Source organism: Halichoerus grypus, chromosome 10, assembly GCF_964656455.1.
Source record: "Halichoerus grypus chromosome 10, mHalGry1.hap1.1, whole genome shotgun sequence".
Lineage (NCBI taxonomy): Eukaryota > Metazoa > Chordata > Mammalia > Carnivora > Phocidae > Halichoerus > Halichoerus grypus.
In genome coordinates, this window is record NC_135721.1 from 123,602,470 (window position 1) to 123,717,647 (window position 115,178).

At 49.2% G+C, this 115,178-nt stretch overlaps 2 protein-coding genes and 2 long non-coding RNA genes across 7 annotated transcripts; 3 read left to right on the plus strand and 1 right to left on the minus strand.

Annotated features, from left to right (window-relative positions):
- Positions 1-1,624: 1,624 nt before the first annotated feature.
- Positions 1,625-6,880, plus strand: KCNK15 (potassium two pore domain channel subfamily K member 15). Of its 2 annotated transcripts, XM_078057241.1 has the most exons (3): positions 1,625-2,013; positions 5,031-5,089; positions 5,983-6,880. In XM_078057241.1, the coding sequence occupies exons 1-3, from the start codon at positions 1,694-1,696 to the stop codon at positions 6,693-6,695; spliced, it is 1,092 nt and encodes a 363-aa protein (XP_077913367.1). In that variant the 5' UTR covers positions 1,625-1,693; the 3' UTR covers positions 6,696-6,880. The 2 variants fall into 2 exon arrangements, with proteins under 2 accessions (XP_077913367.1, XP_035951973.1); XM_036096080.2 differs by lacking the exon at positions 5,031-5,089.
- A 767-nt stretch (positions 6,881-7,647) lies between these two features.
- Positions 7,648-68,867, minus strand: RIMS4 (regulating synaptic membrane exocytosis 4). 2 transcript variants are annotated; one of them, XM_036096081.2, is made up of 6 exons: positions 68,657-68,867; positions 29,233-29,374; positions 15,967-16,079; positions 15,580-15,681; positions 14,833-14,972; positions 7,648-12,168 (listed from the first exon to the last, which is right to left on the minus strand). In XM_036096081.2, exons 1-6 carry the CDS (start codon positions 68,751-68,753, stop codon positions 11,950-11,952), a joined length of 813 nt encoding a protein of 270 aa, XP_035951974.1. In that variant the 5' UTR covers positions 68,754-68,867; the 3' UTR covers positions 7,648-11,949. The 2 variants fall into 2 exon arrangements, with proteins under 2 accessions (XP_035951974.1, XP_035951975.1); XM_036096082.2 differs by having other exon boundaries at positions 29,233-29,371; positions 68,657-68,865.
- LOC118522778 (uncharacterized) lies at positions 68,079-111,312 on the plus strand. The gene is made up of 3 exons (XR_013442064.1): positions 68,079-68,218; positions 110,553-110,654; positions 110,756-111,312. It is a non-coding gene; the product is annotated as an uncharacterized LOC118522778 (long non-coding RNA).
- LOC118538212 (uncharacterized) lies at positions 68,301-78,074 on the plus strand. Of its 2 annotated transcripts, none has more exons than XR_004918507.2 (3): positions 68,301-68,381; positions 75,473-75,692; positions 77,796-78,074. It is a non-coding gene; the product is annotated as an uncharacterized LOC118538212 (long non-coding RNA). The 2 variants fall into 2 exon arrangements; XR_013442065.1 differs by lacking the exon at positions 68,301-68,381 and adding an exon at positions 74,088-74,119.
- Positions 111,313-115,178: the final 3,866 nt, after the last annotated feature.

Genomic DNA, 115,178 nt, shown 5'->3' on the forward strand with positions numbered 1-115,178 from the left:
GGCTACGGCGTAAGGAGACTGTCGTGATAAAATGCATGATACTGGCAAAGTGCTTCACCCGGTGTCTGGCCCCTGGCAGGCATTCGATAAATGTGGGCTGTGGAGTGTGATGGGAAGGGGACTGTTCTAAGCAAAGCAAGAGTTTGGGCAAGGAGCTGATAGTTCGGTGTGGCTGAAACAAACAAACAAAAATCACAAAAGGGCAGCGGGGCGAGAGGTTGGAGTAGAGATGGGGGGACAGGGGATGCGTGCCAAGGCTGCCGCAGAGACCAGGCCACGCAGATGCTCTGGACACCTGCAGGTGAGGCTGCCGGGTGCTTGCCCAGAATCTCCCCAAAGACCCACCCTGGACTCTGGTGCTGGGTGGCAGGACTGGATTCCTTGGGCAGTGAGGTCAACGGAAGGCTCCCCAAGCACCCAGCTGTTCAGGCCAAAGACCCCGGGGTCATCTGGAGTCCCCCTTTGCCCTCCAGATCCAGCCCATCAGCAGGTGTTCCTGCTCTGCACATCAGGGTTACACCAGCTGGGGTAACAGACTGAGCCCATAGCTCAGGGGCTCAACACAACAGAAGTTCAGAATCCGTGCGCCTGGCGTGGGGGTGGCCTTGCAGTGTCATTTGGGCACCCAGGCTCCTTCCACCCTGTGGCTGTGCCTTCTCCTAAAGACTTTACCTCTCTGCATTCAGCCTGCGGGTGGGGGACGAGAGGTGGAGCACGGCATGGGGAGGGGTTTACCGGCCAGGCTGGGAGTTGTCGCCGTTGGCGACAGTTCTAAGTGCAGAGGAGGCTGGGAAATGTGGCCAGCTGTGTGTGCCCAGCTCCAGCTCCCCACCCTATCTCGGACCCCGGGCTTCTCCGCACCTCCTGCGCCGTGCCCCTGGTCCGCGCCACCGCCCACCACGCACGTGGACTAGAGTTTCCTAAGTGGCCTCACTCTTAGCCAGCACCCCTTTTCCACGGGACAGCCAAGATGCTCTTTTTGAACAAATGTCAATCAAATCACTGGTGTGTGTTCGTTTTCCTGCTTACTGCCTTTCCCGGCTAAGGGCCTGTAACACCCTGTGTGAAGTCCCTTCTCTGTCTTCCTTCTGCTCCCTGCTCCTCCACCCCCAGCACCCCGATTCCCCTGCTTCCAGCCACGCTGGTTCTCCGACTAAAGGATTTGCACTTGCTGCCTGGACGCTCCCTCCCCAGTCACGCCTCAGCGAGGCCTTTCCCACCACCTCAGCCGGCGGTGCCCACCTCCCCCCAGGAACTGTTTCCCTTCTCACACTTGTCTTCAATGATCTTTGTGTGTCTGTCGGTTAGCCAACCCTCCTTTCTAGGATGTCAGCTCTATGTACCCCAGGACGCTTGTCTGTCCCAGTAGGTGCTCAGTACAGTTTTGTTGGATGACTGGCCCAAGGTCACAGGACCGTGGTGGTGGAGACCGGACATCTGCAGACCCGGGCTTTGGGCGCTCTGCTCCAGCTGTCACTGTTTAGAGACACCTGCGGCCCGGGGCGCCGGCGGGTAAACAAAGGCAGGTGTTGCGAGGGGGCGGGGAGGCAGGAGGAGCCCTCTCGGCCCTCCACGCCCCCCTCCGAGGCCCCGCCTCCGCCCCAACACTCCCCTCCGCCCCGCGTCCGGCCGCCCGCAGCCCGCTCCCGCCGCGCGGGGCGGAGGGCGGAGCGCGGGGCGGCCGTCGGGGCGCATGGACGGGCCCGGGGCGCGGGGCCCGCGGCGCCGCCATGAGGAAGCAGAGCGTGCGCACGGCCGCGCTCGTCCTGTGCATCCTGTCCTACCTGCTGGTGGGCGCCGCCGTCTTCGACGCGCTCGAGTCCGAGGCGGAGCGCGGCCGCCAGCGGCTGCTGGCCCAGAAGCGCGGCGAGTTCCGCAGGAAGTACGGCTTCTCGGCCGAGGACTACCGCGAGCTGGAGCGCCTGGCGCTGCAGGCCGAGCCGCACCGCGCCGGCCGCCAGTGGAAGTTCGCCGGCTCCTTCTACTTCGCCATCACCGTCATCACCACCATCGGTGAGCGGCCCCGCGACGCCCCCCCCCGCACCCCCCCGGGCTCGAACCCCTCCTCTGCCCCTGCCCGTCTGGGTGGCTTCGGACCAGTCATTTCAGCCGCCCTCCGCCCAAGGGCCCGGCGTCCCACGCGGGCGGGGCGGGGAGGAGTCGGGAGCTCAAGTTCGCCCAGAGGTGGCACGCGGGAGTGCTCAGGAAACCTCCGGGGGCAGGGAGACAGGTGGAGCGGGGCGAAGCGCGAGTGTCTGGAGCCGGAGGCTTCCTTGCCTGGCTGCATCACCCTAGCTGTGTGACCTCCGACGAGTTGCTTAACCTCTCTGTGCCTCGATTTTCCCCTCTGTGAAGTAGGGCTGCTAATAGGCCTTATCTCAGGGCTGGGCTGAGATAATTATTGTCAAGGAGATAATGTATGCAGAAAGTTTTAGCGCAGGGTCTGACACATACAAAGCACTAAGAAAGATTGATTTTTGTATTATAATTATTCTGTTACTCCATGAAACGGGATCTAGTCTGTCTTAGTCACTGCAGTGTACCCAGCCTAGCGCATAGTAGACACTCAATAAATATTTGTTGAAGGAATGACTGATTACCACAAGCTTTGGACCTCACCCTTGGGGATCCAGAGCAGTTTCTCTGCAGCATCTGGACCGTGAGCCGTTGCCATGGCTACCGTCTGGCTGGTACCTGCTGAGCAGAAGCCTAGAGGAGCAGGAAAGGAGAGAAGCCGGCTCTGCAGGGCTCCAGGCTGGGTGTCAGCTGCTTCCCAGGTCCCAGCTGTGGATGTCTAGGCATTCCCCCCTCCCCCCGGCTTGGATCACCACTCTGGAAGTCTGAACACTGGAGAAAGTTTTTTTCATAATGCCCTTGCAAGTGGATGTGAGCTGTGGGTTAAAAGCCTGAGTTCGGCAATTACCTAGCCCGGAGTTCCATTCTCATCTCTGTTGCCTCCTGTCCTCTCTGGCAATTGGATGTACCTCTCTGAGCCCTAGTTTTCTCGACTGCAAATGCAGTTCTTGCTACCTCACTGGGTGGTTGCCAGGTTTAAATGAGGTCAAGTGTGTAAAATGCTTGGCACGGTGCCTGAGGCTAAATGGGCACTATTAATTAGTAATAATAACAATTCATTGTTTGCCAGCTGTGGGCCCAGCTCCCATTCAGCCCTTTATGCCCTCTCCTGTCAACATGGGCACCCCTGCTTCCCTACCTGGGCTCAGCCCAAGACACTTCCTGTTGCCGTGCCCAGTGGGTGGGGCCCCATCCACCTCTTCTGCCCACCCCCACGCTATCTGGAGACAGCTGGAGCTCAGTTTGGTCTTCTCTGCCGGTGGTTCCTCGCTGGCATCTGGGGAACCTGGGGAAAGGGACCTACTAAGTGGAAATAGCCGGAGTTTTGCCTTTTCTGGCCACCTGGGGGCGCCAGCTTGAGCTGTGTGATCCGAGCTGCATAAGCCAGCCTTGCAGAGAGCCGGGCGCCAGAACCCAGGAGTTAGAGCTCTGCATGGATGGGAGAGGCACTGAGAAGCCGGAGGAGAGTGGTTAATGGCTCAGGCCCTGTGACCTTTGGGCAGCTTCCTCTCTCTCAGCCTCAGTTTCCTTCTCTGCAAAATGGGGGTAATAGTATCATCTCATACAGTTATTGGGAGGGTAAAATAATCTATGCAGAGTACCTAGCATGCTTAGTTATTATCATTGTTCGCTTCACTCTGTCAAAGCCCGATATACCCCCGAACAGCTGGACACAGCACTGCCGGGCCCCTTACTGCCAAAGAGGCTCCTCTGTCTCACGCTCAGCACCCCCTTCAATTTGATTTGATTACTGATGATGATCATTATTAAACATCCATTGAGCCCTTAGTCTGTGTCAGGCTGTGTGCAGGGCGCTGGTGACTAGGGACACAGAGAAGTGATTGGCATGGTCTCTGGCCGCAAGGAGCTCCCCCAATAGCAGATGGAGGCAAAGTGATAGGGCCATCCAACAGAAATGTGGACGTGGACCCATAGGGCTTTAACAACATGTATTGTGTTGATATTCTGAATGAATTATATGTGCGCACAGCACACGCACCTCACGGTACAAAAGAGTATAGAACGAAAAGGAAGTCTCCCTCTTACCCTGTCTCTCAACCCATAAATTCCTTTCCCTGGATTAAATACAGTTACCAGTTCTTTGTGCATCCTTCCAGATACATTCTCTGCCTATGTGTTCCTTTAAAACACACCCATTATAGAGACCTTAGGTTGTACACACTGTTTGGTCTCTTGCTTTTTTTCACCTCATATTTTTTGGTGATTAAAAAAAAAAATTCCCTAAAAAGCTTGGGGCACCTGGGTGGCTCAGTCAGTTAAGTGTCAGACTCTTGATCTCAGCTCAGGTCTTGATCTCAGGGTTGTGAGTTTGAGCCCTGCGTTGGGCTACTTGGGGGAAAAAAAAAAAAAAAAAGCCGTGTCATTCTTTTCCATGGCTGTAGAGTGGGGTTTCTTGACCTTGGCCCTATTGACATGCTGGACTGGATGACTCCGTTGAGGGGCTGTCCTGAGCATGGCGGGCTGTTTAGCAGCAGCCGTGGCCTCCACCCGGTAGTTGCTGGTAGCGCACAGCCGCCGCCTCCCAGATGTGACAACCAGAAGTGTCTCTAGACATTGGCAGGTGTCCCCCTCGGGGACAAAATTACCCCCGGTTGGAGCCACTGCTGTGTAGGGTTCTGTCATTTGGTTGGCACCACGATTTATTTCACCAGACCCCTCTCGATGGACACGTAGGTTGTCCAGTTTTCTCCGTGAGCAGCGATGCTTCAGGGACGCCTCACGTGCATACCTCACTTTGCACACACATGTGTGCTTTGGAGGACTAACTTGCTCACCGTGGAACTGCACGGCTCAAGGGTTTGTGTGTTTACATTTTGGCAGATGGTGCCCATTTGCTAGAGGAGGTGTGTTCTTTTGGGGGAAGGTCCACCTGACTTTTCCTGGGTTATGCGCCCCTTTAAGAATACCAAGAAAGTTTTCGCTCCTCTCTCCAGGAATGCTCATTCCCCGGCGATGGCACAGTGGTCCAGGATTCAAGGACGCCCACTCACGTGTAGGTCCCCTACAACAGGAAAGAATTGCTACACCAGACTGAAGAAGTGCTGAGTGGGGGCTGGCTTGGAGCAGGATGTGGGAAGGAGAAGTGGACCAGCGGGATGGGGGGAGAGAGCGATCCAGGGGAGGAAAAACCTTGAGAAGAGGTATGGGGAGGTGGGACATGCGGGTTGGGGAAGCAACATGGGGCGAGGCTGGACGGGGGAGCGGAGTCAGATCACCAACGAGCTCGGACGCTACGTGAGAACTGGTACTGGGGCACCATGGAAGATTTTGCTTTATTTTTAAATCAAGGCATAATTTACACACAGTGAAATGCACCATTTTCCAGTGCAGCAGCCTTCTGCGAGCTTTGACAAATGAAGGCCTGTCAGGCAACTGCAGCTGCCACCAAGACAGAGTAGGCTTCCGTCACCCCCAAATTTGTCTTGCCTCTTTCTGGTTACCTACCCCCTCCTCCAGCCACCACGGCTGGCAACCACAGATCTGCTCTCTGTCCCCACAGTTTTGCCAGAATGCTTGCAGAATGTCATTTCAATGGAACCATGCAGTATGTAGTCTTTTGAGCTTGGCTTCTCTCACTCGGCATAAGGCGGCTGAGATCCACCCTTTGTGGCGGCAGGTAACCCTAGTTCATGCCTTTCTGTTCTGCACAGAACTGCATTGTACGGATGTACCGCCGGTTGTTTATCCTTCCCCGGCTGAGGGACGGTGGGCTGTCTACCATTTGGGGCGATTAGGGATACCCACGCCATGTTTCAAAGGCAGGGGATGACCTAGTTAGAAGCAGCATTTCAAGATGCTGCGCCGGCCTCGGGGCTGGGGAGGGAGCCCGGGCAGGGCGCCCGCGGCCGGCGCTCACCACCCCCCTCCCCTCCGCTCTCCCTCCAGGGTATGGCCACGCCGCGCCGGGCACGGACTCGGGCAAGGTCTTCTGCATGTTCTATGCGCTCCTGGGCATCCCCCTGACGCTGGTCACCTTCCAGAGCCTGGGCGAGCGCCTGAACGCGCTGGTGCGGCGCCTCCTGCTGGCGGCCAAGCGCTGCCTGGGGCTGCGGCGGCCGCGCGTGTCCACCGAGAACATGGTGGTGGCCGGGCTGCTGGTGTGCGCCGCCACCCTGGCCCTCGGGGCCGCCGCCTTCGCGCACTTCGAGGGCTGGACCTTCTTCCACGCCTACTACTACTGCTTCATCACGCTCACCACCATCGGCTTCGGCGACTTCGTGGCGCTGCAGAGCGACGAGGCACTGCAGAGGAAGCCGCCCTACGTGGCCTTCAGCTTCCTCTACATCCTCCTGGGGCTCACGGTCATCGGCGCCTTCCTCAACCTCGTGGTCCTGCGCTTCCTGGCGGCCAGCACCGACGCGCCCGAGCGCGCCGCCCGCCGTCCCAGCCCGCTCCGCCCGGGGGCGCCCGAGAGCCGCGGCCGCTCCCCGCCCCCCCGGCCGGCCCGCGCCGGGGGCTCCACCTCCGTCTCCTCCCGCGTGCACCAGCTGCAGACGGGGGCCCGCGACAACCTGGGCTTCTCGCCCCCCTCGAGCCCTCGGGCTGTGGCCGGCGGCGGCGGGGCGGGCAGGCCCCCGGCCCGGCGCAAGTCCATCTGACAGCCCAGCTCTGGCCGGGGCCCGGGGTCACCTGTCAGTGCACCCTCCCCAGAGCCTGGAGAGGGGTGAGCGGCCGTGGCCTCAAGGCCGTCTTCAGCCACGGGCAGTCTGTCCTTCCCCTCTGTGGCCAGCCCCTCGCTCCTCTCCCAAAATACATTAAAGCCGCACCATAAGCACAAGCGCGACTCCCAAGTCGCTCTGTAGGTGCAAATCCCTTGTGGTCCAAATTGTTTCAGGAAGGCGTGGCCACCTCGGCCTCCCAGGAGAGGCTCTCCCGGGCCCGCGTCACCAGCTGGCCCCCTGGAGTGGAAACAGGTGGTCGTCTTTCTGCCGCGAGAAGAGGCAGGCTTTCCGTGTTGCAGGGGAGATGGGCGGCTGTCAACACTGGGATCCTAGCAGTGAGGCCAGCCCCGCACAGCAGTAGCACGGTGGGACCGAGGGACGGCAGGGAAACACCTGTGCAGTGGGGCGGGGTGGGCAAATCTGCACTATTTAAATGATCGTTCATTCTCTTGCTCAATTTGGTGTAGAGTGAAATTGGCCCATGTGTGAATGAAGCACACCCTCCCCCCCACCAATCTGCAGCTCTTTGTCCTTGGCCGTGCCACCGCAGGATGAGGGGGCCTTGCTGACAGCCACCGAGTCACTGGGGCACCTGGACGCAGGAGCGTGCCGTGGGAAGAGCCCTCGTCTGGGAACTGCCCATCATGTGACCTTGGGGAATGTCATCCCTACCTGGGCTTCAGTTTCCACCTCTGTAATATGCTGGGTTCACCTGGAATCCTGCCCCCCACACCCCCCACCCCCGTGCATCTCTAGAAGGGTTACATGCCCTGCCCCCTAAGGTGCCCGTGGTGGGCATACTGGCATCACGCAGCACTCAGCTCCTTCAGACCCCACCTACCCTTGGCTTCCCAGACAGAACTCTCAGCACAAAGCGGAGCGAGCCAGGTTAGAAAAGCCAAAAACTTTAATTTTCAACATGAGCTACATGGTCATGAACACAATGCAACGTGACCCACGCCAACCCAGGGGCCCCGGAAACCCTCCCTCCCCAAAGTCCCGAGCAGCTCCTGCTCCCGGAGAGGGAGTGAGGGAAAAGTGGGTGGATGGAAAGGCCCCCAGCCCGAGGACCCGGGGCCCGGCCTCCCTGCTACCCCCTCAGGAGGCGGCCATAGAGTGAAAGGGTTCCAGATGTGATGCCTGAGGCCCCAGGTTCGAGTCTCCACTTCGCCCTCACAGAAGCTAGGGGTACGATGGGCACAGTCGGCCTCCCCCCACCCAGGGTGTGAGTCAGATGAGCTCGTGGACATGGCCGCTTTCCGTCCACTCTAAGGTGCTGTTATGCAGACAAGGGGCCCTCCCAGAGAGCCGAGGGGATCGTTACGGGGGACGGGAGGGGGCTCGGTCCCCTGGGCCTGGCACAGAGCTGCTGCTCAATAAATAAATGCAGGTGGCCTTGCCTGACGCGACAGCTGTGCTCCAAAGGGCGGGGGGCTCAGCGCCGCCTCTGAACACTGAAGGTGCCCAGGAGCTCCTGGTTTAAGGAACCAGATGGTGAATCAGCTTGTAAAGTGTGTAACCACCCCCTAAACGATCTGCCTCACCTCCTCATACAGCTCTCAACTGCTGGAGAACTGAGTTCTAGTCCCGCCTCAGCCATGACCCCACAGTGGGACGTTAGCAGGTGCCTTCCCTCCCGGGGCCTCAGCTCCCTCCTCGTTAAAGCGGGGCTGATAATGCTGGCCCCTTCTACTGCCCAGGGGCTCTTGGGAGGGTGTACTTGGTGTAAAAGCACTTTGAAAGCAGAAGTCTGAAAAGCACTACAGGAAGGTCAGATGTGGTTACATGTGAAGGTTTTGTGAGGCTTAAGATGAGGTGTACCACGGCCACCTCACTCTCACACAGCCCCAGGCAGGAAGTGGTGCTTCTCACCTCCCTCAAGTTGGTCCTAGGGGGTTATGACTTCTCCCTCAGCGGGAGCCCCTACCCAGACAGACATTGAGGCCTAGACCAAATCCTGTGCACCCTCAGTCAGCTGGGCCAGACCCCAGGAGAGCTTAGTCTCTATGGCAATTCTCTCCCTCAAACCCGGGCCCTCGGAGATGGAACCAAGCAGGGCTGGGTGGCCCAGGGCTTAGAGGCCACAAACACTTATCATGGCAGACATGCCTGGGCAGTGGCTTCCGGTCCCAAGAAGGAGGGAAGCAAGACAGAGCCCCTGTTCTGTCCCCATTGATCATTTGCTGAGGGGTCTTGGGCAAGTCACTTCCTGATTATGGGCTTTAATTGCCTCACCTCTCAGATGGGCTACAATTTGCCCGTCTTTTCTGGGCCGCTGGGAGGCTCTATAGAGAGAAGGGAGGAGGAAGTATTGTGGGAAATGGTGGCCCCATCTGGTCCTGCTCTGGCTCCAGCTCAGCCTTGGGTGGGAGGAGGCCCAGGCTGGGGGGTGCCATTGAATTCACAGGTGATCCCAGAGGCAGGCCTTACCAGGCCTCAGTCCTCATCTATAAAATGGACTTCACTAATGGTCCCAAAGGCCCTTTCCCATCTGTATGAAAAGCGGATTCTGGCGAAGGGAAATGGAGACTTCCTCCCACAGTACCCTTGCATGTGACTTTTGGCCCAGTGATTGAAAAAAGAATCAGCCCCTATAGACCCCAGCTCCCGGCTCCCAAATCTCTACAATTCCCTGTCTCTGCTCCTCTCCAGATGGAGTGTGAGTGGGCAAAGGATCAATCAGGCAGCAGTAGGGACAGGCTGGGCTTGAAGGTTCCCCAAAGCTAATACTGAGAACAGTCACCCCCTCCCCAAACCCCCATCTCTTGGTGAGGCCAGATAGTGGTTCCCGCACCAAATGGTCAGAGCCCCTTGGAAGCAGGGCACGTGCTCACAACAATTATACAAAGAAACAGGGCTCCAGCCCCCACCCCACCCCACCAGGAGGTGAACTGAGATTTCACAGAACAAACAAGAAAGTCATTGAGGGGGGCCCTCGGTGACCACCCCCAGGATGTTGTTATTGCTTTGGAGCGCGCTCTCTCTCTTTATAAAGGCTGTGCAGACACCAGAGGGTAGGCTCGGGCCAGGTGTGGGGGGGTGCACCGAGCCCTCTCTCCCTCTGTTTGGGACAGCCAGGCTCTGCCCCGTCTTTGAAAAGCTACCTCTGAACAACCAGAGCAGTGACGGCTGGAGAGAGAAGGCGCTCTCCTGGCTCAAAATATTCCAAATGGTGAGTAATAAACGAACAGCAGAGAAATCACACTGGTTAAAAAAAACAAACAGGGGAGGGGCTGATTCTGGGCCTCAGATTGGAGGCCATCCAGAGCCCTGCTGCCTCCTGCCCCAGCCTTGGGATTCCACCCAGCACAATCCCAGGAAGCTCAGGAGAGCTCATCGATAAAAGAAAGGGGCATCTCGGTCTCCCCTTCCCAGTGCAGCATGGGAAGCTCCTTGGAGGCGATATAACTCATCCAGAACATTAAAGGCTCCCCAGGGCTTAAACAGGTAGAGGGGAGGGGAGGGAAGGGAGAGGCGGGAAGGGGTTCCAGGTGGAAGAAATCACCTGGTCAACAGCCTAGAGTGAGGCCAAGGACGAGGCGGGACTAAACACAGCTGGGCATCCCATGGTGGAAGACGTCGTCTGATGGAGCCCAGGCCTCTCCACCGAGGCCCACAACCCTCAGGAGTGCTTCACAAATAAATCCGGAACCAAGGATAATACATCAGAACATCTGAGTATAAGGGGCAGCTCCAGCTCCAACCCTGGGGGTGGGGGGAGGGAAGAGGAAGAAGGGCTGGCCTCCCATGACCCAGGCTCCAGGCCCAGACCCAGACCAGTGGGGAGACGGCTGTCTCCTCTCCACCCCGTCCTGGAGCTCTGTAAGGACTATATGCAAGCTAAGAACAGGCCCCAGGGCCTGGAACACTAACTCTACCCAGCTAACCTGGACTACGCCCTACACAGCAGGGACTGGGTAATGAGGGGTGGTGGGCTGCTGGGTGCCTCCCAGGGGGAGGTGGCAGAAATGTGCTTCTACAAAGAGGGGCCAGCCTGTGTCCTCCCAGCATGCAAAAGGGCTTCCGTAGGCCTCGGGGAGGGCCGGGCCAGGAAGGCAGCTACCCAGGCCTGCTTGAGAAGGAATCTCCCGATTCTTACACTCATGAGCCAAGGTAGTTGAAGCCGGGGCAGTGGGTTCTGCCCTTAGTACAGGATGGTTTGTTTAAAAAGACTAAAATAGGGAAGCTCTGTTACCTCCCCAGACCCCTAGCCTGGAGGCAGAGGGGTGGACAAGAAGACCTCTGACCTCATCCAACGAGGAGGGATTCTCCTATTTGAGAAACCCTTGCCTTGGCACCACCAGTCCCAATCCCAACTTTACTCAGACTCCCTCTCCAATCCAGCGTCCCCAAAATTCAGAGATGGTGAGCTCTCTGGACTTGGGGTTCTCAAAAATCAGGGTCCCGCAGCTCCTCCACCAAAACGCAGACGACCCAGTTCTTTCCAGTCCACCATTTCCAAACTAGCTTGTTGCAATCCTATGGAGCAGGGCACCCTGGGGGTCTGTGCCAGGCCCAGGGCACCACCTCCTTTCCTTTGGTCCCTGCTGGACCCCAATTCCTAGAGCCACTGGAAGAGGGGCAGGCAGGAAGGGACAGACAGATGGACTCAGACAGGCTGCGGCAAAGCTCCTTCCACGGGCAGGCGGAGGGAGGCCGAGCTCCTCTTCAAGTGGGAGGCTCTGGGCCCCCCGGAGCTGGCTCCGGATCCTTGCAAAGCTGCCCCATCGGCTTTGGGGCAGGAGTAGCTGCCTGAACCCGGTGCCGCAGGAAAGACACTTGCTGGTAATTGGCACCATGGAGATGGCCGCTGGGTTCTGGACTTGGCTCCGGGCAGCGAGCTTCCGAGGAGGCAAAAAAGGGGGAGCAGTTGGACAGTGTCTGGGACAGCAGGATGGTTTGCTCTGCCACCTCAGTCTTTCCTTTCTCCGGATTGCAGCCACATCCACCAGGTCAAGAACCGGCCAAGTCAAAAGTGCAGCCAATCCCGTTGGGAGAGGGAAGGTCTCAGGGGGTAGGAGGCAAAGAGAGGGTGAGGAGGGGCCCTGGGGGGCAGGTTTCCCCGTTCTGCTTCCCCGCTGTGGGGGAGAACCCCGTCCTCCTGTATTCAATGTGCCCCTGGGCCTGGGGTCCCAGGTTGGGGCTGGGCGTTCTCCAGGCCTTGTCGGGGAGCCCCCCCTCAACCCCGGCCCTAAGATCGCTCACCACAGGGCCCCACGGTGCTCTCAAGGGACAACTGGGACGCCTGCCGGAGCAGGGGGCCCGCAGCTGGGTCCACCATGGAGGAGGTGGGGAAGAGCTTGTACCAGCCCACGGCTAGGGTGGTCAAGTCCAACTCCTCCAGCAGCACACGGGCCACACCCATGAACTGCTTCCGCTCCATCCGCCCATAGTTCCCCCACACGATCACCTGTGGGGCAAGAGACACTGCGAGTCAGATCCTGCCAGTGCCGCTCACAGGCCCAGAACCAGACCCCAGGTCACCCCCATGCCCGCTGCATTTCTGAGTCCTGGGGCGGCCACCGCCTTAGAATGGCTCGAGCCTGACCCGATTTTCCTGGCTCTTGCTCGCCGAGCCCGCTGGCTTCCTGCCTCCCATCCAGCCCTCTCCGTTCCTCCCTCCACACCCTCCTCTGTCTCCGACGCCAAGCCTTGCGGGCTGGCCCTCCATGGTGAGTCCCCTGCCTGGTCCCCTCAGCCCCACCCCCACCAGGCCCTCCGCTTCCAGATCCTTGGAAACCCCTCACGTGAAACAAAGTTTTAAAAGTGGCTGATAGGGGCGCCTGGGTGGCTCAGATGGTTAAGCGTCTGCCTTCAGCTCAGGTCATGATCCCAGGGTCCAGGGATCGAGCCCCACATCGGGCTCCTGGCTCAGCGAGGAGCCTGCTTCTCCCTCTGCCTCTGCCTCTCTCCCTGCTCATGCTTTCTCTCTCTCTCTGTATCTCTGTGTCTCAAATGAATAAATAAAATCTTTAAAAAAATAAATAAATAAAAGTGGCTGATAGACGCCCTTCCTTGTTTCCAACAGACTCCTTTCTGCAGTGCCTTCCCTGTTGTGTGGCCAACACTCTCTCTTGGGGCAGCCAGTTGGGGGGTTCCTGTGGCTGCAGGACCCTCGTGTGCTCTCCTGTGGCTCAGGTTCTAACTCCGTCCCCTCTGTGAAGGTGGGCTGGCTCAGTCATTCCGTAGAGCCTGTCGGTGTGCACACACAGCTTCTGGGGTCAGACACACGTGGGTTCCAATCCCAGTCCTGGCCTGGTGGTGTGGGCAAGGCATCTAACCTCCTGGGGTCTCCGAGTTCTTGTTTCTAAATGAAGTTATCCCCAGTTTACCTCGCGGGGAAGGATCAAAGGAGTGGATGTGAAAGCTCCCCGTAAACTCTCGGCAGCTCCTCCAGTACCCGGGGGAGAGAACAGCGGGAGCCCACGCTACCACACACTGCATCAGAAACTGCCGCAAGGCGACGCTGGCCTTAGAGTCGATCTTCCCAACAACCCTACAAAATGCTCCCGTTTCTGTTGTTTCAACGGAGTCTGGGAGAAGTTAAATCATTCGCCCGAGGTGGCTCACCTGACCAGTCTTCAGGGCTCCCTGGGCAGCTAATCAAAGTCCATCTCTAGTGCATGGATGGATTCATTTTAAACCGGGGTTATGGGCTCACCTGTGTTCCCCCAAAACTCATGTTGAAGCCCTAGCCCTCAGAATGTGACTGTAATTTGGAGACAGGGCCTTAGATTCAAATGAGGCCATTAGGGTGACCCTAATCCAATCCCACTGGAGTTATAAGAGATTAGGACACACGGAGAGACCACAGGGGTGCATGTGGGCAGAACAAAAAGACCATGCGAGGACCCACAGTGAGAAGGTAGCCGTTTGCAGGCCAAAGAGAGAGGTCTTCGAAGAAACTAAATACCGTGATCTTGGGCTTCTAGCTCCACAACCATGAGAAATAAATTTCTATTGTGGAAGCTACCCAATCGGTGGTGCCTGGGTACGGCAGCCGTCACACACACTCCAGCTGGTGTTCGGGGCTCACGCATGGTGCTGGTGGGTCTGTCCCACTCGGACGTCAGTCAGAGAGCTCAGCGGCCAGGACCCCATTCAGATGTCTGTCGCCCCCCCCCTCCACATCCCAGACAGGGCCGTTCTCTGGAGCTTCTCCGAAGATGCTCAGGCCAGAAGGCACAACCCTCCTCTGGTGGACCAGATGTGGCCCCTAGATGGCCTTCTGGGGTTTTACACTGTATCTGCATGCCTCTAGGCTGGAAGACTTTTTCCAAGCTTTTGGACAGGGATGCACAGTAAGACCTTTACAGCCTTATACAGCGAGTACGTGGGATTCCCAGTGGAAGCAAGTGCCTCACCAACTACGACTTGCCTAAGAATGACAAATGTTTTCTTTCCATTCCATTAAACAAGCAAACAACTTGTTGAGAATCGCTAAACTGATTTCACAGCACACGGATGGGTCTTAACCCTCAGGTTGAAAAAGTCTGCCCTGGACACGCCTGGGCTTCCCCGTTTGGAGAAAGTCCCGCTGTGCTGACCACTTGCAATGCTCAGGGCCTGCCCTCACTCGCTTTGCCTGCCCTGGTTAGAAGCAAGACCCGGAGGCACCAGCTAGAGTGCCCGAGTGGCGGCTCTCAGACGGCGGGCACGCGGCTCCTGCAGGCATCCGACCTGGCCCTGCCAACGCCCACGATGGGCGGCTATTCCCAGCTCCACGTGTGAGTCACCCTGAGGACCCTCCTAAGGGCCAGGGGACCACACGCCTCTCTGGATCCTCAACGCCTCCCAGTCGATGATCTCTGTGCTCCAGGCCAAGCCCCGGGCTTCCAGAATGGCTGCGTCGACGGTGGATAACAACAAGAACAATGGCAGCAGCTACTGCAGACCTTCCCTGGAGGTAACACGAGCAACCCCTTCTTACAGATGAAGGCGCTGAGGCTCAGAAAGGAACCTGTTCCAAGTCGTACCGCAGAGCTCAGATCGACCACGGTGCTCTACTTCCTCCAGCGGAGGCCCTCCGGAGACCTCCCCTCTCCCTCAGGAACTGCACACACCACCCCCTCACCTGCAGGACTTTGCCCTGGGGACTCTCAGGAAACAGCAGCACCTGGTTATACAGCGGGTCCAGCGACTTGCGAGCGACTTTGGTCTTCTTCTTGGCAATGCAGACGCCGTTCTCCAGCAGGTAGGCCTTGATGTAGGCCGCTGAGGACAGAGGCCAGCAGGGTGACTTCCAACGGGGCCCTCAAATGGTGGGCACACGGCACAGCAGAGCGAGGCTGCCCACCCCCTGCTGAGGGTCAGACTGCCCCCCTCTGGGGTTTTGGGGGGGCAGCCGCAGGGGTGGTAGATACGGATGATGGGGTGCAGCCAGCATTGGGCGGGGCCTACTCCACCCCCTCGGGGGGGCTGGCCTGCCTCCTCCCTGCCTTTGCTCACTCTGCTCTTACCTCTTTCCTCTCTCCGTCCCTGATTTGCTCACCTCTTCCCCAGCTCCCACAGTCATCACGGACACATTCGGTCAGCCTGGGTGTGCCAAGCACCCACGTATGGGGGTATAGCCATACACAGGAAAGCTTCTGTCCTCCAGAAGCTCAAACCAGTCGGGAAGACCAATAAAGTCAACTGACAATCTCAAGAGCGTCCCCAGAACAAACCCTAAACCACTAGTCCCGTGTGAGTCACTAGAATTGGGACAAAGGGGTCCCCCTGTAGTTGGGCCCGATTTTCTCTCTTCTAGACCCAGATACCCTTCAGGACCTCCTCCCCGACGTCCACCCTTGCCTTGGAGAAGGAAGGGCAGTCCCCACACCTGGCAGTGTCTTGGAGCCTGGCTTGGCTGTCAGTCCCCGAGCCTGGATGATGTCCACTTCGAGCTGGCCATTCCGCTCCTGCAAGCCGATCTCCACATCCCCTGCAAGAGACCCCAAGCAAAGGGACTGGGAAGTGGCTCATAAGCTCGCCCAAGGGCTCAGCCCCTCCTCTCTACTTAGAGATGACACCCCCTTCCCCTGCTCCCAGCCCAACACAAGACCAGAAATAATTCCAACATGAGTGCCCAGGCTCTGCTGAGGGCTTGGCGGGTGCGGACAGGGCTCTAAGCTGGGTGCTCAGTGGATGCAGCCAAGGTAGAGGGGGCAAGGAGAAAGACACAGGGCATGTGGCACCCCACCCCCGAAACAGATCTTGGGGCACTCACCCATCGGCGTGGTGGCCAGGGTCTGGCGGCCCACAAACTGCGCTGGCCCCATGCTGCCGAGGAAGTCGCTGAACTGCGCATCTGACGCCAGGCAAACTCCCCCGTAGTTAAGGCTGCAAGAAAGAGGAGACAAAACCAAATGTTCCCCGGCGCTGACTGAGGACTCTGATGACTCAGGCAGTCACCTCCAGAGCTCCCCTCAGTCCCCAGGGATTCTGTCCACATCCATCACCCAGCCTCAGGCAGACCTCTGTCCTGTGTCTCCCTCCTTCCTTCTATGTTCATGGCCCTAACATCTCCACTTCGACTCCAAAATTCTAGGGCTTAGCTTTTGTGTCCTGTACCATCCCCTCGCTCTCCTCACCAAGCCTCAGGTTCCACCTCTAAATGGGTCTGATGGTACCTGCCTCTTGGGGTGGTGGTAAGAAGCCTGGGAGATGACGCTTGTCAGTGCCCGGTTCCCGTGGCTTAGTGCCACGACACTGGTTGTGTGGTCCAGAGACCAGCAGCATCTCCCAGGAGCTAATTAGGAACAAAACTGCACCGCACTCCACCCCTACCTGCTGAATCGGAGTCTGCCTTTTAACAAGAGCCCCCGCAGACTTGTTTGCACCTGACCGTTTGAGATGCATAGGACCAGTGGCTCGACCTCAGAGGCCTGCATTTGTTGCTGCTACGGGGCTGCCCAAAGGCCACTGCCCTTTCCATTGGGATGAGACCTCAAACCTGCTTTGAAGAGCCCCCTCCCCAAGGCACTGATTCCCATGGAGCAGAGCACAGCAGGCTTCAGGGTCTGGGTATGAGCTCAGCCTGGCCGATCAGCACATTCCTCCCCTTGGCCAGTGCTGGCTCAGAGATCTGCGCGTGGCCCAATTCAGCCCACAGGAATCTGGTTAGAAGCTTCGTGTGAACTGCGGGGAGTGAGAAGCTCTCTTTTCCCACCAGACTTGAACCTCAGACAGAAGACTGGAGCCATCTCGCTGCCATCCGGAAGCCATCAGACAGGTGGCCTTGCATAAGATCCTGGATCAAGTTCTACCTGAAGCAAGATACATCATCTCTTTTTTGGTTCCATAAGTCAATAACAACTATTATTATTACAAATTATTATTATTTTGCTTCAGCCAATTTTGAGTTAGTTTTTGTCTCTCATCTCTGAAATGGGAATAATAATGTTCCCATTTCCTAGGTCTGTTGTATTAAATGAGATGAGTATTGTTATCTTTAGGAGCAAAGCACCGGCAGCCCACTTCCTCATCTGACCCTCGCTCCAATCCCAGGAGGTTGGTTCTTCACATTTATCACCACTGTTCAGATGAGGAGGCCCAGGTCCTACTCCGCCTAAAGCCACAGAGCTCCCAGGGCAGTCAGCACTTGAATACAACACTCCCAATGCCCATCCCTGGTGACTTTCCACCTGGGCAGGTCCCACGAACACTACTGGACTTTTAACAAGTGCCTACTGTGTGCCAGGTTGCCCGGCAGCAGCCAGGGAGGTCTCTGAGCAGGAGGAGGAAACCGCCTTGGGGCCTCGAGGGCACAGTATGCTTGGTTCGCTGCCTGAGAGCATCCCCCCCCACCAAAGCCCCCCTCTTTGGAAACCTGCTAGGATCTCAGCCTTGAAGGAGCAGGAAGAGCTTCCAAGGAAGGTGGGGTGTGGGGATCCACTCCACACATGTGTCCCGTCCCCTCCTGCTTTGAACCACTGGTCTGCCTTTCCCAAGGGACAAGACCCTGTACACAAGAACCGACCATTTTGCTGGGGAAACGTGTTGCTCCTGAAGAAATGACTAAAGAGGACAATATAACAAGACACACGCAGTCCCCGGCCCACCTACTTCAGGCTGGGTACCTCAGTCCCAAGGGCTTACAATGTGCCAGCACCCTCGGGGCTCCAGGGCTTATTCAAGTCCTGTCCTCATGAGCCATACCGTCTGGTGTGACTCCTGCAGTGGCTCTAGGGAAACGGGCATGATTTTATTTAGCTAACATCAAGGACACTGGGGTTCAGCGGGGGAAAGCCACTTGCCTATGGTCACACAGTGATAGGGTGGAGAGGCAGGATTTGAACCTAGGTCTGCCTGTGGAAGACACCTTTCAGGCGGCTGCCATGGCATACAATACCCTCCCCTTGTCCAGGACTGGTCCCAGTATGCAGGTGGGCTCCTGGAAGTCCGGTATGCTTTTCTGAGTGTGGGGAATGCTCTGCTCATCTCTTCCTCCTGGAGAGACAGCTTAGTCTGTCTCCTAGCCTTGTAAGCAAGTGTGGCCGATGTGAGCTGAAGGGATACAGGCCCCTTCCAGGCCTAACCCCCACGCCATCCGTTTTGTGCCAGCCTCAGCCAATGACAGTAATGCCAAAGGCCAGAAATGCCTGGGGCACTCACCTGGGCCACCGTGCGCTTGCCACAGACATCTCCCCTCTCCAAACCAATGTCAGGACTGGACCCACCCTTGTGGTTCTTACTATGATTGCAAGATGCCCCTCAGCAACAATCATCAGGAAACTTTAAAGAAATAAAGGCTTATTACCTACAAGACCTGGGAAATTGCACAGCACACCTGGGGCTACACAGCGAGGTCGTGGGAAGGGGGGCACGAGAGAGAGCACAGACCAGGGGTTCTGCTTTTATTGGGGTCAAGGGTGGAGGCCTAGGGGTTCAGGGCTCACTCTTTATTGGTGAATTTAAAACATAAGAGCGGAAACTTAAAGCACGGGAAGAGAAAAGACAAGTGGCCTAAACGGTCAGCTATCGAAAATCAATCAAGATCTCTAAAACAAAAGAGCCTCAACTGTGGAGGAGGTGGCCCCGCTCTTTGTGTCGCTGACAAATGTGTTTGCCTCTTTGAAATGAATGCCTCAAGCAATCAAAGCTGAAGTCAGGCGCTGCCATTACAGAAAAAGAAAAGAAAAACAAAAACCTGCCAGGGCTCACAAGACACCATCTCATACCCATTGAAATGGCTACTACCAAAAACAAAATAAAATTAAGAAAACAAAATAACAAGTGTTGGCAAGGATGTGGAGAAATTGGAATCCTTTGCACTGTTGGTGGGAATGTAAAATGGTACAGCCGCTATGTAAAACAGGATGGCAGTTCCTCAAAAAATTAAAAATAGAATTACCATATGATCCAGCAATTCCACTTCTGGGAGTATGCCAAGGAAATTGAAGGCAGGGTGTCTGAGACACATTTGTACACCCATGTTCACAGAAGCATCATTTGCAATAGCCAGGAGGTGGAGACAACCCCAAGTGCCCACCAGTGGATGAACAGTCTATACATAAAATGGAATATTATTCAGCCTGAACAAGGAAAAGAAGTTGTGACACATTTTACAAACGGGGATGAGTCTTGAAGATGTCATGCTAAACAAAATAAGCCAGTCACAAAAGGATAAATACTAGGTGATTCCACTGACATGAGGTATTCGAGCAGTCAAATTCAGACAGAAGGATGGTTGCCTGGGGCCCCGGGGGGGAAGGGAGAATGAAGAGCTCATGTTTTATGCGGACAGAGTTCACTTTAACAAGATGAAGAGTTCTGGAGGTGGATGGTGGTGATGGTTGCACGGTAGGACTGTACTTAATGCCACCCAACCGACACACCTAAAAATTGTTATGACGGCGCCCGGGGGGCTCGGCCGGTGAAGCATCTGACTCTTGATTTCGGCTCAGGTCATGATCTCAGGGCCGTGAGCCCCGCGCTGGGCGTGCAGCCTGCTTAAGATCCTCTCCCTCTGCCCCTCCCCAACCCCACCTCCTCTCTTTAAAAAGAAAAAAAAATTGCATGCAACGCCAAGTCACAGGGATGAAAGGCCCAGCACAGGGAAGACAATCAGTGGTACTGTAATAGGCTGTATGGGGACAGATGGTACCGAAGCTGCGGCGAGCACAGCGTAATGTACAGCGTTGTCCCATCACTATGCTGCACACCTGAAACGAGTGTCACACTGTGTCAACTCTACTTCAATTAAAGAAACTGTTACGATGGGGGCGCCTGGGTGGCTCAGTCGTTGGGCGTCTGCCTTCAGCTCAGGTCATGATCTCAGAGTCCTGGGATCGAGCCCCGCATCGGGCTCCCTGCTCGGCGGGAAGCCTGCTTCTCCCTCTCCCACTCCCCCTGCGGTGCTCCCTCTCTGTCTCTCTCTGTCAAATAAAATCTTAAAAAAAAAAAAACTGTTACAATGGTGAGCTGGTATCCTGCGTATTTTACCACAATTAGGGGAAAAAAAAAAAACTTCACATATGATCTTCTCTTCCCCCATCAGGGACCCTAATGATGGTGAAGCCACAAGAAAAAGGGAGCCTGGGCCCAACGACCAGAAACACCTGCACTGAAATTGGCATAAACAAGAAACGAACGTTTTCATTCAGTCATTGATTAAAGAGGCCGGTTATGGCAACTGGCTTTACTTAAATACAGTGCCCCTGTCCCCTGGCCAGAGCTGATGGATCCATGGCTTAGACACCTGCCCCAAGCTCGGTCAAACAAAAATTCTCTTTGGGAAACAAAAAAGGAGAATCCCAGAGACCGAAAGTCATGAGGACTGAGCCCTGTGCGTGGGCCTCACCAAGAGCCCCGAACTAGTCCCCCAGTCCTGGCTGCTCAAGTTCCTCCCTCACCCATGTGAGGTGCCTGAGCGGTGTCCAGTAAATTCGGTTTCTACTTAAGTTATTGGCAGGCTTGATGGCAGAATGATAATTTGACACTGTAGCCTGAGTGCTTTTCCTTTTCATGATCTCCTACCATCCCTGCCACCCTCTTCCACTGCCTCAGACTACTGCCTCAGACAAGTAATAACCCAGTAGAAGGCAGAACCCAGTACAAGGCGGTCAGATTCTTGGCCTTCCAGTTGCAAATCCAAGAAGAAACAGACTTAGAGGGATATGTGCAAAAACCAGGCTGTCCTGTCCCCAAATAAACCAACGACGACTCCCCAGCCTGAGGGAGCAGTGGAAGTCAGGGAGGAGGGGAGAGTGGGGATGCTGGAGGGTCCTCGGGGAAGGTCTGGGTCCCTGGACGGGGTTGGTGGTGCTGAGACCTGAGGGGAACCCCCACACAGGCCTGGGGAATCTGAAAACAGAGGGGACCTGTGCCCATCCTTCCTATTGGGTGGAGCTAAGAAAAGGGCATGATGCTTTGCAGAAATGGCTGCCTGGTATCTTGCAAGTGACCCTGTGTCTCTGAGGCTCTGTGCGTCCCTTCAAGCCCCAGAGAAGCATATGTTCCTGCCGCACCCGAGAGAGGGCCAAACCAAGACAGGCAGAGGAGTACTGAATCCAAGCAGTCCGGCTTCTGAATCTATTATCTCAGCAATTATGCAACAGTCTCACAGAGAAAGTATGGAGGAAATAACTTAAATATCTAGGGATAGAAATGTGTATTCTTGCAAAAATCCTTAATTAACAGCACCAAGGCTAAGACCTAGACTCTCTCACGACTGGTGACATGGGCCTTCCTCCTCGGCCCTGTCTCTCTTCCACCCTGTGCTCCTGGCCATCTGTGAGGTCCAGGCTCCACTTTGTAAGGAGAGTCTGGGCTCCAAAAGCCCAAGAAACGGTGGTGCCTCTTGGGGTCCAAGTCACTAAAGGGTCCAGCCTCCCAGGCAGAGCGAGGCTTCTGCAGCCTGAAATTGAAAGTTCCCTCCAACATCATCATTGTCTGCGCCTCAGTTCCTGGTGGGATTGTGAGCAGACAATGGGGAACTGGCAGGCCTGGTAATTAGCGGTAATTGTTTATAATATCTGGGAGGCTGCCTGATTTCCCATCCCAGGGTGCCTCGCCGGCTGCCAAGGAACCAGGCAGACGCCCCAGAAACCCTGAACGGGTTATCACAAACTCCATGGGGCTGGAGGAAGGAAGAAAGTGGTGGCAGATTCCTGCCGGCCTGAGGACCGACTGTACCAGAGATCTCACTCCACCTCGGGGTCTTCCCGGGAGTAGCACAAAAGGCAGAGGACACAAAGTCCGAGCTGGTTCTAGTCACTGCTCACCTGCTTGCTGTGTGATCTCTGGCAAGCTGCTGGTGTCTCTGCACTTAAATCTTCTCATTTGCACACAAGACCACGCCTACCTCCCTCTTGGACAGTGTGTGCCATTCGTTCCGTGGGTGCCTTTAAAGCCTCTACCAGCTTTAAAGGTTTCAAAAATCTCTGCTCACAGGGTCCATTCGCAAAGGGGTGGGAAAGAGCCTGCTGAATTAAATACCGTGCACATACTACTACTTAGACCATGCCCTGTATGCAGTAGGAACTCAATAAATGTTCACTGCCAAACCCTTCCGCTGGTCCCAAACTGGGAAAATACAGTGACTGAGACTGGACTTTGGCCTAAGACAGACCTTGGATTCCAGTGCTGTGCAACCTGGGGTAAGTTTTGTAACCTCTCTGAGCTGCTGTTTCCTCATGGATGAAATGGGGATAAACCGTAATCACCTTACTGAGTTGCTGGGGAGAGTCAGTGAGATCGCGCGGGCAGGGTGCTCAGCACGGGACCCAGCACACATTATATGCTGAGGAATAGATGCTGGCACCTGCTGTCTGGCCTGGGAGAGCCTCTTCTCTCTCTCCATGGTACTTTCATGGCACTTCTGACTCCAGACCTGTTTGGAAGTGCAGCATCTGGATGCCTGAGACCAAGCCCAGGCCATGGGGGGGCAGGTGGGATGGGGGAGCACAGGGGGAGGGTTGCAGCAGGTGGTTCCTCTGGAGGACACACGCCAGCCACACGGGTGGAGGCACCGGCCTGAAACAGGATTACAACCCGTGGGCCGCTGGCCTTTTATTTTGTGTTAATGGTGAAATAAGATTTCCTGCATTTCAAATCTTGTTAGTTTTGTTTGTGGAGCTGAAACCCATTTGTCTTTTAGTATTAACCTTTGAGCTCCGCTTGGCCCCTGGATTTTCTGTGCTCTCGACAGTTAAAGAAGTAACTGGGTTACTTGGGGGTTGGCTCTTCTCTCTTCCGGATGGATCACCTGTCTCAACTGCATCCGAAATTAAAAGGCTGTACAGCCCTCATGGTGATTATAGGTTATGTGGCTCTGATAGGTTTTAGTAGTTTATGGGTTCTCTGTTCTTCCATTCACTGTCTGCCCCCATGTTTCCTCCCATCCATCTGCCCTCCCACAGACCTACGGAGGAGCCTCCACTACACTATAGTTTGCTATCATGCAAAACAGACATTCCTAAAAATCACTCTGCAGGGCAAAATCCTTCCAGAAGAAATCACAGACCTTCCGGGGAAAACAGGGTTAGGGGCACAACACGCAAACACTACGTCAGTATCACAGATACACAGACACACACACAAGAAAGACGGGAACATAGTAAAAATGGTAGCACAGTCTTTATACACATTAAACGGTTAAGAAATGCATACAGACTACAATAAATACGGTGCTTTACGTAGGCGACGTCCTAAAGTTTGCTTGTGGAAAATGTGTGTCGGAAGGATTTCGGCCCAGGAGTTGCTGCAAAGTGGAGGAGGAGGGCTGTCTGGAACGGCGTAGGAAGTTGCAAGGCCCGGTGTGGACGGGACACAGGGCAGGAGCTGCGGGAGCAGGGGGAGCTGAGGGGTGTCTGGTTTACTCCCATGTGGGTGCAGTTTTCTGCGTTCCCCTCGTGTTTCTCATGGACGAAACGCACCTGAGCAAAGGCGAAATCTGTATTGTGCTCAAGCTACTCCCTAATACTTCAACTGTGTTGGAACAAATTCACGTTTTCAAAACAAGCGGTGTCGCAGAATTGACTGTATGCCAGGAGACACAGAATCCACAAGCCCAACTCCCGCTTCTCAAGCATCCAGACGTTTCCAAACCTGCCCCCAAGCACATGAGTGTGGCTCATGGGCATGATGCCGGGGATTTGATTTACTTTTTTATCCATCCAATAAATAACAGAAAGGGAAACCAAGGCACAGAAATGTTACACAACCCCAAGATCACTCTGCTGGAAACTGGCAGTCTGGCTCCAGAGAGCATCTGCTTAACCACTCTGCTCTGCTGTGTCTACGCGCCCTGGGGGGACCTTCGCCTTGCCCAGGGCAGCACGGGGCGGGGGAGGGGGAGGGGTTACTGTCCGGGCTCTGGGCGCTGGATTTGAATCCTGACCACACCCCGCCTCACCCCCGGCTTGGAGCTGTGGAGGTACATTCTTCACCTCTTGGAATCTGGGTTTCCATTTGGGTGGGGCAGGAATAAACAGGATACCCCTCAGTGCCGTTGTTAGTACTAAACGAGATGAACTTCTGAGAACTCACTCTGGCACAGTCAAATGTACCATAAATACGAGTGCTTACAAAACGGACCGCCCCCCCCCCCCCAGGTCTCCTGGCCCAGAGCCACATGTAGTCACAGGCTGTCCTTCAGGTATGGACCATTACAGAGCAGAGGTGGGCAAGAGAAAGGGGGTCCCAGCCACCCACCGGGCCTCTGGGGCCTTTGGTGATTAGGGAAACAGCCTTGGCAAAGACATGACCCCAAGCCCAGGTGCGGTGGTCACAGTGACCCAGACGCCCAGGGAACTGGATGTCGGTGACCCAGACACCTCAGGACAACGAGGGACAGAGGGAAGGAGCAGGAGGGGCTGTGGGAGCCGGCTTCAAGAGCTTCTGGCACCCAGAGAGGATGCTGGGGCCCTGATTCTGCGTGATGGAGGCTGAGAAAGGGCTGGAAGGAGTGGATGTGGGGGTGCTTCTGCTCATAGCACCTACCCATTATCCACCAAAATTTGCAAAATGTCACCTGTAGGCCAGGTCCTAGGCTGGGCAGGCACTGAACTCGGTGCCTAGTGGGACAGACAAACACACCCGTGACCATCACGACCGAGGGGTGGGTGCTGTGGAGGGCAGAACAGGCCGCGGAAGCTGCTCATGCAGCCAGAGGATTCACAGCCCTTACCGTTCCCCCTCGTCTGCCCACACCCAGGCAGACATTGCTAATCAACCTCCACACCCCTGCCAAGGCTGGATGAGGCTCCAGAATCCTTTTCCACACAGCAGCCCAGGGAGCTACTATCAATTAACTGGAGTTGGCACAGGAGATGAAGCCTATGTGCCAGTTCTGAGCTGAGATCTGGAAGAGGAATGAGTCAGAGGGAGGAGAGGTGGGAAGGGCAGTGCCAGGTAGAGGAAGCGAAGACCTGCAGGGGAGACGGAGGGGAGCGTGAGAGGCTCAGGGCGCTGGAGCTGGGGGCACATGGCCGGGGCCTGGCGCAGGTTGGCAGGGGTCAGCAGAAGTGCGTGCTGAATGACAGACTGGAGTTTCGACCAAAAGGGAGGCTTGCGTGCATCCAGGCAAGAGTGAGGAGTGGCTCGGCTCTGCCAAACCCACAGCTGTTTCCTTCCATCCTTAACACAGAGAACTCCAATTTTCAACCAGGCAGAAAGGGGCTCAGGGAAGGAAAGCCCTTCCCCAGCCCCAGGAGACACACCAGGACCAGTCCCACCTGCTGAAATCTAGGGAGGGAAAAGCTAAAGGGACTCACTGAGCCACCACACCACGCTGGAAGCGTCTACCTCCCGAAATCTTGATGGACACAACCATTAAATGAGGGAAAAAATCAAGTGTAAAGGTGAAGGGCAGATTCCAAGGCCCAGATTTGAAGCCTGGCATTTGAAGTTACTTACTGGCTGAGTGACCTTGGGCAAGTTAATTAACCTCTTTTGGCTTCTGTGTCCTCGTCCGTAAAATGGGGACATTCACAGGCTCAGCGTCATCGGGTTGCTGTGAGGATTAAATGGGCCAATATATATAAAAGCGCTTTGCACGGTGCCTGCCCATGGCAAGTGCTCCATGAGGCTTAGCTCTAGAACATTACTCCCACTGGGCCAGGGCCTCTCAACCTCCATGTGCACACGGACCACCCGGAGAGCTTGTAAAGCTTCAGATTCGGATGCAGTAGGTCTGGGGTGGAGCCATTGCATTTCTAACAAGCCCCCAGGGGATGCCGACACGGCATTTCTAACAAGCCCCCTGGGGATGCCGACACGGCATTTCTAACAAGCCCCCAGGGGATGCCGATGCTGCTGGACTGGGGGCCACACTTGGAACAGCAAGCCCTGATGTCACTGTCAGCTAATATGAGGCAGTCTGGAGCCCAAGGATCTTCACTGACAGAATGGCCCCGCCCATACGCATCCCTTCCCCAGCCCAGAGACCTGGTGAGGATGCAGTATTTCCAAAGTTCTCTACGCCTGTCCTTGGCAGCTCTCACCTCACTGCGAGCTGCTCGGTCAGTGCAAGGCTGGGGCTCCCAGGTGCCCAGCCCAATTGTCTAGCACACTGTAGGTACTCGATCATGTTTGCTGAAAGAAAAATCCCTGTGCCCACTTGCAGGAATACACATGCCAGTGATCCAGGGCACAGGCAGACAGATACAGATCCAGCAGCGCCAGGGGCTGTGGGCTCGCAGGGGCTGCTCGAGCATGCTGGCTCCTCGTAAGGCTCAGCTGGGCTGGCAGGAGCCCAAGGGGAGGACAGTCACACCCCCTCCTATTTCAGAGCCTGGCATCTGGGTCCTACCAGTGCCCAAAATACCTCCAGAACAAGGAGGAGGCCGACCACAGCTCCACGTGCCCCCCCGTCCTTTCTATGCCCCTTCCTTGCCCAGGTGTTAGGTGGAGTGGAGGAACCTGGCTAGGCTCCATCAAGACTCAGACCCTCTCTGGAGGGCAAGACTCTCCCCTCTGCTGGAACCAGCACCCTCCAACCCACCTGATCCTTCCTCAGCTGGGCTCAAGATATGCACCCCAAAACCTTTTGATGATCACAAATGTCACAGCCAACATCAATCCCATGCTTGCTCTGTGCTAAGTACTTTACAGACACAATTGCATCGCGGGTGGCTCCCTGCGTCCAGTAAGATGCAACTGGCCACAAGGAGCAAAATACCCCACTAACGGGCTGAATCAACAACAAACAATAATCAAAGCCAGTAATAACAGAATAATAGGGCATGCTACGTGCCAGCCACAGTCCTAAGCGCTCGTACATATATTAATTCATGTAATCCATACGACAACTCTAAGAGTAGTCTTGGTGTGCTATTATTGTCCCCTTTCCATAGATGAGGAAACTGGGCTTACAGAGGTAAAGTAACTTCCCCAAAGTCACACAGCTACTAAGAAGCAGAAATGAGGCACAAACCAGGCCTGTCTGACTCCAGGGTCCTGGCCTGGAATCTCAGACTCTCTGGTCCCTTAAAGCACATTACAACAAATGACAAGAGCCACCTCCCAAGCACCTGTCACGTGCAGGCATCAGCTCATTTCTCCTGCACGACACCCTCCTGTGCTGCTCTCCCTGGACAAGTCACGTGGCGTCTCTGAGCCTTCTGTAAAATGGGGCTCTGGGTTTGACTCCCCGCTCTTGCTCCCTGCACCACGCTGCCCTCCCTCTGAGCTGCCTGCGAGACCAACAGACAAGATGTCGGCCAGCCTCCTGGAGCTTAAGAGGCCAAGGGATGTGCCCAAGGCCATCTGGGGGGTCAGTGGCAGAGCCAGGACTAGGCCCCAAACCTCCTGACCCTCTGGAACTCGGCAGAGACCCACAGCTACCCCGATGCCTACAATATCTTCCTCCAAGTGTTGTTGCCTTGCCAAGTTTCTCAGGTTAAAGAAAACAGTTGTTCCCTTCCTCCTCCTCCTCTTCCTCTCCCTTCTGCCTGTCCTCCTCCTCTTCTCGCCCTCCGGAAAGCCTCCCGAGGAAGTGGGTGGGACAGCAGCATCTGCCAAGGCAAGGCCATTCACAGAGGCCGGAGATGCCCAGTTTAGGAGGGGCTGGGGGTGGGAAGGCTTCCAGCCAGCAGGAACCCCCAGCTGGGAGGCAGTGTCAGAAACGGGAGAAGAGCAGAAGGTGGTGGCTGAGCCCCAGCCGCGCCCCGGTGTCTGCCCCCGGACAAGCCACTTAGCCAGTGCTGCCCAACAGAACTGTCTGCGAGGGCAGAGATGCTCTATACCTGCACTGTCCCAAAGAGTTGTCACTGGACACTTGGAATATGGCCAGCGCGACGGAAAAACAGAATATTTCATTTTATTCCATTTAAATTAATTTAAATAGCCACGTGCCTAGCATCCACTGTACTGGACAGCACTGCTTTAACCTCCCCAAGCCCCAGTGTCCTCATGAGGGTGACGAGAACCCCCATACCCCTGGCTGAGTATGGCCAAGACAAGGGAGCGACGCGTTGCCATGGAATGAGCCCCCAGTGGGAGTCAGGACTCCTGAGTTCCAGACCCGTTAACGTGCTCTGTGATCTAGGACAAGCTCCCCAACCTCTCTGAGTGCCCTGGTCATCTGTACAATAAGAAAGTCACTTGGGAGCAAAGTTTCTTTGCTAGGGATCCATGGATGGGCTCTAGGGGAATCTGGGAACCCGCTCTAATTATGAAAAGAGTATGTTTGTACGACTGTGTATGTGTGTGAGAATGTGTGGGACTGTGTGTGTGTTAGGGTGTATGTGCACATATTTCTCAGGGGAAAGCAGGCCCAAAACTTGCCCAAAATTCTCAAAGAGGTCCATAATTGCTACAAAGATGAGATCCCCCCAGTCTGGAATAGTCTTCCCTCAGGGAACCTTTAAAAAATGGAGTTCCGAGCTCCACTCCCAGAGACTCTGACTCAGGGCACAGGGCCTGCAATCTGGAGCGGGAACAAGAACCCAGTGGTGCTGACATACAGTCAGGGAGAGAGAACGCTGGTGAGGAGGCGGTCAGACCTAATATTTTATGGTTTGACATGTGTGAAACTCCTTATCAAGCAGTATTAATTATGTATTTTTAAAAACCAATCATGATTTAAGAAACTAAGAAAGTAAGGAGGAAAGAGTAACATCATGATAAAACCCATCTCGACCCCCTTCTTTATTTTTGCCAACACTGACGTACGGCACTCACGTGCCAACACTGTCCTCTGCTTTCTGTAAATAGAAACCCACCGAATCCTCACAACGCCCCTCTGAGGCTGCCCCTATTACCCGGTTTTACAGATGGGAAAACTGAGGTGCTGAGAAGGGATGTGCCCAGGATGGTGCAGCCCGTGGGCCGTCAGGCGCCGGAGGCTGCCCCACACTGCTCTGCGGCACCCCTGGAGCTTGCTTGCCCTACCACCTCCCTTCTGCACGACCGCAGTGCTGAGCCAATGCCCCGCCGGGCCTGAGGCTGAGCCAGGCCTCCTGGTTGGCGCTGCTCAGCCCCTCCCACCCCACACCACAGGGGCTGCGAGAGCCAGGAGGGCTGGCAGCGGGCCGGGCCCCACACTCACTTGCCCTCTGAGCCGTAGCTATTCATGCTGTCCTCAATGGACTCGTGGCTGGCCTGGCGCAGGGTCCGGCTGGGCATCTCCACCGCCAGGCCGGTCTCCGTGCTCCTCTGGATGGCCCCCTTCAGCCTCCGGCTGTCCCCTTCTGGGCAGAGAGGCCAAGAGAGATGGGGAGAGAGACACAGGGCGGGAAGGGACAGAGAGACAAGTCGTCTGGTTAGTGGTACAATGGCTGGTGGCTGCCCAGTGTCGCCCCGCCCCCTCCAGCCCACCAAACTCCTCCTACCACCTGCCTCACTTGTACCCCCTCCCTGGGGCAGCCCTGCCCTTCATACCCACCCACCAAGCAGCATCACAGGAGTCCTGTAAATGGACGGATTCATTTACAGGTCCCTTTTCTCCCTGTTGAATTCAACACTCCCCTGCAACTCTCTACAGATCATTTCTCCTCCTCTTCAGCTACTCTTTACTGAGCACCTACTATGTGTCATACTCTGCTGAGTGCTTTGCATGGATCCGGACCAGGTTTTCCCCACCTCAGCAACAACTGGCGTTTTAGACGGGATCCCGCTGAGTTGTCGGGGCGCCCTGTGCATCGTGGAAGTTCTATCAGTATCCCTGGCCTCCCATCGATTCGATGCTAGTAGCACCCTCCGGTCCAGTGGGGCAATCAAGAATGTCTCCAGACATTGCCAAATATCCCCTGGGGTAGGGGGAGCGAGTCACCCCTGATTGAGGACCACCAATTCGACCAGTGGCTCTGAAACCAGACTGCCCACGTTCAAATGTGGATCTCTTTCTCACTGGCTGCGAGACTTTGGGCAAATCACTCAGCCTCTCTGTGCCTCCATTTCCTCCACTGTAAAATGGGGAGAACAACAGACTTAAAACAAATGGCTCTCTGCCCTTGCTATTCCCTCCCCTCAAACACCCTCTCCTCTGCCAGTAGCTCACTCCTTTGCTTCCACTCTGTGATCAAACGTCATCTTAGCCAAGGCCTTCCTTGACCATTCTCTGGCCCCTACCGCCCCCTGCCCCCCTCTGTCCTATCACCCTGCTCTGGCTTTCTTCCCAACACCACCCCAGACATGTCTGTGGCATTACTGGTTTATCGAGCAGCTTCCTCCGCATAGCAGGTGAACTCAGGACACGGTACTTTGCTTTGTTGACTGTTGAAGCCCCAGGGCCAAGAAGAGGGTCCAGCCACAGTAGGTGCTCAATTAATAACTGCTGGATGAACGGATGTCTGCCCTGAGAGTGGTCTTAATCCTCAACCCCCGTGAGGTAGATGAGTCTGTTCTCCCAGACTCAAGGGCATCAAGGACACAAGACACAGAGGTTAAGCCACTTGTCCACACCCATAGAGCCAGAAAGGGGAGGGGGGGGAATGACGGCACCAGGAATTGACCCCAGGAGGGTCTCTTTGCTCCTTGCTCCACAGCCTGGTGACCAGGGTGAGTTTTACATCTCCTGCCCCCCTGCAGACTGCGGGTGTACTGGAGGTGAGGCAGATCTTTAGGGGGATCTTCCCCATGTCTCTACGAAGTCTGGAATGAACTCATATACCTCAGGGGCTTCCTCAGTGCTGGCTGGCCAACCCACCGGAGCAAAGCAGTGTCACCCAAACCCCATCATCCTGCTCCCCAAGAGGTAAGGGGACCTGGGTCTGCGTGCCAGGAAGCAGAGCAAGACCAGGACCCTCCCACTGGCCTTCTCCTGGCCTCCCTCCTCCTTCCCTCCCTGACTTTGAAACACACACAAACACAAACACACACACACACACGCACACTGTGTGTGTGTTTCTCAGAGTGTGTGCCCACGTTTGTCTCCCACATGTATCTGCATCATTCAGGCACAAAGATGTTCACACTCAGAAAAACACACGGTAACATAGAAACACGCAGGAATAAACATGCAAAGACACAGAGTACGCTAATGTATGTCTGAGCGTTTTTATTTGTGTGTTTCCACGAGTCTCCATATACCTATCATTCTGTGTTTCGGAGGCTAACTGGGTATGTGCCAGTCATACACACAGATGCACATCCGTAAGAAGTATACGCCAACCCACTCAAGAAAGCACACAGAGAAACGGACACTGTGCATTTCTCTGTGTGTGTGTCACCTGGGTGTTTCTGAACACGTGGGGGAACACGTGTGTCCCCATCTCTCTGCTTCCCTTCATCCCACCATTTGTTCTTTCCCTAAGCTGTATCTGCAACCCACCCAACCACTTCTATGTGCCTCTGTGTGTAGCAGGTGCTAAGACAGAGTAAGATTCAAAACCACGCACATGCTCACTGAGAAGCACAGACTCACAAGCACAGAGAGATGGCCCCCAACTCCCACACACACAGCGCAGACACAGGTCCAGGGACAAACCCCACTCCCCCCACACTGGAGATACAAACCCAGAACCTGGCACCCTGCGGGCAGGCTGCAGACACCTGCCTGGGCTTTCTACCTCCCCACAGAGCTCTGTTCTAGAGACTCACACTGGTTTGTCCCCGCCCACCAGGGTCTGACACATTTCTCCTGGAAGAGGGAGAACCAAAGCATGACGCAACTCAGTCCCCACGGGGGCTAAGGAGGAGGCTTGGAAAGGTGTGCTTCACATCCGTGTGGCATTCTGCAGCACCAAAGCATTTCACATCCAAACACCCCATATGGGCCTCAGGTGAGGCTGGGGTCACAATCAGTCGGGGCAGGCACAGAGTTCCAGCTCTGCAACCACTGGTGGCCCGACCTTGGGCAAGTCGGGTAGCACGACCCCATGGAGCTGTTGGACATCTGCCACAGAGCCCGGCACATAGTAGATGCAAACAGAAGTAGCCACAGTGACTGCAGAGTAAGACCTTTCAACACTACCCAAATTTGCTCACACCAACTATCTTGCAAAATTTTCCCCAACATGCCACCTTCCCCACCACAGGAGTCCCCAATGTGGTGCCCAACCACACCAACAAGGTCCACCATCTCCCCTTGGCCATCCGATCCTCCACTGGCCATCTCTTGCTGACTCAGTCAAGGTCCCCAAAGTGACTGTACCAACGCTTTCACACTCCCTACCCCATCACCCAGTCACCCCAACCAATGACCTTTCCCCCACTTGGCTGCAAAGATGTGTCTTTTTGACTTGCTCCTTCTCACTTCCAACTTGCACCATCCTCAGACCTTTCAACAAGCCCCTCAACCCTCTCCTACTCTCTCGGAGTAAGAGGGTAACCCTTCTCTTGGCCAAGGCTGATCTGCCACCTGTTCTCCTCATCCCACCTCCTCCCACTCGCACCAGGAACTCCTCCTCCCATTTGTCCTCTCTGGGCCTTGAATCTGCCACCTCTCCATCTTCTGCTTCTTTCCACTCCTCCTGCAAGTCTGCTCAAGGCCTCGCTTCTTCCACCACCGCCTTCAACCAACAAACTCCTTCCGAGCACAGAGACAACCACACGCTGTCATTTCTCGCAGTCTGGCTTCCACTGCATTCGCACAGCTTCCTAAACCAGTCTCCAACGGCTGCTCGTGACCAAGTACAACGGCCTCATCTCAGCCCCCAGCTCCTGAACTGTGGTGCTTCCAACTCACTCAGTGAACATCTACTGAGTGCCTTCTGGTCCAGTGGGAAGCCTTCATGAGGATGTGAAATGTGCTTCTAAGGGCTGGTCTCCACTGATAAAGCGCACGTGGATGGAAGACAGAGGAGAGCTTCAGCCTCTGCTTTGGGTCCTTCGGGTCCCAGAAAAAGACCCGGGCGTGACCTGCTGTAGCAGACATTACTGACACTCCACCCACACCTCACAGATCTCCCTTCTTCCCACTCCTGTGAGCCCCACCGCCAAACTGGGCTTCTGAAAGCCTCTCCCTGCCAACTTTTTGTTTGTTTCTCAGTCTTCCTTTGGCTACTGAGCCCACGTTGCCCCCACACAGCGAGAGGCAGAAGTGCCTGGGGGTTTATGATCCGTGATCCCCTTAATCAAAGCCTAAATGGAACAGGAGAATGAACCCTCAACTCAGGTCCTTTACCTCAGGTCAGAACAACTCTGAGGCATAACATGCGCTCCAGAGGAACCCTCTGAGGTGGGGGGGCTGGAGCTGCCCTTGATCCCACATCCCTGCATGCTTCCTGCTTCCCCGGTCTCCTGTGGGGGCACTTCCGTCACCTGCACACGAATCTCATCTCAGGGTACTTTTTGGGGAAATGTGACTTAAGACACCTGCCTTGACCGGCATCCTAAGGAAGTCAAAGTTCAAAAATCTTTGCACAGGTAGGTTTCAGCATCATGATGGGAACACCATTCCCTTCATGAATGTGGTGATAAGAAGAGCTGCTGCACAATGAGTGCAGGTATGGGGAAGGGCATGCTCTCCAAAGGGATGGGTAAGGGGAGCAAAGGAGAAGCTACATTGTCCACAGTTCTCACAATGCCCCATTGGAGAGGCTTGGAGTTTGAGTCCTATAAGCTTTGGGCACGAACTGTAGCTGGCTACTGTAATGTACAAATAAATGGGAGTTTGGATGACCCACTTTTGGCCACCCACTCACACTTGCTGCACCCAAAACTTGAACTGAACAGCTTGAATTCTCTCCCGCGGGGTCCTAAGTCCCTCTTCTCCCAATTTGCACCGGGGGGGGGGGGGGCGCAGAGTGTGAACAGCTGGAGTCCTGCCAGGAAACAGCAACAACAACTTGGGGTACCAACACCATTATGTGCTAAACACCATGCCTGATGCTGGAGATAGAAGAGTATGAGAGTGGCATGGTCCCTGCCTCCACAGAGCTCACAGTTCAGAGGGGGAGGTGGACCCTGAACAGATGATCACATGGATTAATCACAAGTGTGGTAAGTGCTTTGAAGACCAAGTACAAAATGTAATGACAGCACCATTGGGGGGCCAGTGGGAGGGCGACTTACGTAGGCTACGGATTACTTCATCCTTTGAACAACAGTCATTTCAGATCTCTCCTTTGGCTTCCTTGATAGTAAATTTTATGAATCTCCTCTGGTCCCTCTGACCATTGCCTCCATCCCTATACATGAGGGCCTCACCATTCAGTCCTTAGGTTCTCCCTCTCTCTAGACCTCACCCCCTGGTGACTTCATTCCCCTCCCACAACCTCAGGACCACCCTATGCAAATGAATCCCACCCCCAACATGGAGCCCTTAACTCTGGCCAGAGCAATACTTCCAATTGCATTCTGAACATCACTACCTGGATGATGAGCAGAATCCTTGAATGCAACCTGGCCAAAACTAAACCCATCCCTGGTCCTACTTCCCCCAATCAACTCAGCCACCCAGACTCAGAACCCCCTCAGGACCTCTCTGACTTTTCCCCTTTCTCATCAAACGGCAGGTCTTATAAGGTCTTTGCCTGTAATAGCTCTTATCTCTCCCCTTTCTTGTCCATTTTCACAGCCAACCACCTACACCTCAAGTCTAAACTATGTCAACAGACTCCTAACTGGTCTCCCTGATCCAACCCACCCACCCAACAAGTCATTAAGACACTAACCATCTTAAATTATCACTTGAGACAAAGATACTCCACTCCTACTAATTTATTCTACACAAACAGTCACAAAAGTACACAAAGATATGCATGAAGAGGTTCCCCATGTATCATTTACACCAATGAAATGCTGGAATTAACTGTCCATCAACAGGGAACCAGTTTACTAAATGACACATCCCCACAATAAAATACTGTGCAACAGTTAAAAAGAATCATCTGCGGGGGGGGTGGGGGGTGGGGGCAGGCTGGCTCAGTCAGTAGAGCATGCAGCTCTTGATCACAGGGTTGTGAGTTCGGGCCCCACGTTGGGTGCAGAGATTATTTTAAAATAAAATCTTTTTTTAAAAAAAGAATCATCTAGATCCACACATACAGTGACACAGAAAGACTGCCTCAACATATTGTTAACAAAGTACACTGCAGGACACTATGTAAATCATAATACCATTTTTGTAAAGCTATAGATAGCTTATATATATTTGGGAGGAAATCTGGGAGGATATGAACCAAACTGTTAATGGGGAATAGCTGTAGGGAGAAAGACTGTCAGAAGAGGGGGATGAAAGATGTGTTTCTGTAACTTTCAAATCTAAGTACTACAAGATCTATACAGAAAAGCGCACAAGCCCAAAGCGTACAGCTTGATGAATCTTCACAAAGCACACATACCTGTGTAAGCAGCGCCCAAATGAAGAATCAGAGCATCGCCAGGACCCCTGAAGCCCACTGTGCCCCATGTCCGGGTCTCTCTCACTCCACAAGGGTAGCCACTATCCTGATCTCTAACGCCAAATACTAGTTTTGCCTGTTTTTGAACTTTATAAACAGAGAATGGCCCTTTGGGGAGGGGGGAGCTGGCTTCTTCTGCTAAGTGTTATGCTGAATGTATAAGATCCACTCACATTGTCGTGTGTAGTTGTAGATGCTTATTATCACTGCTATATAGTATTCTACTGTGTGAATATACCACAACCTATTTATCCATTGTACTGTTTAGGGTTTTTCTTTTTCCCAGTATGGGGCTATTAGGAATAATGTTGCTATGATTACTTCGATGCTTGGCCTTTAGGGAAGATTCACACGCGTGTCTCAGAAATATACCTAGAAACAGAACTTCTGGGTTATAGGGCAAGCATTTGTTCAGCTGCAAAATGACTTGCCGAAGTAGTTGTACCAATTTATACTCCAACCAGCACACTGGGAAAGTTTTATTTCTCTTTTGTATGCTTCTATGACTTCTGAATTTTTTTATAGTTAAATGTATTAATTCTATAATGTAAATGAAGGTGAAATATAAATTTATAAGTAAATCACTTCAATCATGCCATGATCTTATTTAAAACCTTAGAATGGCTCCCCGTTGCCTGCCAAATTAGGTTCAACCTTTGCATCCAGGCATGCAAGACTCCATTATCTGATTCCCAGCCCATCTGCTACTGGTCTCCCCCATAGTCTTCACACCCCAGCCCCAGGCACCTCGCTCTGGGTACATCCTCAGTAACTCCTCACCATGGTTTTCTCTCCTTGACTTTCCTCCCTTCCTCACCTTCTCTATCAAAATTCTAACCGTCCTCCAGAGCTAAGCCTTAAATAACACCTATAATTTATTCAGCACTCACCAAACTCTTAGGGCTGTTATGAAGATTAACTCTAACAATATGGTAATATAATGATACAAACATTTAATCTTCAGGATGTCCTAGGTGAGCGGTGGCATACCACGAGCACTTGATAAAGACGGCTATTATTATTATTATCACCACTGTGTCAGATGTTGTGCCCAGTGTTTTAAGAGGCAGCATATCATTTAATTGTCATAATAAACTGTGAGCAAAATAGTTACTGCCCCATTTTATAGGAGGAGAAAATAAGAATTCACAAGGTTAAGGAACTTTCCTAAGGACACATACCTACTAATGGCAGAGCTGGAACCCAAACCGTCTTTCTAACTCCAATAACCATGTTTTTAATGAACCACTACACTAAACTCACTAAGCTCTACCACAGAACTCAAATGCCATCTCTTCCACAAAGACTTCCCTGATCAGACTCCCTGAGTCCCAGGGGCACTTCATCTTCACCTCTCCTGAAGTATCTACTCCACTGCACCTTGAAACACAGTCCTCAGTCAACCTAGTCGGTACCTATGTCTACAGTGTAAGTTCATTCCTCCCTTACTCCCCTTCAGCACCAAGGACAGCACCCAACATTGCCCAGCCCCATGAATAAGTGTTTAATTGAATTGGCTTTATATTTAGGATAGGCCCCCAAGAAAAAGGCAAATTTTCCAATAAAGAAAACATAAGTTTCACTCAGTTGTTTATACCGGAATATGAATGTGTTTAATGTACCTTCTCCCAAAAACAAGCATTCATAAGGAACAGGATAATAAAATAACCACAAGGATAAATTTAAAATTAGAGTAAATACCATTATTCTTAGCACTTACCCTGTGCTAGGCTCTAGATAGATAGATATAATTTAACCATAACTCTGAGAGTCAAGTGTTGGTTATCCTCATTTTACAAAAAGGAACCAGGCTCAGAACAGTTGGAGCAACCTGTCCAAGTTTACACCAGACAAGACAGAGCTAGGTTTTAAACCGATTTGTGTGAAAACAAATCCTATACTCTTAACCACTAGAGATTCCAAGAATGTGGTGGTGGGAGGTAGAGGAAGGAGAGAATACAACTATTCTCCACTTCGACATTTTATCGAAGATGGGTCTTCACAGCTTTGTTTTCCAGATGAGGAGCCCAAAGCTGATAGAGGTCATACGACTTACTCCAGGTCCCCAGGCTCTAAAACCCCTCACCACATCCCTGACCAGAGTGTAATCTTGTCTCTGTGAAAGGCCCACTACAGATCCATATCACAGTCTGTGAAGTCCCCTGGACACAAGAGCTCTGGGTCAGTCTGTTATTTTAAACCAGGATCGGAGAAATACCACGGTCCCTGGGACTCACTGCTTCCCCTGCCCACTAGCACCGCCCTTCTTGTTCCTCCAAGATGAATACCCTGGAAGCTGCTGCCTCTTCTTCCTCTATGGTCAACTTCTCCCTGGCCTAGCTATTCCAAGTGACTTCAGCCTCACATGTCTCCCTTGCCCAAGCCTTAAGACTCATCTGAAAATCAAGGCTGAGATGACATGCAGGAACTCAGACCTCCTGAGCCCTGATGTTGCCTCTGGCTGTGTCTCCAAAAACAGGCCGAGGAAGCATAAACCCTGATTGAGGGCCCTTTACCTCCCCCTCTTCTCTCCAGAGCTGTCAAAATCTGCCTTCCATTAAAATCAGAGAAGATTCCATTTGGAGGGAACTTAGGGGTCATCCAGACTAATGCCTTCCTGTGTAAAGGGGCAACTGAGGTCTACAGAGGGATATGAGTCAATGACTATGTTGAAATTAGAATTCAGGTCTCTTCACTGCCAACCTCTCAGCCCCTTTCACCTTAAACAGCCATTTGCCACTATTTCTGGAGCATGTTCAAGAAGCAGCAAAGCCTAGTGACTAAAACCATGGACAATGGCGCCTGATGGTCTGAGCTGTAGAGCTGGCCCTGGTCACTTTATTAGTAATGTGAATCTTGGGCAAGTTACTTAACCTCTCTGTCTCTCTGTTGCCTCCTCTTCAAAGAAATGGAGAAAATACGGTAAGTGCCTCATAACATTTTTATGAGGATTAAATGAGTTAATATTTGGTATTAAAAAAAACCACTTAGAACAGGGTCTGGCACACAGTAAGTGCTATTTAGTAAATGACATATAAGTGTTTGTTAATTAAGTAAACTGTGTCACCATGCCTCCTTCTGGGGACTCAAATTCAGTCCTACTCTGCATCAGCAGGGTCACAGCCTTAGCTCACCCCCTAGGCCTTTTCTTGCCTGGACTGCTGCAAGAGTCAACTAACTTAGAGGCTCCCAAACACCCACCTGGAGGTCAGTGTTGGTCCGACAGTTTGGAATACACTGGGAACTTGGCTAAAACCCAGATTTCTCTGTCCCCTCTCCTGGAGATTCTGGTTCAGTAGGCCTAAGGTGGGGGTCTGTGAATCTGTAATTTCAGAAGATCCCCAGGAGCCTCGAATGCTTGGTCAGGTGGTCAGCCCCTACTGTGTCCCAGCACCAGAGCATTCTCTTCTGTCAGTTCCCCACTCTGTGGCCTGCATGAACTTTCTAAAACTCAATCCTGAATATGTCATCTCTTTGATTAAAAACCTCCAATCGTACTTCATTGCTTGCAGAATAAATTCCAAAGACCTTAACACACACTGCCTTTCGGATCTGGTCCCAATCTACATTCTCAGCCTATTTTTTCCCTTTTCTCCAATGTGCTCTCCATTCCATTCACACTGAATAATTCAGGTAATTCCAAACATCCCATGTGACCAACTACCCCCAAATGTCTTGCCAATCATCCTGCATATAAAATTCTCACCATCCCCTTCTCTTCTGGAGAAAGATGCTTTTAAAAACAACTGTTTGGGCCGCCTGGGTGGCGCAGTCACTTAAGCGTCCGGCTCCTGGTTTCGGCTCAGGTCATGATCTCAGGGTTGTGAGATTGAGCCCTACATTGGGCTCTGCACTCAGCACACAGTCTGCTTAAGACTCTCTCTCCCTCTCCCTCTGCCCTTCCCATTAAATAAATAAATAAATAAATAAATAAATAAATAAATAAATAAATCTTTAAAAAAAAACCTGTTTGCTGAAGTGTGATATATATATACAGAAAAGTGTACAATTATATGATGTACAATTTTAAGTGTATAACTTGATAAATATTACAAAGTGCACTCATCTATGGAACCAGCACCCAGATCAAGAAACAGAACATTGCCAATGCCCCAGAAGCCCCTCACGAGCCATGGTTACTTCTCCAAGAGCAGCATCATCCTTTTTTTTTTTTTTTTAAGAATTTATTTATTTATTTGACAGAGAGAGACACAGCGAGAAAGGGAACACAAGCAGGGGGAGCGGGAGAGGGAGAAGCAGGCTTCCCGCCGAGCAGGGAGCCTGATGCGGGGCTCGATCCTAGGACCCTGGGATCATGACCTGAGCTGAAGGCAGCCCCTCAACGACTGAGCCACCCAGGCGCCCCAGCATCATCCTGACTTCTAACACCACAGGTTGGTTTTGGCTCTTTCACACTTTTGTATACATAGAATCATCTACTATATATTCTCCAATGTCGACTTCTTTAACTCAACATTCTGTTTTTGAGTCTCATTCATGCTGATTGTTTTAATGAAGTTCATTCATTCTCATAGCTTTATTGTCTTACACATCAAAACTATACTGCTGATGAGCATTTGGGTAGTTTCCAGTTTGGGGATATTATAAAAAGCTCTGCCAAAGACATTCTTGTATGTGTCTTTTGTTGACCATTGTGCACTTTTTTATGGGCACAAACCTGGGGGTGAAATTGCTGGGTCATTAAGGGTATGTATTTAAAGTCCTTTTTTTTTTTTTAAGATTTTATTTATTTATTTGACAGAGACACAGCGAGAGAGGGAACACAAGCAGGGGGAGTGGGAGAGGGAAAAGCAGGCTTCCCACTGAGCAGGGAGCCCGAAGCGGGGCTCGATCCCAGGACGCTGGGATCATGACCTGAGTCGAAGGCAGACGCTTAACAACTGAGCCACCCAGGTGCCCCTAAAATGCTTTTTAAATGGATTAAACATGATGTAGACTGGAAAGGTTAACATAGATTATCCTTCAGCAGGAAGCAACGTCCTGAAAAAATGAGGCTCAGAACTAAAATATTTTGGGAAGAAGGATGGTGGGAAAACTGCTGATTAACTGTCTATCTGGCTCACATTTATATTCCCCAAATGTAACATTTGCTAAGTAAATGTATGAAGGGCAGACAGCACCCAAGACAGAAGAGGGAGAGGTGAAAAAGGCCTGGAACTCAGTAAGCATTCAATAAATGCTGGCTATTAAAATTAACCTCTTCAAGGGTCATTGGCCAATGGCTCACTAATACCACCTTTCATATATTGTCATTATTTCTTTGATTCTAAGACACACATTTTCAAGACCTCTGAAATTAAGATACGAATAACAACCAATGGCAAGTCAGTTAAATTCTGACATATTTTATCTCTCTTGATGGTATATAAAATGAAGTTGTGACTTGGAATTGAAAGGCTCTTAGACCTATTACAGAACAGGAACTGAATAGCCCTACATGCTGGGAACTGTCCGTGGTGCTGACCCAAGTGCTGAGGCCTTGGCTTGCCTGGGGCAGAGGTAGCAGCTCACAGGGAAGGGAGATCTCAGAACAAAGTAACCCCCACCCCATGTTTGTTTTTAAGCCACAATTCCTTTCCACGGGCTTAATGATGTCTCAAATTCCACCCTTCCACATAAAGACAGGAACTCCCACTTACTGAGCTCCCAGAGCTCAACCTACGTTACCTCATTTAATCCTCCCAACCACTATTGTCTCGATTTTCAGAAATGGAAGTTGACTCAGGGAGGTTAATGAACCTGCCCAAGACGGCAAAGCTGTGAAGTGGGAGAATGATCTTAGTTCAATGCAGACCAGAGTGGAATTTGCCCTTTAGGCTGCTTTACATTGGAGGGATGAGAGGAGAGAGCTGTGTGTGAATTCCTCAGAACTTTTTCCAAGAGGATACGAAGGGTGAAGAGGGAGAGGTCATAAAGACACAGAGTGAAATTGATGGGAGCTAGGAAGGCAAAAGGCACATGATAACAATCTGAGAACACTGGAGAGGGAGAGTCTAAAGATTTTGAGAGAATTGAGAGTAAAGTATCTGAATGTGCTTTCTAACTCTAAAGAGTTCTGCCCCTGGAAGGAAATACTATTCTCATTTGTCCGATGAAATATGCGTTTACTGAGCTCATTTCCTATCCCATGCTTTTCCTGGCCTTGGAGAGTAGAAGAAGACTTGTCCTTAAGGAGCTTACAGTTGTTGGAGGGGGAGGGAGAGATAACAGATAAGTAACTGTCATTCATTCAACAAACTCTTACCAAGTGCCTATTCAGTGCCAGGGCCTATGCGGGAGACTCATAATACAGATGAATTAAACCCAGACATTGTTGAAACTCCCAGTCTATGGGGAGACAGACAAGTAAATGGGCAATTATAACACAAGCTGTTATAATTACAACATACAATAGTTCAAGGACAGAGATATACACACACTACTATGGGAACTGAGGAGTAATTAATACAGCACTGGAAGTAGAGGCAGTGCTTGGGTTTTAAGAAGAACGATTTCAATACTGAATTATACTTGGTTGCAAATAAAATCATAGCAAGATTTTATCGTAGATGCAAGTGCTACCTTCTGGGAGTTTACAACCGAAAGCCATATTGACAAATACGCAGGGAGAAGGCAAAAAGGCAGAACCAAAACGTCAACTGAGGACAAAGAACTCTGAATGCAGAGTAAATGCATTTGGGGAAGGAGGGGTTCCTACACTTATCAGGGGTGGTCAGGGAAAAGTCATTCACTCTACTCCTGCCAGAGTGGGAAGACTTTCTAGAGGAGAGGCATTTCAGCAATCATTGGAAGGAAGACAATTTACAGTCCCCACAAGTGACTGCCTTTCCCCAGGAAGCCGTTCCCAATAGCTCTTGGGACAAGCCGAGCAAGCTCTGGAAGAAGCTGGGTTGTGGGCAAAAAGGTAGAGATTACAATCCCATCTGGCACTAGGAATCCTCACAACTCACAGCATTCAAGGCTTCCAGAATCTGCCCCAAACCTACACTACTAGTCTTACATCATGAACACACCAGGTGTTCTGTCCACACTGGATTACTCATCATTCACCAAACACAGCCCTCGTACTGCCATCTTCTTAAGAACACAGGCTTGAGAGCCAGAATGACTGGGTGGAGGACTTGCAGCATCCTCCTGCCACTTTCTGAAGAAACGAAAGAAAGTTACTGAACCTCTCTGGGCCTCGGTCCCTTCATAAAATGGAAACAATAGAACCCACTTCTCACTGTTGTAATATTGATCAGCTCTCATTGGGTTATGGTACAGTAACAAACGACGCCCAAATCTCAGTGGCTCACAGATTAAAGGTTTAGTGTTTGCTCACATGAAACATCCCTTCTGAGTTACTTGGGGCTCTATCCCATGAATTCTTCTGGAATCCAGGAGGAGGGAGCAAACCCTATCTGGGACATGCTAATCTCATGGCAGAGGGAAAACAGAAATGATGAAACCACGAGGCAGCTCTTCCAGAAGCTTTTCTCTATGTATATTTAAGCATTTTTAAGAATATACAAAAGGAGGGGTGCCTGGGTGGCTCAGTCGGTGAAGCGTCTGCCTTTGGCTCAGGTATGATCTCAGGGTCCTGGGATCGAGCCCTGCATCGGGCTCCCTGCTCAACGGAGAGCCTGTTTCTCCCTTTCCCTCTTCCTGCCACTCTGCCTACTTGTGCTCTCTGTCAAATAAAGAAATAAAATCTTTAAAAAAAAAAAAGAATATATAAAAGGACAGATAAGAAATATGTCCCCTAAAAAGTGTGAAAAGGCTAAGGGTATAGAGGGGTGGGGGAGCTCTCCCCGCTGAATGCACACTGCAAAGAGAACCCATCAAGCCACCAAGTGATTTGTTATAACAAGGCAGTGTGTTAGCCTATTTTAGCACTGATTCCCATTAATTGTGAAATAAATCCTCTCATGCCCCGTGCGGGGCTGACCTCAATGACAGAACATATGTAAAGTGACTGCCAGGCTAAGTTAAAGGCACTCAGTAAATTATAGGCACTATTCTCAACAATATTCTGAGATGGATACCAGTGTCCCCAATTCCCAGAAACTCTCAGAAAACCAAGACTCTGAGAACTGAAGCAGTTTGCCCAAGGTCCCACAGCAAGTTAGTAGAGGGGCAGAATGCAAAACAAACCTGCCCCAACCACACGAAGAGCTGAGCACAAGTGTTCACAGCAGCATTATTCATAATAGTCAAAAAGTGGAAACAGCCCAAATGTCCATCAACTGATGAACAGTTAAACAAAATGTATTTTATATATATGTGTATATATATGTGTGTATATATATGTGTGTGTATGTATATATGTATTTAGAAGAATGTTATATTATTCCGCCACAACAAGGAATGGAGATCTGATGAATGCTACAACACAGATGAACCTTGAAAACATGCAAAATCAAAGAAGCCACATGAAACATGAAACACCACACAGTCTATGACTATTTATATGAAATGTCCAGAATAGGCAAATCCACAGATAGAAAGATTAGTTGTTTCTAGGGGTAAGGGGAGACAGGAAAGTGAGTACTACTGGGTACAGGATTTCTTTCGGGGTGATGGAAACGTCCTACGATCGGCTGTGGTGATGACTGTACAATGGTGAGTGTGCTAACAACCACTGAGCTGTCCACATTACACAGTGAATTGTATGATCTGTAATTATAGCTCTCTTTCTCTTTCTATATGTACCCATTTCCTTTCCCAGGCCCTGCTCTTATCCCCTATTCTACACTGACCCCCCCACACAGAGCCAGTAGCATGGGGGTGGGTAAGGCTTCTTCAGGTCAGCGCTGGCCTCCAACAGGGGCAGCAAAGGCCTCAGCTGAGCAAGAGGCCAGCATGGGAGGCCTGTTGCAAAGGCCAGGTGAGGCCTGGGCTGCGCCCTCTGGACCCCGCCGTGCCATCTTCAAAGCACACCCGTACACTCATAACCCCACGAAGGCACACGGATGACGACATGCAGTGGGCACATGGGAGAGAGGAGAAGGAATCTCTTAATCCCAGCCCTACTGGGGCAAGCCTGTTTGTGCCTCCACCTCCCCACTGGCACCTTCCTCAGTCTACACATGGTCAGCTTGCTTCAGAGCCTCAGAAGGACTCAGAAGAATTAACTAGGATCAGCTGAGACCAGTTAGAACCATCTGGAACCACCAGCCCCACAAACCCCACCTTCGATGAGCTGTTCTCAGCACCAGAGGCCGCTGGTAAACCTGGCCTCAAGCTCTGGCTCAGCTCATCCAAATATCATGGCTGCTTAGCATCCAGGCCCCCTCCGCACTGCTCTGCAGAAGGGAAGCTAACCAGGAGCCCACTAGGGCTTTCCAGGCAAGAACGTCCCCCCACACCACGTCTCAGACTCCTCGGATAGAAGTGCTACCCTTTATCTTCCAACAGTTTAAACAAACGCCTCCCTTGATTTGGCCTTAGCAGAGCTACTGAGCATAGCTGGGCCCCATCCTGGCCAAGGAGCCTCAGTTTCCTTCCACTCCTTCAAATGAGGGCAAGGACCATGTCTGCCCTACAGACTTGCAAAGGTGCCTGGCCCTCAGCAGGCACTCCATACACTTCAGGAAACCAAAGGCGGAGCTTCTAAATTCTAGCCCTGAGCTTCCCAAACTTTAATGTGCACATGAATCATCCAGGGATCTGGTTAAAATGCAGACTGGATTCAGTAGCTCCTGGGTGGGGTCTGGAATTCTGCATTTCTATCTCCCAGGCGAGGTCCCTGCTGCTGGTCTGTGGCCCACACTTTGAGTAGCACTTTGGCCCATTCTACTCACTCTTCTTGGATTTCTTCACCTTTCTTGATTGTGCAAGGAGCCTCTTGAGAAGCTGACAAGAGCTCTTCTCTTTTCCTTAGAAAAAAGTACCTGTCAGCACATATACACAGTACGGTGCATAAAATTTTGAGGTTTGCAGTCCAGTGAAAAGCCTTTCTTTTGGACAGACACACTTTAGTTCTCATAAAAAAGCAGATGCAGTAGGGGACAGAGAACAAAAAAAGCCCCAGCAGAGTCAGGACTCCTGGGGTCTGGTTCTAGCTCTACTACAGACTTTCTGCGTGACATCAGACAAGTTTCTACCCCTCTCTGAGCTCAATTTTCCCACCAGGAGGGGGCTGGACTAGATTACAATGATAAATTGGTTTTCTCTTTTTTGCCAACTCTGATAGCTATTGCCTAAAATACTCTTGTGTTAAAAATTCTTAGACTGTGTCTGGACTTGGCAAAAAAGGGTGCTGAGATTGATTGGTGATGCCTGCCATGTGCCCAAGAAAAAGGGGCCTTAATTGATTGGTGATGTCTGCCAAGGTCCCAGGCCTGGAGGCGATGGGCTTCCTGCCTGGAGGCGATGGGCTTCATGCCCATAACAGCCCACTCCCTAGAGTGCCTCCAGCTGTGACATTCCATAGCTCATTTAGTGTCATCCCAGACTGGGGAAAGAGAAGTCCGTGCTTGTCCTTGAGGGGGCAGGAAGGGATAATTCCTTAAGCCGCTGGCTTCTCAAACCTGCCGCCCTGCCACCCCCTTTGAGACACAGTAGCAGAATCCCCGTTCCATGGCAGAGAAGGACAGCATGTCCTTGCACTCCCATCCTTGACTATTTTTAACTCCAAGGACAGAGGCCCAGGCAGAAGCTGAAATACAGAAGGGCTGCGGCGGGCTACTCAGCCTCCTGACGGAGGGGAAGCCACCATCCTCCCATGGTTCCCAAGTTGCTGCATCATTGGCCAAGCGAGAGTCAAAGCAGTCTGCCACGGGACAGGAGAACGCTCCTCCCCTCCCGTGTGAGTGAGGCTGTGCTCCTCCTCGGCGCAGCCACAGACCCTCTGGCAGTCCCTATCCCACCACACCCTGTATGTGCTCACTGATGCATCCTGTACACATATGTGAGCCAGCCTCGGCCAGTGCTGAGGACACAGCATGGAGCAAGGCAGATGGGGGCCCTGGTCCACCAGGCCCTTCCAGGACAGGGTGGAAGACAGACCCCAGTGTCGTAGCACAATTCCGCAGTTACAACTGAGGGGACTGCACTGAAGTCACCTCCACATCTGTGAGCTCCTCAAAAGCTGGGATGTTTTTCATCTTTCTATCCCCGGAACCGAACACCTAACCTGGCACAGAGGAGGGTTCAGAGAATATTTGTTGAATGAAAGTATTCCATAGGAGATATTTTCTGGAGCTTGAGGATCCTACAGGAGCCTACCTCAGACTGAATGAGATCCGATCATTCATTTGCTGACTCACCAAGTATTTTTCTGAGCACCTTCTCTATGTCAGGGCCTGTCCTAGGCACTGGAGCTAGACAGTGCAGGGAATAAAATAAGGGACACAAACAGCCCTCCTGAAGCTCTAATCCGGGAGAGGGAAGGAAACATTGAACCACCCAAATACACAAAGATATAGAGGGTGTTAGAAGGTGATGAGTGGAGGGACGGGTGGTCAGGGAGACCTCATTATAATATGCAGGTAAAGCCTGAAGGAGGGAAAGGAACAAGCCAGATGGATACCTGGAGGCACAGAGCTCCAAGCACACAGACCCTGAGGCAGACATATGTCAGGCCCGTCCGACAAACAAGGAGGCCAGAGCGGCTGGAGCGGAATGAGCACGGGAGAGCGGTACGAGGTGAAGTCTGAGATGATGCAGCAGGTGAAGAAGGGCAGACTTTGGCTTGCATCAGGCCAGGCATGCAGTGGATAGAAACCATGGGTGGTGGTGGTGGTAGTGGAGGTGGTGATGATGATGATGTTAGAAGCAGCCAGCATTCACTGGACAATGATCATATGCCAGGTGCTGGGCTACACAATGAACATGGATTCATTTATTTAATCCCTACAACAACCCATGAAAGAGCCCCTATCTTATCCCCATTTTACAGATGGGGAAGCTGAGGTTCAACAAGATTTATGCAGCTTGGAGGTGGCAAGGCTGGGTCAAAAATGCTGGCAGTCTGGGGCCAGAACCCTCATGTACCGTGCTTCTTTCCCTCCCAGAGTTCTTAAACTTCTTGTCTCCTTTGCAAATCTTCTGAAAGCTGTTTATCTCTATTAAAAAATTCTGGTTTTCTCCAGAAAAAAAAAAATACAAATGCACAATGACACAACCTACACATAATTTCAAGAGGTTCAAGGTGATAAACCTCTGGCTCTGAAAGTAAGCACTTTTTACACATCTGTAGCAAAAGCAAGAATTGTCAGAGTTGTCCAAAGAGGCAAGAGGAGAACATGGGCTCCTATAAGATCAGCTAAAACTACTTCTACTATTTGTCAAGAGCCTACTGGGAGTGAGTCACTGTAGATTTGTTTTATCTCATTTAAACCTCATTTAAACCCTGTGAGATGATTGTTATGCGCCCTTTACAAATGAGGAAACTGTAGCACAGAGAGGTTAAGTGACTTGCCCAAGACCACACAGCTGGTTTTTGACAGAGCTGGAATCTACCCCAGATCTAGCTGACTCAGACCTCAGTCTCTATGCCGGTCTCCTTCTGATTTCTCCAACTGCACCCCTTCCTAATCCCAGAGCAGGCAAGAAACTTGCTCAAGGTCTCACAGCTCAGCACATACAGAACTGGGTCTAGGGCGGTCCTGCCCAATATAGTGGCCACTACCGACACGTGACCACTTAAATTAATCACAATCTTTAATAACGAAGAATGTGGTTCCTCAGTTATACTAACCACACATCAAGTGCTGACACAGCCGTACGTGGCTAGTGCCCACCCATTCGGGGTAGTACAGACACAGGACATTTCCATCATCACAGAAGCTTCTGTTAGACAGCACTGGTCTACAACTCAGCCTCTTGACTCCTGACCCAGGGCTTTCCCACGGTCAGAGGCTACTAGAAATGAGACTTGCCTGATGAAGTGGATGGAAGGGGAGGCAGGAACAGGGCAGCTGAAATTGTACAAGAAAGCAAGTGAGCTCAGACAAAAGCTCACAGGAGGGAAGCTGAGATCGACCTCTAACATAGCATAAAAGACACGTGAGTCACTGGCTTGGAACCCACCTCGCCAGCAAACACACCTGTATGTCTGATTACAGGGACCCTCTTCTAACTACAAGGCTTCTCCTTTCCTTGTTGATGTCTGTGGTTCCTTACCAGGAGATGGGGTCTTTCACCCAGTGGAGAGAGATCAGGCTGAATGGCAGCCCCCTGGAAGGGAGAACTCAGTGCCCGAAACTCCTGCTCACCTTCCAGGGACAGTGAGGAGGCCAAGAGCAGGCGGGGTTCTGCAGCCAGCCAGGGCCAGCCTTGGACCCAACCAATCCGGTCAGACCTGGACTCAGGGAAGTCATGCTGTGGGCACGGGGCAGTGACTCAGGGTGGAGTGGGGGCTGCACCCACAGCTGCCAGAGCAGATCTGAAGACCCTAACCACACTCAGGCTGCAAACCCAACCCAGCAGAGCCAGCTAGCAGCCAGATCCTACACCTCTCCCCTAGGACTCCTTTATGCCTGCAAGATGCTCAAAGGCACCAGAACTAGATTTTTCCAGTGGAATGCCGTGGAGGAAGAGAATAAAGGACCACACAGCTGTCCCTAAACTGCCCAGCACCAAGGAAATCAGGGGGGCTAAAGTGGGTGTCGGGGATGGGGAGCTTAACCTTGTGCATAATGGTCTCTCCTCCCTCCTTCCTTCCCAGAGGCACTGAAGCAAAAGCCTGCTGAAGGTGGGAGAAAAGATGAGAATTAGCAGAAGACACCAATTAAATTCCCTTCCCATCTCTTATCAACTGAGGAACTCCCCCAACCCTCTGAGCTTCATCTTCTTATCTATAAAAGGTGCGTGATTTTATCACCTGCTCCAGCAACTTTGAAGGTTCAAATAATATTAACAATACTGATGACGACTGCCAGTGAGTGAGAGCTTTTTCACCACCTAGAGTAGTGCTGGGCACACATCAAGTGCTCAATAAAAACCTCTAAATACTGAATGTAAATGTCTCATGTAATAGTAGTAGCAATAATATAATATTATTATGATTATGAAATCGGTGCCTTACTCCCATCCGGAGCCCATATCACCCACTACTCAGTCCTTCCAATGACCCCAATACTATTATTATGTCCATTTAAGGGATGAGGACACTGAGACACAGAGAGGTTCACTGGTTTAAGGACGCAGTCAATAGAGTAGGACAAGAAAAGAGGGAAGGTTTTAATGCAGGTCCCTCCGAATTTAAAATCTATGTGGTTTTTGCCTCTCAAATTAAATAAGTAATTGTGTAGACAACAAAGGGCTGTGCAAATTTGATTTTCAGCATCATTATTATATTAGGATTAATGGTGAAGGTGACTCTGGGCACAAAGGAAGGACTTTCTGCAGTCAAGCTGTCAATGGAAGGAACAGCCCTGAGCGGTTAAGACTGTCCCTCACTGTCATCCAAGGGAGACTGGACAGGGGATCAAGGCGGGTCCCCAGATGGAGACCGGATTGGTATGGCAAATCCTAAGTGTGGTCAAACAGTAGAATCACCTGGGGAGCTTGTGAAGAAATAGATTCCCAGGTCCCACCTGAGAGTTTTAGTTGAATAATCTGGGTTGGAGCTCAGGATCCTGGTGTCAGGTAGAAAAGCATGTGCAGAGCAGGCTGGGAATCACTGGACTAGTGAAATGTTGTGCACCCTCCTTACCCAAGATGATGGGATTCCAGAAGCCATAGGAGCCACCAAAGGAAGCTAGGACGTGCCCTCAAGAAGTATGCAATTGCTGAGTAATAACAAAACCTTGCTCGGTGCCAAGCAGCACACCCGTCGCCCCAGAGACCCCTCCTCTCTGGGGCTCCTGTCTCCTCCTGCCCTCTTTCACCTCCAGCATCCCGTCCTTCAGGATGGGGATGCTTTCCCCACTCCCAGAGCTAGGGACCCCTCTTTGGGCTTCCACAATGACAAGGTTTCCATTTGTGGACAACTGTGTCTACATCTAGCCCTGCCACCCCAGGCTGTGACGGGGCTGGTGGCTCGCTCAGATCCGTGTGGCCAGCACCCAGGGCCTGGCCTGGGGTAGGCACTCACTGAACACCTGCCAAGAGGGACTTGTGCTGCTCCATGAAGGATGGGCAGAGGAGGCAGGGAGGAGAGCCATCGCTGCAGGAAGGAAGTAATCCAGGTCACCAGGTTGGGAGGAAACAGAACCTACAAATTCTCTCTGCCACTGTTCAGAATCGGCCTGTGCTATTTATAGCTCACAAGCCTTCTGCTTCTCGCATTTAAATGCGGGGCCGGGCATGGAATAAAATCCTGGGTAAGTCTGTCAGTTTTCAATTTATTATTTATTTATCTTTTACAAGAACAAGAGTGAAAAGCAGAAACAAAAACGAGCCGCGGCTCTTAGGGTGAGCAGCCTTGTCCTGTCCCTGGGCCTGCTTCGGCCGGGCTGTGGTCTACGGACGGATCACACACAGTTCTAGACCCGATCCTAGAAATCAGAGTGTCCCCGTGGAGATCAGCCTGTGAAGGTCCTTTTAAGGTGATTTTTAAGTAGTGGCTTCAGTTTACAAAACAGTATCACAGCATGACCATGTCTTGGTTTAAACACACATTCCTGCACACACACACACACGCACAACTGGAGAGAAACAGCCCTCGTGGTTAAACATTCTGCTTTTGGATGATAGAATCGGAGTCATTTTTATTTTTTGTGTGCCTTCTCTGCATTTTCTCAAAATCTCCACCATGGGTACACATGGCACAGACTGAGGACGTTGGGCCCAAGGAAATCGGCTCTGCTGTCTGCTGGGTTGGGACCTTGGGTGAATTCGGGAATAGCAACAGGACTGGACAGGACTGAGGACTGTACAAGGTAACCTGTGTGAAATCTTTGCACAGCATCTGGCACATGGTGTGTGCTCGGAAAATGTCAGCTGGTATAACCGTACAAGTGTTTGTGACTAGGGAAAGCGCAATATTGTTTTAAGAAGTTACAGCGACAAGCAGTAACTCGACCACTCCCAGCGTAGCAGGAGCCCAGTGAAGGGACCAGGCCATGGCCCAGGAAGCCTGAAGAGGACAAGAGAGTTCTAGTGTCCAAGAAGGGTGGGGGCACGAGAGCCTTTCCCAACCACCCACCTCTTTCCTGGCCCTACCTCCTCCTGATGCACCTACCTCGCCCTCACAAGACATCGATAAACCAAAGGGGGCTCCTCCCTGACTACACAGCCTGATAAACAGCTACTCACACTTCGGGGACACATTCAGCACCCCCGGCTCAATGGGGTCACCCAGTTACCTGCTCTGCTCATCTTTCCTCCTCGGCTGAGGGAGGCCCCCATCCTACCTTCAAGTACCCAGCACACTGGAGCAGGGTCAATAAATATGTTGACTGCATAAACAATGCTTTTAAAAAATGATAAAGGGCTGTGCACAGCAGTGGTTAGGCTAAGAGACTCACATGCCAGGCAGGCCTGTTTGACCTTCCTGCTGAATGACCTTGGGCCAAAGATGAGCCTAGCCTCTCTGAGCCTCAGTTTCCTCATCAGTACAATGGATAGGACAATTCTGCCACCTTCATATGCTGATGTTTCAATAGGATAGTCCAGGAAAAGTGCTCAGAGTACCTAGCATGTATGAAACAAGAATAAACGTTTGCTATCATGAGGATGATTATTAAAAACTAAGATGACTTAATGATTATCTTGGGATCCCAGAGTGTCAGCACTTTCCCTCTGGTCTTGCCCATGGCTCCTCTCTGGTTCAGGTTCAGGGGGCCCTGCGGACTACTGGCCAAGCTGCTACCTGCACAAAGGCACCCGACGGAAGGTGGGCCCGGGGCAGAAATACAGCCTGTCTTCCCGAGCTGGCACTGGAGAAGGGGGGGGGGCCTTCCTCCGATTCATCCCTCTACAGGTGCCATCTCTTTATTCAGTCCCCCAGGCTGGGTGTGAGAAGTGTTCTCTAATCTGCACAAAGGTCCGTGCAAGCCACGTGTACCACCAATGGGACCATGAGAAGGGCCATCCCTGGGCTGTTCTCACTCTCAGTTCAGAGAAGGACACAAAGGCTGCCCCCCACCCTGCCCCTAATATTGTGGGGCCCAGGGCAAGAGTCCAATGGAGGCCCTCATACTCACTCTAAATATTTAAAAGTTACAAATTAGGCTACTGAATAAAATATGATCTATCCTTCTATTCTGACAAATAGGCCTACATAATGACCTTGAAGGCCAGCACAGGTTCAAATTTAGAATCCAGTGTTCCATGGCTGAATATGGAGTGAAAAGGGAGCCAGTCCTTGGCTGCAGCCTGCCCCTCCCCTTCATTCCCACCCCCTCATATAAAGGGGCCCACTTTGCACATCTGTGTTCTGTCCTCACTTCCACAAGCAGCCACTTTGGAGCCATTTATCGGGACACCAGTGATGGGCACAGTCCACCCTACTCGGGAGGATGGACCTAGGGAAGGGGTCTGGACAGACCCAAGAAGAAGACTCAGGGCCCTTTGGACAGAAAACTCCAGGGTCCCACATACCCTGAAGATGAGAGGGGTCCAGGTGGGTATATCCCCTTCATCCACGGATTCCTCACCCAGTGAGGAGGGCCAGAGAGCCGCCCAGGAATGCTGCAGGCCCCAGATCAGGGCCCTTCCAGCCAGGTGTAAGGGCAGTAACACGGCCCACAGCTCCACCAGCAGCCAGGGCTACCACGCACCACACAGGTACAAGAAAACTTACCACAGCCTGACGTGGCTCCATTCTTTCCGGGACTGTGGCCTGATTTTTACCAAACTCTTTCAAAAATCAGCAGATTTGCCAACTACTTGGGGGTGAGGAGAACATGAGGCTTTTCTCACCTTTTTTCCCTGGCAAAGCCCAGATTTAGGGGCTTAAATTTCTGGGGCAGTCCCGGGTATCTGTAGGCCCAGTCCTACTCTGAACCCTTTCTGGGCCTGGAGACATACAGACCCTACTCCCAATTCCTGGTCGGGGCTGGGGTTTCAGACAACCTTTCAAGTCCAACCTTTACCTAAAACAGTGGCTTTCCTTTATTTTTTAATTTAATTTTTTTTTAAGACATAGACATTCACCTCTGGAGAGAAATTATGGGTTTCAAGAGTTCTTGACAAAGAGCTTCATTCCAGAAATGTAAAGCCGGCATTTTAAATTTGGTTCTTATTCACTGCTGGGAAGTATCAGAATGAAGATTACAAATTTAATAATGTAACAGGGCAGGAATTGGCCCAGCCTCACCTCCAGGAGAGTAATTTGTTCCTGCCTTCAAACCGGCACTTCCCAGCCTCCCAGCATCACCAGACCAGCCTGGTGACACACTCCTGACTTTTTCGTGTCTTGCGCTCTAGCCCACGCAGCCAGCCCAGACACCAGAAGATCATCATCGCCACGGTCTGAAGATTCAATGCTGGAATGGTCAGACCCATTTGGGGAGAGCTGCTATAACCAAAAGGAGCCATCCCTGGGCCTCTTGGCTCCATTCTTCCCACCTGCAGCCAGAGAAGTCTTTGCAAACTGCAGATTTTGAGTCTGTGGCTTCCCTGTTAATAACCCAACAGGGGCTCAACTGTCCATAAGCTCAAGTCTAGGATTCTTGACTTAAAGATCTAGTATGATCCAGTCCTGATACTTTGCCAACTACATGCTCCCTTCCCTGGGCTTTCAAAACACCATGTGCCCCTTCCCACCACAGGGCCTTTGCAAAGCTACCAGTAATAATATGAGCTAATATTTATAGAGCACTAATTATGTGTCAGGCACTAGGCTAAGGGCTTGACAGGTGTCCTCTCTTTAATTTTCATTCCCACCCTGTGAGGTAGGTGGTAGTGGTTAAGCTCAGATTCTGAAATCACACATCTGGGTTTGAGTCCTGCCTCTGACTCTTACCAGCTGTGTGATCTTGGGCAACATACTTAATCTCTCTGTGCCTGTTTCCTCATCTATAAAACAGGCACAGTGATAGTACCTACCTCACAGAGTGGTTGTGAGGCTTGAATAAATTAATAAAGGTGAATGTCAGAACGTGATGGGTAGTGTGTGTTAATCATCACTAGATTATCCCCACTTTGCAGAGAGAGAAGGAGAAGCAGAATGTGCTTAAATCACATGGTCAAGGTCACATAACTACCAGTGGGAGTGTGGTCTCCACACTCTGAAGCTCTCAATTTTCACCATGACACATCCATTGTAGAAAATTCGGAAAATACAAAAAAAAAAAAAAAAAAGCACAAAGTAGAAAACAAACACACAGACTGAGAGAATCCAGGATTTGACCTCACAACTGACTCACAACTGACTCCCAGATCTGTCCTCTCAGCATATGGCATCCTGTCTCACTCCCACCTGTGCTTGGCGAACTCATCTACTCATCCCTTAGGTCTCAGCTTAGCTGTCCCCGCCCTCTTCTCCTCCCAACCAGGACAGGTCAGTTCTCCCAGCTCCAGCCTTTCTTGGCACCCTCCACTTGTGTAGCACTCACCACAGTAGTGATCGAATTATTAGTTGTTCTTTGGGTAATCTAATGCCTAACTCCTCCCCCTACCAGACTGTAAACTCCACGAGACCAGCGAAGACTGGGCATTTCCCGGGTCATCACCACCTAGGACAGGGCCTGGCCCTCAGCGAGTACTAGTGGAAGAAAGGGAGAAGTGGAGGGGGTAGGGAGCATAGGAGGGAGGGAGGGGTTTGGGATTCAGCTCCACCTTTCCCAAGTCAATGCTCCCCAGGTGGGATGCAGACAGGGAATCACACAGTCCTTGACCTGGAGGGCCTCTCAGGGTGGCAGTGGAAACATGACAGAAGCCGCACATTGTATGATCAACTCCATGTGAGAGAAGACAGGTGTGCTTCCTGGAGGCAGCAGCACTGGAGCCCTGGGGCTGGGGGGGGGGGGGAGGGAGGGCAGGCATCCCAGAAAAGGGAACTGAAGTAGAGGCATGAAGGTAGACAATGCAAACAAAACTGCCAAGAATGGAGGAGCCAATTTTTGCCTGAAAGTAACAAATGGCTGGAAAGCCTGGAAATATGAAATGAAATAATCTGGCCCTAGCCAAAAATGTGTTCATCCTGCCACCTTTTTTCCAGTACACTCTCCAAACACAGCCATGCCCCTGAACTGGCATGAGCGATGCTGGTGGTCCCCTGTCCTGTATCCCTCATCTTTACTACTGTCAGTGACCACTGATCCGAACTCCTGGTGCTTCCTGGCCTGAGGGCTACCACCTGGTAGCAGGCTGCAAACAACTGCAATAAATACTCCCCAGCCCAGCCCCCATGGCTCTCGACCAATGACTGATAGGAATTGGTGTATAAATACCCCAGCTCCCTCACCCCTAGATGAGACAACCGAGGTACATGTTCTACTCCAGGGTTCTGCAAACTACCACCCATGAGTTAAATTAGCTCACTGCTTACTGTTGTAAATAAAGTTTTATTAGAACACAGCCTCACCCATCCATTTACATATTCTCTGTGGCTGCTTTCGAGCTCCAACTGTGTAACTGAGCAGTGGTAAGAGAGACCTCATGGTCCACAAAGACTAAAATATCCACTGTCTGGCCCTTTACACAATTTCCCAGAAGCCCCCAGCAAGACTCAACTCCACTTGCCCTCAGTTAAGGGCAACTTGGAGGATAACACACTGTTTCCTCACACCATTCCCTGACTCACTTTCTCTAATGCCTCTCCTGCAGTTTCATCCATCACCTTTGTGAACCACACAAACCATGTACAATTGCTGTGACTGTTTTGACCCTTAAAAATGGCAATTTCATGTGGGCCCTCCTAATACTGGTACTCAAAGCCTTGTTTTGGGACCTGCTTCTGGGGGAACCCAAAGCTGGACAGCAGGGTAAGTGTCACTGTGCCCATTTGACAGGCCCTGTATACACATGGCAGAGGTCAGCCCTGGTTTTGGACTCCCCACCCCCACCCCGGTCAAAGCCTTGCCAAATCCTTGCAGTATTATTAGAACACCTGCAGGGCTACCTGTGGCTTACAGCCATGGACTTGTTCGTCCAAAGAGGAAAGCAAGGCTCAAAGAGGAGAACGACTTGCCCAGGGTCACTCAACTGGCAACCTGGAAGATATGGAGTCTCAAATCCAGGTTTTCTATGACAAAGCCAGGGCTCATTCCACAACAAATCAGCTATCCCTTAAACTTTGCCTTCAGGAAGCTGTGAGGGCCCTTGCCAATTTTCCATGAGGATCAGGTGAGATCAAACAGGCAAAAATGTTCTGTCAAACTCAAAGGGCTTGAACATCAAGAAAGACACCCTTCAAAGAGGCACTTGGAAGCCCACTAAGAAACATGAAATACACAAACACATTCACACACACACAAAAAAAATGAAATGCAGTACAGAACGTTGGAAAAGACCACAAGTGTTGGAGGCAGACCCGGATGTGAAGCCCTGTGTTACCCGTCACTAGCTGTGTGACCGTGGCCAAGTCAAGGGCCCATCCAGATACTTGATTCTTCCAGCCCACCTACTACAATGATCACACACACCCTGTGGGACTGTGGAGAGGGTAACCTGAGTTAGAAGTGGAAGTCTCCAGCCCAGCCAGATCCCCTTTGCCAAGCAGGACACCCATCCCATAGCTGCTGGGAGTAGCTGCAGGTCCTGGCTCACAGCAGCCCCTTCTGGGGAGAACTGCTCTTAGATGGGAGCTGACTTGCCCAAAAAGTTATGTCCTGACCTTCAGGACCACCCACAGCCAATGACGGATATGGGAATACAGGCAGCCAGTGAACTCTGCAATGCCATCTGCTTCCCAGAGCTTCCCCCAAATCAGGCTGAGGCCAGCCTGTGGCTGAGGACCCAGCTTTAGCTGCTGCTCTTCCCGCCTGCCGTGCATCCCTCTCATAGCCCCCGCCGAGAGCACCGCATAGCACCTCACCTGCACAAGAGCCCAGGTCTCAGGCTAAGACAGCAGCGACAAGAGGGGAGAGTTCTTCCCTCTCCGGTATGCTTTTCCACTTGAAAACTCCTGGGAGGAGCCTAAGAGTACTCCTTATGTTCATTCCTCCCGAGCGAGTGGCACCCACCTGATTCCCAACAGGGCCAGGCTTCCCAGTGTGCGGGTCCCTCTCCCAGAACTCATTGCACCCAACAGAGGCTGGGCAAAAGTGGCAGATTCCTGGAGCCAGATGGCTTGGGGATGGGTTGGCCTGGGCCTGGGTGGGCCCCAGAGGTACCTGGTCCAGTCTTGGTGTTGGGCCCGGGCAGATGAAAAGATGTTTCTTGAGACATTTGCTGAGGAACTAATTCATTTCCATTACAGGCCCCAATGAGTGACACATCCTCCCACCCACTCCCCAGGTGACTCCAGGTAGCATTTCCCAGGGACACCAAGCGCTAGAGATGCAGGGTGAGGACTTAAAGCTTCAGGCACAGATAGGGTCCAAGGTGGTCACTTGGGGTACCTCACGGGAGAGGAAAAGGCCCTGGCTGGGAAATACAGAAACATCAGTTCTATTCCTGGCTTTGCCACAGACCTGCTGTGGGCCTTTGGGCAAGCCATGAGATCCCTCCCTGGGCCTCGAATGAAGATGAGCAGATGACCTCGGAGAGGCTCCCAGCTTGGAGGCTCTAAGACAGTAAGAGCTAACACTCTTGAAGACTTTCACTGTGTGTGGGCTCTCTACAAAGCACTTTACAAGTATTTACTCATTTAATCCTCATGATACCTTCAGGGCAGGGAGGGGTTTTTATTAACCCATTTTTATAGTCATGGAAACTGAGGCTCAGAGAAGTTAGCTGACTTGCTCAAGGACACACAGCCACTAAGCAGCAAAGCCAGTATTCACACCCAGGCCATCTGGCTGCGGAGTCTGTGCCATAAGCATCACCAAGCTATACCGCCTAGTCTAATCTGACTACTCTCAAACCTTCACAGTGCCTGGCACAGAGCTAAACACCACCGTAAGTGCCTAACAAGAATGTGGTAACTGGAAAATAAAGAGAAAGCTGGCAGCCTAAAAGACCACGAAGGTGCTGGGAGTGGGCCTGGGTGACTGAGGTGGGGGGGAGACGGATGCTTCCTTGGGTGTCCACAGGTGCCATCTGGCCTGTTTACTGTAACATTTCATCAGGAACAGCAGGAAGAGGTGGAAACAGCGTGTGTCCCGGGGAGCAGACAGGGGTGTCAGAAGACGGAGGTGCCTGGGACACTTTGCACTAGATATTTTTCATGCTTTTAAAATGCTACACCATCTGCATTTATTACCTACTCCAAATAGCACTTAATCTTTTCAGAAGTATTCAATGGCCAGTCAGCCAAGGACCAGCCAGAGAGAAACTGCTCTGGGGGTAAAAATGACCAGAGAAGAGCTGTAGCTGAGTGGGGGAGGCATCCAAAGGAAGAGATGGGGGACCTGGACAAGTGTCCTCTGTTTTCTGGGAGACTCTGGTTGTGTGTAATAAACAAGCCCCCTAGACCTTCACTCTGCAGGTGGGAATTCTGAGGCCCAAAGGACAAAGGGAAGTGGCCAGAGGAGACCCTGAAATTCAGCGGCTGAACGGAGACCCCTTCTGACTCCTCATGCAGCCTCTCGGCCTCCACTCGGCACACAGCCAACCAGACCAGAGCCACGAGTCCCGAGCCCATGTGTGCATTCCCACCATCCTGCCTGTCCTGCACCTGGGCAGTTGACTCTAGCAGCTTCCCCTTCCTGGATGCCCTATGGGTAGTAGACACATTATCTCTAATTCTCACAAGGTGGGAGTTATTCACCCCATTTTGCAAAGGATGAGGCTGAGCAGAACAGTTACATATCACAGTCAAGAGACTCAGCCAGGGGAGGGGCGCCTGGGTGGCTCAGTCCGTTAAGTGGTTAAGTGTCTGCCTTCGGCTCAGGTCATGATCTCAGGGTCCTGGAATCGAGCTCTGTGGTGGGCTCCCTGCTCAGCAGGGAGTCTCCCTCTCCCTCTGCCCTTCCCCTCCCCCCACTCCTGCTCTCTCTTTCTCTCTGTCAAATAAATAAAATCTTAAAAAAAAAAAAAACAAAAACAGAGAGCCTCAGCCAGTACATGGCAGAGACTCAAACCCAAAACCCGTGTTCTTTTATGACCCTGAGCCACCCCTCTTGGAGTGTTTCCCATCAGTTTAAGACAAGTCCCACCTGGAAACTATTTGTAAATGCCTTTGTCTTCAGACTCAGAGTTTCATGGGACTGGGTGGGAATCTTATCACATCATAAAGTTTGCCCCCCCGCCGTCCCCCACCGGCCTCCAACCTGAGCTAAATTTCAAACCTTCCCTAGAAAATTACCAGCGACCCTTTTCTTAGAAACATCTAAATTAACTGACTCAGTAAATTCCCTTGGTAGCATTTCCCAGCATTTTGCCCCTTTACATTGATGATTCCTTTGATTTACTTCTTCCCAGCAGAGGCTTGTCCTCAAATGAACCTCCTGGTTTTAAGACATAGCCCTGCCTTTCTCCAATTCAGGAAAGGGACTGTGTCCTGTTCCCTCTGGTAAAGGTGCTAGACTTGAACCCCTCAGACTCCCCAGAACTGTCTGAGTCTGTTATCCCACAAAAGGATATTAAGGCCTGATGTGTTATTCATGTCGACTCATTTATCATTTATATAGATGACTTCCAAAAGGATTTATGGGGTCCCACACATTAAACCCAGTACAAAGCAGGGCAGCATCGGAGGCTCATTTGATCTAAGACCATGTGCTGGAGACAGGAACACCGGAAGACTATTCCTAGCTCCTGAATTTGGTACCCAATGTCCCAGCATCTAAGACACAGGTAGCCAGGAGACACCCTAAGTCAAGAAGAACCCTTCATTTCTCTCCAGCTTTCTTCCCTAACCCAGCGGTTCTCAAGGTAGGGTCGCTGGACCAGCAGCATTGGTATCAGCACCACCTGGGGCTTGTTAGAAATAAGATGCTCAGCTTCTACTCCAAACTGAATGAGACACGCTGGGGTGGCCCCCAGCAATCCATGTTTTTCACAAGCCCCTTAGGTGATTCTGACGCACTGAAACTGACGGGAACAAACACAACAGCAGCAACTACCCCTAACTGAGCAACTACTACGTGCTCAGCATGGAACACACAATCTCATTCATCCCCGTAACCAAGGAAATCTCCATCCCGCGTGCCCTGCTCTGGACTAGGTGAGTTCTGTGCATCACATCATGTATTCCTCAAAATAACCCTTTGAAGAGTGCCTCCCCCGTTTTAGAGATGAGGAAATTGAGCCCCAGAGAGTTGAAGCCACTTGCCCAAAGTCACACAACTCAGAAGTGGCAGAAGCAGGATGAGAATTCAGGTCTGTCGGATTCCAAAGCCATGTTCTTTCTGTCCCACAACAGAAGCTCCCTGAGGTCTTTCACAGCTACATCAGCCTAGGGAACTATAAAGCTGGGTCAGGTGAGATTCAAGGAGGGGAGGTGGGGGCGCCTGGGTGGCTCAGTCGTTAAGCAGCTGTCTTTGGCTCAAGTCATGATCCTGGGATCGAGCCCCACATCAGGCTCCCTGCTCAGCGGGAAGCCTGCTTCTCCCTCTCCCACACCCCCTGCTTGTGTTCCTGCTCTCCCTATCTCTCTCTGTCAAATAAATAAATAAAATCTTAAAAAAAAAAAAGAAAAAAAGGAGGAGAGGTGGGCAGGCAGAGGGGCGGGGCAGAAAGAGCCCTGCCCAGGCTACAACGTGAAAGGAAGCCACATGATGCATTTAAAAGGCACAACCATCTATATCTAAGGAACAAAAAAGACAGGGTTTCAGGAAGCATGAGTTCTCAGCCTCTTTCTGACTTCACACAGGTGGGGGGGCCTTTTCTCTTCCCAGTTTGGACCCTGGTTTCCCCATCTCATACTCCTTATTGTCTGCAAGGTTGAGTGATCTGTCTCCAGCCTACGTCTCTGACCTTGTCTCCCCTCACCCATTCTCTCTAAACACACTGGTCTGCGTTCTGTTCCATAAACACCCAAACTCACACTGACCTCAGGGCTTTTGCACCAACAGTTGCCTCTGCCCAGATCACTCTAACCCCTCATATTCCCACTGCTGGCTCTTTGTCATTTAGGCCTCAACTCAAATGTCACCTCCTCAGTGAGCCTTCCCTGACTACTTTACCTATTGTTATCTGCTATCCCATCAGTTTTATTTCCATTTCACTTAACACCATCTGAAATTACTGAAATTACTTATTTTTTAATTGCTTCCCTGTTTATTGTCTGCCTCTCGCACCACAGAACATAACTCCATGAGCGCAGAGACCATGTCTGCCTTGTTCCCCAATATATCCTCAGCACCTAGAATACTGTTCGGCCCTAAGCAGCCAATTAAATATTAGTTGAGCAAGTAAATAGCAAAGAAGAAAACCTGGACTCAGAGGCCAGAGCCCTGGATCCTTAACATGTGACCTTGGCAAACCACTCTGCCTCTCTGAGCCTCAGTTTCCCTCCTTGCCTAGTGAGGGGAATGGACTAGATCTTCTCCAAGGGTCCTTCAAAGACTGCCAGTCTTGGGAAGCCAGGCCTGGAACCCGCCCAGTCAGTCCGTCCAGAAGAGGCGGCTGGCTAGGGTCCCCGCTGCAGCTGCCCCCTCCTCACCCCCACCCGTGTCCCTGCCCAGGCACGTAGTCATCTCACTCCCCCATGGCAGAAACTGTTAATGAAGTGCGCACTGCTAAATGCAGTTACAATTACGGGGGCTAAGAATAAGGCGCTGACATCAGCCACGTCAGTTTCCGAGTGAATCAGAAAGGGAGGAGGGAGGAAGGAGAAAATGGGAGGGGGGATGGCGCTCTGAAGCTGTCAAGTGGAAATAGCACAGCGTTAAATATAATCCAGCACTGGCCTACATCGGTCTGGAGAGGCAGGTGATGGCTCGGCCCCCAGGGCCAGGGCAGACAACTGGATTCTTCAAGGAGGCCAGGCAGCCCCGTGATGGGGATCATCCAGGAAATGATGCACAGATAGGCAATCCAGCGGGCTGGGGAGGATTGTAGTGGGATGGTGGACCCTGGAGGGGCACGTGTGGATCTGAACAGGACCCCACACCCCAGCCTCTGTCACTTGCTGTTTTGTTAGCACAAGCACAGCCCCCAGGGCGTACACAGCCCTCTCCCACCTGCAATCTCGTCTCATGCCAAGAGGCAGAGGGTGGCCTCTGGAGCCAAACACACCTCAGTCTGAATCACCACTGTGCAACCCAAGCAAGTCACTAAATGACTCCAAGCTGCCTGGCTCTTCCTCGTCAGCAAAATGGGTACATCTGCAACAGTAGCTATCCCTTCTGGTTGCTATAGGATTCAGTAAGATCATGGAAAGCACAGAGCACAGCCAAGCAAAACTTTCAATCATTTTATTTTTACCATCCTGAGAGATGCTCAGACAAGGATAATTAACCCTTTTTTCCAGAAGAGGAAACTGAGGCCGGGGAAGGTTAAAGGCCCTGCCTGAGGCCCCAGAGCCACAGTGGAGTCCAGTCCCAGCCCCACGGAGTAAACTGGTGGGGGAGAGAGGCGAATGCAATGCGGTCACTCCAGGTGACTGGAGCTGGGGGGACCTGGAGCACTGACAGTAAGACGGTGGGATTGTGAGTAGGCCTGGAGGGGATGGGGGGCACAGATTACCGTGCAGGACGTGTATGCACCCTTGTGAACACATTCTCCAAAACTGGCACCTTTCCAACAATTCTTAAAAGAAATGCTGAAAGGATGGTTGTTAAGGCCGTAATGAAAAGACGTTAGAGGAGGCAAAGTAAAAGGCCCAGAGCCTGGAGAGCAGGTCAGGTGACTCGGAGGCGCGCTCACACTCCAGCTCTCCTCCACACCTCCGCCCCGCCCTCACTCAGCCTGCCTGGAGAACTGGCTCAGCCTTGGGGCCCAGGTGGGTGGGGAGGGAGCCAGAGCACCACCCTCCGAGGGAGCCGAGGCGCAGGGAGCCCTCCTTCCCGCCTCCCACCCAACGGAACCAGACGGCCTTCCTGCCACTGCAAACTCCAGGAAGCTGGAGCCAGGAGTCTGGCTGCCTGGGGACAGGGAAGAGGGGGTGCCAGAGGGAGAGGGATTTCAGGAAAGAGCTCTAAAGGCATCGAGGCAGATCTGCAGGGCAGTGCTCTGGGTAGTGAAGGAAGGGCTGAATCCCCATGCACCCGATTTTTCTGAGATGCTTCTTTCAGGATAATTTGATTCAGATAAAGTAGTTTGGGTCCATACTCTCACCCCACTCCGCGACATGAACCAGGGGAACACTGGTGCAATTCTTTACCATGCCTCAGCTACCCAAATTTAGAAGAGTTCTGCCTAACTCCCAAAACGAAAGGAGATGACAGCACTTGGCGGTAAATTAGGGGAGCGGACCGGGGGGCGGGGGCGCAGGAAGTGGCCTGCCCTAGAAAAGAGGGTGGGAATGGGAAAACCTCAGCCACACACTTCAAGTGGACCTGATCCCAAAGGATACTTTAAGGCCTCTCCCTCACCATTCCTCCTTATCCACTCAGCCCTAGCCCCCCCTCTGGGGCTGAAGTACTCCGTTCCCACCCACCCTCTTAGCGGGAAGGGGTGGGACAGCATGACATTTTGTTTCTCAGAAAAAGCTCAGGTCAAATTTCAAGGACAAAAGTTAGCACTTGGTCTGGGAAAGAAAACTCTGCCAAATGGAGTAAATTGGGGGTGGGGAGGGAGGTCCAGTGCTGTCGTTCCAGGTGCCTCGGGTGCAGGCAAGAATTAGAGCTCTAATTCCCCCTGCCGGGATCTGTCTGGCAAGATACAGGCACCTCCACCCCACAATCCAGGAGAAGAAACTCAGACAACCCCTCCATTTCCCTCTGTCCAAAAACAGAGGGAGTGGGCTTTGATACTAGTCTGTGGGATCCATCCACCATGCCGCCCCACCCACCAGATTTGGCCTGAGCAGAAGAGGGCGGTGCAGCGAGGGCTCTGCAGCCCAGAGATGTGGCCCTAACCGCTCAGAGAGGGACCGGTAGCCAGCCTGGTGTTGCCATGGCAACTTCCTCCTGTGCGGGGATCGAAGCATCCTATGGGCAAATCAGAGCTGGCTGCTCCAGCTTCTCCGCCCTTCTCCCAGACCAGGGACACCATCCTCAATTCCAGACCCTGATGCTAACAACCCCCTTTGGCATTTGTTGGAAAGTGGAGGCACCCTTGCTCCCCAGCCGTGCCCCAGTGCACAGTAGCAGGGCTAGGACTATAGATGTGATGAAAATTAACTGTTCAGGAAGAATAGGGAAACAGGGAGTTGGACTGCTCTCCACCCTCTTGTTCCACATGCAAGCCCCCCAAATCCCCATCTTTAAACCACCGCCAAAAAAGAGCACCCAACGGTGCCTTAATAGCTACAACAATGCAACAAAATTAGCTTATAAAAATTATAAAAGCGGGGCGCCTGGGTGGCTCAGTTGGTTAAGCGACTGCCTTCGGCTCAGGTCATGATCCTGGAGTCCCGGGATCGAGTCCCACATCGGGCTCCCTGCTCGGCAGGGAGTCTGCTTCTCCCTCTGACCCTCCCCCCTCTCATGCTCTCTGTCTCTCATTCTCTCTCTCAAATAAATAAAATCTTTAAAAAAAAAAAATTATAAAAGCTAACATTCTGAGAATCCCTCAGATTCTTTTTCACAGTCATGCTCAAAAACAAGTCTTATTTGATAATTAGATAATAGCTAACAGGTATTGAGAGCCTACCTGGTGCCAGATACAGTACTAAGCCCTTTGCAGATCACAAACAATATAATAATCAAAAGCATGTACGTTTCAGTCAGATTGCTCAAGTTCAAATCCTAATTCCCTCACTTCCTGGCTGAGTGACCTTGAACAAATACTCTCTGTGCCTCAATTTTCTTATCTGAAAATGGGGACGTTAAATGTTAATTTTATAGGGTTGCTATGAGGAAAGAATTAAAATAATATATTTAAAGTACCTAGGAGGATGCCTTTCGAAAGGTAATCATTTTTAAAATGTTGACCCTATGCGGTCCATGCTATTATTTTCTTCCTCATCCACATGAAAAAGCTGAGGTCATGTACCTAACTCCCCAATTACAAACCCAGTGCCAGCAAGACTGAGCAATGATGACACCTACACAATAATGCCCCCAGGTCCTGTCTCTCTAAAGCCCCAGCATCTTTGGAAAAGGGACAAAAGCAGCATAACAAATGAGTCCAGAGTGCAAAGAGAAGGAAGGTGCTCCTTGGGAGGAATTCTAGGATCCTACAATGACCAGCATCCTGAGCCTCAGGGTGGCTAGAACAGGGTGGGAGGAAGGAGCAGCTTCCTATGCCCACAAAACGTCCAAGGCTCCCAAGCCCGATACAGGAAAGTACTCTGGCCCAGTTAAGACTAATGAGATAGCCTTCTCCTCACACAGTTTCTCAGGAAACCAGCTGAAGGGGCAGGTAAAGCCCACACAGGGCTCTGGCTCCACCTGGGTGATGGACAAGATGCATTCCACAGGCTTTGGAAGCAGCATCAAAGAGGAGGCACCTAGATGAGCCAGAAGCCATCGGGGACACACCTCTGAGCCATCAGACAGCCTGGCATTAACGGGCCAGGGGAGGGATCAGGGAAGAGGAAGGTGGAGCGAAGCCAGGTCTAGTAGCCCTCCTACAGATGCAGTCTCCATCAGTATGTGACAGATCATTCAAACTGCTTTTAGAAATTAGTTCAGCAAGGTGCTGTAGTGCTGTTCTAAAAGAATAAATCCGAAAGGCTTTTTTTTTAGGAGAAAATTAATGACTTTGAGAAGAACAAGAGAAATTAAGCACCAAGACAATGTTTCCTACTTCCGATTTTTACCAGACACTCATTAGTCTCCCGGAAATAAAACTTGACTATCTCCCTCCCCCTCCCAAACTCGAAGCATCCCTTAAGATGAGCACAAGATGCCCAAACCAAACTCTTGGCTGTCAGCTGTTCCCTGGGGCCCCCTCACCTGGGAACTATTTTCCACACAGTCAGATTTGGCTTTTCAAAAAAATCCTCTTTTAGACAGAAGGCTAGTAGTTTACTGGAAAACGAACCAGAAAACTGATTTTAGTCTCAGCTCTGTGCCTACCTCATTGGGTGACCTTGGGTTACACACACACACACACACACACACACACATGCACACACACTCATCCATTTGAGGGCAAAAAGGGGTTGGACAGGATGATTTCTAGGTCTCTTCCAAGTGCAAAACAAGAATTGGAAGAAACTTGCTGGAAAAAACATCAGGTGGATCTTTTTAAAAAATCTCTACTATTACGTGAAGTTCTCTATTCTGACTTCAGTGAAATCAGAGCAAGTTGCCTGCAACCAGCAATGATAACCAAGGCATCGGATCCAGGACATGGAGCATGACTTAGGAGAAAAAAACCTAACTGTCCCTGCTCCTACAAACCCATGCTCCTGCCCCACCCACCTCTTGAGACCCAAGTGGCCTGCTGAACTTCAAGGGAGTCCCTGACCATTAGGCGAAGAGTGGAAGAGTCAGCTCACCTACGCTGGTGGGGGTCCCTCTCCCAGCCCTCATTGCTAACCTGATTTTCTCCAGTGGAGGCCACTGTGTTAGACAGCCTCTCCATTCCTCCTCATCTTGCCCTGTCCAGCATAACGACCTCCCTCAGCTACATCAAGGGGGAAGCTCTTGATGCTCTGAGCCTCACTTACTTTTTCCATAAAATGGTGATTCTGTAAAATGGCTCTGCAATAACCATCTTTACCCCACCCCCAACTCTAGATCTGTCAGAAGTCTGCCTCATGCACCCCCTCATTCATTCACTTAGCTAACAAATTCTTCTGGAGAACCTTTTCCCCACCTGCCTGCAAGACGTGAGCACCCATTACCCACTGCTCCATCCCATGTCTCACCAGATAACTTGGAGACCAGACGAGGGTCCCTGCAGGCAAGGAGTCTTAAGCAGAACCCATAAACTCCCTAAAACTGCAGACAAAATTTTGAGGATGGCTCATATGTGTATTTTTTTAAGAGACAGTCCACATTTTCATCAGGTTCTCAAAAGTGTCCATGAAGCCATTTTGCTCCTCCCCACCACCCCTCTCCTTTTTGTCCTCTCACTGAACTCAAATACTCTCAGATGTTCAGCTTCTGTTACATCAGATTTTCAGAAAACACTTTTAACTGCATCCTGTGTCTGAGGCACTGTCATCCCATTTTACAGATGAGGATTCGAGGCTACCGGTGACATGACTTGCCCAAGGTCACAGCTAATAATTAGAGAAGCAAGACTGGAACCTGATTCTGACTCCCAATTTGGCACTCTCTGGGGAACTCTCACCCAAACCCTCTAACTACCCCACCTGTTGGTGGATTGGCTTCCTCACCGCAGAAACATATCTGGAGCCCTCATGTTCCCTCTGCCTGGTCCCAGGGCCCCAAAGGGCAGGTTTCCCTACATTTCCCCGCCCCTCGGGCTCTGGCTGAGGCTGCGCGCAGGCCCGGGAGCGCGAGGTTCGGGCCGCTAGATGGTGGCCGGGTTCAGCCCACCCAGAAGGGCTACTCCAGGGACAAGAGCACCCAAGGTCCGGGCACATTCCGGGGGGGGGGAGGGGGGCGGCGCCGCCCCACGCCTCCCTCCGGGACCAGCGGAGAGGAGAGGGGAGGAAAGGCCGCACCCGGCCAGTTTCCCCGCGGTCCGCCCGAGTCTAATAGGAACCAGGAGTCTGGAGCCCCAGCCTCTGGGGGGAAGGGGAGGAGAGCCAAATGAGGACGCTCAAGGCCTTGGGCGCAGGGCGGGGGTCTTGGGCAGGGAGCCTCTGGATGCAGGCAAGACAAAGATGGAGAGGTAAGGTCTGCGCTCCACCTCCAACGGCCGGGGGCGCGTCGGAGCCCCAGGGGTGAGGCAGCCAAAGCCCCGGGGCTCGAGGTGTGGGCACGACAGGAGGGAGGCTCAGGGAGGGTGGCAGGTCGGATCCAGGGACAAGACAGAGGGCATCCAATAGGCTCAGGTGAGTAAACAGAGCTGGTCCAGACGACCCTAAGGGCCCACCTGCGGGAAAGGGGTGAATGCAGAGGAGCTAGGGGTCCCTGGGGGCGGCTGGAGGCTACAAGGCGCCGCATGCTCTAGACCTTGGGGCCCCGTGGGTGGGGGCGTATCCCGAGCAGGGCTGGCGGTAGGGAGGAGAGAGTGGCCCCCTCTCGGGGCGCACCGGGTTGGGCAGGGGGCCTCCGGCCCTGACTCACGGGACCCCACCCCGGGGATGGGGGCGGGCCGCGCGCTTACCCGCGTCCTCGTCGTCGAAGGAGTTCATGCACGGGAAGTAGATGGCGAGCGCCTCGAAGGAGGCGGACAGGCTGAGGCGGCTCTGCGAGCGCTCCATGCCCGCGCCGGCCCCGGGCGCCTCGGCCGCGGCGGCGGCGGCGGCGGCGGGCGGCTTGGGCAGCTTGGCCGCCCCATTCTTGACGCGGAGTACGGCGCGCGGCGTGGTGGCGGCGGCCCGGGGCTAGGCCGGGGCTCCGCGGCGGGGCTGGCGGGCGCGGCGGGGCCGACGGCCGGCGGGCTGGCCGGGAGCTGGCGGCGCGCGGAGCCCGAGGCGCGCTGTGCTCCCGGCGGCGGCGGCGGCGGCGGCGGCGGCGGCGGCGGTGGCGGTGGTGGCGGTGGCGGCGGCGGAGGTGGCGGCGCAGCGCTCTGGCCCGCGGCGCCCCCAGCCGGCCGCGCGGGGCGGGCTCGGAGCAGCCGCCGCAGCCAATCGGCGCCGCCCGGGGGAGGGGGCGCCGCGCGCGGGGGCGTGGGAGCCGGGAGGGCGCGGGCGGGGCCCCTCCTCGCCGCCCCCAGCCCGGCAGGTGTGTGCGCCCCGTGGGAGGAGCGGGCCGAACCGGTTGCGCCCTGGTCCCCGGGCCGTGCCCCTCGCTCTCCCCGCCCCCCGCCCCCGGCTCTGTCCCGACCCCACGCTCAGCCCTCAGATTCGCCCCGGACGCAGGCGTCCAGTCACCGACCTAGACAGGCCTCACCCGGGGACGAAGACAAGCTCAGAAGGGACACACTCAGAGCGACCGGCGCACCGCACTCAGCCTCCCACACAGAGACCCTCAGATTCACACATGAACCCGCAGAGGAGCTCAAACAGGCTCCCACACGTTAGCATTCTCTCTGCAAGACACCCTCAGACTCACACACACACCCGGAGAGATGCACCCACAAACTCACTCATAGAGACACTTGCTGAATCAAATCCACAGACACCTTCTGACAGTCTCCAGAGACCCACACAGGTAGATACACCTGTGGACACCCTCAGACTCTCACACAAGATCCACAGAGGTAGATACACCCACAGACACACCCTGACTCAGAAGGAGACCTGCAGACGCACTCAGAGTGAAAAGCAGGGACACCCGCCCCCCCATCGCCCACACAGGGAGACCCTCAGATCCCACACAAACCCACAGAGAAGTTCAGACAGGCACACACACTCTCACGCACCCACACTACTCACAGACATCCTAAAATTCACACACAGAGACACTCATACACTCTGATGATGCACACTCTCAGATCTGCACACAGAGACACTCAGTGCCCCCCACCATTGACTCCCTGAGCACTGATTCACTCATACACACAGATGCTAGCAAACACTGGCCGACTCATACACGGTAACCTTCAGACCCAGCCCCAGAGAGTCACTCGAACACACTTCAGTGCGCACACACATGCTCACACCCAGACACAGACATATAGTCTCAGTCACTCCGGGTGGTGGATCCATTCCCTCACACGCGCACACGGACAATGAGACACACTCCACCAGGATCACACGCTCACACAGACACACCCACATATACGCCTCCAGGGACCCACAGTCTTCAGACTCACACACACGTGGGTTCAGACACTCGGAGCCCCCAGGATGAACACAATGACAGTCAGAAACCCGAACTCCATTCTCTAACCCAGGGCCTGAGGTCCCCATCCAGCCAAGCCCCGATGTCTAACCTGGGCCAACTGCAGTCACACACTCTTTACAGAGCAGCCTGGGGCGAGGGCAAGATCCCAGAGTTTTGATCCCAGCCATGGCACTACCCTTCTGTGTGGCCTAGGGCAAAGCGGTTCACCTCACTGACCTGTTCCCTTGTCTGTACAATGGGGAGACCCTCTATCTTGGGTGGCTGTGAGAGTTAAGATAAGGTGTACATTAGTTTTCTGTTGCTGCAAAACACACTAAGAGGCTTGACAACATCCACATATTAGTGGACAGTCACATAGGTGAGAAATCTAAGCACTTTTAACACTGTTCTTTGCTTGGGGCCTCATAACGTATCAGCCAGACGGGGCTCTTATCTGGAGGCTCTGCAGAAGAATCCGCTTGTAAGCTCTCTCAGGTTGTTAGCAGTTTGCTGTTTCTTGTGGCTATGGGACAAGGCCCCTGTTTCCTCGCAGGCCTTTTGCTGGGGAGTTGCTCTTGAGTTGCTCTTAACTCCTAGAAATGGCTCTCTGATTCTTCTCATGGCCTCCTCCATCTTCAAGGTCAGTATCAGGATGTCAAAAACAGAAGTCAGAGGTTGCTGCTCCTCTACCAAAAACCCTCCCGGGGTCTCATTTCACTTGTTGGACTCATTTCACAAGTTGGACGCAGTCCTAAGTCCTTTGGCTCTGCTCCCTCTTTGTCCTACCTCTTACCACACCACTGGCTCACTCCGCTCCAGATCCACTGTCCTGACTTTGCTGTTCCCTCTGACTGAAACACTTTTCCCTCCAGATAGCTGTGTGGCTCACTCTCACAGCACTGTGCTCAAACATCACTTTCTTCGTAAAGTGTTCCCTCACCACCCTTTGTAAAGTGGCAACACCCCTCCCTGAAATGCCACATCCTCCTTACTCTGCTTTATTTTTTCTCTCTAGCCCTTATCACTATCTGACATATCATATGTATATGACACCATACATATTTTTTCTTGCTTATTTGCTTATTGTCTCTCTCTCCCCCTTCCCAGAGTCTAGAAGAGTGCCTAGCAAAAAGCAGGTGCTCAGTAGATACTTGATTGGATAAATACCTCCCCACCAGTCTGAAAGATGAAGAACAGAGGCTTTCACAGGGGAAATGACACACTCAAGGTCACAGGGAGTGGGGGAAGGCCAGTGCGCTGTCCACTGCCCTGCTGGCTGCCTAAGACCATGGCAGAAGGAAGACAGGCCGGAGGGAGATCAGCACTCAGAGGCCTAGAGAACGGACAGGACAACAGGGAGGCCAGGGAAGGCTGGCCTGGAGCTGGGGAAGGAGTCTCAGGGACCCATGAGGCATGTCTGATTGACCAGCAGTGAGGCTCCCAGGAACCAGGCCTGAATGTTAAAAGTAGACATGTGTGCCGGTTCAGCATGCAGACCCTGCTTGGAGGCCCGCATTCTAGCTTTTCCACTTACCATCTGAGTCACGATGGTGGTTTTAAAGCATGTGTGCACATTCTGACTGCCCTCCCATTGAGCAGTAGGGTCTATGTCCCCTCCCCTTAAGTCTGGGTCAGCCTTAGTGACTGGCTTGTAACCAGTAGAATGCAGAAGAAGTGACATGCGTCACTTCCGAAGCTAGGTCAGAAAGTTTCCGGCAGCTTCCTCCTGGCTCGCTTGGGTTGCGCACTCTGGGGGATGCCAGCCTCCACATAAGGACCCTGACTACCCTGAGCCACGCTTGCTGGAGAGGCCACAGTGGGCCCAGCTGAGCCCCCAGCCAACAGCCAGCATGAAGTACCGGGCATGTGAGTGAGTGATCCCAGGTGTCTAACTTCGATGCAGCCCCAACTGACATCTGATGGCAGCTGCATGAGGGACACACAAGCAGGAACTGCTCAGGGGAAGCCCTTCCCAAATGCCTGGCCCACAGAATAAATGGTGGTTGTTTGACACCGCTAAATTTGGGGATAATATTGCATGCCACAATGGAATCGTGACCTTGAGCAAGCAAATGAACTTCTGGGCCTGTTTCTTCAGTTGTAAAATGGGGACAATGCCTCCCAGTGTGAGTGTCATCATGGAGTGAGTTATAAATGTGGAGTTCTTAGAACAGTGCCCAAACACAGTACGTGCTCTGCAAGTGTGAGCTCCTACGACTCAGGACCGGACAGCCACATCTGTCAGAGGCAGACGTCCAGAGCTGGGAGGAATTGGAAAGGTCATCCAACGCCTCCCTCCGCTGGGAAAGAGGGAAACTGAGGCCCAGAAAGTGCAAGGGACTGCCTAAAGCCACATAGCCATGGGGACAGAGCTGTTATCAATGACAGAAACCTCCTGACCTAGGCCAGTGCTTTTCCTGCTGTGCTCCAGGTTGCCTGCTCACCTGGCAAGAGAGGCAAGGGGCCCTGGGGTGAATGCAGACAAAGCTGGTGGTGTCAAGGAAGAGAAGCAGCCAACGGAAACAGACTTGGCCTCTGGCCAGCAATATAGGCAGCAGACTCCTGGTGTGATTTCTCCTTTCTTGGTTAGCTCATGCCTAAAATTCCCCCAGTAGGGTTTCGGCCTGTATACTTAAATCTTTGATCCCTTGTAAATATATCATTTTCCCATGGGAAATCGAAGTTGTCCACTACTTGCACCTGAGTACAAATAATGTGTTCTAAGAACAAGTTTGATGGTGGGAGATGCTCGAGATGGCGGATGGGGGAAGTGGCGAGTCTGGAACAGGGAACAGTGGGGAATCAGGAACAGACTCGAGGTGTGGGCTTCACAGCCCAGGGAGAGGGAGGATGCCAAGGGCCAGACAGCTCAGTAGATTGGAATCGAGGAAGAACTGCCTGCCTTGAGATAGGAACTGCCTATCCTTAGTTTAGCTGTGTGACCTTGGGCAAGTCCCCTCAGGGTTCCCATCAAAAAATGAGTATAATTCACATTCACTTTGCCAAGTCATGGTGAAGATGGGATGTAAATATAATGCCTGGCAGATCGTAGGTACTTAATACACATTCATTGAGTAATTTGGAGTGCCCACCCAGTCTAGTCATTGTACTCAGCCCCAGACACACAGAGAGGAATAAGACAGACCTGGTCCCCAAATTCATGGAGTTTACAGTCTGGCAACATTAAACAGATAATTATGCCAATAATTATTTAATTATAACATGATGTAATCATTTTATTGTAATAATAATTTTAACTACAATTGTGATGAGTGTCATAGAAGATATATATTTATGTGCTTTAGAGTGCACGTGTGTGCTTGTCTGCACCTGCAAGTGTGTGGGGGGGTAGGGCAGATCTAATCCAGCCTGCGGGAATCTAGGAAGACTTCCCTGGGGAGTGGCGTTTAAGCTGAAAATAGCACCTATTATGTGCCTGGCACTGTTCTTGGCCCTGAGGATGGATATATACAACAGTAAATAAAATAAAGTCACTGCCCTTACATTTGCATGTTAAATAATCCCTGGGGCTTTCTGGAAGGAATAGATTGGAGTCAATTCAGAGGGTTGCCTTCCTCCTTCTCTTCAGATAAGTTCTAATTTGAACCAAAAGACCACTGACTGTTTCCTCCCTGGGAAGGGCCGGGGAGGCTGAGCAGGAGTGCCCTGTGGAAAGGTGAAGCAGAGGAGGGAGGGGGACCCTGGGTCCTAAGTCTCTGGGCCCTGGCCGGATGCAACAAAGGACAAGGCTGAGGAGGAGCCAGAAGGGCTGACCCTGAGGAAGTTCCAGAGATGACCTGAGCCGGATTAAGAGATGGACTGGACTAGTAAAGACCAGGAAGGAAAAGGAAAGACAGAGGTACTGCCCAGCTTTAGAGCATCAAGAGAAAACACCGTATTTGGATGGAGCACCTCCTGTTCAATAGTTCTCCTCTGAGACAAAGCATTGAGGGAAGTGGCCCCTAAATTTTGCATATTTAGCAAGACCCTGGTGAGTGCCTTTCTCCAGAAAGGGAGAAGTGGCTAGAATATAGCTAAATCCAACAGGGCCCTGTTTGCAGCTTTGTCAGAGAGAGACTCTTCCTGTCTGTGTTCTGCCTACCGGGGTAGTGGTGTGCGTGTGTGTGTGCGTGTGTGTGTGTGTGTGTGTGCGTGTGTGTGTGTGTGTGTGCATGTGTAAAACATCTCTGTTTATGTGTGCATGTCTTGGAAGAGATGGGCATTTCTGCATATCTGTGTCCTTGTCTGTGAATGACCTTGTCTCTAAACATGTCCTTGCAAGGTGTGTGTTCTTGAGTGAAATGAGTCCAGTCTGGCCTTAAATGCAACATTCATCCTGGTGTATGTGTGTAACTGGGTTGTGTTAGTTATATTTGTATATCACTGTAAGATTCTGTTCTTGTGCATGTGTATCTGCCTCTCTGCATCCTGGTTGGTATGAATTTATCCTTGACTGAGCGTGAATGCAGTTTGTCCATGTAGACTGGTAGCTTGAGAGAGGACTCTTGTATTTCCTTGGCTTACTCCTTGCCTTAAGTGGCTAATACATGACTAAGCTGAGGGGGATAGAGGTATTAAAATCTTTTGTTAACTCCAAGTCCAAATCTTTTGTTAACTCCAAATCCCTAACCAACTACCTAACCATTATTTTATTCTTCCATCCATCCATCCACCCCTCCATCCAACCACCCACCTATTCATCTCAATTGCACTGACATTTACTAGTTATGGGGTTTTTTCTTTGAGGCAAATTCTAAATTTCTGTGTATCTCTGTTTTCTCACCTATAAAATGGGAATGATACAAGTATCTACCTGAAAGAGCTGGGAGTGGGTGGGGTGAATTAAGTGAGATATTGCATATAAAACACTTAGCACACTGCAGAGCACATAGTAGGTGCTTATTATATTAACTATAGTAACATCATCAGCATCATCATGAGACCCGGTTGGGCTGCCCCCAAGCAAGGCTTCACCTGGAGCAGCCCCAGGATCAAGATGCTGCTACTTTTCTTGGGTCATCCTTGATCAGCACGTGCACACACACACACACACACACACACACACACACACACACTGACCCAAATTGGGCTGGGATGTAAGCAAGAAATAAAATTGTATCGTCTAAAGTCGTTGAGATTTCAAAGGTGTTTGTTACAGCGGTTCACCTTCCCTAGCTAACGCCTTCACTACTGGGTATTTGTACTTCAACAGGGAGGATATTGAAGTTGGGGTAATGGAGCTTTGTCTGGGCCATGGACCATGGGAGTGAAGAAAGCCAGGTTGCCCAGAGAAGCAGGAGAGCGAAAAAGAAGTCTGTGGAAATGAACAGAGCAAATCAAGCCGTGGGAATAGGGAGCAGGCGACCTCGATCGATGCCTGATACTTCAGTTCCCAGTTCCATTCCTTCATGAGGTCACCTGAAACCTACATGGTAGGTTGCCTACCCAAATCCCTCTTCCTGCCCCTTCCTCTATTTTTATTTTGAGTAATTCAACCTCCACTACAAGCCTCACATTCCTCTTGGCCAGTGTTTGGTGTATGCATAGGACCCAGTTCTGACCATGGTGAAGTGAGTGAAATTTGGGGAGCCAGCAGCTACTTGGAAATGTGCCCTCACTCTTGAAAAACAGACACAAGAGAGAAACATCACTTTTTCCATGGCTGGACATATTCTTATTGCAACCAAGAGGGAAGCTAAATTAGGACAAAACTGCAACAGTGGATGGCAGAACAGGTAAAAAGAACCCAGATCCTTAATGATGTCATTGAGCCACTGAATTAACCAACCTTGGAGCTGCCCTACTTTGTGGGTTGGTGTAATTGTTAGCATATACATCTCATTATTGTTTAATACATTTTGCTTTGGGCTTCTTGGTTTTGGTTTTTGTTTTTTTGTTTTTTCGGATGTTTTATTTTTTGTCACCAAAAGCATCCCATGGATATACTTACCTGACTCTATTTCCTATCAGTGACTCTTTGACATTCCCCTGCATCTCTTCGATATGTTTTATTGGATACCAAGTAAGCCCAGACTCAGCCAGAGCTTCTCCAAGTCACATCTAAATGTTGATTTTCGTGGCAAGTGTCTTTGTTTCTGATTTGGGGGTAAAGAGAGCAGACAGGAAGGAGGAATGTGAGTGCCAGTCCTGGACCATGGGAGAAACATGTGGGAGAGGAGTAAGGCAATGATAGCCATCTCCCCCAGCCTTGTACCTGTGAACCCTGCTGACTCACGCACACATCACAGAGCCCTCGGAGAGTAAGTATTTACTGAGCACTTCCTTTGAGCCAGACACCATTCTAGGTCCTGGGGAATGCAAAAAACAATACTCAAACAGACAAAACTTTCTGTCCTTGTGAAACTGATATGCTAATGGGGAGAAACAGAGAATAGAGAAGAGAAATAAGCAAGAAAAAAAAAACTATAGTGTTTGGATGGTAGTAAGTGCTGTTGAAAAAAAGTATATGAAATAGAGAAGGATAATCGGGAGTGTCCAGAGTGGGACTGATAATGTCATGCAGGATGGCCAGGGAAGGCAGCATGGGAAGGTGACATTTGAGGAAAGGCCTGAAGGGGTGACTCATGCAGACAACTGGAGAAAGAATGTTCTAGGCAGAGCAAAAGCCCTGAGGTGGGGAGTGTGCCTGCTGTGCTGGGAAGAGGCAAGGAGGCCAGTGTGGCCGGTGTGGATGAATGAAGAGGAACGTAGAACAATGTGCGGTCACATGGGTGCTCACAGGCAGGAGTGGCCGGTGGTCCGGGCCTTCTGGATTTGTGCAACGGGCATCAGCCACAAATATTATTATTTTGCTGCTCTTCTTTAAAATTACTTACTTTTTGTTTAGATGCATTTATTTGAAATGAATATTTTATAACACTACTATAAATGAAGACCCCAGTATTACTTGCCATAAATAGAAAGTAACCAGATAAGTAAATAGGACAAAACTGAAACAACAGTTTAGTTTTGAGTTATAGGGAGATACTGTAGCCTGCAGAAGGCTTGGGTCTGAAGCCAGCGATCTCTTTGATAACAAGCTGGTTGACAGTCTTAGAGAAGCCGTAAGACACAGCAGTCCCCAGTGAAGACTTTGTCCATGAAACAGAGACTCTCTTATGTTGCATAGTGTGACACATCATCTGTGTTCCAACTGTTCTGGTTTCCCTGGGACTGAGGGGTTGCCCAGGATGTTTTCTCAGGGCTATAACTGAGATGGTTCTGAACATCCTATCCCCAGGGGTCCCTATCCCATTCCTTAGTCTCACACCCTCTTGTTTCAGCTTGTTGTTTTCTGGGTTGCCCTTTTCATGGGCTGACTCCAAGATGATCCTCACCCCCTGGATCTATGCCCATGCATCGGGTACCCAAGAATACCCTTGAGTGTGGGTGCAACCTGTGACTTGCTTCTAACCTGTAATAGGAGACCAAAGTGATGGGATGCCACGCCCATGATTAGATCACATTCGATGGTGACATCCATATTGCTAACATACTCTCTCTCTTGCCCTTCTCTGTCTGCATGCTTGATGAAGCAAGAGGTCACATCAGGCAGGCCCAAGGGCAACCTCTGGCCAACAGCCCACTAGGAATGAACACCCTCAATCCAAAAGGTCAGAGGAACCGAATGTTGCCAACAACCATGTGAGCTTGAAGGCAGATTCTTCTCTTGTTGAGCCTGCAGATGAGACAACAGCCCAGGCCAACACCTAGACTGCATCTTCCCAAGAGACCCTGAAGCAGAAAACCCAGCAGACCCTTGCCCAGACTCCTGACCCACAGAAACTGTGAGCTAATAAACGTGTGTGTATGTGTGTGTGTGTTTAAGCCCTTATGTACATACATGGTAATTTGATACTCAGCAATACATGACTAAGACATTCTTTCTGTCCCAGTGCTTCTCCAGGTCCTGCCCATCTGGATGGCTCATTTATGTACCCTTTAGACTTGACGCTATTATATCTGATCCTCAAGGAACCCTTTCGTGTCTCATTCTGGCTGCATCCAGCTGAGGCTGATAGTGGCTTGAGGTTCCCCCTGGTGAACAGAGCTCCATACTTGGGGGATCTTCACTCCCAGCCTGACAAACAGGACAATGACAAAATATCAAGGCTGGGAGGGGGTGGAGTCCAGGCCACTGGGCATCTGAAGATTGGCAAGCTGCCTGCAGGAGGTAGGGCTGGGTCAGGGCTGAGACTCTGCACCTTGACACTCCCTCCTGGCCAAGCCCCTAGCCTGCAGAGTCCCTGTAAGACACCGCCAGACCCTCTATTCTCTAGACTTTCTCCTTGCCCTCCCTGCTTCTGAGCTTCTTGCCCATCTCCTAGCTTCCCACCCTGATAGTTTTGTGCCTTGTTCTCTCTTCTCAACCTAGTTCCTTCCATTTGACAAATCATCTGGATAGCCTGCTCAATTTGCAAATCAAAATAAATGAATTTATTACAAAAATAATTTTTGCACATTTTAGGAAATTGTGGGAAGAAAATAAGCACAAAGGCAAAATTGAAAATCATCTTCATCATGCTACCCAAAGACAGACTGTCTAATTTTTGTCTTCATTTTTGAGATTCATTTTAACCTGATGTGTTTTCTCCCTTTTCCCCCCTTGACCGTGTTTCATATAAGTGCTTTTTTAATGGTCTCATACTGTAAGCAGTTTCATGGCCTGTGATCTGTTTTTTTCCACTTAGCTTCCTATCATGAACATTTTCCCACAGCAATAAATATACTTCTATGTCACTCTTTTAAATTACTGAATAACATTTCTTATGATTTAATGTTTTTGCTCTCGTGTTAAAATTCAAAGAAATATTCTTTGCAGTTCAGTTGTTGGACACACATTTAATGGCCTCTCTAGACGTGGAACCACTGGTCAAAAAGATGCATGTTTTGGAAGCTTGTAATAAGTATTGACAAATCTCCCCAAACAATATTGGCCCACTCCTCACTCTCCAGAAGCATATGACATTATTCCCCGTTCTCTCGAACTAGCTATTCTCTTTGTGATTCATTTTGTTGTTTGTCATCACAATCCCATGACTGCATAGCTCCCACTCCCCACCACCACCGGGCACCCACTCTCACATGTCAGATGTGTAAGCATCGACAATCCACCCCTGAAACCTTTGTTTATATATATGCATGTGTATCCCCAAACAATATATAATACTGCTTTGGGAGGGCATTTATAAAACCTCATGTAAATGCTATTGTGCTATGTATTACATTCTATTGTCCCTTTTTGTTCAATCAATACGGGTGTTTTGGTTTTTTGTTTTTGTTTTTTACTGAGATCTGTGCTAACTTATGTAACTCAAATTCATTTGTTTTAACGACTGTCTAATTTTTGTCTTCATTTTTGAGATTCATTTTCAGACTGATGGAACTTGTTGCCATCATGTTGCTGTTATAAACAACGCTGCAATGAACATCTTCATACCTGTCTCTTTATCTCTGCTAGAGTTTCTAAGCAGAAGTGGGATTGCTGGGTGGCAGGGTTAACAGTATCTTTCCAACTCTTTTGACCAGGACACATCGTTAGAAATACATTTTTTATATCAGAATCTGGTAAGGCTCCCTCCACGAACACAAGTGAAACAAAAGTTTTGTGAAATAGTGCTTATGCTTATCATAAGAAAAACATTGTGGTGCGTTTTATTCCATTTAACTCAATTTCCTTTTCTAAACATTGATCACAACTTATTAATCTAATTTTATAACCTGTTAATGGCCCATGACTCACAATTTGAAAAATAATGGATTAAAATGTATTCAGTTTCATGAAATACTTTGAAATTACACGTCAGAGTGGCTACACTAATTTACAAGGCATTAGGTTCTCATCTCCCTATGTCCTAGCCAGCACTTGATTTTTTTTTTTTCTGCCAGTCTGATGAATCTAAAGCAGAATGTCACTGTTTTTATTTTTCTTTCTCTGATTTCTAATAAGTTGTTTCTCTTCATGTGTTTATTCACTACTTGAGTTCCTCAGAAAGTGAGTTTGCCTATTTTTCTCTTGGGTTGCCAGATTTTTTTCTTGCTGATTTACTACTAAGTTTCTTATATAATTGAGATTTTAATTTTTTATCATCTGTTGTTGTACAATATGCTGCAAATACCTTTTCCTGGACTGTTACTTTGTCTGTGATGTCATTTATTGAACGGAAATCCATCAGTTATTTCCTTTATGGTTTTGTATCTTATTTAAAAAATGCTTACCTAACTCAATATCATAAAGATTTGCCTTTCAATTTTTTATAGCTTCTTAGTCCATCTGAAATTTGTCTTTACATGGTATGAGATAAGATGTTATTTTATTTTTTCCATACAGTGGAGTCACTTTCCCAACACCATTAAAATAATCCATCCTTTCCCCACCAATCTGTGTTGCCCCCTCTATCACATACCAAATATCTGCATGCATGGGTCTCTTTCTGGATTCTTCTCTTCTGTTCCGTTGATCTGTAGTGCTTACACTTCAAAAAATTAGACTTTATAGTATGTCATAATATCGGGTAGGGTGAGATCCCCACCTTTGCTTTTTTTTTTTTTTTTTTTTTTTTTTTGAGACTACTTGTCTTAGCTACTCATGGAAACTTACTCTTCCATGCAAATTTTAGAATTAGTTTATCCAATTTCTCTCCCCCAAATATTAGTTAGAATTATATGAACTGACACCATGACAATGCTGTGCCTTACCTTTCACAAGCATATCTCCATTTATCTAAGAACTAAACCTCTCCTTCTGTGAGCTTTCTCTGACATGCTTGGTTAAGTTAATTTCTACATAATTAATTTTTTCTCCTTCTTTTGCTCTCTTTTTTAATATTCTCCAATTTAATCGATGGGAATGGTATCTTCTTTCAGGACAGCCAAGTTTTTTAGACAACTTCCCTTCATGACCCTGTCTCCTGGATCACCTCTTTGGCAAGGAATGACCCCAAAGATCTCAGAAACCCAGGCCCCTACCAGGACCAGGCAGATCCAGGAAAGCAATCATCAGATGGGCAGTTGCCAAGAGTTCTAATCTGTCAAAGGTGCTGTGCATCTCTGAGGCTCTAAAACAACTTTGCATATGAAATGAGATGGAAAGAATTACGCTGACCTGGATTCCTTTCGAGGGTACCACTAGGCTCATTTGAAGGGGATACTTAAACTGCTCGGGTATTGGGGGAGGGAAAAGATGATTTGCACTGTTGAACTGCTTTCTAAGGAAGACAGCTCTGCTCAACTGCAGGGCCCTAGTCTCATTAAGCCAGTTATGCAAGTTTGGGGCCAGAGCTGAATTGCTTGTTGCCACAAGGGTTCTTCCTTCCCAGCTCTTTTCTTATGCCTCACCCAACCTCCCTTCTAAGCAAATGCTTAGAACAGGCATTTAAAGGGAAAAAGAGACACTGGATTATTAGCTGCTCTGGGCACTATGCATCTCAGGCTGGCAAAGTATGGGATAGTGAGAGAGCAAGGGGTTCCTGACAAGAATGAAGCAGAAGCCCGAACCTAAAGAGACCAGGAAATCAAGTAGACCACCAAGGTAGGAACTTGGGAATGAGGACCAAGGCCAAAGCCCCATCACAGGAACTGTAGCCCATACAGGGGTGGAACAGGACTTCTTGAACCGAGTAATAGTCCAGTTATTGAAACACCAGCACGTGTCCCAAGAGAAAAAAAGTAGCTAAAGACCTGACCGGGCAAATCTCCAAATGAAAAAAAACAAAGGGCCAATATAAGAAAAGAAAATGGTCAATCTCACCAGAAAGCAAAACAATAATAAGGGATTCCCCCCTGCCCCATCTGATTGGCAAGGTTTTTTTTCTTTTTCCTTCTCTTTGTTCTTGTTTGCTCGCTCCCTCTCTTCTTTATGACGATACTGATTAGTGAGAGACAGCGGTGGAAGGGCGCTCACACGCAGCTGATAGTTCTGTGAATTGGCACAGCTTATCTGGAGGGCAATTTGGCAGACTGCATTAAAAACCCTAAAGACAAGCACTCTTTGATCCAGCAATTCTACTTCTAGGAATTTTTCCTAAGGAAATAATTAGAAGTGAACACAAAGATGAATAATAGCAGCTTAACATTAACTGGGTGTCCACTCAGTGCCAGGCAATATGCTAAGCTCTTTATGCTTACCTCAATTAGGCCTCACAGCCACAGCCAATGGGATGGGTATTGCCATGTCCATTTGCGGGTGGGGAAACTGAGGCTCAACAAGGTGTTGTAAATTGCACAAATTCAAGCCTGTCAAGCAAGTGATAGGCTGGGGCTCAAACCCCGATCTCTTTAACTCCCAAACCCATGCTCTGAACCACCTCACTATCCTACTCTCCAAAAAGCTGTATAAAAATGATGTTCCACATAGTACTGTTTAGAATAGCAAAAATTCAGAAATAAACTTAATTGTGCAAAAACTGAAGGATAATTAAATAAATCATGTAGAATCATGATAAAATACATAGACATTAAGAAGTTTTGAAAAAATTATGACAGGGAAATATTCATGATATACTAACCAAAAAATATGTAAAACAGCTAGGTCCTATTTTAACTTTTAAAATGCATATATGCCATTTTTATGAAGTTCAAAAGTAGGAAAGACTAGAGTGTGGTGATCAAGATTGGGGGGGTTGTCAATTGGGAGGCCTGCTAGGATGCTGGAAATGTTCTAGATCTTGATTTGGGTTGGGGTCACATTGGTCTGTGCATACATAAAAAGCAATCCCGTTGTATAATTAAAATCTGTGTGCTTTAGGGGCACCTGGGTGGCTCAGTCGTTAAGCGGCTGCCTTCGGCTCAGGTCATGATCCCGGGGTCCTGGGATCCAGCCCCTCAACGGGGTCCCTGTTCAGCAGGGAGTCTGCTTCTCCCTCTCCCACTCCCCACTGCTTGTGTTCCCTCTCTCGCTGTGTCTCTCTCTGTCAAATAAATAAATAAAATCTTTTTAGAAAAATCTGTGTGCTTTATATAAGTTTACATAAGCCATGTTCCACTAAAAAAGAAAAAAATACATAAATGAATAGAAAAAGTCCTAAAGGAAAGGAACAGAAGAATGTTAGTAGTGATTGCTGCTAAATGTAATTTTCATTTTATTCTTTATACTATTCTCTACAGTTGACCCTTGAACAACACGGGTTTGAACTGCACGGGTCCACTTATACACAGATTTTTTTTTTCAATAAATACAGTCTAGTACTGTAAATATATTTTCTCTTTTTTATGATTTTCTTAACACTTTCTTTTCTCTAGCTCATTTTATTGTAAGAATACAGTATATAATACATATAACATGCAAAATACATGTTAATTAACCATTTATGTTATCAATAAGGCTTCTGGTCAACAGTAGGCTCTTCATAGTTAAGTTTTGGGGGAGTCCAAAGTTATATGTGATTTTCAACTGCTCAGGGGTCATCAATGTCCAAGAGCCAATGGGTACTTTCTTTCCTTTCTTTTTTTTAAAATTTTATTTATTTATTTTGAGAGATCGAGAGAGAGCACGCGAGCAGGAGAGGAGGCAGAGACAGAGGGAGAGAGATAATTCTAGCAGACTCCATGATGAGTGCAGAGCTCAAGGCAAGGCTCCATCTCATGACGCTGAGATCACGACCTGAACCGAAATCAAGAGTTGGACACCCAGCCAACTGAGCCACTCAGGCGCCCCCTTTCCTTTCTTTTTTCACAATGTCTATTAGTTTTGTAGTTAGAAAAAAAATAATGTCAAGCTCGTCATCGGAGGGGATATGGGGAGGAGAGCACACACTTGAGAGCCAGTTATGGTCCAGACCTGGCACTCTGGGGGTGAACTGGAGTCTGGTCTTGCAGGCAGGACACCACGGTTCCAAGGATAGAGAGAATGAAGGAGAGAAGCCCGGTGCCCGGCCCTGCTTGATAGGTAAAGCTGAGAGAGAGGCTCTGAAGAGCCTGGGATGGACTTGAAGTAACGTCCAGAAGACAAATTACTGCAACTTTAAAAGCCTGCCGGGGCGGGTGCTGCACAGAGCCATCCCACTCACGGCAACGGCTCCTGGCTCCTCGGCTCCTCCTCGTTCTGTTGCCAGTCAGACACCCGTGTTGCTCCCTCGCAATGACATCAGACCTCCGGGGAGCACACTGGCTGTCAATCAGAAGCCTTTCCTGGCAGCAGGAAGCTGTCTCTGCCTCCTCTCTTAAAAGAACAGCTTCTGCCTGGATAAGGGAGCTGGCTTTGGGCCCCCTTGCCTCTCTCTTTCCATTGAGAGTCTGATTTCCAGGGCAGTGGAGAAATGAGACGGGGTGCAAGGCAGGTTCTCATGGCTGCTTCCTAAGCCTCAGCTCATCCCTGACAATGAAATCCTGCCAACCAAGAAGTGGATCAGAATATAAAATTTAGGTATAAAGCAGCTTTGGTATATAAGATTACCTGTAAATATTAAATATGCTTAAATATAGAACAAGAAGAAAATAACTGGGCGAATTAGCAGTTCTCCCTTCCTTGCTAAGAAATACCAATTTTATTAGGTCCATCAAATGTGTTTAGTGAAAACAAAACAAAAGAAACAAACACACAAACAAACAAACAAAAAAACCCCCACATTTCCTAGCCTCTTATGCAGCCAGGGGTGACATATAATGCAGTTATGGCCAATGAGATATAGACTAGGAATTTGTGGAAAGTTTTCTTTTTTTTTTTTTTTAAAGATTTTATTTATTCATTTGAGACACAGAGATACAGAGAGAGCATGAGCAGGGAGAGAGGCAGAGGGAGAAGGAGAAGCAGGCTCCCCGCTGAGCCAGGAGCCCGATGTGGGGCTCGATCCCAGGACCCTGGGATCATGACCTGAGCCGAAGGCAGACGCTTAACCATCTGAGCCACCCAGGCGCCCTGAAAGTTTTCTTGATAGAATCATTTTCTCCTTCTTCTAGTGAAATAAGGACATGGTGGCTGGAGCTGCAGCAGCTGTTTTGTAATCATGAGGAAAACCCCAGGAGACTTGCAGGGACCCCCAGTCCTGACATCCTTGAGGCCCTGAACCAGAGGCAGCAACTGTGTAACTCTTCACTACTTGTTTGTTTAAGCTACTGTTTGGTTTTCTGTAACCCATGACTAAAAGTGATCTTTAACTGTTTCACCCAACAATGTAAACATAATAATATAGCTAATACAAAATGGGAAGTTTGGGGAGAAGAGATGGGAAAAAGCATAACAATGCTAATGTTTCACAGGTAGTCACCACCTGAAATTGAAATATTTAGCTAAAAACAATGATGACTGCAACCTCCTGATGTTTTCCGGAGGGATCTTTGATGAGCTAATACTGCTTTCGATGGAAAAAGAGCTATCTAAAGTTCAGATAGTCTTTCTTTACAAAAATTCATTAAATCCCAGTCAAATAAATGATGCAAATGATAAAAGATATTTGAAATGTATTTCAAAATTGAAGAAGAGTATTATAATATGAAACAATTTTGATAAAATTATTTCTGATTATCTGTGTACATGCATCAAAAGATGCTTGGCATGACGTTCATTTCATTTGAATTATGCAAATTTCAGGCTTTTTAGGTTGTTTTTATTTTTAGACTTTTAAATTTGAAATGATTGTAGATTTGCAAAAGAGTTGCAAAGACAGTGCAGAAAGTCCCATCTCATTTATTCTTCACTCAACTTGCTCTAACATTAACATCCTTACAGAAGCATGGTGCATTTATCAAAATGAAATTAACTTGGTGATAGGTATGATGTGATTAACTACACTACAGACGTCATTGGGATTGTCCAATTTTTCCACTGATGTCCTTTTTCTGTTCCAGTTTCTGAACCAGGATACCATTTGGATTCAGATGTCAGGTCTCCTCAGGCTCCTCTGGCCTCTGACAGTTTCTCCATCTTTCTTTGTCTTTCATAGTCTTGACACTTTCAAAGAGGAGTGGTCAGATATGTTGTAGAATATCCTCAATTTTGGCGAGCCTCATGTTTTCTCATGATTAGACTGAGGTTGTAGGTTTGGGGGGGAGTGATGTACTCTTCTTACCACATCACAGCAGGGGCACATAATATCAACATGTGCCGTTACCACTCATGATGTTGACCTTGATCACTTGACTTTCTTACTTTTTTTTTTTTTTTTTTGTACTTTTCCATATTGCTTTACCTGCTATAATAAGGATGTGAAACCAGTGAGTCTGGAAGTACTGCATAAACCGAAGAACTCCAAAAATGTGAGGGTTAAATTTTTTATTTGAAAGAGAGAATTGATGTCCAAGCCTTGGTGGGAAGAGGGAATTGGAGATAAGTATAGCTACATCATCAATGTTTAATTGGTCTGGAGGCTAGCCAGGATGGCAGGGAAAGATAGAGATGACTTTGGGATTTATGTAACTGCTGGCAGAACAGATTATTAGGGCCTCATCCAGATATTTTTAATATAATATATTTCCCTTTCCCTTGTATCCCTGGGTAAGAGTGGAGGCCACTCCACTAGCCTAGTCAGAAATGACCTAAGAGAGGAGAGCTGATTCTGCTAGGAAAGCCAGTGGATGTGGTAACTCACACTGACTAAGCCCCATCTCTGGTCCAGGTGCTTCACCTTATTCATTTCATCCTCACAATGCTGCTAGCTAAGCATGATGATCAACTCCACATCATAGATGGGCAAATTCAGATTCAGAGAAGTGAAGCGACTTGCCCAAAGCCACACTGCCAGTTAACCATTAAATATCTCCCAGGCAATGTATTGGGTGGGTATGGGAAAGCTGCTGTTTGAATCGAGATCTCCCGGACACCAAAACTTCACTCACTCTCTTCCACTTCGCACCACCTGCTGCCAGGGAAGAGCTGTGATCAAGTCCAGGAATTCCAATCATGGGGAAAGATGGTGAGCTATGGAGACTATCTACTATCCATGAGATTTTTCATCTTCTTCATAATCTCTCTGTCTCCTTACTGATCAGAGAGTCACCTCACATGAATTCTGGGTTCAGGACCCCACTACCCTTTGGATGCCTTGAACAGCTACCCTCTGCAATCAGATGGGACCAAAGGCCCAGGGTAACTGGGACAGCCTTTCCCTAGGATGCATCCAGCCAGGATGCAAAGAGAAACAAAGGGGAGAGGGGAAAAGGGAAAGAAAGGGGCAGGGCGGGTGGGGGGGGGTTGGTAGAGGGGAGAGAGAGAGAGAGAGAGAATGAATTGATTGCTTGGTTTGGGATTCCAGACTCTTCTTCTAGTCTGCCTCAAAACCAGCCCTAGTTTTGTCCCTCCTAAGGATAGATTTGAGCCAAGGAAGAATCCTTTTTTATTGAAGCTGATTCAAGTTTACTTTTTGCAACTTGAAACCAAAGTGTCCTGACGAGTACCTTTGCCTTACTCTGGTTTCTGTTCACTCTTAGTATCACTGTACCTGTGTGGCTTTTGCCTATCTGGGCCCCAGATCTGTTTCATGAGTGGCTATGGCTATAGGCTCTGGAGTCAGAGAGACTGGGGGTCAAATCCCAGTTCTTGCACCAAAAAGCTATATGGCCTTAGACAAGGATGTTACCTCCCTGAGCTTGTTCAATCTGATAAAATGGGGTGATAGTATTCCTGCAAGGGATATTATAAGACTTACACAAGATAATGTATGCAAAGTGCTTAGCACAACACAAATTTAGCTTAGCATTCAATAAATGGCAGTTATGATTATTAGCATTATTCAATTCTCCTTGCCAACTGGTCACAACTTATTGATTTCCCAATTCCATGAGACACCTGCAGACCTAAGCCATTTTTTCTCACCACATAATTCATATGCCACTGGAAGCCTATGGAGAAGTCCGCCCAGGGGTAGGAGTCTACCTCTGCCCCTTAAGTTACAACTCAGAGCTGGCATCCCAACAAAGGTTTGGAATTGTATGGCCAACCTATGTCCGGTGCTATGTCAGTAAATATTTCACAACTAGCGCTCCAAAATAAACGTTAACAAAAAATGCTTTTGCTAATTTCCATAGTGTAAATACTCCTTCCATGTCTGATTCCAAGCTATCAATGCGATGTCGTTCAACACAGAGTTGGGAAGAATGTGTGCAGTTGACCCTCACGAGCTAGAACTGGCCAGCTCCTGCACACCAGTGTCCATGCTACGTGGAATTTCTCCCCAGAAGGGGGTATGGGCAGGGAAAGCATTCCAAAAGCTGTCTCCTAGCATAGTGATTAAAGCGGTGGTAGTGTGTCTTAGCCTGGGTTCTCTGGAAGCAAGGTCTGAAATGGGACTCTTGTTCGAGTGATTTATTGAGGGATCGCTCAGGTGAAGCCTTTGAGGGGCTAAGGGAAGCAGAATAGGACAGGGGAGAAAGATAGGCCAAAAAATGTGGGTTCAGCTGAACTCTTGCCTCTGTCTAATTTTGAAGAGCTCGAGGAGCATGAACACTGCTAGGGAGTTATCCCAGCCTGCGGCAAGGGGGCAGGAGACTCACACGTCCAGTTAGTCAAGTCGTTGGGTGGCGGCTACCTTCAGGGGCACAACTTTCCAGGCCTTTCCTGGCAAGGGAGTTCATTGGCTGAGGGGTAATCTCAGAAGGGAGTAGCCATGACCTGTGAGCAACCAACCCTCACAGCAGCTGGGAGATGAGTGCGCCAGCCTGGTAAAGGGCATCTGGGTGGGGTGTCATCGACCATGGTGTCATCTACTATGTAGTGATAAGCGTCCTGATAATTTTTACCATGAAGATGATGGAGATGGAAATATCAGAAGTGGTAGCTGCGGTCAGCAGGCTGCTCCTGCTGGCAACACTAGGCTTGGTTGGGTTGGTGCTGATGGCATTGATGGCACTTGGTGGCATGGTGGTGATGGCGGTAATGATGGTCGTGTAACAGTAATGGTAGGGGCGCCTGGGTGCTTAGTCGGTTGGGCGTCCGGCTCTTGGTTTTGGCTCAGGTCGTGATCTCGGGGTCATGAGATCAAGCCCTGCTTCTCTCTCTCTCTCTCTCTCTCTCTGCCCCTCCCCACCCCCTGCTCGCTCTTGTTCTTTCTCTCTCTCTCAAATAAATAAATAAATATTTTTTAAAAAACAGTAATGGTAAACGGTGGTGTTGATGGTAATTGGTGGCTTGATGGGAATAGTGGTGGTGGTGGTGGTGGCGGTAACCGGAGGCATGCTGATGGCCGAGCTCCTGTGGGTGATGATGAATACGGCAAAGGTGCTGGTTACTGGGAGGGACCAAGGATACCAAAATCCCTATTTCTTCAAAGGTTGTCTCTTTCTTTTATGCTTAGTATTTCTACAGCGGCCCTGGGGAACAAAACTACTCAGGATTTCTTCTTGTCGAGACCGGTGAATGAAAACATGACCGAGAAAGTTGAAATGCATTCATTTCACCAGTGATGTCCTGCTGTGTGTGTGTTTTGTTTTGTTTTGTTTTGTTTTGTTTTTTAACAATGCACACATTCTCCAGGGCTGTGATTTATTCCGTTTGCCACTCTATGTCTTGGTTCACTGTGAAATGTGGGGCGTGGTGACTGCAGACTTCCTAACCCATCAAACCTATCAGCAGAGTTTAACATGCCAACATTATATCAGGACGTCCTGGAGATTGCTAGAATGAATCCATCCTGCACTCAACGTGGGATGGTTGTTTTCAGCCAAAGAGCCTCGCTTGTAAGGACGAGGGCAGAGTGACTGATGTGAGTAAGCAGGTCAGCGTGCTGGTGGGGAGTGTGTCAGGGGAAGAGTCTGCAGAGTGGACGTCCTTTTATCTACCTCAGTGTCTGCCTGGATTTCTCTTCCTTCTCCTCCCTCCCTGGAGGGAGGCAGTGAGGCAGGAGGGGGTGCTCGCATTCCACTCCAAGCACCTATCACGTTATAGCTTCAACAGAGTAGCTCCCTACATGAGAGGTATTCCGGGACAAATGTAGATTTCATTCACTCATTCAATAAATATGTTTTTAGCCTCAGCTACAAGCCAGACACTCAGCTAGGTGCTGGGGATCGAGCATTTGGAAGGGGATGGGGGACAAAAGTCCTCGCCCATAAGAGCTTATGTTCTAGTAGATTAAATATGTCTCATTCTTATCACACACAGAGGAGGAAATTGAGGCTTTGACCAAAGTTCAGAGCTCAGATTTGAACTAAGGTCAGCCAGCTCTCAAAACCCATCCCCCTTGACCAATTCTATATTAACCTGCAGTGAACTTTTTTTTTTTTTTTTTTTTTTTTTTGGTTTTGCACCCAACATCTTCTTGCCATTCTTCTGGTACTTGAAACCTCGGGTTGCTTCCAGAAAACCACTCTTTCCAACACCATCTAGAAAGAAGGTCAGTCAAGGCACCCTGCCATCCTTAACTGTGGAGTGGGCTCATGACTCAAGCTATATCATTCCAGTGCTGGTTTCTGCTATCCAGATGGCCTGGAACTATGGTTCCCTTTGTGTTCAAGTTGGTTCTCCAGCTTCGCCTGAAATTCTGTGAACCATCGCATATTCTTCCCCCAAACTATTTTTTTCTCCAGCTCAACAGAATCCTTTTCTGTTGCATGCAATCAAATAATCAGACTGGCATGTGGTCACTTCACCCTCTGAGCCTCAGTTTGGACCTCAGGCAAGTTTTGTGATCTGCTAACTAGGAGGGATATTATCCACCTTGCAGGAAGCAGAAGGGAAGCTCTTGTCAACATCCCTGTTTTCTAGCACCTTCTTCAGACTCTAACCTCCTGGGAAAAGCTTCCCCATTCTTCGCTGGGGCTGCCAGACATGCAGATGCTGCATACTCAGCAGAAGCAGTGAAGGAGCCTGAGCTATATTTGAGCTTCCCTGAGAATACACAGACACAGCCTCCTGTTCTCTGGCTGGCCAAGGAGAGTGTAATTAACAGACTCTTCTTCAGAGCATGGACTGAACAGGTGATGGCTCAGCAAGTTCAGAATCACAGCCATGGCCAATTTCTCCTCCCCCAAGTCTATTTTTGAGTCACCACAGGTGCTTATGAAGGCCACATGTCAAGACTACAGGGCAGAGGAGAGACTTTTCTTGGAGAACCTGTCAGTTAGGATTGCATGAAGTTGACAGAACAGAAATCTGACCAAATAAAGCTTTACTTTTCTCATGTAACAAGGAGCCTGGAGGTAGGCAATCCAGGCTGGTACGGAGGACTTATTACAAAGAAATCACTAAGGACTGAAGCTTCTTCTGTCTTCCTGCTCTGCTATCCTTAGCAGGTGGCTCTCACCCTCATAGTCACAAGATGGCTGCTGTACTTCCAGAAACCTCACCTACATTCCAGGCAGGAATGAAAACAAAGGCAATGAGGAAAAAGCTTGTCCCTGCTGACTTCCCCTACCCCTTAGTATGAAGAAGATGATAGATTCCCAAGAAGCCCCATCCAAAGGTCCACTTACATCTCATTGGTCAGAACTGGGTTAGGGGACCACCCTTAGCTGCAAGGGAGTATAGGCAGGTTTTTTGTTTTTGTTTTTTTTAACTGGGTGCATTTTATTCAAACAAAATTAGGATTCTGTTACTAAGTAAAAAGGGGAGACCAGACATTGGTTCAGCAACTAGGAGTGTCTGTCACAGAAAGCGAGATGGAGAATGAATGTTTGTGAGGGAAGTCTCTGAGGGGCTGAGTCAGAAACACAGGAGATGGACCAGGTTCTGGAGCCTCTGAGTGGCAAGATAGAGAGCCATCATCCTCACTGTGACATACAGAGAAAACCAGGCACCACATAAATATGTTCTGTAAAGACATGTTCCGAAACATGGGAAAGGTAGAGGGGTTTATCAAAAAGAGCCAAACGTCCTGGTTTTAAATCTCAGCCCTGCCGGATACCAACTCTGTGACCTTGGGCAAGTCACTTAACCTCTCTGGGCCTCTCAATTTTCTCAACTATAAAATGGGGAGGATAACTTGCAGTTTTTGTGTGGCTCAAGCAAGACCCCACGTATAAATTGTACATTGTAGGCATGTGACAAATGGGAGTTATTATTGGTCTAACTCCCTCATTTTCTAAATGGTGAAAATGAACCCTAGAGAGGGGAAGCAAGATGACCTAGGTCACACAGCCAGACAGAGGCAGACCTGAGACCAGGGCCAGCTTTCCGACTTCCGGCCTGGGCTGTGTTCCATTTCATCACCACTCTCCCTGTTAAAGAAAACTACTAACTTTCACCAAAGTTTGGGATGAGGCCCGAGTAGTGGAACAAAGTAGCAGGTTCAGAATTCTATTTTTTTTTTTTTTAAACTGAACAAAGTGCTTTCAGACGCTTCAGATGCCAAAAGTCAAGCAGAAAAGGAAAAGACATCCTGACATACAGCTTCTGGTGAATTCTAGTCTTCATTATTTTTATCTTGATTCGTATGCACTGAGCACACTAACCACGTGTGACACAAAGCCGAAGTCCATCCCCAACGGCCAGAGCTAACACCAACCGGGCACCGTGTTAGCTTTCTATCGCTGCTGTAACAAATGAACACAAACCCACACGGAGTTAATCGCTGAAGTCTCTGTTCCTGCTGCTCCCGTCCCACTGTGTTTTGACAGAGATTTCCTCGAACACCAGGAACTAAAAACAGAACAAACAAGACACACCTCTCAGAACTGGTGGTTGCCAGAGAGGAGGGGGGTGGGGGATGGCACAATGGGTGAAGGGGGGTTGGAGGTACAGTTTTCCAGTTACGGAATGAATAAGTCACAGGGATGAAAGGCACAGCAGAGGGAATAGAGTCAAGGGTAATGTCATAGTGTATGGGGACAGATGGTGGCTACCCTTGTGAGCACGGGCTGAATCTCTATGTTGTACTCCTGAGGCTAATATCACATTGTGTGTCCACTATACTTCAATTACACACACACACACACACACACACACACGCATGCACACACGCACACACCGCGCTCAGTATGTACAGACTGGCTCTGTGCTGGGGTGCTCCTCGTTCACAACTCTGCCCCAGACGGCACCCCTGTTTGCACTGAGCCGTTTTTAAGTTGCTTTTTTCTTCATTCAGCATTCACCTGGTTGCTCTAAACCTTGACGGTTTTCCAGATTTTTCTGACAAAGTTAGTTCTGACGGTTTTCTGCTTGTTCTTTCAATGTTTTTCTGGAGGAGCTCGGAGCGCCTTGTCTTAGCAGCGGCTTGGACTGCTCCCACAGAAACATCATAGACTGGGTGACTTCTAAACAACAGGACTTTCTTTCTTACGGTCCTGGGGGCTGGAAGTCCAAGGTCAAGGTGCCAGCACGGTCAGGTTCCGGTGAGGGCCCCCTTCTAGGCAGCAGACAGCAGGCTTCCCGTCCTATCTTCACAGCTCAGGGAGGAGGAAGAGGAAGCACCGCTCTCTGGTGACTCTCATAAGGGCACTAATCCCATTAAAGGGCTCCACCCTCATGACCTCATCTCATCCTCCCAAAGGCTCCACCTCCTAATACCATCACTGGTAGGGGATGGGTAAGGTTTCAACACTCAAGTTTTGGGAAGACACGAACATTCAGTTCATAACATGCCTACTCTGCCATTTCTTTTTTAAAGATTTGATTTCTTTATTTGACAGAGAGCAAGAGAGAGAGAGAGCACGGGCCGGGGGGGGGGGGAAGGAACAAGCAGATTCCCCACTGAGCAGGGAGCCCAACATGGGGCTTGATCCCAGGACCCTGAGATCATGACCTGAGCTGAAGGCAGATGCTTAACCGACTGAGCCACCCAGGTGCCCCACCATTTTGTTTTTTAAAGGCTTCCCTGCTGACTCTAATGTGTAGCCAAGGTTGACATCCACTACTCTGGGATCCTTGGCATCACTACTTTCAACAAGTTCCTCAGCTGATCCTGGTGTAGCCCATCCAAGCTTTGGGATCCTGAAGATTAAATAAACTCTGGGACTGACCTCAGGAAGTCCATTTTTTCTCCACTTCCTCTAGTTCCTGGGAGCCAGACAGGATGAAGAGGTGAGCCTTTGTGTGCATGGCCTTCCATCTGCCCACTGCAGCACGTGGTGCCCATGCAGATATCCCGGAGTGAGTTGTTGCATTTGGGGTTAGTGTGAAGATTTGTTCCCATTTGCTTCCCAAAGGAATCAGAAGGGAAATAAAGAAAGGAACCCAGGATGTGCCAGATTCCTGCCTCCAAGTGTGACAGTTCAACTGAAGCTTGTCACCAGATCTCTGTTGGGACTTGGCATATGGGTCACCTCCACCCGAGCTAGAATCCCCCGGAAATCACTAAGATTTCAGGTCACAAGCTTTCAGGCTTTCAAGCTTTCAATGCAGCCAAGAGGACGAAGATCTCTCAGTCCAGCTGAACTCCAGGGTGTGCCCCCTCACAGACATGAGGTCCTTGAAGAGTAGTAAGTCATTCCGGGATGACCAAGAGATTTCCTCCTCTCTCACCATGTGTGATCACAGACAAGGCTTCCATGATCTGAGTCTCCGTTTCCTTGCGTGGATGGTGAAAATAATTACCTATCTCACATCTTGTTATTGCTGTAGAAGGTAAAAGGCAGGGGAAGAAACAGTCACAATAAATGTGTAGTAAAGAATAAAATAATGATAAATGTGTACTTTGACCCTGTTTTTGTTAAAAAATTATGTATGTCTCTTTATACATATTTTGATCTTTATATGTTTGTGTGCGTGTATATGTATATTTACGTGTGTATGCACACAGTGCAGTCTAGAACAATGTTCACCGAATAGGTAGTGGGATTGGAGGTGATTTTTGTTCTCCTCTTTGTGCTTTTCTAACTTGCTTATGATGTGCGTGTACCTATTCTTACAAAAGAAAACTGAGCTTTTGGGTCAAGAGAGCTGATAAAGTCCTTCTATTCATCTCTCCTCCCTCCAAATATCCCATTGAAATGACAAAATGAGCATTAAAGGACTAATGAAAGCTATCAAAATAATAGTAATAATCACTCTTAGAATTATGAGGTTTAAAATCTGGCCCATAGTGCTTGATGATTATCATCTCCATCCCCCATCCACTTACAGCCCTAAAGAGAACATTAATAGGAGGGGATTCTTAACCCTTCTTATGCCCTGGACCCCCTGCAGTCTGGTGAAGCCTGTGGACCTTTTCTCAGCATCATATTTTTAAATGAATAAGCGTCCATGCATAAGATTACAAAGGAAATCATTTATATCAAAAGGCAGTTATCAAAATATTTAAAAAACAAATCTGTCATATAGTAACATATGTGCTTCTGTATTAGAAGATTTAGCAGTGTGTCTAATAACCACAATCATTTCAAAGTCGTGACGAGCATAAGTGGTATTTTGAAATGACTTCAACAATAGCATTATGATAGAAAAATATCTGGTTTCTATGGGTGATGAAGTCACCGGAAGTGCTAATACTACCACAGTTTGTTCCTTATGTACGTAAGTGAAGAAAATGCTGCATTGAAATTGAGCTTTGTGAAAATAAAGACCGTGTTTCTCCTCCAGTATCATAGACCTCCAAATTTAATAGAATATGTGTTCCCAGAGATCTTTGCTTAGATCTGTTCATCTGTCTGTTTGATCTCTTTCTCATTTACATTATTCCTCAAATGTACGAGGGTCCTTGGCTGTCTGCTCATATGGGAGCATGGGACCCACACAAAATTTATTGGACACCATGTGATTGGCGGGAGGTCTTATTCACTGCCAGCTTCCCTGAGACTATTAGGAAGCCCCCAACGTATCTTTCGGTTCTTCCTCCTGAGCTGGTCAAATTCCCCAGAGACGGTTCTTCTAGTTTCTTTTTCGGAGCCCATAATTCTCCCTGCCAGCGTTCTGGAATCTAGGTCAGGAAAGAAGCCTGTAAGGAGAAGATTGGGTGCGGCACGTCAACCTTCCATAGGTGAACTGTCGCTTAATCCCTCTGCTTTCAGGATGATGCCCCATCCTCCACCACACGTGGCGTTTCCCAACCCAGATGCCCTCCTGTCACAGCCCACTGCCGTCCAAGACAGCCGCTTCTGCCACGTGCCGGTAGTTAGATCTAAATTCATTAAAATAAATGAAAGAAACGTTCAGGTCCTTAGTTGCACTAGCCACCTTTCATGGGCTCAGTAGCCCCACGGAGCCAGGGGCCAGCTACTGTATCCGACAGTGCTTGACATCTCTGTCGTTGCAGAAAGTTCCATTGAACGGTGCTGCTCTAGAGCAGGGGTGGGCATTTTTTTTTCCCCCTGTTAAGGGCCAGATAGTAAATATTTTTGGCTTTGCACGCCATATGGTCTCCTTCGCACCTACTTAACTATGTCATTGTAGCCTGAGATCTGCCGTAGACAATACGTGGAACATACATTGGAACGCATGGCCACGTTCCCACCAAACTTTATTTATGAGCACTGAAATCTGACTTTCATAGCGTTTCCACGTGTCACCAAATGTTATTCTTGTTTTGACTTTTTTTCCTAACCATTTGCAAAGATAAAACTATTCTTAGTTCGGGCTGTACCTCACCAGGCAGCAGGCTAGATTTGGTTAATGGACCATAGCTCGGTGACCTCTCTGTGTATTGCCTTAAAAAAAAAAAAAAAATCCCTGTAACTGTTATTTTAGTTATTTTAGTAGGTTCAAGGAGAAAGCAGTAGCTAAGGTGTATAGTCTTTTTTACCTAGAAATCTCATTACTGTTCAGGGCCTCTCTTCTCCCAGCATCTTAGGACCTACGGGCACAGAACCCTAGTTCTCTCATTCTGATGTTCACCTGTCTGTTTGGTCTCATCTCATTTACTATTCTCCACCTAGTGTCCAGCATAATGTTGGACATGCGGTGGGCTCTTCATCAGTAGAGCTGAAAGATCAAATGCTCACCAAGCCACCTTCTTTGTATAATTTGTATAATTTGGCTTTTCACTGCCTTCACAAAGGAATGTGTGCTGGTCATGCTGATGAGAATATTCCAGTCTGCTCCGCAATTATATTTCCCGTTATCAGTGAATACACTGACATTCTGATTTTCCACATCAGTCCCGTGAGCTTGGTAAATGTAATCCCACCTCGGAGAGAAGACATCAGCTTCTAAGCCCGTGTAGAATCAAACAAATCTTGGTTACAGAAGTGTAAGTCTCAATTGAATTTGATAAGAAGACTTGTAAAGAGAGGGGAAGTAATCTGGCAGACATAAGTACTGGGAGGTTTTAAATGCAGGGCTGAAAATGCCTTCTCAACAAGATAAGGGAGAGAAGGTTGCAGAATGTTAACACTGCCAAGGCCGTAAGAGGAATATATGCCCAGGGCATTGTTGGAAACCAATTGGATGGGGCAACAGCCACAGGTTAGATAAAATTATACGTATCCCAGGCTCCTAGAAGATAACAGAAAAACTTAAGTCTGGTGATCTTTTTTAGATATAACACCAAAGCCACGATCCACAAAAGAAATCATTGATTATTAGCTGGACTTCATTAAAATTTAACACATTTGCTATGCAAAAGATAATCTGAAGAGAACGCAAAGACAGGCAACAGGTTGGGAGAAAATACTTGCAAAAGACACATCCAATAAAGGACTGCAATCCAAAATATGCAAAGAACCCTTAAAACGGAACAACAAGAAAACAAACAATCCAATTAAAAAATAAGTCAAAGACCCTACCAGCCACCTCACCAAAGATGATACATACATGGCAAATAAACATATGCAGATATGTTCCACATCATACATCATTAGGGAAATGCAAAATCAATGCCATGAGACACTACCACACAACCATGAGGCGGGCCAAACTCCACAGAGTATCGACGACACTAGATGCTGGTGAGGATGTGGAATGACAGCAATTCTAATTCATTGTACGGTGTCTGGAGAAATGTCCCCCTTCCTACTGAGTGGCCTTCCACCTCCCAGTCTGCCTGACATCAGATCCCAGACCCATAAGTTGTCTGGTTAATTGACTACATTATCTGTTTTTATGCCAAGTCCACGAGAGGTAAGATAAATATGTGAGAACAATTTGTGGCACAATGGGTCTTACGGATTTAACAAACACATCCTAGGCACCTGTAATCCAGCACATTCTTTCAGTTGTATCTTCACTCCCAGTTTACAGCTGAGGAAACATTTATCCCTCAAGAGGATGAATGACTCGCTCCATTTATATAAAGTTCCAAAAACAAAAGGAATTAGTTGACACTGTTAGAACAGAAGAATGGGTAATCTTTGGGGAAAAGGGATAGGTAGTGATTGGGAAAAGCACAGGGGGCCAACTGCTTGCTGGTAGGAAGCTATTTCTTGACTCAGTCTTGTTCTCTGGCTGTGACAATTCATCCATTTGTACACTTATGATTCATGCTTTTTTTGTTTGATATACTTACATAAATATGTATTAAAATGTCTCATATATTACTGCTAAAATGAAAACTGATAGATGGTTGAAATCGAAATTGAAGAAAGTCCTCCCAACATAGAACAAAAAGACGGAGATGGAAAAGACAGAGAGAGGCACCTGGGTGGCTCGGTTAAGAGACTGTGTCAGACACAATACATTTTAAAGATTCTAAAAGTTTTTCATGGATTAAAAATATATTCATCTATGGGGGCGCCTGGGTGGCTCAGTTGGTTAAGCGGCTGCCTTCGGCTCAGGTCGTGATCCCGGAGTCCCGGGATCGAGCCCCGCATCGGGCTCCCTGCTCAGCGGGAAGCCTGCTTCTCCCTCTCCCTCTGCCTGCCTCTCTGCCTACTTGTTCTCTCTCTCTGTCAAATAAATAAATAAAATCTTAAAATATATATATATATATATATTCATCTATGAAGAAAAAAGACTCAGACCGGTATTAGATTTCCCATCAGAATGGGGCACCTGGGTGGCTAGTTGGTTAAGTGGCTGACTCTTGATCTCAGCTCAGGTTGATCTCAGGGTCATGAGTTTGAGCCCCACGTTGGACTCCACACTGGGCATAGAGCCTACTTAAAAAATAAAAAAGAAGAAGAAGAAGAAAGATTTCTCATCAGAAGTGAAAAGCCAAATGCCCATAATGTAGTATATTAAAAGTTCTGAGAGTTTTAACCTAGAACTTTATTCCTGGCCAAATGTAATCAAGTAGGAGGGTAAATTTAAGACATTTTCAGACTTGCCAGGACAAGAGAAAGTTTGTCTTTTTTTGTAATCTTGTTTTTTTAAGGTATGGACAAAACATGGATGTCTTGGTTGTGTTTGCAGGACAGAATATAATAATGTTCACTGCATCAGTTAGGATATGCTTGGTTATGCTGCAGTAACAAATAACCCCCAAAATCTCAGAGGCTTAGGACAACAAAGATTTACATCTCTCTCATACTACACGTTGACGGTCTACGGGTGGGGGTGCTCTGCTCTCCTGGGACCCAGACGAATGGAGGCTCTTCCATGTGGAATGTTGCTAGGTGTAGCAAAAGGCAGGAGAGCATGAGTGTCTTCGTGCAGGGCATGGAACTCCCACAGCCATTAGACGCTCCAGCTGAGGGTGACAAAGGTCACTCCCTCCCACAACCCCTCAGCCAGCACGAGTCACATGGTGACACACAACTAAAAGGGGGTGGGGAACTTCTGAAATCAGCAAAGCTGACAAAAGGTGGAAAATAGAAGCAGGGAGGAAAGACAGAGAAAAAATACTGCTCATGCCTTCCGCTTTGGAAAGGGCGTCAAAAGGGATTGTCCACGTGAGGGAAGAAGAAAATAGAGGTTATGTTTATTGAACTTATGGGGAGAAACGAGAACTACAAGTAAGTATATAAATATCAACAGTAGAAGAAAGCAGGGAGTATAAGTAAACTTTACAGACAGTAAATATTGCCTAGCTATTGTTCATATTTAGGGAGATTATCACTAGAAAATCAAAATGATTACCAGAGGTTGCCCCAAGGGAGTTGGGATATGGGCACAAGAGTTTGCTTTTCATGGTAAACGGTCCCGTGCTGTTTGATATATCATCACACGTATGGACGTCTTTGCAGGGCTCTCCAGAGAACAGATAGGGATATGCATGTGTCTGTACTTGCGTGTGTATGAGAGAGAAAGAGAGAGATTTATTGCAGGAATTGGCTCACACACACACAGTCTGATGTCTGTAGGCTGGAAACCAGGAAAGCCAGTGGTGTAACAGACCAAAGGCCTGGGACCCCAGGGAGCAGATGGTGTAAGTCCTGGTCTGAGTCTAAAGAGCCAAGAACCAGGAGTGCTAGTGTCCAAGGGCGGGAGAAGAAAGATGGCCCAGCTCAGGAAGAGAGAGCAAATGCACCCTCCCTCTGCCTTTTTATTCTATTTAGGCCCTCAACAGATTGAGTGATCCCCCGCCCCCCCCCCCCAACACCATTGGCAAGGTTGATCTTCTTTATTTAGTCTCCGGATTCAAATGCTAATCACTTCCAGAGACACTCTCGCAGACACACCCAAGAGGAACATTTTACCAGCTCTCTGGCCATCCCTCAGCCCAGTCAGGTTGACACAGAGAACTCACCATCACAATGAACTCCATTTTGTTTCAAATAACGTAGTCTTTGAGGTCACACATACAAGCTTCACCACGTTGGGCCACTTTCCCAGACTTCGGCTTCTTTTTTTATAAAGTGGGGTGAGACTTTTATGAGGATTACGTGAAATCATGTATGGCAAGAGCCTGGCACGGCGCCTGACATGCAGCACACACGGGTTAGATTGGCGACACATCACACACCTCAGGTCCAGACTGGCTCTGTGCACAGAGATCTGGGCCCCAGGTCCTGACGGAGAAGGTTCTGGGAGACCGTCCAACCCACCTGCTTAGGCACGAGTGGCCAGCTCTTATCCACAGCCACACAAGGAGTCAGTCCACAGGACCAGGACTAGAATGGGCTCCTGTCTTCCCGCCCAGGGCCCTGCTGGCCAGCCCTACGGTCTCTGAATCAGAACCGAATTTGGCTCTGGACATAGAGAAGCATTCATTTGGGAGGGACGGAATCATTTCCTCCTGTGCAAATTTGTTTCTTTTTGTGTTGGCAAGTCCAAGGTGTTCTGACAAAGGTCAAAAGTATTTATTTTCTTTAATACTGTGGGGATCAGAGTGAGGCACAGATGAGGGTGAGCCAAAGCGGAGAAAGGAGAAAGAGGGGTGTTGCCAACTTTGAGAGCTGAAAGAGCTTCTTCTTATCACAGGAAATGGCTGTTTGGGGGGCACAGACGCAACCTCTGGTTTTCTATCAAAATCAGCAGAAATAACAAGGAGGGGAAACTAAGAAATCGTTGAACACAGATGATGCGGTTAAGGCCACCCTCCATCTGGTCCTGCCCACCTCCCCAGCTTCATCTCCCCCTGCTCCCTGCCCCATCTGACACCTGAGCCTTGCCGGTCCAGGGGCTGCTGAACTCCCCTATGCCATTCCCTCTGACTGGATTGCCAGACCTCAGTTCCTGGGCCAGTTGGGCCCTTCCTCTAGGACTCAGATCAGGTGTCTTCTCCTCCTCAAAGATCACAATGCCCCCCCCCCCCCACTGCCCCCAGCTCTTCTGTGCACCCACCACATCCCATCTTGCCATTTTTAAACTTATCAAGCTGTGTCAAAATTGCCCATACACCCATCTGTCTTTCCAATTGGACTGGAGATCATACACTGGACCCTAAGGCTCAGATCTGGCATTCAGACAGAATTATATTTTATTTGGCCTGCACTATTTGGGCCCACATGGAGTTTTTACATTTTTTTTTTTTTTTTGCATTCATTGCCAAAAATTAAAAATTAAGAGATTGCACATAAAAATTCCAAATTCTGGCTTCTCTTGACAAATTGGAAATCCAGTAAGATGCATACAATCCTTCACCCTTGAGGCAGCAGGCCCCTTTGGATTGAGCATGGTTCCTCTATTTCTCCGCAGTCCCCACCATGCCCTATGGTCTCTGCATTAAAGCCTCGTATCAGAGCTATTTGTCATAACTCTTGCAATACTGGGGTTTTTTTTTATAGTGGATTAAGGAAGAAAGTAAAATATTTATTTTACCCATGTTCCCTCTTCATACTTCATCCCCTTCCCTCATTTCCATCACCAGACTAGACCCTTAGGTACCTTGGCTTTCCACCCTTGCGCTAGGAGCGCCTTGAAAACACACAGGATGCTTATTCAGCCCTGTGGCTCCAACAGCAAGCACAGTGCCGCGCTCAGAGTTGGTCTCCATAAATGCTTGCTGGAATCATGAATGTAATTCTTGCTGTTAGAAGAGAATCCGCCTTAGCCATCCATTCAACAAATTTTACTGAGTTCATCTGTGTGTCCCTTTCCCTGACTTGGTGTTCTCTTTACTTTCAGAGTCCTGGATCCTCTTGTAACCCCCAAATAATCAAATGTCTCTGTAGATTGCCTTTAATAAAACCTTGCCCTTAGCAATTACATCAGAGAAGATCATAAGAACCATTGATTGGTAGTAGTAGTAGTATTACTAGTAATAAATATTTATCATTTAGTGAGAGCTTCCTGCGTAACCAGTCACTTGACATACATTTCCTCAATCAAGCTTTACAACTTTATTAAAGCAGCCTCCTTCCTGAACGATCTGCCACCGGGGCAATACCAGTGCCTAAAACTTGTCTTTTCATCTCACAGTCCAACTTTCCAGCAGGGGCTGGGAATTTTATTTTTTTTGTTGTTGTTTCTTAGTCACTATGACGTTTTGGAAGAGATTTAAAGCGGCCCTTCAGGCGGGAGTCAGTGCTCAGTAGCATTTGTTGGGGAAGGGATGAAAGAATAAACAATAGAATAGTCAGCACTTGGTAAATGGTTGATGAAGGAGAATCAAATGAGCTAATGCATGGGAAACTGATGCATAATCTGTGAGTAGTGGAAATTGTAACCGCGAGGGACAGCACTGCAGTCTTGTCCGCTCGCGCCATCTGCTGGACACAAGGTAGCACAACAGGTCTGTTTCTGCTTTAGCAGCGCGTGGGGACGCAGGCTTCTGGAAATGCCTGCAAGGAGCTGAGTCAACGGTGGGGGCTGGGGGTGGGGGTACATTTCAGCAAAATCTAACCATGCTAAGTGCTTTACATGCATTATTTCTCTTCATCCTCTGCTGTCACTAGAAGAGGCAGATACTACTATTATTGTGTCTTTAGAGATTAAAAATCTGAGACTTACAGAGGCTTACAGTGAATTCATAGTGTGTGAAGCCATATAGCTAGTGGGTATTTGAGATAAGACTCAAACCCAGCTCTGTGTGACTTCAGAGCCTATTGAGGGTGAGGTTCCCCAGGAATCAGACTCTAACATGGAGGTGTGCATGCAGAGTGCTCTCAGGAGCACAGAGGCAAGGGACAAGTCAAACTGCAATGCCGCCTTATGGGGGGCCTCAGCTGATGCCCACCCTGGGGGGAGGGAGGAGGAGTATGGAGCGGGGATGGCAAGGAGGCTGGACCTTGGGACTCCCACTTCATAGTCATTAGATGCAGTACTTGGGCTAGATTGTGCTCTTCAGCCAAGGGCAAGTCCCCAAGACGGACTCAGTTGAGCACCGTCAGCCCCCAATGCTCCCAGCAGCTGGGGGCTTAGGTGCCTCGGTCCGGGAGTGGGGCTTCTGGGCAGCATGCCAGTTTCCACTATGAAGCCAGTCACCTATCTTATCTGCAGTGCCGCTCAAATAAGGGGAACAGTTGGTAGGTAGACAATGTCAGTGGCACGCATAGTGGGAGGGGGACCGAAATCGCGAAAGGGGTTCTGCCCACCATTGGCTCAATGAACCTGCCATCCAGCTGCAAAAACCAGTGTGTTTTGACCAATTCATACAGAAATAATATATAGATTATTTCATGGGTTCCAAGCCATTAACAAAGAAGGAAAATACAATGTTCGGCTAGCTGGGCAAGTGATTGGTGATTCTTCACATCCTCAAATAAGGAACAGAGGGATTGAGGGCCACAAACTTGACTAATGCATTGGAGTAACTGATTTTTATTTTTATTTTTTTATTTTATTTTTTTAAGATTTTATTTATTTATTTGAGAGAGAGAATGAGAGAGCGAGAGAGCACATGAGAAGGGGGAGGGTTAGAGGGAGAGGCAGACTTCCCGCTGAGCCGGGAGCCCGATGCGGGACTCGATCCTGGGACTCCAGGATCGTGACCTGAGCCGAAGGCAGTCGGTTAACCAACTGAGCCACCCAGGCGCCCTGATTTTTATTTTTTTTTTTAATTTTTTTTTGAAGATTTTATTTATTTATTTGACAGAGAGAGACAGACCGAGAGAGGAAACACAAGCAGGGGGAGTGAGGGAGGGAGAAGCAGGCTTCCCACGGAGCAGGGAGCCCGATGCGGGGCTCGAGCCCAGGACTCTGGGACCTGAGCCGAAGGCAGATGCTTAACGACTGAGCCACCCAGGCACCCCTGGAGTAACTGATTTTTAAAAATTCACTTTGTTTTGGGGAGCCAGGGTGGCTCAGTTGGTTAAGCGGTTAAGCGTCTGCCTTCAGCTCAGGTCACGATCCTGGAGTCCTGGGATCCAGCCCCATATCAGGCTCCCTGCTCAGTGGAGAGCTTGCTTCTCCCTCTCCCTCTGCCCCCCCCCCCCCCCCCCCCCGCCTCCTGCTCTCTCTCGTGGTCTCCCTCAAATCCATAAAATCTTTAAAAATAAATAAATAAATAAATAATAAATAATCACTTTGTGGTAAAACAAATTGTTTAAAAATATTTCTGTCTTTCCCCTACGCCACCTCCATAGGAGAGAACTTTTTTTTTTTTTTTTAATCTTTTTTTTTTTTTTTTTAAAGATTTTGTTTATTTATTTGACAGAGAGAGATACACAGCGAGAGAGAGAACACAAGCAGGGGGAGTGGGAGAGGGAGAAGCAGGCTTCCCGCAGAGCAGGGAGCCCGATGCGGGGCTCGATCCCAGGACTCCGGGATCATGACCTGAGCCGAAGGCAGACGCTTAACGACTGAGCCACCCAGGCGCCACCTCCATAGGAGAGAACTTTTGATGCCGGAGGCTGGTGGGCTTGGTTATGCTCCTGCTTTAGCTTGAGGCAAAGCCCTGTACCTTGTTTCCGCACCCACTGACACTAGGCATGGCGGTGGGACTTGCTTTTCCCAACGGGATGATAGCAGTTTTGTCACAAGCAGAGGCTCGCAATGTGTTTGCATGGTTGACCTTGCCCTCTTGAGCTTCTATAATCCCAGAGAACATGGCCTGGCTAGCCTGCTAGTCTAAAGAAGATGAGAGACACGTAGAACGATTTTGACCTCGTCTACAGCTTGGAGCCAAGCCCAGGCAAGCCCCACTCAGCCCAGCCTAGATCAGTCAACCTGCAGAAGTAGACGTGAAAATAAATGATGGTTGTGTTATACCACTGAGTTTGGGGGTGGCTCATAATGCAGCAATAACTGATTGGTACACGTCCAGAGTCGTAGAGGATAACACACATGCATATGTCAAGAATAATTTCAACTCTGTATGATCTTTCCTTAAGAACTGTCTTTAGACCTTAATCTCCATGTAGGATGAGACTCATGCACTCAAACATGGAAAAAAATGGGCCAGACATTTTTCTTAGCATCTGTGGCAGAGATCAGTAAGTGTCTCCTGATAAATGTCTCCCTCTCTTCTACAAGGCAATGAGCAGTTCCAGGGTTCCCAAACCATTGGGAAACAGGACTATGAAAATCTGTGCAGGCCCCCAAAATGTGACACTGGTGTCTATTAGATACGGCCATGAGGATTCTGGACAAGGCAGAGTTTCCCTGAGGGAAGAGCCAGGGGTCATGGAGGTCAGAGGACAGGGACACTCCTCCTAGAAAGCAGGACCAACTCACCTGCCATAGAAAGATGAGTGTACAATTCCTGGAATCTGAATAGTATGTAGAGATCATCTCCCTTGTGCCTAAGTACATGGTGCCCCAAATGAATGCTCATCTTCCCAACTTCCCTTATAGTCAAGTATGGCCATGTAGCTGAGTTTTGCCCAATAGGATGTAAATCAGACAATCACATAGCAGATTGTAGAACCTTCATTAAGAGACAGCTGTGTTGCATCCAATACCTCCACCATTTCCCCTGGCCTCTTCCTCTTTTCTGTCTGGTTTGGATGCAGATGTAATGGCAGGAGTTGGAGCAGCTATTTTGGAACCTGAGGCGAACTTGGAACTAGCAGCTATGTAGAATGAAGCAACAAGATTAAAGGCACCTAAGTCCCAGAAGACTTCATGGCACATATCAATGCCGAACTTCTTGTCTCCCACTTTTACAAGAGTGGGGAAATAAAACAACTTCTAACTTGTTAAAGTCACTGATATTTGTCATCTCTTTTATTCACAGACAAACCTAACCCTTACTGATACAGCATCCAACTATTGACAATTCATAGTCCCAACATCTAACTAGAAGGAAAAAGATCTTTTCTTTGTTGTAACTGTTAGTAGAAACAATAGCATTTTAAAAATTTATATCTGGAAGCGGTTCAATGTGCTGGAAAAAAAGACTCGATTGGAGTTAGAAAACCCAAGTTTTAAACCCAGCACTATTGCTGATGAACTGTGTGATCTTTTTTTTTTTTAAGATTTTATTTATTTATTTGAGAGAGAGAGAGCATGAGCAGGAGCGGGGAACAGAAAGAGAGGGAGAAGCAGGCTCCCCAATGAGCAGGGAGCCCAATGCAGGGCTTGATCTCAGGACCCTGGGATCATGACCTGAGCCGAAGGCAGACGCTTAACCAACTGAGCCACCCAGACGCCCCAAACTGTGTGATCTTTGTCATATTTTTTCCATTGGTACAGTGAGAAGGTTGGAAGAGGAAGCAGAATCATCAATAAACATAGGAAAAGATGCTTACCTTCACTAGGAATAAGACAAATGCAAATTAAGACAAGCAGATACAATTTCACGCCAATCAAATTGGCAAAATCAAAAAGCCTAATAATTCCAGGTGTTGATGTAGATACGGAGAAAACAGGGATTTTCATACAATGCTGGTGGAACTGTAACTTGGTACAATCAATGTAAATTAACGATTTGTGGTGAGGCTGGAGAATGTGCATATATTATGATGTAGCAGCTCAACTTTTAAATATATACCCTAGAGACATTCTTGCGAGCGTGTCCCATGAGATGTTCTAATATGTTCATTGCAGCTTTGTGGAAACAACCTATAATCTCAATGTGTGTTATGGAAATAGATTAGATAAATACATTATGATATATTCAGGCAATGAGTACTGTCACAACAGTGAAAAAAATTTTTTTAATTTTTTTTAAGATTTTATTTATTTGACAGAGAGAGCAGAAGCAGGCAGAGTGGCAGGCAGAGGAAGAGGGGGAGGGAGAAGTAGGCACCCCACTGAGCAAAGAGCCCGATGTGGGGCTTGATCCCAAGATGCTGGGATCATAACCTGAGCCGGAGGTAAATGCTTAACCGATTGAACCTACCCTGGCGCCCCCATAACAGTGAAAATTAACCATATCTGTGAGTATGAGCATGTTTAGGTCTTGAAACCCTAATGCTCAATGGTAAAAGCAAAGTACACAATGTTACATATAACAAGATGGCATTCATATAAAAAACTTTAAGCCCAGAAAGCAATTCTACGTATTGTTCATAGATATATATGTATGTGGTAAAACTATTAAAATACGGTGGGAAAAAATATATAACCAATTCCAGATAGTGGTTTCCCCTGGGGAAATGAACTGAGGAAGGATATGAAAGTGATTTCAACTTTATTTACAATGTTCTGTATTTTTACTATTTAAAATTAGAAGCAAAACTGACAAGAGATTTGTCTCATTACTGCCTTATGATTTTGTATGTTTAAACCTTTGCATATATACATGAAAATGAAAGAATTGGAATAGAATGATCTAAGGTCTCATTCAGCCCTAAATTTATATGCACAAAACATACATAAAACATGATACAGTATACAAAGAATGGGGTTCAAATCCCAGATCAGTTGGAGGTCTTTCAGTTATGAGTGACCAACACACATACATATCACACCCACAACAAAATTTTCTGAAAGAAAAGGGAATTCATTGGCTCATGTTACCAAATAGTCATGTGCAGCCTTGGGTAAGGCTTGATCCAGGACTCAAAAGATGCCACCAGACCCATTTCTCAGCTCTTCCTGTCCACTGGCCCAAATATGATTACACAATTCCTGAAGCAGTATCCAGGGAAGAAGAGACAATCTGTGTCCCTGAATTATCAGCAGAAGTCCTTGCTAATAATTAGAGCACTTTTTTTTTAATTAAGTAGGCTCCACACTCAGTGTGGGGCTTGAACTCATAACCCTGAGATCAATAGTCACGTGCTATACCAACTGAGCAAGCCAGGTGCCCCCAAAATGCACTTTTAAGTATTGGTTTTTTGCTTATGATATTGGCAAACAGTTAAGTCATTTCTTGTCCTGTGGGAAGGAGACTTGAGGGGATATCTTCTATTTGGTTCTCCAGATTGGCTCTCTATTCTGCCTCCTCCTCCGTGTCCTAGGGTAGGGGGCAGGACTGCGTGGGCTATAGCAACAGACTCCCTGGTCCTCAGTCATCTGGTTCAGTTCCCAGTAGTAGACCAGATGGAAAAGAGTGATTTGAGCCATTTATTCCCTCGGCTCCTTCCTTGTGGGGCCATATTGGGCGGGCTTCACCCACCCCATTCCACATGACTCTCCTCCCTGTTCTACTCCCTGCTCTCTCACCTTGCTCCTTCGGCCCAGGGCTGGTCATAGCTCCGCGGTTACCGGCCCTGGAGCGCTGCACTATTCTTTGTAAGCAGTCTTTATTAAACTCTCTTTGGAATTCTCTTGTGAGTGTGCCATATTAAGATTCAGAGATATTCATCAGTCATTCCACTTCTCCTCACCCACCCTAGAGAAACACTCACACATATGCCTACGGGGCAAGTGCAAGGGTATGTGCTACACCCTTGTTTGCAATAAGAAAAAATTAGAAACAATTTAAACGTCTTCAAATAGGGAAATAGCTAAATAAGCTATAGTACATCCCTATTATGGAATATTATGCAGCTGTTTGAAAAGGAGATGGCTCTATTTGTATAACATGGAAAGACTTAGACTTCTAAGATATATTTTTGCATGCAGAAAGTAAGATTCAGGAGTGCCTGGGTGGTTCAGTCAGTTGAGCGTCTGCCTTCGGCTTGGGTCATGGTCTCAGGGTCTTGGGATTGAGTCCCGCATCGGGCTCCTTGCTCAGCAGAGAGTCTGCTTCTCCCTCTCCCTCTGCCCTTCTCCCTGCTTGTGCTCTCTCACTCTCTTGCTCTCTCTCTCTGTCTCAAATAAATAAATAAAATCTTAAAAAAAAGAAAGATTCAGTACCATCATAAATTATATTAAAATTATACCTATTTCTATAGTTTTATGAATTCTATAGAACTATGGGGAAATTTTCACTGCCCCTCCCTGTGGAAGGATTATACATCTCTGCCCCCACTGAAGTGGGGCTTGGCCATATGATTTGCTTTGACCAAGGAAATGTGAGTGAAAATGACGTGATACTTCTAAGCAGAAGCTTTTTTTTTTTTTTTTAAGATTTTATTTATTTATTTGACAGAGAGAGATAGCGAGAGAGGGAACACAAGCAGGGGGAGTGGGAGAGGGAGAAGCAGGCTTCCTGCTGAGCAGGGAGCCCGATGCGGGGCTCCGTCCCAGGACCCTGGGATCATGACCTAAGTTGGAGGCAGTTGCTTAATGACTGAGCCACCCAGGCGCCCCATAAGCAGAAGCTTTAAAAGCTTCCATCATTCTTTCTTTTCCCTCTGCTGTGAGATTAGCACATCCTGGCTGCTCCTTCAACCTATGTCCAGAGAAACAGCTGCAGCCAACCCATGACAAACATGTAAGGATCAAGAAATAAATCTTTGAGGGGCGCCTGGGTGGCTCAGTCATTAAGCGTCTGCCTTCGGCTCAGGTCATGATCCCAGGGTCCTGGGATCGGGCCCTGCATCGGGCTCCCTACTCAGAGGGAAGCCTGCTTCTCTCTCTCCCACTTACCCTGCTTGTGTTCTCTCTCTGGCTGTCTCTCTCTGTCAAATAAATAAATAAAATCTTTAAAAAAAAAAAAAAAAAGAAAGAAATCTTTGTTGTTGTAAGGCACTGAGATTTTGACGATGTTTGTTATTGCAGCATAACCTGACCTACCATGACTAATGAGCTCTGCTCTATAACTGCTACTTGGTTACTTTCGGGGGGGGGGGGGACAGGGGATGGCATTGGGGAGCAGGGATCACAGGGGACTTTAATTTTTAATCTTTAATATTTTAGTTTTCTTACAATGAAAGTATACCCATGCATCACCATGTAACAAAAATACATTTTTTAAAATGAATACAGCAGGTATTTTCTTACTTAAAATTAAATGCTAAAAAATATCATTCTTAAAATACACACACAAACACCCAACAAATTAATGGTTCTTTTTGCCCAGCTGGCACTCTGAAGAAACAGACTGGAGGCGGATAGCTCTGAGAACTTTCCAGGGCTAGAGGAAGTACTGGAGCATGACAATGCCTTGCCACTTTCTCTGCAGGTGGAAATAGGCAAAACCTAGACACACTGTGAAACTTCTTTCTGGTTCATTTATCATGAAATTGAAATGCAGACTCATAATCTTTTTTTTTTTTTTTTTAGGTTAATGATGCCTGCGTCCTCAATGACCTCATTTATATGAGAGCAAAGGTGATTATGTGACCAAAAGTCAATTCAGCGATCTTGGAGAATTCTGGTCTCCTGACACAGTCTACTCTTCTGTGGCAAAGTTAGTGAGAGCCATGGGAGCTCTGTTTCTGATCATACCAATCGATCTAAGTCAGGATTTCAGCCTTTGTTCCATTAAAACAAAAAGCCAAAATGGGTTGGATGGATATCAAAGACCTCACTGAGTTGACCTGTCGTAGACTACCCCACAATTTCAACTTCTTATTCAAGCCAGACAACAACTCTCTGGTCTTTGAACTCTACTTTTGACCCAAATGTCAGTGGCCAGACGTGCCCAGTCCCCAGCTTCATGGGCAGCAGGAGTAGCCCTAACAACCCTTACCTCTCAATCACAGCTGTGGTGACTTTAAAACAAGAGTTGTCCCTTCCCTGCCCGCCCCCTTCCCGCTCTCCCCAAGTTGGCAATGCCAACTCTCTCAATGAGTCTGCAAGCACCTAATTTCCTATATTAAATTCCTTTCTGCTTAAAATATCTTGAGTGGTTTCTGCTTCTGTCTCCTACACAGAACTCTGACTAAATACAGGTTGGAAGATGATATTAAGAAAGGAGACCCAAACACACACACACACGCACACACACACACACACACACACACACACACGAAACATAAGAAAAGGAGAAAAAACAAGATTAGAAAATCATTCCAAGAGCTCAGATATGTGAATAATTGGGAGTTCCAGAAAGTAAAGACATAGAAAATAGGAGATGGAAGAAAGACATCTTCAAAGAAAGAATTCCCAAAAATATCCCAGAGCTGAAGTTTTTCAAATGGAAAGAGATCATCGAGAAACAATTAGACATTATGTGCCTGCTGATATGATGCAATAGGAAATACACAATCTCACCTGTAAAATATTCTTGCCAAAAACTGAACTGGAATCTACTACAGGATATTCAAGGCATGGTGTCACATTTTAAAAAACACCGCAAGGGCCCAATCAGCCAAATTCAAACTGTGAGAAATTCTATGGGATAATTTACCCAGGTTTTTCAACCAAATCAATTGTATTAAAAAAAAAAAAGAGGAGGAGTAATTGTTACAGATTAAATGAGAATTAGCAACTAAATACAGTTGGTAGACCTTGAATCCTGACTTAAGTAAGCCAATATTAAAAAAGTCATTTTTGAGACAAATAGGGAAAATCAAACATAGACAGTATGTTAATTTCCTTAAGTGTGATCACAGAATGGCGGTTATGTCACTATTAGTTTTTAAATTCTCTTCTGATAGAGAGATCTGTTAGAGCTACATACTAAGGTATTTACAAATACAATGATAAAATATCTGGGATTTGCTGTAAAATCCTCTTGCAAAAATGGTATGAAGGATAGGGGCGCCTAGGTGGCTCAGTCAGTTAAGAATCTGACTCTTGGGTGCCTGGGTGGCTCAGTTGGTTAAGCGACTGCCTTCGGCTCAGGTCATGATCCTGGAGTCCCTGGATCGAGTCCCGCATCGGGCTCCCTGCTCCCCAGGGAGTCTGCTTCTCCCTCTGACCCTCCCCCCTCTCATGTGCTCTCTCTCATTCTCTCTCTCTCAAATAAATAAATAAAATCTTAAAAAAAAAAAAAAAAGAATCTGACTCTTGATTTCCACCCAGGTCATGATCTCGAGGTCATAAGATCAAGCCCCACACTGGGCATAGAGCCTGCTTTAAATTCTCTCCCTATGTCCCTCCCTGTGCACGTGCTCTCTCTCTCTCTCTCAAAAAAAAAAATGGTATGAAGGATAGATCAAATATTAAAATAAAACTGGGTGATGGGTACGTGGACTTTACTGTTCTACTTTTGTGTTTGAAAATTGTCATAATAAAAAGTGAAAGAAAGAAAGAAAGAAAGGAAAAAGGAAGGGATGGAGGAAATAAGGAAAGAAAAGGAAGGGAGGGGAAGTGAAGTGGGAGGAAGGAAAGAAGGAAGGAAGGAGGACCACTGGGTGTCTCAAGCCTATTAACCATGAAATTTCAGAGTAATAGGAACAAAAAGAAACTTTTAGAGAAACAAACTAGGTTCTTACTTTACACATCTACATAAGAATGGCTGAAATAAAAAACAAAACAAAAACAAAACCTGACAACACCAAATGCTGACACAAATAGGAAGCATCAGGCACTCTCTTTCACTGCCGGTAGAAATTCCAATTCCGCTTTGGAAGACAGTTGACAATATTTTACAAAGCTCAACATAGTTCTAACATGTGATTTAGCAGTCATGCTCCTAGGTATTCACCCAAATGAGCTGAAAACTTATGTCCACACAAAAACCTGCACACGGAGGTTTATAGCAGTTTTATTCATAATTGTCAGAAACGGAATCAAGGTATCTGTCCCTCAGTAGGTAGATCAAGTATTGGTAGGGCTGCTATAACAAAGTACCATGAACTGGGTGACTTAAAACAACGGAATTTCTTCTCTCACAGTTCTACAAGCTAGAAGTCTGAAATCCAGGTGTCAGGAGGGCTGGCGGGGTCAGAGGTCCCCCCGCTATGAGACTCTGGGTAGAGTCCTTTCCTGCCTCTTCCTAGTTTCAGGTGTGGCTGTGGGTCCTTGGTGTTCCTCGGCTTGTGGCTGCCTCTGTCATCATAGGGCCAGTTTCCCTTTTTTTATGAGGCCATCAATCATAGTGGGTTAGAATCCACCCTAATGACTTCATCTTGCCTAGATTACATCTGCAAAGGCTTTTCCAAATAAGGCCACGTTCACAGGTACCAGGAATGAGGACTTCAACATATCTTTTTGGAAGACATGAATCAATCCATTACAGCAGGTGAATGGACAAACTGCGGTGCATTCATACAATGGAATATTATTCAGTGATTAAAAGAAATGAGCTCTCAAGCTATAAAAAGGCCTGGCGGAACCTTGAATCATACTGCTTAGTGAAAGAATCCAGTCGGTAAAGGCTACCGACTATGTGATTCCAACTATAGGACATCTGGAAAAGGCAAAACTAAAGCCAGTGTGAAAGAGAAGTGATTGCCAAGGATCAGGGTGAGGGCAGGGGGTGAGGGTTGAATAAGTGAATAGTTGAGTTTTGTTTGTGGTTTTTTTTGTCTTTTTTTTTTTTTGCTTTTAGCCTAAATGTTATTTAGAAAGAGCACAGGCCCCCTGGGGACAGGATGGGGCAAAACAAGCAGCACAATTCTGCCTCCTGTTCACTATCTTCTCTTGTTGCCCCAGGGGGCAGAAGGCACAGGGGAGCTTTAAGACGGTGAAACTGTTCTGTATGGTACTATAATGGCAGATACTGGACGTTACGCATTTGTCAATATCCACTGAACTGTACAACAAGAACGAACCCTGGGACACCTGGGTTGCTGGGCCAGTGAAGCATCTGACTCTTGATTTCGGCTCAGGTCATGATCTCAGGGTTGTGAGATAGAGCCCTGAGTCGGGCTCTGCGCTGAGTATGGAGCCTGCTTAAGATTCTCTCTCTCCCTCTCTCTCTCTCTGCCCCTCCCCCACCCCCGCTCATGTTCTCTCTCCCCCTAATGTAAACTTGAGTTTAGTTAATAATAACATATCAATATTGGTACATCAATTCTAACTAATGTACAACACTAAACTAAGATGTTAATATTAAGGGAAACTATGGGTGGGTAGAGATTGGGTATATGGGAACTCTCTGTACTATCTTTTTAAATTTTCTATGAATCTAAAACTGCTCTAAGAAATAGTCTATTAATTAAAAAAAAAAAAAAGTCCTTTATGGAATCCAAGGCTCAAGTATCTTCCCTTTCAGAAAGTCTTTCCTGTTCTCCCACCACACTCCCAAGATGGGAGCCCTTCCCCCAGGCTCCCATAATATCCTGGGCATTTATATTCTTATGGCTGCATCTGTAACATTTTAATATCTGTTTGTGTCTGTCAATTAATAGCTGTGGTTTGCTGACCTCTGGCCTGGAATGCAGAGATGGTGAAAGCAGGTAACCATGCAACCCGTTAGCAGATACTCAGGGATGCCTGGCAAAGGGCACTTCTGTTCCCTCAGCGTACTGATGACATCACTTGGGTGTAATTTTCATGAGCCCTCTGACCCACCAAGGCATTTTCTGGATGGGGACAGAAGGCACAGTCCGATTACATTAAGTCTTATTTCAACCTGAGCAATCTCTAGATTATTGATCTTTTTGGTTTGCCAAAGATGGAGAAGCAAACCATTTGGTTTGCCCCATGGAGAAGTTTTTGCACTGGGAAACTCTTCCAGGGTTCAAATCCTGTGTTTTGTTTTGTTTTGTTTTAAGATTTTTATTTATTTGACCGAGAGACACACATTGAGAGAGGGAACACAGCAGGGGGAGTGGGAGAGGGAGAAGCAGGCTTCCCACCAAGCAGGGAGCCC

Coding starts and splice junctions, on each gene's coding strand:
- KCNK15 (XM_078057241.1), top strand. CDS start 1,694: ATGGACGGGCCCGGGGCGCGGGGCCCGCGGCGCCGCCATGAGGAAGCA. Junction 2,014..5,030: donor CACCGTCATCACCACCATCG/GTGAGCGGCCCC, acceptor TCCTCTCTCCAG/GAATGCTCATTCCCCGGCGA. Junction 5,090..5,982: donor TCAAGGACGCCCACTCACGT/GTAGGTCCCCTA, acceptor CTCTCCCTCCAG/GGTATGGCCACGCCGCGCCG.
- RIMS4 (XM_036096081.2), bottom strand. CDS start 68,753: ATGGAGCGCTCGCAGAGCCGCCTCAGCCTGTCCGCCTCCTTCGAGGCG. Junction 15,682..15,966: donor CCTGGCCACCACGCCGATGG/GTGAGTGCCCCA, acceptor GGTCTCTTGCAG/GGGATGTGGAGATCGGCTTG. Junction 12,169..14,832: donor CCCAGGGCAAAGTCCTGCAG/GTGAGGGGGTGG, acceptor CTTGCCCCACAG/GTGATCGTGTGGGGGAACTA.